This window comes from Moschus berezovskii, chromosome 19 (genome assembly GCF_049115385.1).
Source record: "Moschus berezovskii isolate FMDL1 chromosome 19, NW_MosBer_1.0, whole genome shotgun sequence".
Taxonomy (NCBI): Eukaryota; Metazoa; Chordata; class Mammalia; order Artiodactyla; family Moschidae; genus Moschus; species Moschus berezovskii.
In genome coordinates, this window is record NC_142478.1 from 69,244,892 (window position 1) to 69,387,463 (window position 142,572).

Consider the following 142,572-nt stretch of genomic DNA (forward strand, 5'->3'; position numbering starts at 1 on the left):
CCCCTTTATGGGTATTTTTTCCCCTTACAAGCTATTAAGATAATTCAGTGCCTGGCACATTAACAAGTACTTAATAAACGGCAGATGCCCTTGTTATAACTTTGAAAGGGAAAGTGCAGTACCCTGAGAGAGGCCCAGGGGTCCAGCGCCCCTGCACCCTCTCTGTGTGGCCCAGCTAAGCTCTTTCCCCTCTCTGAGCCTCAGTTTCCCCGTGTGTGCAGTGAGGGGGTTGCACGACTGTGATATTTGAGAGCCCATTGTCATAGACAGAGTGTTAATATTCTCTAAAGGCTGGAAAGGGATATTGAGGGGGAAGTGCTGGGGATTGGGAGCTGGGACAGGGAGGGCTCCCTTCCAGGGATCAGAGTCCAGCCTTCCTTCTGAACTAAGAGCATCTTGAAGGTGGTTTTGGATCCTCTGAGGGCACTTGGGAGATGCTGGCATGGAGGGCCATGGATGGGCAACCTTTCACCCCTAAGTGCTTCCTGGAACTGCTGCGATACTGGGATTCTACAGACGAGAAAAGCAAGGTGCAGAGAGACACGGTGAAAACGTGGCAGGGCCAGAACGCAAACCCCAAAGCCCACGCTCCCTGACTCCATCCAGCCTGGACCCTGGAGGAGGGAAATGCCAGGGCAGGCAGACAGAGGGGAACTTCAGCCAAAGAAATGTTCCAGCTGAAAGTCACAGTGCATTCCCTCCCAAGCAGCTGCGAGTAAAAAATAGAGTGGGTCGGAATTAGCAGACCTTTTTTTTTTTCCTCCTTTTTAATTTATAGCTTGTTAGTTGACGGGCTCACTGGGAGGACGTCTTGTCTCTGGCTTGGCAGCCGAGTCAATGACAAAGCACTGACAGCCCAGAACAGGCCCTTACGCAGTCCTCCCCCGGTTCCAGAAGGTGCACAACCCTACCGGTGGCTTGATGGCTGCAATCGTCCTGTTTCTTATGTTCATGTCCTCTAACATTTAGTAAACTATTCACTCTTCTCCAGGAACCAGAGAAATAAAGATAATTAGGACATAGCCCCTGTCCTCAGGCTGGAGGGGTGATGATCACATATATGAATAACTATGGGATGGTGCAATGGAAACTGCAGCAGCAGAATAAAGGGGCATACTAAGCCTGGGTTGGGGCGTCAGGGAAGGCTGCCTAGAGGTGGTGATATTTCAGCTTTGAAGGATGAATAGAAGTTCAGCAGGATAGGTCTACCCACAGTGCCTGAGAGTAAGTTTCTGTCCTGTTCTCTTGTCTAGTGCTTTCTCAGATGTTTCTCTTATGTGCTTTGCCAGATTATAAACTCACTAGGGGCAGGGACTGTGCTTTCCCCCTTCCTTCAAATTTCCTCAGCAGTAGACACAGGACATAGTGGGCCTGACAGGTAGAGCGGAATTTCTCAACCTCAGAACTCTCAGCATTCGGGGCTGGGTAATTATCTGGGCCAAGAGTGGACTGAGGGCCTGTCCTGTGCTGTGCAATGTAAGATATTTAACAGCATCCCTGGCTCCCCCTCCCCCACAGTTGTGACAAACAGAAAATGTCTCCAGACATTGCCACGCATCCCCTGGAGGCAAAATCGCACTTGGGAACCACGGTCATGGAATCCCCATGTCGTCACTCATTCCTTTATTTTTTCATTCCTGCGTTCAACAAACATTTACTGAATACTTCACCCCGGTAGGCACTGGGAACACTAAGGTGTGTAAGACACAGCCACGGCCACATCCACTGTCCTCAGGGAGTCACCAGACCAGACAGGAAGAGAGACAAGCCAGTAATTATGATGGGGGAGCACAGAGGCTGTGGGAGTATGAGCGGGAGAATGTATTCCAGGAAGGCTCCCTGAAAGAGGCAACACCTATCCTGAATATTAAAAATAAACAGAAATTAGCCAAGTGAAAGGGAGAGAAGACAGTCTAAACCAAGGACCTGGGATAAGCGAAGCTCTCGAGGGTGGGCAGACCTGGCCCTTTTAGGAGAGTACGGCAGCTCTGCAACCCTGGGGCCTAGGCCTGCCCTGCCCTCCAGGCCCCCTGTGCAGAGGAGGCGCGTGGGTCTCCGTGCACCGCTTAGTGGCTCAGCCCATCTCCTCCCCGCCGCCCTCCTGTCCAGTGGTTTCTCAGTGATCACAGCCCCTCTAGGTTGATGTGAGGGGAAAGTTCTCAGCTGCTCTGCCTTCAGACCTGTCATCCAGTCCCTGATTATGCTTGGAGCTGGAAAACAGACTGGCTACACGGCTCATCCCTGCAGAGTCACAGCTGCCAGCCCGTTAGGTCTCCAGAGCTGAACAGAGAGTCTCGGCCCTCTAATTGCTTGAGAACTTTGGTGTGGAAGCTTCTTCATGTCTGAATGATGTATGGTCTTCCCAGTGTGGCCCCCACATTTCCAGCAGCTCTTTTAGACCATTCATTGATGTGTTTGGTCAATCTGTCCAGGAAGGGAAACTTTAAATAATAAGGAATGGGAATGGAATTGGGACGGGGAGGGAGGGGTCAAACGTTTTGAGCCTGTGGACTTCATTAATTCCAGTCATGACATTTATTTCAAAAAGGTAGTTAATCAACTAAGGTGCCAGTTCCCGGTCTGGGGTCCCCAGACCCTAATGGTCTCTGTAAAGGGTGATGGGGGAGGGTTTTGAGAACTAGGGTAAGGGTTCTGAAAATCCTGCTGGGGATTCTCTAACCAAGGCTGAATCTGCTAGCTCAGAGGTCAGGTTATTCGAGTTTAACATTCATGGATACTGTCTGCAGGATGACCCCCTAACTGTGACCTCTGAGGCTCAGCTTGGCATGGGCACTGCCAGCTGCTAGGACCTTGCTGTCACCACGTCCCTTCCTGCCTCCTTCTGCTCCCTTCTCATCCCTTCTCGGCCTTTCGGCTGAGATCAAGCGCTGTCTTCTCTGCCACCAGAAGCCCATAAATACCAGGCTCTCTCGCATCCAGACTCTGCCGGGGACCCCTCCCCGCTCCCCTTCACCCTCTGCCTCACCCAGTCCTTGCACCCTCCTGCCCCCCAGAAGCGTCTCCTGACCACTAGACCTGTGTTCCGGGGACCCTCTCTGGTGTGGAATCTCAAGTTACACAGACCTGGCTTCGCATGCCAGCTCAGCCACTTCCCAGAGGCACGAACGCACCTCTCTGGGCCTCTGTTTCCCCACGTGTCCAACACGGATACTGTACTTGCATTCCTGCCTCGTAGGGTTGTTACGGGGATTAAATGGAATTGCGAAGGCTCTCAGTGCTGCCTTGCCTCTGAGGTGGTCTTCTTCGAGTCAGCGGTGGCTTGCTGTCTTCATTTACAGGTCTGCTTTCCCCGCAGCATCTCTAAGGGCACAGGGACCAGTCCTGGATCCCTTATCCTCAGTTTCCGGTGCAACACCTCAGGAATAAGGGACTCCCAGTACACGTTTGCATGAAGAGGTCCCAAGAAGTCAGAGAGGGAACCGGAGCTGCTTACCAGCCAGGTGAGCCCGGGCAGGTTATTCCCCCACTCTGTGCCTCAGTTCCTCATCTGTAAAATGGGTATTATGATAGCACCTACCTTGGGGGGTTGCTGGGAGGATAAAATTAGTGAAGTGTCACTCATCATTTGATTGATAAAACCAGGGAACTGAATGACTTATTACTTCACCAAAGCACTGTGGAAGGCAAAACATATTTTATCGTATACAGTGGGGTAGAGGGCATTAATGATGAAATATTTGGGGCCACTGAGGTGTCCCCATCTCTCCCCCGACCCATCCCACCCACAGCCCGGCCTCCAAGCCAGCTACTGCAGGAAATAAGGATCTGGGTGATTTTTTTCTTTAATCAGCAGAGTGCGGGTGTGCTATCTCACACGCCAGCTGTTTAACTGTATACCTAGTTACAGCTGACTGCCCTGGATGATTGGTTGAGGGGGCCGAGTTCCCGTTTGTCCCCAATCAATCTGGAAACTGAAAAGCGGCCAGAATATTCATTTTCCACTTCAGGCCAGCAGCCTGGGATTGTTCTCGATGGAGGAGCACCCAGACGCAAGGGCCTGGGAGGAGGTCTTCCTGGGGGGTCTTCCCCAGGGGCTGGGGTCTTCCCAATGACCACGGATGGTAGGTTGATGGACAGAGGTGGGGTCTTGAGCAAACCATGTCCCTGTTATTAATTAAGGGGCAGGCACTGGTCAGAGGGTTAGGGGGACTAACTCAGGTGGCTTAGCTGTGGCCTGCAGCCCCATGCTGTCAGTGTCAAGGTTGTGTCCTTGGCACAGCGTAGCCCAAGGTAATGTCCAGGCACATGGGCTGGCATTTAATAAGCACCCTATCTGAGTTTCCACTGGGCAAAACACCCACGAGAGGAAACCCAGGTGTGAGCATAAGAGCTGAAAATACCAGCTCCATCTGAAAGAGTGGAGAAGTCAGGGAACTGTGTTGAAAACGGTAGGCCCTGTGACAAGATGGCTTTCATTCAATCGTCCCTTCATTGACTTAGAAACTTAGCACCTTATGATGAAGTGAGGATGGTTCTGATGATGCGTAGACTCCAGTGGGGAGCAAAACGCAGGCCCTGCTTTCCCGGGAGGCAGCCACGTAAGAGGCGAGATCGTGAAAGCGCACACACGACAACCATGATTAGTGCGGAAACAGTGGCTGTGGCCCGGGTGCTGACAGTAAGCCAGGCTCCGTGCACAGTACTTCATTTACTCTTACAATAGCTCTGTGAGAGAGGGCCTATTTTTACCCCGGGCATGCAGGTGGCGAGCCCGGAGCTCTGAGAAGCGTGAGTCTCTGGTGAAGGCCCAGGCAGGCAGGATGGAATCACTAGTGAGAACAGCCCCATCTGACCCCAAACCCTCCTGCCGTCAACCACTAGGCTAGCCTGCCTCTCAAAATAGCGAGAGCACATGGTGCTGTTTTTTTTCAGACCACCTTGTTTTCACTGCTGAGTAGCAACTGCAGAAAGTAGACTGAAGGGCAGGCTGGGGTGAGCCCGTGGCGGTGGGTTTCGCAACCCCCCCTCCCCAGCACGTGTCTTAGTGTCTTGCACATAGTAGGTGGTCAGCAGGAACTTGCTGACTCGAAGCCTTTCTGAGCACCATCAGGCAAGCCTCTGCCCCCTATTTCAGTCTTTTTTTAAAAAATGTTTATTTGGCTGCCTCGGGTCTTCATTATGGCATGTAAACTCTTAGTTGCAGCGTGTGGGCTCTGGTTCCCTGACCAGGTATCGAACTCAGGCCCTCTGCATCAGGACAGTGGCGTCTTAGCCACTGGACCACAGGGAAGGGAAGTCCCTGCCCAGTTTCTTCAGTGTTCACAAGGCATCGTTTCATCTATCCAGTCCATGAGGAGGGACTACACAAACCTTCACTTTGTAGCAGAGGAAACGGAGACGTGGGAAGTGGTGCGCAGACCGGAACCCAAGCCCCCAGGACTCCACGGCCCAGCTTCTCTGGCTTTGCATCCCCAGGGGGACGGACACAAGACGAGACCCCGGCCCCCAGATCCTTCCTGCCCCGCCTGCCGCCTCTTCCTCAGACCCAAGGGGCAACTGATCGCATTTGGTTACCTTCCCGAGGTGAAACGTTGTGCTGTCTGCCGCCCTGAGCCGCCAGGGTCCATACACGCTCTCTCATGTCACTTTCCACTTTGGAGAAGCGCCTCTGAAACCTGCTGGCACGAGCTTGGGCGGCTGCACACAGACCAGGCAGGAAGCCATCCATTTCAGTGTCCTCCTCGTCCCTCTCCAACCTCCACCATCACCTCCTCGGGCTGCCCGCCCCCGACACACACACACACACACACACACACACACACACACACACAGCTCAGCCTCGGCACACACACACAAACACACACACACATACACACACACACACACACACACACACAGAGCTCAGCCTCGGTTTAACCTGGGAAGAGCAGGTTCCCTCCACCAGCCTGGAGCTGGGGTTCTGGAGCTGCAAACACTGAATCATGGGATTGTTCTCTTCTTATCATCCACTGGCATCTCCCAGTGTTGTTTCTCTCCCAGGGGGGTGTGTCTCCACGGGTACCCATCACTGCCTCTTCCCCAGGGGTGGGACCCAGAGTGGAAGCATGAGAATACCTCCGGCTCACGCTGTTCCCTCTGTTCACGCTGTTCCCTGTGTCTCGTGCGGCCTCTCCACTCACTCACATTTGGCTCCCTGTTGAAAGGCTTCAACAGACAAGCCCTCCTCCTTGGTGGAAGGGAGGAGGCATTCATCAGGCACTTCCGTGACCATCTGTTCCATGGACGGGGCTGGCCCTGAAAAGGGGACCTGGAACTCAGGATAGAGCGATGTGCAATCAGCCCCTGCCTCTTGATAACTGTGTGAGTGCGGGCGCCTTGCCTCCCCTCCCTGAGCTCCGTCAAATGGGATGATAACAGTACCTGCCTTACTTGGCTGTTGGGAGCACTGGGAAGATAATTCATGTAATAGCATCTGCTCCTGGGCCTGGCAGACGGCAGACACTTAATGCTATGTGAAAGCACTTTGCCCCAAGCAGTTCTTTTAAAAATATTATTTATTTATTTACTTGGCTGCGTCGTGTCTTCATTGCATCCTGCGGGATCTTTCTTTGAAGTTCATGGACTCAGTAGTTGCCGGATGGGCTTTGTTGCACTGTGGCATGTGAGATGAGATCTTAGTTTCGCAACTGGGGACCAAACCAGTGTCCCCTGCATTGCAAGACTGACTCTTATCACTGGACCACCAGGGAAGTCCAGAGCAATTTAAATAATAACTTATGTGCTGCCACTTACAGAGTTACTCCTGTGTCATGGGTGCTAGGGTAGATATTCCAAAGGCATCATTTAGTCAAGAGGAATTGGGCGCTTACTATGTGCCAGGCACCATTTCTTGTGCTTGGAATTCATCAGCAAAAGAAAAATACAGATGATAAATCTTCGCCCTCTTAGAGCCAGGAGGTGGTCAGGGAAGGCCTTGTGAAGATGTGATATTTGATGTCCAAGTCCACCAATTCCCCAGCACCAAGGACCTTGCCACATGCAGATGGAGGAGGGTGACTTCTGCAAGCATCCATGCACCCTGTGGGGAAGTGAGTCACGTGAACAGTTTATTTGCTTATTTTTGGCTGTGCTGGGTCTCCGTTGCTGCCCTGGCTTTCTCTTTTCGCGGCCAGTGGGCGGCTATTCTCTGGCTGCGGCGCGCAGGGCTCCTTGTTGCGGTGGCTTCTCCTGATGCAGAGCATAGGCTGTAGCTGCTTGGGCTTCAGCAGTTGCAGTGCGAGGGCTCAGTCTTCGCGGCTCCCCGGCTTCCGAGCACAGGCTCAGGAGTTGTGGTGCATGGGCTGAGTTGCTGCTCAGCAATTAAGTGGGATCTTCCTGGACCAGGGATAAAACCCGTGTCTCCTGCACTGGCAGGCTGATTCTTTAAACTGAGTCACCAGAGAGGTCCACGTGGGCACTTTAGAGACAGGCATCCCCACCTAGTCCTCCATTCATTTCCTCCCCGCCAGATGCACTAGGGTCTTACGATCCCATTTGCGAGTTGATGAGGCTGCTGCTCGGAGAGGCCGAAGATCACGGAGCTAGCAGGGGCCATCCCTGGCTTGTTGCAAGTCGAAATGCAAGACCTCGATATGATCCAGAGGTTGCAGGGCACTCTGGCTCTCCTCCCATACTGCCCCAACCTGTTTTCCAGCTCCATCCGCTCTGCCTCTGGGAATCTATCACGTTGTCTCACACACACATGGCTTTGTCTGACACCCTCCAAGGGGCCCACGCACCGGACCAAGCAGAAAGAGAAGCATCACCTTCTTGCTTGGGGCTTGCCTCCTCTGTCTTGGAGAGCGAGTCTCAGAACATCTGCTCTGCCAAGCCCCAGTGTATTAAACAGCCGCCGAGGATGTATTGTTGCCTCCTTCAATACGTAGCAATTACACAGCGTGTTTTGCTCATTAGCAAGAAATTGACACAGAGGCAATCCTGCTTTTTTAAATTACCACTAATCTTACTGCACCTGTTTGGGAAGAAGGCGGGAGGAGGGGAAAAAATGGTCGGTAATAACCATTTCATGATATTTTAAAAACAAACACTTCTAGACTCTGTTAAAAATAGCTTTTGGGGCTTTCAGGCTTCTGTCTTATTTTAAGTGGAGGTTCTTTGCCTCATGCCATGGGCTGGCATTCTCTCTGTCAACGTCATGGGCTTAGACACAAGGAACAAGGGAGCCCCAGGGTTTCAGCCTGGCTTCCTCGAGGTTGCGAGGTTGTTAAAAGTGAGATGCTGGGGCTTTCCTCGTGGGGCAGTGGTTACGACTTTGCCTTCCAATGTGGAGAGTGCAGGTTCAACCTGCAGGATGCTGGTCAGGGAGTTAAGATCCCACATGCCTTGCAGTCAAAAAAAAAAAAAAATCATAAAGCAGAAGCAATATTCTAACAAATTCAAGAAAGACTTTTTAAAAAGAATGAGATGCTATGATTAACTGGATGTTAAGGGATTGATACACATCAATGACAACCATCATACCCAAGAAGCTCAAGGAAAATTGCTTTGGTTGGGGGGGGGGCGATAATAGGGGGATTCAGATGCCTTCACTGGTGTCTCTGGGGCTCAGAGAGGAGTCGGTTGCCTGAATCACACAGCTATCCCTGAAGCTGGCATTCAGACTCGCTGCCCAGATGAGCTGCCAGGACCACCATGCCCCATTTCCCTCTTGTGTCTCAGCCCACAGCCTGTCATCCTAGAGACCAAGGGCTTTGGCTATTACTCAGAACAAGAGGGAAGCCACCGGAGGGCTTTGAGCCATGGAGTGACCTTGTTGAGGATGGTTTTATAAGCATCGCTAGCTGATACATGGAGAACAGATTGCAAAGAAGTCAAGGATGGTAACCCGGCAACTGAAAGAAGAGAGCACCGAGGGTCACCACAGGATGCGGTCTGGTGATTTTGTTTAACCCACTAAACCCCCCAGAGAAGAAAAAGCAGCAGAGTGGGCCCTCACCCAAGTGAAGTGCAGGTGAAGTTGAGAACCTTGCCCTTCCGTGAGCTAAGAAGCCCTGGCATAAGGGAAAGTCACAATGGCCTTTGATGCAAATAAATCCAAAATATATTTGCTTCTGAGACCTCATGATGTTCAGCTCTAGTCACTGGTTGGGGTGGGAGGGGGGCCGGGCGGGGCAGGCAGGGATGAAGAAACTCAAAGTAGTTACAGAGGAGAGGCAAAGGTGCTTTGCACACACAGAGTTCACCCCAGTGAGCTCTAGAATAGAGAGACATTGGTTCTAAAGGGAGCAACTGGGAGGTCTTCCTGGAGGAGGAGGTGGCTGAGCTGAGCTTTCTAAGGATCAGTGGGATTTTGGCAGAGAGCTGTGAAAGAGATCTGCCTGGTCTTGGAGGAAGAACTTTGAGGAAGCATGCTGGACTTGAATTTGTCTCATGGACAACTGAAGCAGAGGGCCTGCTAAGGGTAGAAGAAGTCCACATTTTTCACTTCCTTCCTTTTTCTCTCCTTCCTGAGTATCTGCCTGGAGCTAGACGCCAGGGAAGCAATAATAAGCAAAAGAGACCTAGTCCCTCTTGGAGCCCACACACTGGTGGGGTTTTAATGCTCCTGTGTATATCTCTATTGTGAAGGAGGGGCACATTTTAATATCAGAACAAAGAGTTTGTGCTTGCTCCTTCTGCCTGTGGGGCACCACGGCAGGTTTAAGCAGGGGGGGTGACATGACTTGAACTGGACGGGAGATAATCATTTGGGCAGCACGTAGAAGATGGATTGGAAGGAGGCCAGAGGTGGGGAGGGCAAATATGCATCAAAAGAAGACTCACAATTGTGCCTGGCTTTTATCTGGGCTTTCTGGTCAACCTAGCCCCTGTGTAGTGGGGAAGCGAGGGACAGAGCACTAGGGGAGGGAGAACAGGCTGCAGGTCTGCGAAGAGATGAAGGGTTTCCATGGCAACCTTTGCCTGCCCATAGTGAAGATAGCTCTGCAGTTCCCCAGGCATCATTCCTATGGACCTTGAAGCCAGCATCCCTGGCAGCCGAAAGCTTGACTTTAGAAAGACAGGGATGCGGTAGGATTGAAGGAGGAGAGGTAGGGAGAATCGAAGCAAAACTGTTCAGCTGGAATTGGGATACAGGCTCCCAGGCAGCCCTTGAGATGCCCCCGTACACCCTCCTCCTCCCTCTTCCAGGCAGGGATTCTCCCAAGACTGCCCTTGCCCCTTGGTTTGCATCCTATACCATGGGGGCTTAGGACAGTCTGGAAAATGGGCTGGCGGTGCCTCCTTTCAGGGTTCTTGTGATGACTTGTGATACTCTTTGCCAAGCTGCCTACCCAGTGCCTGGCCCAGGGGAAATGGCACCAAGTGCTGGTGGTTATAGCTTTCTTTGGCGTTGTCCGTAAAGAGTGCTGGCCTTGGCATCAGGACACCAGGTCTTCTGCTCAGGCCGCCACGGCCTGGAGTGTGACCTTGAGGGAGCTGCTTCCCTTCTTCTGGACCTCCGTGGCCTTATGCCATATGGAGATGGTACCTCTTCCCTGTACACCACAAGCTCTTAAACTTGATTATCATTGCTGTTGTTATTGTTACTATTTTTACTGTATTACTGCTAGTATCCATGCTTCTTATGATAACCCCTTACTGTTGGTCTCTGCTGCAGAGGGCAAAGATCAAATCCTGTAAACCGTCCACTCAGTGGAGAATGAGATCATAAGACTGAAGCAGACAACGCAGTACCCTTTCATCTTCTCTTTTTGAGACATAATTATAGGAAAGAGCTCAAGGAAATTAAATACCATATCATCGACACATCAAGACAGGATTGCTTGCGGGTATTGAGAGTAATTAGGCAGGTTAATCCTCAAGCGTTCACTTGTCTGAGTCTTAATAACTGACCCAACTCTCCCTGTCCCTGAGTTCCCAGGCCTGGGCTGGGTTGTACATCTAGTTCCAAACTAGGTGATGCTAAATTCTGCTGAGAATCCTGAGTTCAGACACTTATGAGACACACCCCTCCCCTCCCTCCAGCCTCCTGTAGAAGAAAAGCACGTTCATAGACCAGGTTTGGTTCACTGCTGTGTTTCTAACCCTCCCCCAGTGGCGCATAGGTGTTTGTTAGAAGACAGGAAGGGAGGGAAGGGGAAGTGAGGGGAGGAGGGGGCATGTTGCTTTCTGAGACAGTTAACCTGGAGAAGGAAATAGAAACAGGCCCTCTCATGTGTCTCTCAGTGGAGAAGTCCATTATTCCCCCCACCCCGACACAGTCTGTCTCTTCCCTTTTACTCACCAACGCCCAAAGGAAGAAAACAAAATATTTCCAGGATGCGAGAGCATCCTCCTTGCAGACCTGCTAGTACTCCTCCTCACAACAGAGTCAATTAACGTACCACATTTCTCCTGGGTTGACGTCGTTAATTGAATTAAATGAGATAATACTGGTTGAGTACTTAGCACCGCGCCTGGAAATGTTTATTGCACAGAATTGCGTTGGTTACGGGCAGCCACTACTAGCGTCATTGTTGCGGCTCTTAATTAGTTATTAATAAACCTCTTTGTTAGCACAGCACTTAGGGATGTTGAGCCCATTTTTTCCAATGCATTTCCTGAAGGCACCATCTGGGTCTCCATTTTCCAATCAGATGAATGGGGGTGATAAGCAGACCTCCTAAAGTTGTCAGAAGGCCAGTCACACAGGGCTACCACACACGTGAATGCCTTGTATAAACACTGGAGGGATTTACAGGCATCGAGACTGTTTTCTGTGTGGTCTGAGTGGAGAGGCAGAGAGAGCTGCCTCACAGCGGTGGAAGGGACGAGAGTTCATCCCATGATGTGAAATGACTCTCTGGCTTTCCTGGTTTTGCCCAGAGCTTTTTCTGTTTGGCTCAGGCGCACCCAACACCCAAGTAAACAAGGGCACGGGAAGGCAGAGAGGCCCGACTTGCGTCAATAGTTGGATAGCCAAAGGCGCAGACGTGCGCTTTACAGAATCTGGGTTTGAGCCTGAGCTCTGCTTCTTCCTCAGACCAGTCACCCTCTCTCCTGGGTTAATCACTCCCACTCCAAGTTCATGCCAACCTGGAATCTCAGAACGTTGACCTTTCCTGGATACCACTTCAAAGTTTGGGTCTTTGGAGATGTACTTGGTTGAGATGAGGTCACGTTGGATTTGGAGAAGGAAATGGCAACCCACTCCAGTATTCTTGCCTGGAGAATCCCATGGACAGAGGAACCTGGCCGGCTACAGTCCATGGGGTCGCAAGGGTCGGACACAACTGAGTGACTTTCACTTCACGCTGGATTAGGAAAACGTGAAAGTGTTACTCAGTCGTGTCTGTCTCTTTGCAACCCTATGGACTGTAGCCCGCCAGGCTCCTCTGTCCATGGGATTTCCCAGGCAAGAGTACTGGAGTGGGTCGCCATTTTCTTCTCTGGGGGATCTTCCCCACCCAGGGATCGAACCTGCCTCTCCTGCATTGATAGGTGGATCCTTCACCCTCAGTGCCACCCGGGAAGCCCACTTTATATACTCACAGTGCCACATCAGAAGGGCGCATAGAAAAACCCTAGAAAAACCTCACCCACAAGTGTCTGGCAGCCTCCAGGCAACATTCTTAAAATGAACCAGTGGTATTAACAGCAAGATGTCTTTGAGCCCTCACTCTGAGCCAGGCACTGTGCTAGGAGTTAAGGCGGCATTATCTTATTCAACCCTCAGACCTACCTGGTGGGGTGGGCCTTCTAAGTCTCCCTGGTTTTGCCGAGTTGGGATCCAAAGTGACGTGGCGGGTTCAGAGTCACACAGCGTGTCAGTTACAAGCTGGGCTTGGAACCAGGTCCTCCTGCTGCCAGGTCCCCCTTTGCCCACCAGGCTGCCCATCCTTATGCACCGGGAGGATGTCTCCTGTGTAATCTTCGATCCCACTTCTGCTCCTGCTTGAAATGCTTCTGCCCGCAAACCTCTCACCTGCTTTATTGTCATTGCTGCTTCTACTGTTGTTTGTTTGTTTTGTTTTGATTGTTCCCAGAACTTTCCTCAGGCTGTCCATTCTGCCTCCCCCTTGCAGTGCCCTTTCTCAACAGCCTCGTCCATCTGCATTAAAAACAACAGAAAAAAAGATATCAGAGCCCTTGCCGTCTTCATATTTGAATCCACAGTGACGAACTCATTGCTGGTACATATCAGCCTCCCAGGAAGTGTTTATTTTTTTAATTAATTCATTTATTTATTGGCCACGCATTGTGTGGAATCTAATTCCCCAACCAACGATTGAACCTGCACCTCCTGCCTTGGAAGCGCGGCATCTTAACCACTGAACCGCCAAGGAAGTCCTAGGAAGTGTTTGTGGAATTTATGTCTTTAGCTGAATTATTGTTTAGTTCGGGATCATTAGTTCATTATTATGCTTCACTGAATTATTTAGTTGAATTTAGTTTGTTGCATCCATTCTTAACGGCAATATTGCCCCCAGTGGGACAAAAATTAGTTCTTGAATTCCTGTGTATGTGTAAAGCACAGACCGACATACAGTCCATAAAGGGATACAGTCTAGCTGCCGGATTAAATTTTCATGGAAAAAAGCTATCTTAAAAGCCTGCTGGGATGGGTGATAATGAAAAAGAAAAGATTTGATAAACACAGGCTTATAGTATAATTTATTCACAGTTATCCTTTTGAAAATCTAGACCACAAAACACAAATAGAGTGCATAATTAAATAATTCACCACCATAGGCCACGAGTGGAAAGCTCATGGGAAAGGTTCATCCTTCACAGGGGTCAAGTAAATGCACCTGATGGTATCCTTGAGGGATCGCGGCACACTGACTAAATCAGCTTCAGATGTTTAAACCAATAAGGCCGGGTGCTGGCAAGGTCACTGGATCATTGGTAAGCGGGGATGTTTGTAATTTGAAAGACCCCTTAGGAAAGCAGTGTGGCAGTTCTGTTCAGCTACAGCTGTAAAAATCTGCATGCCCTTTGACCAAAGAATTTCATCCCGGGGAATTTGTGCTTAGAAGTGGATCCGATGGGAGCGGAAGTTGTACGCACGAAGATGCTCATTAGTCAAAGCCAGCACTGGAAATGGAAGAGGGAAGGAGGGAGACGTGTCCGCCCAGAACCAACACAGGTGAGGAAGCCCTCAGCTGAGCACCGAACATGACAGAAATACTCCCAAGGCAGTGGCTTCCCTGGACCGGCCCTCCCAACTGGGAAGAACTGAGGACCTGGCCCATGTGGAGTGGGGGACTTAGGGAAAGAGGGTCAGAGTCAGGGGTCATAGGGAGGAAGGTCTGGAATATTGATATAATCCCAGCAAAGCGAGGACCCTGGACAGCTGCCCGGGCAGGGGGACAACCTACACAGCTTTTTGTCAGTCAGGGGGTATCTTTAGGCATGAATATGAGGCTGTTTCCTGCCCTTGGAACTCTTTTTTCTTTCCTCAGTTGAAGTAGAATTGGTTTAAGATGTGTTAATTACTGCTGCACAGCAAATTGACTCAGTTATATATATATGTATATATACACACACATCTATGCTTTTAATATTCTTTTCCATTATGGTTTATCATTGGATATTGAATATTGTCTTCCATACTATACAGTAAGACCTTACTGTTTATCCATTCTATATAGAAAACATTCTCTCTGCTAACCCCAACCTCCCAGCCCTTCCTACGGAGGTTACGTAGGGCATGCATATACTTTTCATATGCTTTTCTGTTATGGTTTATCGCAGGATATCGAATATAGTTCCCTGTGCTCTACAGTGGGACCTTGTTGTTTATCCATCCTATATATAAGGTTTGCATCCGCTAATCCCAAGCTCCCAGCCCTTCCCTCCCCCAACTCCCTCTTCATTCGCAACCACCAGTCTTTCTCTATGTCCGTGATTCTGTTTCTGTTTCACAGGTTCATCTGTGGCATGTTTTAGGTTCCACACGTAAGTGATGGCATGTGGTATTTGGGTTTTTCTGATTACGTCCTTCACTTAGAGCGATAGTCTCTAGATCCATCCGCGTTGCTGCAAATGGCATTATTTCATTCTCTCTGTGGCTGAGTAGTATTCCATCATGTCCGTGTGCGCCTCATCTTCTTGACCCATTCACCCCTCATTTCCTGTCCTCAGACTTCTGTTACCCGGTCCCCCTAGCTCGTTGCCGGTGAGAAAGTCAGGAGCTTCCGGTTCCTACAGTTAACTTGCATTGGTTAACTAGGGTTAAGGAGCCAGCCTGGGGTGTGCTGTGCAGACCAGTTCCAGAGAACACTTTGGAATTCTCTCCCACAGCCCATTTCCCTTTGGCCTATGGATATGTAGGCTTCATAAGGCATTACCCATCTTAGACCCAGGCATCTGCATTTACAAACTTGCCCTGTGCTCCTCTGGAAGTGTGGTGAATACTTCAGGAAGTCTATGCTAGGCCCCTACAGCTTTCCCACCTAGAGAGGCCTGGAAAGCCTGTTCTTGTTAAACAGTCACTAAGTTGTATCCAACCTTTTCTTGACCCCATGAACTGTTGCCCGCCAAGCTCCTCTGTCCATGGTATTTTTCAGGCAAGGATACTTGAGTGGGTTGCCATTTCCTTCTCCCGGGGATCTTCCCAACCCAGAGATCAAACCCACATCTCCCGCATTGGTAGATGGGGCCTGGAAGCCACCAGGGAAGCCTGGAAGGCCTAGAGAAAACCTAAAATCAGTTACTCTGAAGGGTAAATGTCAGATAGCATGCCATTTCAACATCCTGGGTTGAAATGCAGCAGTTGAGACCAACATGAGAAATCGCTCTTGACCATCAAGGATAACTTTTGCCAAGACAGGGATTAGGTTTGCCTCTGTCTTTTCCAGGTGATTTCATAATCCACCTGGGCCCACAGTTGCTGGAGAAAGAGTCCTGGGGCTGTCACTTCTGTGTCCACTAATTGCCAGGACAAAGGACCTTGACAGAGGCAGACAGGGGAGGGTGCCCTGCGGCAGGTGTCTAAGCAGCCTTACTGTATTCATTCAGCACAAGAGCGGGCACTGGGCTAGACACTGCAGTCCAGTGAGAGCAAAAATAGACAGGTCCCCTGCCCTGATGAAGTCAGATGACAAACAGTGATCACATAATTTAAAAGTCATTGTAAAATGACATCTGTGCAAGCTGCAGGGGTGTAAGAGCACAGGAGAGGGATTTGAGCTTGTCTTGGAGATTAAGGAAGTGACGATGACTCTGAAACCTCAAGGAGGATCGGGAAAGGAGGTGGGGAAGTGGAGCAGGGGAGAGAGTTCCACGTGCAAAGGTCTGCCATCTTAGTCATCCAGCTCCTGCCTCCCTGCTCGCGAAGCAAGACAGGAAAATAAATGAGCGAGTTTTAAAAATGGGGGAGGAGAATGACCAATGGGTGGGGAGAAGGGCAATGAACAGAGGCTAGGTAAGGAGTGAGCAGTGAATTAGCAGCGGGGTGTTAAGGGATGAAAGGGGCGTGTGCAGAAAAGAACTCACAAAGACACAAGGGGACAGGGAGATTGAGCCAATAAGCGAATCAGTGAAGTGGCTAAGAGGCCGGCTGAGTGGGGAGGGGACTGACGCACAAATGGAAAGCAGGTTTCTTCCCTCGCAGTATTTCCCATGGCCAACATGGTCCAAGGGCTCCTTATGAATGAACAGCATGTAGAAAGCGTAGAGTTGCTCATGGCTCATGGCTCACTCTGGGCCATAAGGACAGAGATCTCAGGCTTGTCTGCGACACCGGGAGCTTTAAGAAGCACAGCTGCCTTGGTGCCACCCTAAAGATGCTGATGTAGTGGGCTGGGGTGTGACCTGGGCTGGTAGAATCTCTTCAGGTGGCTCTCGTGTCCTTCCAGGTTAGGGAACCACTGCCCTAGGGCACCAGTTCTCCAAGTCTGGTCCCTGGACCAGCAGCAGTAGCATCACCTGGGAGCTTATTAGAAACGCAGAATCTGCAACCCTTCCCTGACCTGCTGCCTCAGAAGCTCGACGGGGGTGGGGGGTGGGAACCGGCAGTCTGGCTCTTAACGGGTCCTGCCAGGGAATCCTGATACCCGCTCACGTCTGAGGGCCACTGCCAGGGAGGGAGCTTGGCACCTGCTGAGAGTCCTTCAAGGGGAGACATGCTCCTGGTGAAGGAAAGAGTCCGGACGCCTCAGCATGACCTCAGATCAGGGCAGGCCTCCGTGGTCCCCAGCAGGGGCTCTCGATGCAGGTGGGGAGCAACTCACCCTTAACAGACATATGGCCATGTATGGGGAGATCTGGGGTTCTTACAACTTGTTTGGGGGGCTACTGCCGGCATCTCGTGGGCTGAAGCCAGAGACCTTGCTCGGTACCTTTCAGTGCACTGGGCAGCGACCCCTGCCATCAGCACCACCACCACCACATGGAACTTTCCAGCCCAAACGTTGAATGCTGATGTTGAGAAATCCCAGTTTAGGTGAACGCTCCTAGCAAGGCTCTAGCTTTAAAAGAGAGATGTCCAATGTGAGACGCTTTTCTCTCTGATCTCATCCTTGGAAGCTCACAGACAGTGGACTCAGAAGGGACCCGACAAAATCCCATTCAACTCTCTCGCTTTACAGAGGAAAAAAGCCAGAGAACTGAAATGGTCCCCTAGGGTCTCCCAGCACTCCTAATTCCTACCCATTAATCTGTCCCCATAAATATTTACTGAGGATTTACTATGTGCTAAGTACTGTGTTGGCACAAAGGATATAATGGGAAACCAGACAGAAATGACTCCTGCCCTCATGGACTCATGGTAAATGGGGCATCGGTAAAATTATAAAGACTTCTAATTTAAGGTGGATGAAGAAGCCCCTTCTGAGAAGGTGTTCATGATGAGATTTGAAGGCTAAAGAGGGGCAGCCACGGGGAGAGGGAGCAGGGGGTGACAAGAACCCCCCCATTTCCGTGACCCCAGCCTGCAAGGAAAATTTGGTTTTGTCCCCGCAGTCGAGTGCATCCACAGCTCTCTGGTCTAGAGGGAGTTGCTGGAACTCAGAAGAGAACAGGCATTTAACTCCAGCCAGCATTCAGAGTCTTACAGAAACCCTGGTGAGCTTATCACATCTAAGACCCTGATAGCATCTGTATTAGAAACGAGGATCCGACCAGACTGCTTGTGAAAGATTAGCTTTCGTTCTTTCAGAATAAATGGCTTATACCAACTCTGGCCCGCTTTATCGGCATGCTCCTGCCAACCAGCCGCCCTCTCCCCGCATCAAGATGGCCACGCGAGGACTCCTGGAATGAGTCTGTCATTTCCAATTCAGTCGAGCTAAGAAGTCTTTTGTGAGCATCCACTCCGCCCAGGTCTGGGTGGAGAGCTGCCGGAGGGGGCGCAGGGAGAGAAGCAGCAGCCTCTACTCTTGAAGTACACATGCCCATAGGGAAGTAAGATTCTCACGTGATGCCCTTTCATTCGACAGATGCTCCCCAAGTGGAGGCCAGGCACTGAGGATGGAGAAAGAGAAGACGCGGCCCCTAACTCACGTGGCGTGTGCCAGATACATAAATCATCACAGGTCACTGTGAGACGTGAACAGGAATCAGGGAGTTGTTAACCCGGCCCAAGAATCCAAATGGGCTTCCTGGAGGAGGTGCTTCCTGAATTGAGAGTTTAAGAATAGTTATGGCTGATTCATGTTGAGGTTTGACAGAAAACAACAAAATTCTGTAAAGCAATAAAAATTTTTTTTTTTTTTTTAAAAAAAGAAGAGTTAGGGACTTCCCCTGGTGGCCCAGTGGCTAAGACTCCACACTCCTGGTGCAGGGGGCCTGGGTTTGATCCTGGGTCAAGGAACTAGATCCCAAATGCTGCAACTAAGACCCGGTACAACCAAAATAAATATTTTTTTAAAAAAAGAAGAAAAGAGTTAGCAATTAACCAGGCAAAGAGAGGGCAAAATCACCACCATGGACTAAGGCACAGGTAATACAGCTTGTGTAATAACATTCTTAAAAGGTGTGTACTGTGTTAAGACCTTTGTGTAAATTATCTCATTTACGCTGCAGCAGCCTTCTGAAGTAGGCGCTACTACATGTTTTTTTTTTCCCTTTTTCTATTTTTAAATGAGAAAATGAGTACAAGGACAAGACATACAGCTAGCAAACTACAGAACTGGATCCAAGCCCAGGCAGTCTGCCGGTTGGACCTGTATTCCTAACCACTATGCTTACACTGCACATATCTAGAAATGTGTGTTTAATTCTGTATCATTGGACAATGAATCATAAAGGACCTGGGGTAGGGACCCAAGGGGAGTTGAGGCTCTAAATGTAGGCTTGGATGGGAATTGAAAGTCCCCGCACACAGTGTTCAGAGGAGTCAAACCATAATTTGAGGGTAAAATCTGCAGGATTTTAACACACTGTTGACCTGGGGATTTTTGCAGAAACTAATGCCTGTGGCCAGCGATTTGCTATATAAGTGAATACTGAGACACTCTGGTCAATAACGTTCAGGTAACAGGAGATGTTTTAATATGTCTCTGGTCAATGAGTTTTTAGGCAGAGGAGTACTACGGTTGTATTTGAATTTTAAAAACATCATCGTGAAAGGAGGATCTTTTGGAGGGAGAGACTGCACTGAGGGTAACCAGTGAGAAGGATGTAATGATCGTCCAGGGATAAGATGATGGTAGCTTGGGCCAGTGGGCACGGCAGGGTGCGGGGGAGAGGACCTCGTGAAGTTGAAAGAATGAACAATTACAAGACTCTGTGGTCAAGTAGCTGTGGAGGGAGCAGAAATGGAAGACTTCTAGAATCACAGCTTCCATCAGACCCCCACAATCGCTGAAGTGAGGAGGGAATTACATTTTCACCCCCCATGAGAAAAATCAAAGAGCACTGGGTTAAGATTTGGGTTAGACTATGAAGGTGAAATTGGCTGTCACCAAGAGAGGCAGGATTAGTCCAGTTCAGTTCAGGCGCTCAGTCGTGTCTGACTCTTTGCGACCCCAGGGACTGCAGCACGCCAGGCCTCCCTGTCCATCACCAACTCCCGGAGTTCACTCAAACTCATGTCCATCAAGTCGGTGATGCCATCCAGCCATCTCATCCTCTGTTGTCCCCTTCTCCTCCTGCCCTCAATCTTTCCCAGCATCAGGGTCTTTTCAAATGAGTCAGCTCTTAGCATCAGATGGCCAAAGTATTGGAGTTTCAGCTTCAACATCAGTCCTTCCAATGAACACCCAGGACTGATTTCCTTTGGGATGGACTGATTGGATCTCCTTGCAGTCCAAGGGACTCTCAAGAGTCTTCTCCAACACCATAGTTCAAAAGCATCAATTCTTCGGTGCTCAGCTTTCCTTATAGTCTAACTCTCACATCCATACATGACCAATGGAAAAATCATAGCCTTGACTAGACAGACCTTTGTTGGCAAAGTAACGTCTCTGTTTTTTAATATGCAGTCTAATTTGGTCATAACTTTCCTTCCAAGGAGTAAGCATCTTTTAATTTCATGGCTGCAATCACCATCTGCAGTGATTTTGGAGCCCAGAACAATACAGTCAGCCACTGTTTCCACTGTTTCCCCATCTATTTGCCATGAAGTGATGGGACCAGATACCATGATCTTAGTTTTCTGAATTTTGAGCTTTAAGCCAACTTTTTCACTCTCCTCTTTCACTTTTATCAAGAGGCTGTTTAGTTCTTCTTCACTTTCTGCCACAAGAGTGGTACCATCTGCATATCTGAGGTTATTGCTTTTTCTCCCAGCAATCTTGATTCCAGCTTGTGCTTCCTCCAGCCCAGCGTTGCTCATGATATACTCTGCGTATAAGTTAAATAAGCAGGGTGACGATATACATAGCCTTGATATAAATGATTACTATTTCCCTCTGTCCTGGACAGACTTGGATAGTTGGGGATGGGGGAATCTGTGTGTACAGTAATGAGTTTCAAAATAGAGTTTAATCTTAAAAGGCAGCTGGGAGTGCAGATAAAGGTGAGGAACCCATGAGTTCACAGCTGCAAGACCCCTCTGCTCTCACTGGCTTTCCTTCTTAGCTCACCTGGCAGGGAAGTTAAGAGGAGACTGGACTTGGAGAGACACCCTGAAGTGTCTTAACACAGGGGTAGGAGCTCTTAAGGGCACAATCCTTCAAATCACTATCTTCTGTAGGAAAAGTGAAAGTGTTGGTCGTTCAGTCGTGTCTGACTCTTTGTGACCCCATGAACTGTAGCCTGGCAGGCTCCTCTGTCCATGGAATACTGGAATACTAGAGTGGGTTGCTATTCCTTTCTCCAGGGGATCTTAAGCATGCCTTATAATTCAAGAGTACAGATCATGTCTGTCATCCCTCTCCCAGAATTCAGTTTCTCTCAACTTCTTGAAAAATTTAAAAAAGAAAACCACACTTTGTGATCTCTGTCCATTTGAAGGAAAAAAAAAAAACAGAGCCGTGACTTACGTGTAGACATGCAGGTGTGTAATTTTATGAAGGCTTGATTATGCTTTGAATGATTGCAAAATGATTTCCTCCTGAGAACTTGGGGAGGGAAATTATCCCCCCCACCAAATGCTGATTTGTCATCATTAGGGATCAAATTAGGGGATGAAAGATACACAGTGCAGAGAGAAACTTCAGGGTGAGGCACGTATTTGGTGTATTCATTCAATAAACACTTGCTGAGCATTCACTCCACTGCAGTGGGTCAGGACGCAGGAGGTGTGAAGATGAACCGGCCCTCATAAAATGTCGGTCTAACAGGGAAGTCAGACGCTGGAAGGGTAGCGCCAGGTGGTACGGGTGTGTTCCAGAGAGGCGGCCTGTAAGTAGCGTGTACTCGCGCAGCATAGGCACTAGTTGCTCTAAGAAAATAGAGTTGGCCAAGACAAGGCCTCCTCTTCTCTCAGAGAATATAGTTGGGGTGTTGGAGTGGACACAGAAAAAATGACAAAAAGGAAGGGTTTTTTCAGAATGGATACAGGTATTTCAGAGCAGTCAGTTTGGACTGGGGTGATTGGGGATGGCTTTGAGGGGGAGATGGGTTGATCGGGGGAACAGCAAAGGGGACCACTGGGTTTCAATCATGTGAGGGTTCCGGGGGTACGGGCGAGAGCCTAAATGATCAGAGGTCAGAAGGAGGTAATATTGGGGAGGTTTCTCAGCTGGTAAAGAATCCACCGGCAGTGCAGGAGACCTAGGTTCGATCCCTGGCTTGGGAAGATCCTCTGGAGAAGGGAAAGGCTACCCACTCCAGGATTCTGGCCTGGAGAATTCCATGGATTGTACAGTCCGTGGGGTCACAAAGAGTCCAATGTGACTGAGCGACTTTCACTTTCACCTTCTTGTTTGGTCCAGCACTGGAGGGTCTGAAAAGCCTAGACTGAGTATTTGGATTCATCTCCAGGGAGGCGGGAGCTGAGTTATCCTAGGATGAAAGAGGAGTTCCAGAGTGACCAGGGCTAGGCTGGTGGGTATTTTTTTTTAAAGGAAGCTGTGACTCTTCTAAGTTGGAAGGTAAATATGAGCCTTCTGGATCACTGTGGTAGACATGAGACCCAGCCACATATCATCTCCTGGCAATCTACAGAAATCCCCGGAAGGAAGGAAGGGAGAGTCATTCATCCAGGTGTGGAAAAGAGCCAAGATGAGGTATACAGACTCACCCATCCATTCGTTTATTCAAGCATTTATTTAGCCTCCGTGTGCGCCGGACTCAGAGCTGCTGCGAGCGCTAGTTTTGTAAAAATAGATATTGTTTCCACTCTCGGGCTTCTTTCTGAGGGGAGAGACAAATGTTGAGCAAGTAATTAGAAGCACAGGAGCTCAGGGAGCAGGAAATGGGGACTGACCTAGTCTAAAAAGCTGCAGAGGTGATGTTTAAGCAAAGAGCTGAAATCTGAGCGGAAAAGGTCGCCAATGGAGACAGAGGGTGAGCGTGTGCAGAGTTTGATGGAGTGGGGTGGTGCCGGGAGCCCAAAGTGTGGAGCCTAACTGACTTACCGTGACAAAGCTCAGTCCCTAAAGAGACCAGCTTGAGGCTGCTAAATCAGAAGGAAGAGGGATGGTTTGAGCACAAAGCAAAGAACTTTGGTTCCTTTCGATCTACAGAATGACTGCTTCTGTATTTTAGAGCATCCATAAGCATCTTCTTCTCTTCCCATAGACTTGCCCTCCTAGAATTTTGTCTCAGATCTAATACTACCTCCTCCAGGAAGCCTCCCAGAGCACCTACCCTTTGTTCCCCTAAACTCTTATGGGAAGGACTTGAGACTGCTCAGCACTGCCTGCCGCCTGAGGTCCATACTAGGTGCCAGACACCATGTTAGCCCTTCCCTTGATCTCATTTTTACAAGCGCAAGAGGGAGTGGGGACATTATTACCTGGAAACTAGAATCACTGCAGAGCCCTCAGGCCTGGATGCCAAGTCCAGCTCTGCCGCTTGTGGTGTCACCTGGGGCAGGTGCCTTCTCCTTTCTGAGCTCCACTGTCTTCATCTCTAACACAAGGCTGGTAGGAGCAGCCTCTACCTATCAGGGCAGGTGTGAGGGTTAATGTGGACAGGTGTGTCAGTTACTTAACACGGTGTCTACCCATCCAAGTCTCCAGAAGAGGGACCAAGTCTCGGATGAATGAAATAGAGCATCCAGAGTCACACGAGAGAGAAAGCAGTATGTGAGAAAGCACAGACCAGGGATTCGAGCCCCAGCCTCTCTGTCTGCAGAAGCCACGTTCCCGTCACTCCGCCCCGTGCCTTCGTTGAAATCCTTTCACGTTCTCAAGCTTTGCATGTATAGAATACCAACTACATGCTCAGCTCTGCACAAACATTTTCTCAGTTATTCTTCCAACAACCAACTGAGATAATTTCCCCTTTCTTCAGTGACCTACATAACAAACCCAACCTTCCTCCCAACACTAGTCCTCACTCAGAATTTTCCTTCTTAGGGAAGTCCTCAGTCTCCACTTGATTGCTCAGGCACAAGCCTGGCACCATTATTGCCACCTTTCCCTCTTTCAATCCATGCGCCCCCCCCGACCCACCCCGCCAATCCCAAGACCTCTTGACTCTAAGCAGATCTGTCTTAGATTTAATTCACCTTTCTGGCTCCACTTCTACCCAAGTCTCACCATCTTTCACCTGGATGGGTCTCTTTGCTCTCACCCCTGCCCCCTCTCCAAGCTCCAGCCAGAAAGTAGAGTCATCTTCGCACAGCTAGTTGTGTCACCTCTACCCTCCCCTGGCCCCTCCCCGTGTTTAAAACCCTCATTGCTCTCGAGATAACTCTGAGACCTTCGACCTGGACAGATGAGATGACTTCTGGCCATCTCTCAGATCAAGGATTCCAATCACAAATTTTACTGCTAGTAACACAAGAATCAACTCAGGGTCATCTCATTTCTGGATTCTTGGCAGACGCTGAGGCTGCACTTGCTAGAACAAGCACTGCAGGGAAGGATGTTAATGTTTGCTGACTCCCAGGGCACAGAGGCTGACAGCAGAGCACAGACTTTGTCAGGGCTTCCTGGGAGGAGCCGCAGGGAGCAGGAAGGGCAGTTATCTTGGAGCTGGGCTCCTGACTTTGTGTCCTGATCTTGTCACTTTCCAGCTGTGTGACCTTGGGCAAGTCACTAAACCTCTCTGACCTTCAGTTCTGTTTACAATACAAAGACAAGTGAGGAGGATGAGTGAGACACGCTGTGCAACTGATGGGGTTTAACACCTTGCAGTTTAATGGGGTTTAGCACCGAAATGGGCATTAGATCGAACCACATGAAATTGCCACTGGTTTACCTTTTTCTTCTTTGCATGGCTAAAATGGTAGTTTCACGTATTCATACTTCAAACCAGAGGCTGGCAAACTTTTCCTTCAAAGAGCCAGATAGTAAATATTTTAGGCTTTGCTGGCCATTCAGTCTCTGAGACGGTTATTCAGCTCTGCCGTAGTGGCAGAAAAACAGCCATAGACTCTATGTAAGAGGGAAAACATGGCTTTGCTTCAATAAAATTATTTACCATAACAGATGGTGAGCCAGATTTGGTTCATGGGCTGTGGTTTGCCTACCTTTGCTTTCAACCCAGGAGTTTCCCTTTGCCGGTGACAATGTCTGATGTGGGATCTGCTCGGAGGAGCTGAGAGCCTAGCAAAGTGTCTTATTATTGTTGTCGTTTAGTTACTCAATCGTGTTCAACTCTTTGTAACCCCACGGACTGTAGCCCACCAGGCTCCTCTGTCCATGGGATTTCCCAGGCAAGAATACTGGAGTGGGTAGCTATTCCCTTCTCCAGGGGATCTTCCCCACCCAGGGATCGAACCCAGGTTTCCTGCATTAGCAGACAGATTCTTTACCCCTGAGCCACCAGGGAAGCCCAGCAGTGTCTGGTGAGCAGCAAATGCAGGTTCATTCCCTCCCACCCTCTTTCCAAGAAAGGCAATTTAGAGAGAACCGACGCGTGAATTTCATACAGGGTGTGGTGTGTTCATACTGCACTAGATGCTTTGTTAGGGATGGGAAATCACACAGGGCCATGCATCACCGGCCCCTCCTCCACTTAGCTCCCACTCTCAGCAACATCATAGACAGTGTGGCCGGACCATGAGACCCACCCTCCAGAAGATCCTTCCCGTGGAAAAGCACTCGGAGGAGCCAAGGATGGAGTGGTTGGGGCAAGTTTTCTGCTCTGATTGACCTTGGCTTGGGCTCCTCCATCATCTTGTCACCTGGAAAAGTCCTCCGAGCCAGACACAAATTCAGATCTGCGTTTGTGTGAACAGAACCTCACGTACTCGAGTTCTGAGCTGGGAAGGAAATGAACACTTCCACCAAATTAGGCCAAGTAATACCCATTTTCCCTAGGGGGAATTTATTTAAACCACATCAAAATCAATTTCCGTGCCATTAAATATTCTGGTCTGTATTTTAATTGAGACGATTACCTATTCCCTACCTCAGAAAGAGAAGAGCTATTTGAAGAATCCTGCCTTTCCTCTCTCCCTTTCCCTGGAACTAAAGATGGCACCTTGGAGGGCAGCTGACCGCCGGTTAGCCTGTTTCTCTTCCTATTCATCTTCTTTAGTGCTAACCTGGTTTATTATTTTTCTTTAAGAAATAAAAATGGAGCTCTGAGAGGTACCCAGGGCACTGGGAACTCTGAGTTCTTCAAACAGAATAAACCAGGTCATTCTCTCTTCTCCCCCTTCAGGGCTTGGGTTTATGATATAACCGGTGGTAAATGTCATAGTAGCTGGCAGGTTTGTTTGGTCAAAGGGGACAGAGGGATGAGGGCCATTCCCAGCTGCTCCTGTCCCAGCACCACCACCCCCATTCAGTAAACATTTCAGGCGCATCTTCTGTGTTCCAGGCATTCAGTCAGACTCCCTGAAGGGGCTCCCTGTCTGATGGGAGAGATGCTCCTGAAAACAGATCATTAAAATGCCGCATACTCAGAGCAAGAATAGAAAGCAGAGCCCTGGTAGGTGTTCCCGTAGCGCCCGTCCTGGTGGCCGTTCATCTGCTGTGCCCTTCTTTGTTTCACATCTGTCTTTCCTTCTAGACTTTCACGCCAGGAGGTCAGAGACCAGATCAGTGCTGCCTCCCCTGCGTCCCCAGTGCCGAGGGTGGCAGGCCCAGAGCAGGTGCTTGGTTAAACCAAACGAATAAAGGCAGGAAGGCAGGCAAGCAGGCCGGCAAGATCCTGCAGGAGAACAGGGCAGGGAACACCTGTCTCTTCCAAAGAGACGCGAATAAGCCCCTACAGAGAGATGATATCAGGGCTGGGATAGTGAAACTGAGAAGAGGTTTACCAGATGGCCAAGAGGTGGGATGCCATTTCCAATGGAGGGAATAATGTGTAAAAAGTCAGAGCAGTATACAAATCTTTCTTGACTTATGATGGGGTTATATCCCAGTATACCATCCTACGTTGAAAATGTCTTAAACTTAAATGCATTTATACCCCAACTGACTGAACATCATGGCTTGGCCTCCCTTGAGTGTGCTCAGAACACTTAACATTTGCCTCAAGTTGGGCAAAATCATGTAACACAAAACCTTTTTACAATTTTACAATTGTTGATTACGTTTATGGAATACTGTACTAAAAGTGGAAACCAGATGGTTGTATGGGTACCAAATGGTTTAAGTGTACTGGCTGTGACTGTGTGGCTGACTGGGAGCTGCAGCTTGCTGTCACTGCCCGACATCAAGAGAGGATTGGACCCCATTATCATTAACCTGGGGAAAGATCCACATTCAACCTTCTAAGTATGGTGTCCACTGAATATATATCACTCTTGCACTGTCATAAAGTAGAAAAACTGTAAGTCAAGCCATCATAAGCTGGGACCGTCCATAATGAAATCAAGAGCTAACAATTTATTGAGGGTCCACTATGTCCTGCTTGGAGGAGGGCAGGGCAACCCACTGTAGTATTCTTGCCTGAAAAATCCCATGGGCAAAGAAGCCTGGCGGGCTGCAGCTCATGATGCTGCAGAGTTGGACACGGCCGAAGCGACCGAGCACACTATGCCCTAAGCTCTTTCTATAATCTGCTCATTTAACTCTCACAACTACCTATGAGGTGGTGCTCTTATACCCATTTCACAGGCAGAGAGACTGAGGTCGTGGAGGCTAACGCTCTCAGCTCAGACTGCTGCTGCTGCTGCTGCTAAGTCACTTCAGTCGTGTCCGACTCTGTGTGACCTCATAGACTGCTAGGAAATGCCAAAATGTCAAAAACATGATTCAGTGACTCAGTGACTCCAGGCTTGGCTGTAACCACTGTGCTTTACTGCCTGCCCCTCCAAAACGTGGGTTTGGGGAAAATGTCAGGGATTTGAAAATGGCCGTAGGATGAGTGCAGGAAAGAAAGGATATGAGGCTGGCCAGGTAGCCAAGAACCCTTCCATGAAGAGCCTTTGGTGCTTCTCTACAGGTCAGTATTTCTCAGACTGGAGTTCTGTGGAAGCCTATTTTATAAGACATAAATAGTGAGATGTGAATAAAAAGGAGAGGGGGAGGGGGGTTCATATGCAAACGATTCGGAAAACGTGGTTCAAATCAAGCTGGACGCATTTTCTTGTTGCAGCAGGATTTGCCAGAGCGTTGTCAGATTGTCAGGATTTGCCAGAGTGGGCACTGTCCAGGAGGAGGAGAGTGTATCTCCAAACTTACTCCTGTGGCACACCTCTCATTAGCCCCCAGAACCTGGGGGTGGCTGGCAGAGGTGACAGAGATCTGTGGCGGGGAGCTTAAGGCAGGGGGTGGTGTGGTCAGATCAAAGATCACCTGGACTGTGGCGAAGGCGCCTGGAGAGAATACAGCACGGGCGTTAGATGTGGAGGCTCTGCTGAATTCAGGACCCCCCCAACAAGGATATGAGGGAAGGCCGTCGGGACCCTGGGCTGCATCTGGCCCACTGGTATCATCAGAGAGAGGCTTTAACTCACAGTGGGTCCAGCGGGAAAGAAGCTGAATTCAAACACACGGCATTATCCAAACAAAGCCGTGTGGCTTCTGTATAGAACAATGGGCTGGCTTTTCAGGGTAATTTAACGGCCGTGGCATACCGCCCGGGCCATCAATTAAATTCCAATCCCATTTCCTTCCAAAGCATTCGGTGCTTTGGGAGTTCCTTTCTGAACATGGAGCCAATCTGGCTGATGAGGTGGGAAGATGGATCGGCCAAAAGGCACTGTAACTTCGCCTTTCACAAACGCCAGCCTCTCAGCTCTTGTCTCGCCTTCCAGAAGAGGTTACGCAGCGTTAACGGAAGATTAGACATAATTAGATCACAGGACAGGCTGAAAGCGAGAGAGAAGTCTCGTTTAGACTCGACTCTTCACCCCCGTCCTACCTAAGTGGAAACTGAGGCTCGGTGGGGAGGGATGCCATGGTCAAGATCATGCAACAATTGAATCAGCTTCCTAACCTGGTCTCCCAGAATTTACCTTTGCTTCATTAAAGTCCCCCTCCCTTCAGCAGCTAGAGGGATCCAGAGCCTAAACTCACCAGAAGCATCTTAGTGAACTTACAGTAAAATGAGGGGGGAATGACATAGGGCTTGTAGGTCCTGATTCTCCAACTCAGCGCTACTGACATTTAGGCTAGATAGTTCTTGTAGAGGGAGCTGGCCTCTACCCACTAGACACCACCCCAATCATGGCAACCAAAAATGTCTCCAGACATTGCTAACTGTCCCCTTGCAGGGGGCGCATAATCACCTCCAGCCGAAGCCCCGAGAACCACCAGCCTTGGGCAAATGCCAGAGAGCAGGATGTGTTGGAAAGAAAGGAAGTGAATCAGTGCTGACTGCTTTGTGTAGTGGAAAGGAAGCCTTTGGCACAGCCCTTTGCATCTCCGAGCCTCAGTTTTCCCTTCTGTAAAATGGGAAGGATCATTGCTCTCCACAAGATCCTTCCAGAACCAAATTGGACAGCGAATGTGACTGTGCAGTGTACGTGGCAAAGTGCCACACAAGGATTACATGATTAACTGCAGTGCGGGTCAACTCAGCTTTACTGGTGTGATGGTACGGCTGTGGGGATGTTATGGGATGTAAGTTTCTCCACGCCCAGAATTCCTGAAAGCCATGATTCTTTTTAAAATATTTTCTTGATTTTGGGGTGCACTGCATCTTCGTTGCTGCATGCAGGCTTTCTCCGGTTGTGGCAGGTGGGGGCTACTCTCCAGCTGTGGCGTGCAGGCGTCTCATTGTGCTGGCTTCTCCTGTTGCACAGCACAGGCTCCAGGGCACTCAGGCTCTGAAGGTGTGGCACACGGGCTCTGTTGCTCCTCGGCATGTAGGATCTCCCAGGACAAGGGATCAAACCTGTGTCCCCTGCACTGGCAGGCAGATTCTTAGACACTGCACCACTAGGGAAGTCCAAGGCAATGATTCTGAAACATCATGCTTAAACAGCATATGGCTCATTCAGGGTACTTGGTAAAACTGCAGGCTCCTTTTGGCCCCACCCCTCCACCCAAATTCTAATTTACAGGGTCTGAGATGAACCTAGGAATCTGCATTAAAAAAAAAATCGACCCAGAAGATTCTGGTGCAGATGGTCTCTTGAGAAACACTGGTCTCAGAGAGAGCGATGCCCAAGGCTTTCTAGCAGAAGGTCAGGGACTTTAATGGAGGCATAAAAGTCCCAGAGTCAGTGCCCCAGAGTCAGCATTGGAAACCCAGACTCCTAGTTTGAGGATCTGAGCATTCACACTGCATTTTCTGTGTCGCTTTGGAAAACAGAGTTTAACCTCTACCCCCGGCCTGCCAGTCCCCACCTCCAACTTCATTTTTCATTTGCTACTTATCCAGCGTGACCACCTCCCAAACCCATTTTGATACTAACATCGCCCAGTCTCTGATCAAAAATTATGGTAAAACATTGTCTTGTCATGAGGCTAATAAAGCATGTTATCCTGCTTGTCACAGAAGCTGCCTTACAGATGCTGTTTGCTATTCGCTGGGGCCCTGCATTAATCTCCCTTCCACTCGGCTGCAAGGAACCAAGTCTACCATGGGAAGATCAATATTACATTATCTTGCCCACCAATGCTGTTCCCATGGTGGCCAGTGAGTTGTCATTCCTGTGTTACAAGCCCAGGGTACAAAGGGTAAGGACCGGGAAGAGATTGAGGAGACGGCATCCAAGTAGAAGGATGCTGTCAGAAAGGAGAGCCCTGAGAAAGTGTCAGAGAGCCAGGAAAGACAAGAAGTGCTTAAAAATACTGCCCAGGACTTCCCTGTGGCTAGAACTCCACGTTCCCAGTGCAGGGGGCCCAAGTTCGATCCCTGGTCAGGGAAATGGATCCCGCATGCTGCAATTAAAAGAATTCTCATGCTGCAACTAGATCCCTGCACAGACAATAAATTAAAAAAAAAAAAAAACTTGCTCCAGAGTTGGCAAACCTGGGGACAGTGCTGAGTTTGAGTTCAGAAGCTTCTGGATAGTAACTTCGTTTTTCTGAACTTCAGTTTCCTTATCTATCAGTTCAGGTCAGTCGCTCAGTCGTGTCCTACTCTTTGTGACCCCATGGACTGCAGCACGCCAGGCCTCCCTGTCCATCACCAACTCTTGGAGTTTACCCAAACTCATGTCCATAGAGTCAGTGATGCCATCCAGCCATCTTACTCTCTGTCATCCCCTTCTCCTCCTGCCTTCAATCTTTCCCAGCATCAGGGTCTTTCCCAGTGAGTCAGCTCTTCACATCAGGTGGCCAAAGTATTGGAGTTTCAGCTTTAACATCAGTCCTTCCAATGAACACCCAGGATTGATCTCCTTTAGGATGGACTGGTTGGATCTCCTTGCAGTCCAAGGGACTCTCAAGAGTCTTCTCCAGCACCACAGTTCAAAAGCATCAGTTCTTCGGCGCTCAGCTTTCTTTATAGTCCAACTCTCACATCCATACACAACCACTGGAAAAACCATAGCCTTGACTAGACAGACCTTTGTTGGCAAAGTAATGTCTCTGCTTTTTAATATGCTGTCTAGGTTGGTCGCAAAGAGTTGGACACTACTGAGCAACTGAACTCAACTGAACTAGGTTGGTCATAACTTTTCTTCCTTCTGTATAAAATGGAGCAGACACAGGGCCTGACACAGAAGGATTAAATCAGATGATGTGTGGCGGCATATTGAAGCCAGCTCTTGGCACATAGTAAGACTCAATTAGTATTATTGAGATATTACTGTTATGCTGTCCTCTTCATTACTTCCTGGACACGACTGAGCGACTGAACTGAACTGAACTGAACACTGGATAAGTCACTTTCCCTCCACGAGCTCAGTTTCTCCAACTAAAAAAATAAGGATTCCTTGGCTCCTCTAAGAAAACCCTGCAATAGCAGCAAAAGCAAGAGGCTTAAGTTATGATAGCATGTGCAGCAGAGATTTTGAAAACAGAGATGTTGGTGTAGATGGTTGTGATGTGTGTGTGAGCTTCTGTGTGTCAGGAAGTTAAGAATTCCATGTGGAAGTAACAACACCAGCAAAGACATCATGGCAGCAAAATAGTAAGAGGTAAGAATGTTGATTAGAGGGCTTCCCTGGTGGCTCAGCAGTAAAGATTCTGCCAGAAGTGCAGGAGACCTGGGTTCGCTCCCTGGGTTGGGAAGATCCCCTGGAGGAGGGCATGGCAGCACACTCCAATATTCTTGCCTGGAGAATCCCACGGACAGAGGAGCCTGGTGGGCTACAGTCCACAGGGTCAGACACGACTGAAGTAACTGAGCACGCATGCACGTTCTGAATGGAATAAATGTCTCCAGTGCCTTGAAGAGGGGAGACAAATTTTGGACCACTGCAGAATTGTCCGATTCCATCTCTATACACCCTGTGTCATCTCTTCATTCAAAAGGGGGTCAAGTTGGTACACAGCAGGGGTGCATTGCCTCCAGCTTAAAGCCTGCTTCCCTAAAGCTGGCTCTCATGGGGAAGCCCTCCTGGTGTCTCCTGGCTGCTTGTGGCTCCCCCCATGCCTGAACCCCCGGCCCCCCACTCCACCTTCCCGCCCCTCAACGTGCGCAGCCATCTTGAAGCCTCATTACAGGCAAGCCCAGCCTCCTCCCACTGGGCTTGGATTCATTTTACACTTAGTTAAGTAAGGGGCTGCAGGAAACAATTCCCATTCAAGGATGTAATGAGATGTCCACTAACGATCCAGACACCAAAATGAGGAGGGAGCGTGGCCAGCCGACCCTTGGAAACTGGAAATTGGTATTGGAATAATGTGCGATTAGCCTCTTTGAATGTGCGCTCGGGTAGGGTTTATATCCAAACCATTCATTTGGTGCTAAGCATGGGCTTTTGTTCCCAAGTCCTTGAAAGATAGGAACAACAGAACAGCAATAAAAATAGTCATTATTAGTATTTCTATAAACAACATTAGGTTTCTGTTGGTCTGCTAGTTTACTGCACCATAGGAAAGCAGCTGGATAATTTTTTCATCAAAGTTGGAAGATCTGGACTAAACCTTTGGCAGTGTCTACTAGAGATGAACATGCCGCTCTGTGCTACCAGCATTCCATTGGGAATATACCCGGCAGTAATGAACACACATGCACCAAAAACAAACACGTAATGCAATGTTCATGGTTGTACTACTCATAATAGCCAAATGCTGGAAGCAACTCAGATGTTCAGAATGGATAATATACGATATAGTCACAAATGGAATACTATGCAGCAATATAAAAGGAATGAACTACCTTTACATGCAATCACGTGCATAAATCTCACAAATGTAATAAGTGAAAGAAGTCAGATACAGAAAAGAACATGAGAGAAGTTTGATACAAAAGAGATCATGGTGCCTAGTTACCCAATGACTTGATAAATAGCCAAAATGAATCTTCCACAACAGAAGGCAAATTTGGAGTTCCCTTGGAGCGAGGTGTTACCAGCAGATCTGGTGTATGCTGGCAGCATTTGCTTCCTGATCTGTTTGCTAGCTGTGCAGGTGTGTCCAGCTTGGGAAAGACTTTTGAGTAGACTTTGGAGACTGTTGAGAAAGATTTGAATAGACTTTTCTCTGCATAGGTTACACTTCAAGTAAGGTTTATGAAAAGGATGAAAATGTATGTTTGGAACAAAGAGACTCTTAAGTACAGTCTGCATGACCATCCTCACTTTGGGTGTTGGACACAGGAGACTTGAGTTCTCACCCAATGCCCTCACTCCTTGGCAAGGCTCCGTCTGGTTATTTTATGACAAGTGGAAAACCGACACTGTCCAGGCAGAAGTGAGGATGTGGGTGACTTGGAGGAAAAGCAGGGACTCTGGAGTTAGGTTCCTTCCCTTTCATTTCCACCTGCTCTGAGAACAGAGACTTCTTTTGTCTCATGTTCCTCCTTACACATCTCTGAGCCAGCGCCTGGCACCCAGTGTGTTCTTGGTGAGTTTGTTGAAGGACTGGATGAGGGTATAGATGAAGGAACAAATTGCTACTATGAAAATTAAGTCAGATAATGGACCTAGCATGTTTTAAATAGGCCCTGAAATGGAAGAGAGCTAGAAGTTAAGGGGCATATAGGTCAAACACACCTGGTTTTGAGTTCCTGCTCTACCACCCTCTCCCAGTGTGTTCGTGGGTGAGTGAATTTCCCTCTCTGAGCCTCAGTTTTCCCATCAGCAAAATCGGGAGACTAACAGTGCCATTACTGCAAAGCAGTGGTGAGGATTAAATGGCAGTGCGTGTAAAATGTTGCACCTCATAAGGTTCCAAAAGTGGTGGCTGTTGTAAAAATGAATGAAGCTGTGGTTATTGTTCCTGAACAAGAGAGCCTAGCACCTTTCCTCCTTCAGCCCTCTCTCTTTCTCTGTGTCACAAATTCACACGTGCTGAGCCAACCTTGGCAGAGTCGGCTGCCAAGTGAATAGAAGCCATCCTTCCCCCCACCACCACCCCACCCCCAGCCCAGGGAGGTGGCCTGGTGCCAGTGTGGGCAGGCACAGTGCCCATGAAGGGGGCCAGGTGGGCGCTAGGGCACTGAGGCCCTCTCTGTAGTCCCTGCCAGCCTCAGGGGCTGACAACGGCCACTCTGAAGACCATCAAATCCGCTCCCCAACCCCAGCGCTTTCCTGGAGCCCCGTGCCCACCACCTTGCCCAGCGGGCAGGCCTGGGAGTGAAGGGCGACTCTGTGTGCTGCCTCAGCCCTGGGCCCCTGTACACCCGAGGCATTGTTCCTGTTGGCTGCAAGAGCTCATTAGGCTCTGGGCAGAGGCTGGCCAGACTCCAGGAGGCAGACATCAAGGCCCAGGGGTTAGAGAATGGAGGAGCCTGGGGCTTGGCATCAGATGGTGCCAACCCCTCTCCCCGGGATGAGCTGAGCTCAGCTGTGCCTGGTGAGAACCTTGGCCTGAGTGAGGCTGGGGGTAGAATGATGTGTCATGCGTTCCTGTGTTCCCCCAACCGACAGTGTGTGCTCAGTACATGGGACAGAATGGAACGGGATGGGAGGGCGCAGGGTGGGAGGGGATGGGTGAGCTGGAAGGGGGTGGAATGAGACAGGATGTATCGCACAGGGCCAGACAGAATGGAATGGAATTGTTGTTGTTCAATCGCTAAGTCGTGTCCAACTCTTGATGACCCCATGGACTACAGTGCACCAGGCTTCCCTGTCCTTCACTGTCTCCTGGAGTTTGCTCAAACTTAAGTCCATTGAGTCGGCGATGCCATCCAACCATCCCATCCTCTGTCACGCCCTTCTCCTCCTGCCCTCCATCTTTCCCAGCATCAGGGGTCTGCCCTTCACATCAGGTGGCCAAAGTATTGGAGCTTCAGCTTCAGCATCAGCCCTTCCAATGAATTCATTGGAAGTTCAAGGTTGATTTCCTGTAGGATGGACTGGTTGGATCTCCTTGAAGTCCAAGGGACTTGCAAGTCTTCTCCAGCACCACAGTTCAAAAGCATCAATTCTTCAGTGCTCAGCCTTCTTTATGGTCCAATTCTTATATCCATACATGACTACTAGAAAAACCATAAGCTATACAGACTTTTGTTGGCAAATGACATCTCTGCTTTTTAATTTCTGGCCTAAGTCCCTGTTGAAATTAACCTAGCAGTTAGCAGGTGTGGACCCGGCATGGACGAAGCCATATGAAAGAGAGCACGGGAGGAATGCAGGGCAAGCAGAAACTGTTTCTTCCTCCAGGCTTAAAGGCCACACCCCAGGAGCCAGGGGCAAGGGTTGTGCAGAGTATGGGTGACCCAGACTGGCTGAGTTAATTTCTTATTAACTGTATGACATCACACACTGTCATGCATCTTAAGGTTTTATTTGAAGAGATGATTCCATTAAACAGGATAAAATCGAGGCCCAGAGATGACAGTGGGCTTACCAAAGGCCGTAGGGTGAGTTAACAAGGCACCCTCACCTTCCTAATCTGCCTTTTCCTTTGTACCATAAGCCTCAGTTTCAGTTCAGTTCAGTTCAGTCCCTCAGTCATGTCTAACTCTGCAACCCCATGGACTGCAGCACGCCAGGCCTCCCTGTCCATCAGCAATTTCTGGAGTTCACTCAAACTCATGTCCATTGAGTCGGTGATGACATCCAACCATCTCATTCTCTGTCGTCCCCTTTTCCTCCCACCATCAATCTTTCCCAGCATCAGGGTCTTTTCAAATGAGTCAGTTCTTTGCATCAGGTGGCCAAAGGATTGGAGTTTCAGTTTCAGCATCAGTCCTTCCAATGAACACCCAGGATTGATCTCCTTTAGAATGGACTGGTTGGATCTCCTTGCAGTCCAAGGGACTCTCAAGAGTCTTCTCCAACAACACAGTTCAAAAGCATCAATTCTTTGGCGTTCAACTTTCTTTATAGTCCAACTCTCACATCCATACGTGACTACTGGGAAAACCATAGCTTTGACTAGATGGACCTTTGCTGGCAAAGTAATGTCTCTGCTTTTCAATATGGTAACTAGGTTGGTCATAACTTTCCTTCCAAGGAGCAAGCGTCTTTTAATTCCATGGCTGCAGTCACCATCCGCAGTGATTTTGGAGCCCAAAAAATAAAGTCTCTCACTGTTCCCATTGTTTCCCCATCTATCTGCCATGAAGTGATGGGACCAGATGCTATGAGCATCAGTTTACCTGCCTGTAAAATGGGGATTCGGGGCCACCTCCCCCACCTCTCCGGGTTTTACCTTTGTAGAAGCTATTCTTCCACTTTTCTCTGTAGTTTGGGCCTTTGGAGGAGCAATCAGTGTTCTGCTACCCATGGGGCACAGTCAGCTTCCTCCACCATCTCTAGGGACCTCTCAGCTGGAGCAGATCTTCCGAAATTTGTCAGCAGCGGGTAACACTTGATATTTGCTCTGGAAGCTGCCAGGCCAGGGTCAGGGATCAACTGGAGGAGGGACACAGAACAAATACAAGTTTGAGGGTCAGATGGCCCCAGTTCAGATCCTAGCTCTTTGCCAGTCACTTGTCTTTTCTCATCATTAAAATGAAGACAACAATAGCTACATTTCAGGAAATGGGTGGTGGGGCTGGGGATGGGGGTGGGGAGCATTTCAGTGTTGCAAGTAAAGCCAAGAAATGCTTTGTTTCTCCCCAGCCAGTAAAGTCACTGCTGTTCACATTCTGTCTGAAGAAAAGGCCTGCCTTCAGCTTTTTAATGAAACAAATGAAGCCTCATAGTTATAAAATCAATCTCACACATCACTCCCCACCCCTGCCGTCATCCCAATTTTGTTTCTTTGAGGTTGACCAGGGAAAGATGACTGTCTTGACTTTACAGAGCAAGAAGCTAGGTTTTGAGAGGTAGAATTTGCCTAAGGCAGACTGGAAACTGGTGGTAAAACTAGTGATCGAACCCAGGTCTCCCGAGTCCCTGGGTCTTCTCTTTTCTGAGCCTGTCATAGAAGCATCCCCGGATGGCAATCTGCTCTTTATTCTTGTCTGCGAACCTGAGCAAACAGGTGAAGGGAAACTGGAAGCTTCCTGATGATGTCTCTTGAACTCACTCAGGACCATCTAGGTCCATTCCCAAGTCTGATATCTGTCTATGCGACTATATAGGTAATTGAATCTAGACAGATGTCCCGCCGTGGGTTTCCTCTCAGAGCTGTCTTGCGTGTCTGTCTCCCAACCCGCTCTCAATGACTCACTGAGTTTCCTGTACACAAATAAATCACACTGAGTTCCTCTCCCCCTCACTACTGGCAAGAAATCAAAACGTCGCAGCCCCATGAGATGTGAATGGAGTCGGGGTTGGGGGCGGCGGGGTGGTGATGGAGGTGGGAAGGGAGAGGGGTGTTTAAATGCTAATCACTTGGCACTGATGTCAGCCACAGTTAATCAGATTGTTGAAGACACAAAGGCAGGCTCTCACCCCTGTGCCAACAGCTATCTGGGCTCATTCACGGGGAAGATGGATGCACCCCCGGCCTTGCTCTGATGAGACGTAAATGGACATAAAAGAACATCCAAGGCTTTCCGAACCCAACACGAATTACAAAGGAGGCCCATTCGTGGGGGGAGACGCCAGATCACAGAAGACAATTATCAGATAATTACTCTTGTAGTGGAAACACTGAGTCTTTTCTTGCCTGTACAAGCTTGTCCTTTTAACACCTGCTCCAAGTCCCCTGCAGCCCCCTGAATTTCTGCTGCAGCCTTGGCGGGGTGGGGGGACTGGGGGTGAGTCGGGGGTCTGCTCACAGGTGCAGCTGGTGCGCTCTTTGCGATATGTTTATTGTTCAGTCACTCAGTCATGTCCGACTCTTTGTCACCCCACGGACTGCAGCACGCCAGGCTTCCCTGTCTTTCACTGTCTCCCGGAGTTTGCACAAACTCATGTCCACTGAGTCAGTAATGCCATCCAACCGTCGCACCTTCTGCCATCCCCTTCTCCTGCCCTCAGTCTTTCCCAGAATCAGGGGCTTTTCCATGAGTTGGCTCTTCGGGTCAGGGGCCCAAAGGATTGGAGCTTCAGCTTCAGCATCAGTCCTGCCAGTGAATATTCAGGGTTGATTTTTTTTTCAGGTGATATATATACCACACCAAAATCTCCCCTCCAGCCATATGACTATGGCATATTGAGCAGTGCCAGGCAAGTGAAGAAACTGTCAAACAAATTCATGATTTGGGTTTCTATTTGCCCTCCCACTGCTAAATGGGAATGGGCTGCCTTCCTGCTCCCTGCTTGTACAGTCATGAAATTCTGCTTTGTAATCGGAACGAGTAGGTATGTACATTCACCGAGAACAGCTTCCCACCCTCAAAACCTTAAACCAAAACATCTTTGTCTACTAAGGACTTCCATTTGCATGTGTGCTCAGTCATGTCCAACTCTTTGCAACCCCATGGAGAGTAGCCTGCCAGGCTCCTCTGTCCAAGGGATTTTCCAGACAAGAATACTGGAGTGGGTTGCCATTTCTTCCTCCAGGGGATCTTCCCAACCCAAGGATCCGTGAACCCTGCACTGGCAGGCAGATTCTTTACCCCTGAGCCACCCGAGAAGCTTTCAGGATTTCCCTTCATGGGGGCCAGTAGTGTTAACAGTCTGCTGGTCTGAAACCCCTCACTTAAAGAGGTGGACTTGATCTAAGACCCCAGGTCGTATTCTCAACAGTCCTGCAGGCGTGACCATGATTCATTAACTAGCATTTGATGAGGGGCCGCCTGTGTGTCAGGCTCACAGTCATGGAAGAGGTTCCAGGGTGACTGATGAATGGAGCAGACCTGATTGCTGTCCTCGGGAAACTTGCTCCTAGTGAGGAAGAACGGGGAAGATGCCAGCCAAATAGGAGAGCCTGATTTATGTGGTGGCTTATCTTTTTGGAAGGAATCAAGATAAGGTGAGAAAATCGAAGAGTATCTCTTTGGTACTATTAGGAGACAAGGGAACGACAGAAAAATCCAGGAGAGACAACTGCCACTGCAAGGGGGTGGTTTGAAAAGATCTCCCTGACCTGCTGTGGGTGGAATGGGCTGGACTTACGAGGTCAAGTCCAGAAGAGAAGCGGGGTTTTCATAACCATGTTGTAGGAATAACAGGATAGCTAAAAATATCTCTGTAAGATACAACTTGCTTTCTCTTCTTCTGTCATGGTGGCACTCGGGTTCCTCGGTGCTTTGTAAAAATGAAAGGCTGAGTTTATCCAGCTCCCCCACTGGACTGTGCAGAAAGGAACCCTGGTGCCTTGACCGCCCACAGGGTCTGGCCTGCCCTGGATTTTTCCCATGCTCTGTCTGCGACGATGTGGAGATCTCAGAAATAATCTCCTTAGATGATTTTTTTTTCAGTGATGAACGTCTGAGCCCGGTGGAGAGGATGGCGAGATGATCTGGGTTATGCCAGCCAATCCCATGCTGAGGGGTTTTCCTGCCTCTCCTCTTCGGGGGGTCCTGGGCCTTTCCTGTGCCCCCACAATGGAAGTGTTGGATCACAAATGGTCAATCCACGATCCCAGCCTGCTGGCTTTTCCCTGGCATCCATTTCCCAGTAAGTTAGCTCATCAAAAGGTAGAAAGAGGATGTCCACTTCAGTTTTGAAGAGAAAATTGGTTGAAAGGGAAGGAAGTTACTAAAAATACCAATGGGTCAATGAGGAAATCGAAAAGGAAATTTAAAAATGCCTGAGACAAATGACATTGAAAATGCAACCACACAAAGTCTGCGGGATGCAGCAAAAGCAGTTCTTGGAGGGAAATTCATAGTGATACAGACCTTCCTCAAAAAAAAAAAAACAAGAAAAATCTTAAGTGAACAACCTAACCTGTCACCTAAACAAACTAGAAAAAGATGAATGAACAAAACCCGAACTCAACAGAAGGAAGGAAATAATAAAGATCAGAGAAGAAATAAACAGAGATTTTTAAAAAGGAAGTCAGAGCAATGGCTCTGTGAGAGCTGAGAACTAGACCAGAGTAGCTTGTACCATAATGAGACCTGGGCACTTGATCCTGTGTTAGTGATGTCCACACCCTGCTCCCCACCACCCAGGCATGACCGCATTCAGAATTCTAGAATTTCTGGATTGCAACGGGACTTCATTATGTCCTAAGCACCTGCTAAATGCCTCACAAAGCTCTATCTATATGAAGATTCCCATCTGTCCTGACAAAAGTATAAGCCCTCCACAGGCCATGTGATAAAACTGCAAATTCCATACTCCCTTGAAGAGTGTGAAGTGCCTAGGTGAAGATATAATAAGCAAGTCATGAGACTGGGCGGAGAAGGCAATGGCAAGCCACTCCAGTACTCTTGCCTGGAAAATCCCATGGATGGAGGAGCCTGGTAGGCTGCAGTCCGTGGGGTCGCTAAGGGTCGGACACGACTGAGCAACTACTTCACTTTCACTTTTCACTTTCACACATTGGAGAAGGAAATGGCAACCCACTCCAGTGTTCTTGCCTGGAGAATCCCAGGGACGGGGGAGCCTGGTGGGCTTCTGTCTATGGGGTCACGCAGAGTCGGACACGACTGAAGTGACTTAGCAGCGGCAGCAGCAGCAGCAGCATGAGACTGGGAGAAGTTTCTCCTGAGACTCTGGACTCTATGATTAGTCGGCGCAGAAGGTGGGGATGGTTGTCACTCTCTTCAGTGGTCCTCTCCTCTGGTTTAACCAGGTGGGGGAAAGCAGGCACCAGGAGCCAGATGGGACCAGTCTGATGAACAGTTAAGCTGGGCTGCAGGCCACAGGTTAGCGGCAACACCCTGTCCTTCTTGGGTGACTTTGATTCGGGTACCCAGGCCCAAGGAGAGAAGTCTGGAAAAAGAGAGGGAAAGAGGGGGAGCCACACTGCTGGCTTTTTGGTCCAGCGACATTGCCCTGGATACGGGATGCTGTGGATATCAGACATCCCGAGTACCTCCCTCCCTTACACCTCCAATCAGATGGTCCCTCCCCTCTGAGGAAGGGGGTTGCGGGTGGAGAAGTGGATCACTCCCTGCTGGAGTGATGCACATTTCCCCACCACCTGTGGAAAGGGGAGAACTGTCTGAAACCTGAAGAACGGCTGGGGTTTGTTCTCTGCTCTCCTCTGAAACTGGGCTGGCAAATCTCAGGGAGTTCACTACTATTACTAATTATTCAGTTCAGTTCAGTCACTCAGTTGTGTCCGACTCTTTGTGACCCCATGGACTACCGCACACCAGGCCTCCCTGTCCATCACCAACTCCTGGAGTCTACCCAAACCCATGTCCATCGAGTCGGTGATGCCATCCAACCATCTCACCCTCTGTCGGCCCCTTCTCCTCCCACTGTCAATCTTTCTCAGCATCAAGGTCTTTTTCAGTGAGTCAGTTCTTTGCATCAGGTGGTCAAAGTATTGGAGTTTCAGCTTCAACATCAATCCTTCCAATGAACACCCAGGACTGATCTCCTTTAGGATGGACTGGTTGGATCTCCTTGCAGTCCAAGGGACTCTCAAGAGTCTTCTCCAACACCACAGTTCAAAAGCATCAGTTCTTTGGTGCTCGGCTTTCTTCATACTCCAACTCTCATATCCATACATGACCACTGGAAAAACCATAGCTTTGACTAGAAGGACTTTTGTTGGCAAAGTAATGTCTCTGCTTTTAATATGCTGTCTAGGTTGGTCACAACTTTTCTTCCAAGGAGTAAGCATCGCTTAATTTCATGGCTGCAGTCACCATCTGCAGTGATTTTGGAGCCCAAAGAAATAAAGTCTGTCACTGTTTCCACTGTTTCTCCATCTATTTGCCATAAAGTGATGGGACGAGATGCCATGATCTTGGTTTTCTGGATGTTGAGTTGTAACCCAACTTTTTCACTTTCCTCTTTCACTTTCATCAAGAAGCTTTTTAATTCTTCTTCACTTTCTGCCATAAGGGTGGTGTCATCTGCATATCTGAGGTTATTGATACTTTTCCCGGCAATCTTGATTCCAGCTTGTGCTTCATCCAGCCCAGCGTTTCTCATGATGTACTCTCCATGTAAGTTAAATAAGCAGGGTGACAACATACAGCCTTGAAGGACTCCTTTCTCTATTTGGAACCAGTCTGTTGCTCCATGTCCAGTTCTGACTGTTGCTTCCTGACCTGCATACAGGTTTCTCAAGAGGCAGATGATCCAATGGATATTGGCAATTTGATCTCTGGTTATAGCATGCACATTACAAATTAATCAAACTTTAAAAGTTGCAGTAAAAAGTATTTCCCTCTTCCACTGCAAGACTTACTCCTGCTCTGCTAAGGCAGTTCCCATTACTTTGCTCAAATGTATTCCCTTTACTCCCATGAGAGCGCGTATACCCACTACTCTACCTTGATTTTTTTTCAGCTCATACTGAATTGCCTTGGCACATAGCTCTGCCATTCTTCATGCTATTTTTGAATGTTACACAGTTGTTGAGTAGGACATACAGCTATAAATGTATATATACATACGCATAGATACATATATATGCATCAATGTACAGGTATACAGTGAAAATTCTCCTTCCCACTCTTTCTGGTCATCCTCCCAATTTCCAATGCCCCACCTCCCCATGACCACTTTCAAAGTTTCTTTTTATTATTATTTCATTTTTTAAATTGGAGGATAATTGCTTTACAATGTTGTATTGGTTTCTGCTGTACAACGTGAATCAGCTATAAATACACATATATCTCCTCCTTCGTGAACTTCCCTCGCACCCCCTCAAAGCTTCTTTATGCACATATTAACCAATGCCAACATATCTAGCTTTATTTTCTCTCCCCACTTTTTTTTTTTTTTTTTTACACAAAAAGCAGCAGACTCTGCATACTGTTCCGCACTTTGCTTTTTGACCTGGCACACATTTTGCCTTCCCTCCTCTGTGGTCCACAGACAGGTTCACCAACCCTTTTCTTGCAGCTGTACGGCATTCTGTCTGGATGTTCTGTCATTGATTTAACCTTATGGATGGATACTTGGCTTGCCTCCAAGTCTTTTGCTACTACAGACAGCGCTGCATTGCTTAACCTCGTGTGTGCATCATTTTGCATGTGGGCAGACCTGTGTCTGCAGGATAAATTCCCAGAAGTGGGCTTGCTGAGTCAAAGGGGAGATGCAATTCTGAATGTTCTTGCCAAGTTACTCACCACGTAATTCACCAATGACGTCATCTCATCTCTGTGAACCTTGCCTGTATTCCACTGTGTGTTTCTATGATCATTTAACTCGCCCCCTAGAGACAGGCAGGTCAATTGTTTCCACATTTTTGCTAATAGAAATAATACTTTGTAATGTGAATACTTTGTACCATCCCAGTGGGTGTCATGACCATAACTGTCCTTCTATTTTGGGACCTGACTAAGCAGCTCATCTACCTGGAAATCTACTGCTGTTCAGATGGGACGTCTGTTGCTGTCATGCCCCAGCATCCACAGCATCCCTAGCCTTCCTGAGCCACCGATCCCCAGCCTGATCTGTGACATGAAGTCTGGCTGTGGTGGGGCGGGTTTCCTAAGCACCCTTGGAAGGTGGGCTTCCTGGATGCTCTGGAGTAAAAGTCTGATGATGCAGGCAGCAGGTCAGGACCAGCCCTGGACGCAGCTTCAGCACCAAGTAGAGACAGCGAGAGAGCACCTCGGAATCACCGTGGAAGGTGGCAGTCTAGAAACCCTCCGTGCCTGGATCTATCTGCCCCAGATTCCAGCTCAGATGGTTGAGTTAAAAGTCAACTGCAAGGACTTCCCTGGTGGTCCAGTGGTTAAGGATTCACCCGCCAATGCAGGTTTGATCTGCAGGTTTGATCAACACTGGTTTGATCTCTGGTCTGGGAAGATTCCACATGTCACAGGGCAACTAAGCCTGAGTACCACAATTCTGGACGCCCCCCTGCCACAGCTGCTGACACCCATGTGCCTAGAGCCTGTGCTGCACAAGAGAAGCCACCACAACCTGAAGCCCACACACCACAACTAGAGGGGAGCCCTTGTTCACTGCAACTAGATACAGTCTGTGCCCAGCAACGAAGACCCAGCACAGCCAGCAATAAATAAATAAATCAAATTTTACTAAAAGTCATTGGAAGTTACGCATAGACAGAGCATGGAGGGCAGGAGCAGTCCTGTGTAGAGTTGGCGGCAGGGTAAACAAACAGGTTCATGTTTCTTTTGGAAGCTGCCTTTTCAGTGTCAATCAACATCTTATACACGTAAACCTTTTGGCCGAGCAGTGCAACTTCAGGGACGCGCTCCTGAAGAATTACCTGGACGTGTTCACCAAAGAGACTTCTCTACTGCAGTGTTATTTGGGATGACAGAATAGAGAATGGCAACAACCTGAATGTTAACCAAGAGCCTGGTTCAACCATGTACGTGATGCCACCAGGCAAGCCCACATTTTAATGCAGCCATTAAAAAGGAAGTGGCTGCATAGGTGCTGGCAAAAATACAGCCATGATGGACTTTAACTGAAAAAAAACGGTGGAACACTAATATAACGGGGTAGTACGCAGCGGTGAAAATGAACCGGCCCAAACCACACCTATCAACGCAGATGAACCTCAAAGCGTCGAATAAGAGAAAGGGAAAGGGAAGAAAAGAGAAGAAAGGAGCAAGCTTCAAAGGGTTCATGCAGAAAGCTTGCACAGTGCCATATAGTGTTCAGAGGTACTGACGTGTATAATAAAGGCACACAATAACAACTAATATTAAATGGAGGTAATGCACAGAATCAATGAGAATGCTGAAGGCCAGATTCAGGACAGCAGTTCCCCCCAAGAGGGGGAGAAGACGGTCGGGAGGAGCAAACAGAGGCTTTGACTGTACTGGTGTGCATTCTGTTTCTTAAGCGAAAGGCATGCACACATGGAGATTTGCTGGCTGAGTCTTGAACTCTTTCTGAATGACTGAAATAATTCAAAATGCATTCTTAGTGACAGAGCAGTGTACACAGTGTCATAATCCTGTGAATATTCAGATCAATAGCAACAAAAGCTCTCATGAGAGTTGGCGGCTGCTGTGTGAGCTGTTCTGTGCACTCGTGGTTTCACAGTACTACCTCAGGACCCTAAGAGATAAGGCTGTGTGACCCCATCTTACAGATGGGAAAGGGGAGGCCCAGAGAAGGGCGGGGCTGTCCAGGGTCTCGTGGGCAGTTAGCCGCAGGCTAAGTCTGGAACCCCAGTGATTCTGACCCCAAGCCCACGCTCCCGAGTGCTGCCCCACATTTTAAGGTAACATACTTTATTATTTTTACATCAATACTTTTTATTTGGAGGTTAAACAAGATCCCATTAACAGGGGCTCCCTCTGGAAGGCAGGACTGGTGGACGAGTCAGGGTGGTACAAGGCTGACACTTCTGACTTCATATCTTTCAAGTATTCCTGCATTTTTCAAATAAACTATTTTATAGGGGGAAAAAATATTTTCAGGTGTGGGAAAGAGGAAAGGACACCGGAAACAAGGTCAGAACGTATCTAATCCTATCCTCAATTTGCTCTAATGGTCTTGGACAGGTCACTTCCTCTTTGTGAGCCTTGACTTTCTTTTTCATCTATAAAATGGAAAAAAAAAAAAAATCCACCAAACTCAGAGTTGTTTGGAGGCTGGAATGAGATCACAGCTGGAAAGGCACTTTGCAGGGTGTTAATCACCGTCTGAACATCAATATTGTTAGCCCAGGTGGAGGTAGAAGGCGGCCAGTCAAGCACTAGATGAAACCCCGAGCCCACCCCCTCTATCTCTGCCCCTGTGTCCCAGAAACTCCTCTCCAAGTCCAGGTGTGATCAGAACCATGAATCCACCCCAGGGGCCTCATTCCCGCAGGCCTGAGTGGGCTGGGTGAGCCGGGTCCTCTCTGGCTGAAAGGAAGGGGTTGTATCCATCAGCTCTGGTTCTTTGCCCTCTGGGGTGGACCTCTGCATGCCAGCCCCTTGTTGCCTGTGTCTGGACCACAGCAGGTGCTCGCTGAATGAATGATCAAACGTGAGTGAATGATCAAACACGAGCCCTCAAGCATGTCAGTGTCCTTATCTGTAAAGTAGGGATAAGCCTAAGACTTCCTCTGCCCTAAAAGTCAATGATGTGCGTGAAACAAAGGACATCAATTCCAGGAATGAAAAGGGAAGGTCTATTTACTTCTGGGGGCAATACCAGTGGTCACCAACTAGAGGGTCTTTGGCTACCCCCCCTCCCACCCACTCAAGGGACATTTGGCAATGTCTGGGGTCATTTTTGATTGTCCCAAGGGGGTGGGGAAAGGGTGCTACTGTCCTGTAGTGAGGGGAAGCCAGGGATAATGCTCAACATCCTACAATGCACGGGATGGCCCCTTGCGTGCAGGAAGCGTGGAATTAACCGACATTCTTCAGGGCAGTCAGATGTTCCTGGGCTTGTTTCTGGTTTTGCCTGATGTGCTGGGGTGTGGTTTTTTCCAAGTTTCAAATAGTCTTTCTTTTCGGCCGTGCTGGGTCTTCGTTGCCACGCCCGTGCTTTCTCTAGCTGTGGTGAGCAGGGGCTACTCTCTAGCTGCGGGGTATGGGCTCCTCATTGTTTTGTTATGGATACAAACAGGTTGTGCGACCCTGGGCAGTCCGTTTTCCCTCTCCAGACCTCCAGTCCTTCCTCTGGATACCTTGTGACCAGAAACTCTGGGAAATGTTCCGTCTGCAAGAGGTGACATTTAGTTTGGGGTTTTGTCCCTTGAAGAGGCCAGGCAAACCCACCAGCATGAGCTAAGCAAGTCCTCATTGCGGAGAGTGAAGGCACGAGAACGCCCCTCTAAATCAGACATGAGTAATATCGAAGAGACCAGTGACTAGCATTTTCGTACCACCGTGGAGCAAATAGTTATCCATCGATCCACCTGCCATCCCCCACTCCTAAAAGTACTCACCGTGAACAGTCCAATGACATCCCCACCAGGAGATCGCATCCCAAGCAAGGGGTTCAATGATTTACTGTACAAAGCACATCCCTCATTACAAATGTGTGTCTCATTTCCCTCCTCCTCCCCATCACAAGGCGCTAAAGTCAGCATTTAAACCCTGCTCTTTTCATATTTCTTTTTCTCTTAAGAAAGTTTTGAATACATACGCCCATTTTGGAAAATGCTCACAAGTAGAAGCAAGCAAACACGTCTCCGAAAGTCCCACCACCCCAAGGCAGCCAGGACCACACCGGGGGGCCATTCCTCCGAGTCAGAAAAAGACTCTCTGCAACACCATTTGCTTGAGTTGGCTGCGTCTAGTCGTTTGCATCCACACCGAGGAACTTTGCATCTTGCTGTTTTCACGGAACATTCTAGCAAAAGCATCATCCGGCTTCTGTCTGCTCCACTTCTTGGTCTGTCCTTTTGTGCCTGCATGATGATGCGCTGTTGCTCAGATTCCAGGCCGTTCTTGGCCATTCCACTGCTCCTGGGCATTTAAGATAAAAATCATCAGCTTCAGAGCTTCCAAACATGTGCTTTTTCGACTTTAATGGCACGCTTCCAAGTCTAATCTTCCATCTCCCCATCAAAGTTAGTAAAAGAGAGAGAGGTTGTTCCCCCAACTTGGAAGGCAGAACAAACGCTCTGTTGCCTTCGATGTTGCTCCACGCTGTCTCGAGAGAGGAAAGCAGCATAAGGGTGTAATTAAAACTCCGTCTCTTCTGTTTGGTACCCATGTCGAGTTTTCATTGTTTGTCTGCCTTCGCAACTTTTTTTTTTTCAAATCAAAGTAGAGTTGATTCACAATGTTGTACTAATTTCTGCTGTACAGCAGAGCAATTCACTTATCCGTATTCTTTCTCACATTCTTCTCCATTATGGTTTATCCCAGGTTATTGAGTATAGTTCCCTGTGCTATGCAGTAGGACCTGTTGCTACGCCTTCCTAAGTTCTTGAATACAGGGACCATGTCCTAGAGTGCTGACTCTCTCACGCTGAGGGTCAGCAAGCAGGGAGAGTCAGCACCCAGCACCTCACTCAACAGTTGATTGACAGCAGCCCCGGGGGGCACTGAATGCCCACATTAAAGGGAGAACCAGCCAAACGTGACTACAATGATTGAAAAAGTTAAATGCTTTGCAAAGAGGAGTTAATGTAACTTGGTGGTCACTGGAGCCCCGGGAAAAGCCAGCCTATTTGAGCAAGTGAAGTCTCTGGATCTCTGAGGCCGTGGAATCCAATTTGACTAATTCCCACCGGGACATGGTTTCACGTGGCACTCATTTGGCCAGTGTCCCGGTCGAGAACAAATGCTGCATCTCCAGGGCTGCATACAGTCAGATCTCAGGTACATACTCATCTCTCTTGAACATGGCCTTCAGTTTGGAGCCAGCTGGCCAGCCAGACCCCAGCGTGTGTGAGCTCGGAGGGGTAAGGGACACTGGAGGCAAGGAGGTGAATTTACACGGCAAATATACAACTCTTCCTGCGAGTCAGGTGTTCAGTGGGGAAAAGACTGACTCATTCCCATGGATTTGCTTCCTAAGATGCTTTATCGCTGCTGAGATTGGCACCAGTTTGTTCCTGGGGACCTCAGAGGTGGCAGTAATGATTGGGAGGCAGGAATTGATTATAGGATCATTTCTCTCCTGTTGCCTTCCACTTTTCCCGGCTGTGTTGGGTCTCACTGGGCTCAGAGAAGATCCAGATGTGATGGGTCTGGCAGGGGAGACCAGCAGTTTGTATTTTAACAAGGAATGCACTGAGGGATGGGGGCATCATCTATGCGGTGTTGGAACACGCTGTAGCCACTTAGCAGAAACACAACACGAGGGTTTAGAGAGAAGGGTGTTGCAGCAGAGAGAGACCAATTCAAGCAGACATGGACGGTGCAGGTGATAGTACTGCATTTTCTTTAAATATATATACCCCATACTTCTTAAAAGGCAGCAGCATGGTCTGTGCCATCAGCAAAACCAAGGCTTGAAACCCAGCTTTGTTCTATGATCTTGGAAAGTTATTTAACATCACAAACCTCCATCTGCCCATCCGTAAAATAGGAATAATGATTTCTAATTAATAAAGTTGAAAAGACTTAAATGAAGTAATGAATACAAAGCATTTAACAAATATTCAGCTAAATATTGGCACATATTCGGCACTCAATAAAGCAATCAGGAAGCAATGTTATAAATATCACTGTTATTATGGCCAAGGCACATCAACGTGCTTTGCTGCTGCTGCTAAGTCGCTTCAGTTGTGTCCGACTCTGCGACCCCATAGACGGCAGCCGACCAAGCTCCACCATCCCTGGGATTCTCCAGGCAAGAACACTGGAGTGGGTTGCCATTTCCTTCTCCAATGTGTGAAAGTGAAAAGTGAAAGTGAAGTCGCTCAGTCGTGTCCAACTAATAGCGACCCCATGGATTGCAGCCCACCAGGCTCCTCTGTCCATGCGATTTTCTAGGCATAAAGGAGGCTTAATGGACTTTCCCAGGTCCATGCAGCTAGCAACTGTCAAAGGCAGGATCTGAACGCAGGTGTAATCCCAAAGCCTCAACGAATCCCACCTTGGACCAAGACAACCTGCTTGGCATAAGCGACCTGGATCTGTGCTCAGGTCCGCCGCACACCCTCTCCTCCCCGATGTCTGCTTCCGCCCCAGTGTTCCCATCTGCCTGGAATGCACACTGGCTGGTAATCAGTGTTACACCACAGGAATATCTGTTGATGTCAATTGCACACTGTTGCAGTCTAGACAGATTGAGCCACTGCCACCGCTGACTCCATGAAAGCAAATGAACCTTTCTGAGGGAGATCAATTTGACCGACAGTGCTAAAGGGCCCAAGACTATGTGGCTGAGTGAGTGTCTTTCTGTGAGGAAAGTGAAAAGGACAGCGATCAGTCCTTTGTCTCCCGGGACGTAATTCCTCTCTATTTCGAGATCCTCATCTGGAATGTTCTGACTGCTCAGGTCCCCTGCTGAGGGGTGATTACAATGACAGCAGCCGACACCAGGCACTCACTGTGGGTGAGGGACCCACTTGTGCATATGTGTATGCTTGCTTTCCCTACATCACCCTCTTGAACGATGACCACCCTAGGAGACAGGGGACAACAGCCCCATTTTACAGCTCAGGAAACTGAGGCTCAGAGAGGTAAAGCCATCTGCCAGCTTCCATTTGGCAGAACTGAGTGTCAAAGAAGTAGATGATGAGCCTGCTTTCAGACATGATTCTGCCAAACAGTGGCCTGGGCCAGCCCTTATTTAAAATTATAAGCGATTTTACTTTCAAGACAGAAATAAATCTCAAGGAACCAGCAGGACATACAAGGTCCACCAGAGCCTGACCCTGACCCTGACCTCCTTGCTCCCCAGCCTTCTCTCCAATCACCGCCACCTCTGTCCCCTGTTTTCCTTCGTTCCTCCTTTCCACCCACCTCAGCCAGGCCTCCAGGGTCTTCCCACACCCCTCTGTTCTGCCTCATAACTCTGGATCCTCAAATCTTCCTGCGTCTCCTACAAGGTCACTTATACAGTATTTCGTTAAAAACAAGCAAAACACAAACAAAAAACATCCAAACTTCCCCAGTCCCAGAACAACACAGCCCTGAGTCATGGCACACAGCTTGAAGACGAGACTGTGGGTTGGTTACAGGCCCTTTCATCCTCCTACTGGGATGACCTTGTGCAGTGAGCAACCTGCCCAGCTGTACATGGTGGTCCTGCCTGGAGCGTGGGTTAGAGGCCTGTCCTCTCTGTCCTCTTGGCACACAGAGCTGCTCTCTTCCTAAGCATTTGTCACACTGAATATGATTGTTTCTGCTTTCTTATTAGGACCACGAGATTCTGTGCCCTCGATTTCTGTAGCTCTAGTGCTTAAGTGGGGCTGGCCCAGATCACTCCAAGTCTCCATAGTCAGCAAAAGGAAGGAAAGAAAGGTGGCAGCCCCACATCTACGGATCAAAATGTGCCAGCATCCTGGCAAGCCTTGGGTCCCACCTTAAAGGGGCCACCCTTAGCGTGGGCCAGGTAGGGGACTCAGAGTCCCCGGCCCCAAGCTAACTGGCCTCTGTTCTCTTTCTAAGATGAGCCCCCGGAGGGAGATGCCGGCCAATCAGATACTTACCTTCTGCCCTCAGAAATCCTGGGGAGCAGCAGTCTGAGCAAGGAGAACCCCGAAGACAGCGTGACCACGGCCCCTCTGAGTCCAGTGCAGTCTGGGGACGAGCTTCGCGAGCCGGAGTTGGAAGGGACCATCCCCTTCGCGCCTCAAGACCCGGCGGCCGCGTCTACGCTGCCTCCGCTTCCGGAGGAGCCGGGCACCAGGCACGCCTTCCCCGCCAGGAGGAAGCCGCCTTCGCTCAAGCAGGTGAACTCGGCCAGGAAGCAGCTGAGGCCGAAGGCCACCCCCGCAGCGGCCGCGCAGAGGACCTCGTCGCAGCCTGCATCCCCGGGCCCGGGTCTCCCGGCCTCCGCCCCGGGGAAGCCCCGTCCACCCGGTGACCAGGACCCCATGGCCTCCGCAGGGGAGAAGACCCGCCCGCTGTCTCTGCCCTCCGAGGAGCCCCTCTGGCTGGAGCGGAAGGAAGGCGCGGTCCCCACCACCCCCGCGCCCCTGCAGATCGCCCCCTTCACCTCGCAGCCGCTGGTGGCCCGCACGCTCCCCCAGAGCCCCGAGCCCGGGGCGCCCGCCGTGCCCGAGGAGGCCCCCGAGGCTCCCCCCGAGGAGGCAAGCCCCGTGACGCTGATGGACAAAGGGGAGGCCGAGCTGACCGGGTCGGCCTCAGAGGAGAGCCAGGAGACCACCACGTCCACCATCATCACCACCACGGTCATCACCACGGAGCAGGCCCCAGGTAGGCAGCCCCCAGTCGCTCCGGCCCTGCACTCACTGTGAGGCGGCCCCTTCTGTGATGGGGGAGGGGGACACCCCCCCCCAAGAAGGTTCATGCCCTGCCATTGGTTACCATCTACGCAGCCCTAGCTATAAATTTGACCCTGGGGTTCAAAACTAGCATCCTCATTTCAGAGCTGAGACCCCTAAGACCCTAAGACATCAGACAGCCTGCCCAAGGTCTCACAGCTGAAGAGCAGGATTCAAAGCCTCTCCTCCTGGGACAGAGTCCTTTCACCTGCCCAGAAGGCCCTAGCCTTCCAAGGTGCTTTTGCTTTCACCACTGTGAACTTGATAGGATGCACTTCTGTGCTCCAGTCTTTTCTCCCGTCTTTTATCCCATCGTCAGGCCCATCACAGGGGCATCGGCTGTCAATTGCACATCGATCTGGGACAGATGCAGTGTGGCTGCTCAGGGAAGACTGGGAGCTCTGGGTTTTGACCCCTGCTCATTGTGTGACCTTGGCCCAGATATGCTCCCTCTCTGAAGGGAGCTTTACTTGTCTCTAAGATAAGAGTGAAACATCAGTCCCATGTCAGCTCTTGCTATTTGATTATTATGTTGAGTGTGGAGCTGAAGGAGAAGGAACAGCAGGGGAAGGAGTGGGGATGGGAACACCAGTGTCCCCAGAGGCCCTGTTCCAGCCAACAGCCCACCTGAGAGATGACATCTCAGCTCTGCTCTGTCCTAATGACAGTGTCTTTCCTCCAGCTCTCTGCAGTGTGAGCTTCTCTGATCCTGAAGGGTACATCGACTCCAGTGATTACCCGCCGCTACCCCTCAACAGCTTCCTGGAGTGCACATACAATGTGACGGTCTACACTGGCTATGGGGTGGAGCTCCAGGTAACCCCACAAAGTTGCCTTGCCTTGGCTGCCTCTTCCAGCAGACAGTCTCCTCCGAAGGGCCATCTGAGTCAGGCTTATTTTCATCTTAACCAGTTTGATTCTCTCTTTGCCCTAACTGGGGCGAATTGAGCTGGGCTTTGGTGGTTGAATAGGAGTTCCCAACTCAGAAGAACTAGCTTGGCACACATGGAGGGGAGGGGATGTATTGATAAATTGTAAGCCGTGATCCCCAGAAGGAAAGTCCTGTGATATCCTGCTTGTTGAACACACACATACTCATGGAAGCCCCACATGGTTCATTTGATTCATGAACTTTTGGCTGCAAACTAAGAAGGGAAAAGCAGGGTAGCATCATCCTCAAACACCTGGGTTTTACGTCTCAACTCTACCAGTGAATGCTGCATGACTTTGGGCAAGGGACTCCACCTCTCTGAGTCTGTTTCCCCATCAGAGAAACAGAAATGAAAATGTTGCTCCTTTATGGGGTTTCAGGGAGGAATATATATGACAGTGCACAAACAGCATTCAGCCAGAGTCCAGGGGAGAGAGAGAGGGTGCTCAATGCCTGTTGCCCGCTATCCCCGCCCTAGTTCCAGGCCATTGCCAACCCTCCGCCCCATCTTTAGAAGTGCTTTTTTTATATGCACTGAGGCAACATGCCAGCAAGTGATGAACTGTCCGGTTCACCGTCCGAAAGAGGAAAGGCCAGCACTGAAGCCAGAAACGGAGGCCAGTACCACGTGGTGGCAGACCCTTCCGGGCCAAGGGTAGAAGGCTGGGCATGTGCTTTGTTCTCATGGGCAAGAAGGAGCCCCCAGAAGATTTTAAGCAGAGTCAGCTGCATGACCTAAGCAGAACTCTACTTAGGAAGGTTTTCTGATTTATAGAAAGAATAAAAGATAAGCCTCGCAGCAGAACATGTGCCCAGAGCTTGGCACAGCACGTGGCATGTGGTCGGTACTTTATAAATGTTCCCAGAATTAAACCGGAGAAAAGTTGCAGTTCATCTGATGCTGACACTTAATGAACACTTCCCTCCACTTGAATAGATCCACTCTGTCTAATACTGTGTGGCGCTTTTTGTCAGGGACAGCAGAATTCCTTCATTGAGCATCTATAATTTACCAGTCATAGCAATGGGGGACATGGTGGTGTGCAAAACTGGTGCAGGGGTTGCCCTAAGGGAGGTCACTATTTTATGGTTGAGATAGACGCACATGGAAGACATTGGGCTGCCATTTGAAATGACCTCTAACAGACATTCACAGTGGATGTAGAATCACAGTGGGGGGACAGGCAACCTCCCTGGCAGTCAGGGAAGGTGTCACAGAGAAGGGCCATTTTAGTGGGGCTTTGGCAGATGAGTAGGAGTTCATCAAAGAGAAAAAAGAGTAAGGTTTTTATATATATGGGCTGAACGGGAAGGGCTTGTGGATAATTCTTGCCTTGTTTACACAAGAGGCAGAGGATCTGGAGTCCCTGGCCCCACTACGGCAATTAGAAATATTCAAATTGGGCACTGGGGACTGACTAAAGTCCCCACCCCACCCCCTCCTCCATTTGTTCACCAAGTACAAAGTACTTGTAAGTAAAGTATCTCCCTTCTTCCTCTCCCAAGCCTGGAAAGTGGATTCAGCAAACCAAGTACACAGTCCTTTGAGGAGGTTCTGCCATTGAAGCCAGCGTTGGGGAGACTAAGCAAGTGGGCCTGAGAAAGCCCTAGAGATGACCGCCCCCTCCCCCGACCCCACACTCCCTCACCAGTTTGTGCAGAAGGGCAAGAATGCATTCAGTCAGTCTGCAAAGTCAAGCACATAGTCAAGCACCTACTATGTGCCAGGCACTATTTTAGGCCCTGGGGACCCTGAGCAGCACAAAAATTTTCCCTCCTCCCTGGAGCTGACCTTCAGGTGAAATGCCTTCTCCTGTCTCCCTGGAGACGGGACCTCAGGCCCAAGCTGATCAAAGCCCTACCCCCACCTGCCAGCTCCAGAAAAATCTACCTCAGCTGCCAGCCTCCAGAAAGCCTCTCCTGCGGGACCCAGCAAAGGGGGCTGAAGATCCTTGCAGTACCTCCCCCGCAGCTTCACTCTGTTCCCTTGGCCTTTGAGAGATGGCAGGGGTCCCAGAGGTTCCCAGGGCTCCGAGGGTTTCCAGGGCTGGGATGTGGCCCCCGTCCACCCCATGGACTAGGGGCTACCTGGGGAGCCTCAGAGCCTGGGAGGACCCGCTGTCTCAAACGACTCAGACCCTGTCTGCCCCTGCCCATCCCCAGGTGAAGAGCGTGAACCTGTCCGAGGGGGAGCTGCTGTCCATCCGAGGGGTGGATGGCCCCTCCCTGACCGTCCTGGCCAACCACACGCTCCTGGTCGAGGGCCAGGTGATCCGCAGCCCCACCAACACCATCTCCGTGTACTTTCGCACCTTCCAGGATGACGGCCTCGGGACCTTCCAGCTGCACTACCAGGGTAAGGCCGGGCCGGGGCAGTTGAGATGTACCTTTGGCCTCCGTTCCCCTCTAGCACCAAGGACTGCCACCCTCTTTGTGCAGGTTTGGTAACGCCGTGGACCCCTTCTTAGATTCACGATTCCTTTTATAATTAATTAATGTGGCTGCATCTCGTCTTAGCTGTAGCACATGGGATCTTCATTGTGACGTGCCGGCTCATTCATTGTGACACGTAGACTCTCTAGCTGCTGCATGCGGGTTTGGTTGTCCCGAGATATATGGGGTCTTGGTTCCCTGACCAGGGATCAGACCCAGCTCCCCTGCATTGCAGGGTGGATTCTTAACCACCGGACCACCAGGGAAGTCCCTTAGATTTGTGTTTTTAAGAGCATAAGGTAAAATATATACAGTTCAAAAGGAAGCCGTTCATATTGAATAGCAGTTGTCAAAACATTGTTCTGATCTATGATATCATAATCTATGTGCTTCTTTATTAACACATTAAATCATATTTCCCAGTGGCTCTGATAATTATTGTAATTTCAGAGGAGCATAAGAAATATGTCAAGATATTCATTTTGATGTGAACGTATCTGTGATTTCCTTTGGTGACAAAGCCACAGGTACTGTGACTGTGTAGCAGTTTGTCGTCTACCTCTGCAGTTAACCTTGAACCTGTTCAGTGAAGAATAAGCAAGCCCCCTTTTCCCATTCAAGTCCATGGCCCCTGAATCTGACACCAATCCCATGAAGGCCCATGGGCTCCTGGGAGGGAGACTTGGCCGCCACGGTCCCTTGCTTTTTTTTCCTTCTTCTCCACTTTCTTTTGCATTTGTCAGCTTCTGGTCTCCTTTTGTTTTCTATTTACCTTTTCCCTCTCTTCTCTTCCCTCTTTTCTTTCTTTTCATTTCTTTGGCTGCACCGCAAAGCATATGGGCTCTTAAATTCCCAACCAGGGCTTGACCCCACGGCCTCCCGCATTGGAAGTGTGGAGTCTTAACCACTGGACTACCCGGGAAGTCCCAGCTTCCTTCATTTCTTTCCTTGCTCCTCTCCCTTGCTTCATTCCCACCCGCCTCTTCTCTCTTCCTTCTCTCTCTCCTTCAGTGTCATCCCATTTTCCCCCACCTCCTGGGATGCTCCCTTCCTGGGAGCTTTCCGTGGATACTTGCCAGGTATCTGCCAGGGAGGGGGGCGCCCTTCGCCACACTTCGGGAAATCAACAGCCATCCACATTTATGTCACATTGACCAAATGTCTGGAAAAACACTTCATTTAAAAATTTCCCCTTGGATGTTTCTGAAACAGATGGATGACTGTATACAGGAGTATCCGTTCCCTTGCACCTTCTCAGTATGCACACGAGCGTCTGTTGTCTTTGTTAATTAAAAAATGGGGGAAAAAATAGCTCATTGAGCCATGAACTTGAATTCAGTCCTCCTCATGAGTACTGGGAATGCATAAATCTTCAACTGCACGAGAGATCAGACCACAGTCCAGGGATGGACTCCGCATTCTCTTATGAAAATAAAACTTGAGGAGCTCAATATGGCCATGCGCACCCTTCTGCCACTCCATCTCGCAAGCTCTGTCCACTGCACGTTGGCCTCAGGAGGCTCTCCTTTGGCATTTCCCATTTAATCCTTGTGATAGGGACAGTTCTAGAGGAGGAGAGTGAAGTTCAGGGCACTGTGTCACTTCCCCAAGGTCACCCGGTTTCTAAGTGATGGAGTAAGAGAACGTAAATTCACACCACTCTCTTCCACAGCCCAAGCCCTGACCTCCCAGGACTTAGTTCCAACTCTCACATCCTTGGCATTTCCTAAAGAACTGGTTCTCCTAACCCTGCTCCAAGAGCCTGCATTTTTAACAAACACCTGCGCTGCTCATGCGGGTGGGACTAACCTACCTGGGCGAACCCACCCCTCCTGTGTGCATGGAGAAGGTAGTTCTGTCTCCACATGGAGAGAGGCTCCAGGGAGGGGGGGCACACCCTCCTCCCCAAACCTGCTGTCTCCGGTTAGGCAGGGTGGGGGGCGGGGGTGAGCTCTGAACCTAGAGAAAAGTGCTCATCCGGCAGTCTCAGCGGCCCGTGGTCAACTCGAGTCACAAAAATACACTCCTTCAGCACTCCGGAGTCCCCGGGGCCTCATCTTTTCTCCTCGGCGCAAACCAGCTCCCAGGATGTGGGTCACGTCCTCCGTCTCCCGCTCTGAGAGATGACGGTCTGCCCCGGCGTCTCTCCCCAGCCTTCATGCTGAGCTGCAGCTTCCCCCGCCGGCCTGACTTCGGGGACGTCACGGTGATGGACCTGCACTCGGGCGGGGTGGCCCACTTCCACTGCCACCTGGGCTACGAGCTCCAGGGCGCCAAGACGCTGACGTGCATCAATGCCTCCAGGCCCCACTGGAGCAGCCGGGAGCCCATCTGCTCAGGTACATGCCAGCCTCAGCCGGACCCACCCTAGATGGTGTCCCAGGAGAGGAGAGACCAGCCCCCAGGGGGTTAAAGGGAAAGTGTTAGTCGCTCAGTCATGTCCGACTCCCTGCGACCCCACGGGCTGTAGTCTGCCAGGTTTTTCTGTCCTTGGAATTCTCCAGGAAAGCATACTGGAGTGGGTTGCCATTCATTCCTCCAGGGGGGTCTTCCCGACCTGGATATCATGCATTGCAGGCAGATGCTTTACTGTCTGAGCCACAAGGGAAGCCCACGGTGTTAAGATTGACCTTAGGAAAGAGACCGCTCCCAAAATGTGACAGCTGCAGTTTTGTTGCATGATAAAAATACACGTGACGTAAAAGTGACCGTTAGTGACATTTAGTACTTTCACAGTACTGTGCAGCCATCAGCACTTCTTTCATCACCCCCTGAAGGGCACTCCCCGCTTTCCCCTGTGCCCAGCCCCTGCTTTCTGTCGCTACAGATTCACCTGTTCTGGACACTTCATATGCCTGAGATCATACATTATGTGATATTTTGAATCCAGCTTCTTTCACTCAGCATGGTGTTCTCAAGGTTCATCCATATTGTAGCATGGATCAGAACTTCATTCCCTTTGATGGCTGAATAATACTCCATATGATATAGACCACATTTTATCTGTTCTCTTATTGGGGGACATTCAGATTGTTTTGGACTTCGGAGGTGTTGCAAACAGTGCTGCTATGAACATTTGTGTGAAGGTTTTGATGTGGACATACGTTGTCATTCCTCTTGGGTGTATCCCTGTAAGTGGAGTTGCTGAGTCACGTGGGAACTCCGTGTTTCAGTTTTGAAGGAACCGTCCAAGTACTTTCCACTGGCTGCACCACGTTCCCGTCCCTCCAGCCGTGAACGAAAGTACCAGCTTCTCCACACCCTCGCCAGCACTTATTTTCCATGTCTCCTTTTTATCATGAGAGCCGTTCTAGTGAGTGTGAAGGTGTCCGGGTGTGATTCTGATTTGCATCTTCCCAGTGGCTGACGACATTGATCATCTTTTCATATGCTCGTTGGCCATTTGTGTATCTTCTGGGAGAAAAGTCTGTTCAAGTCCTTTGCCCATTTTTAAAATGTAGTTGCCTTTTTCTTGAGTTGTGAGAATTCTTTCTGTATTCTGGTTACTAGACTCTTATTAGATATGATTTGCAAATATTGTCTCCCACTCTGTGGGTTGTCTTTTCACTCAATAGTGCGCTTTTTGTTGTTCAGTCACTAAGTCATGTTCGACTCTTTGTGACCCCACGGACTGCAGTACCCCAGACTTCCCTGTCCTTCACTATCTCCCAGAGTTTGCTCAAGCCTTTGTCCATTGAGTCGGTGATACCGTCCAACCATCTCATCCTCTGTCACCCCCTTAGTGTCCTTAATTTTCATAAAGTCTAATTTATAGTTGGTTTTTTTTTTTGGTTGTTGTTGCTTGAGCTTTTGATGTGACAGCTGCCATATTATGAGCCCAGTCCATATGCCAGGGCTGTGATAAATCCTCACAGCAATTCTATATGGTGTGAACCATTATCCCCATTTCACATATGAGGAAACTGAGGCTCGTGGAGGTGAAATTTCCTCCTCAAAGTCACCAGATAGAAATTGAACTGGATCTAGAGTCCTTCTCTCTTGAGCTGTTTCCCTTACACATTCACTATTTAAAGTGCAGACTGGTGAGATTAGTAGAAATTCATGATCCTGGGCCCCATACAAAACCAAGCGAGTCAAAAATCTACATTTAGCATGGTCTTTTTGTGGTTCATGTGCTGCACATGATAGGTTGAGAAGCACACTATTCCACACTCTCTGCACCAGTGGCCGCAACCTTGACCATCCTCAGTTATCGAGAGAGTAATACCCTATTAGATTCTCAAAAGTCCTGACCATGGCCGGGAGATATAGGCTGCTGACATTAACTGAGCACCTAGTATGAGCCAGGCCATGAGCCATGTACTAACAGAATACTGGGAATAAGAAAAACATTGTTGCTGCCCTCCAGGCATTTGTAGTCACTAGAATTCAAGATGCAAATGAGAGCTGATGATAAATTCTGAGATTTAATTATTGCAGTATTGTTCTCTCAAGGCTGTTTAGAATTGTGTGTGTGTGTGTGTGTGTGTGTGTGTGTGTGTTTTAACAAAGAAAAGAAAAATCCAAACCATAGGGCAGTTGGTCTCCATGCCTCCCTCGAGTTAATTTTTATCTATGTATGAAATCAGAGAGGAATTAAGCCTCAATTTGTGCTAAGAAAGATGGATGGGGAGCCACGGCTGGCAAATTGAAGCCAAACAGAGTCATCAGTCGGCTTAATAAGGCAAGGAAGGGGAGCAGAGAGGCAGTAAATGAGCAGCCGCTCAGAGAGGACAGATGGCTGGAGCCCCCCACCAGGGACAGCTCGTCCATCTCCTCGGCCCCTGAGCTGTAGGGCAATAAGGCTGGCTGCGTTCTGAGCACCTACTCTGTGCCAGGGATGGCGCCAAGCCCTCTCCACGCAGTGTTTCATTTCTCACCTCAGTCCATAAGGAGGGTGGAATTATTATTACCACTTCACTAGAGGTTCAGAGAGCTTCAGTGACTTGTCCTAGATCCACAGCGGGTAAGTGACACCGGGCAGATTTGAACCTCCACTTTGGGACAGGAGGCAGTGTGGAGAGATGGGTGACCTGGTCCTCTGACCGTGGTCCTGAAAAAAAGTGCACGTCTTCCTAGCAACATCTTTGCTGTAGGTCACAGCAGAGTCCAGAGCAGGCAAGGGAGCTATCAGCCTTTCTCATCTCTGCAGTTCTTTATTAGTCATGAAGTCATTCAATGAACATTTAATGAGAGCCAAATATCTTCTAAGAATAAATCTACCTCCCAACATTTGCAGAACTCTTCTCACTTCACAAATCATTTTTCCATGTATATTAGATTTTTATAATAAAAGTAATATATGACTCTGGTTAAAAAAAATTTTTTTCCAAGAAATACAAAAGTGCTGAAGAGTCTGACAAATAACTTTTATACTCCTGGTCTCAATTGAGACCATTATAGCTCATTGAAATAGGTATGGTGGACCATTTTCTAACTTTTTTCCCCCCACTTAAAATATAGTGAGTATTTTCCTATATTCTGAAGTACTCTTTGATAACAAGGGTTTTAAAAACTATGTGAATGGCAAGCCTTTCACCAAGCGTCTGTAAGTGGACATTTGTGTTGTTTCTCAGTGTTTTTCTCTTAGAAGCAATCAAACCGTGAACATCATCATTCATACACTTTTGTGAAACTCTCTAAATCTTTTTTTTTTTTGACATAAGTTCCCAGAACCTTAATTACCAGGTCAAAGTGTTTAAACACATTTTCCAGATTTTTCATCAGATTTCCCTCCTGAAAGGTCATAGCAATTTGAATTCTAACCAGACCTGAATGAGAGCAACCAATTTCTCATCACTGGAGATGGCGCTTCCCGTTTATTGCTGCTCTTTATCTGGACAAATTAGGTGGACGGAGATAGAATATAGTTTAGATTCGCATTTCTTTTATTGTTAGTGAGGCTGAATTTTTTGAGTGCTTAACTAAGTACTAAAAGCAGACTTCGTCTTTGGAGAACTGCCTATTTATGTGCTTCTTGATTACCATTTTGTAGTTAAGAACCAGGGCACAGCCAGTGCGTTAAATCACAGTCATTCATTCTCTACCGTGGAATGCACGTGGCAGTGGTTCCAGTCGTGGGACTGGATCTCCCGTCAAACAGGATGAACCTGTCTCAGGAGGAAGGGACTTTCCCACGGTTTTCCTCTTCCTAGCATATTTCCTCTCACTAAGGGGTTGGGGTCAGAGAAGGATAAAACACTCACATGTCCTCCCCTCCACCCATCTCTCTCCGCGATCCTCTCATTGCCCCCCCACCCCTACCGTCTGGCTCCAGCCCCTTGTGGAGGGGCTGTGCACAATGCCACCATCGGCCGTGTCCTGTCCCCAAGTCACCCTGCAAATGCCAATGGGAGCCAGTTCTGCGTGTGGACGATCGAAGCTCCAGAGGGCCAGAAGCTGCACCTGCACTTTGAGAGGCTGGCGCTGCACGAGAAGGACAGGTAAACCCCTGAGGGTCCCCAGCCGGCCTCATGGCTTCCCAGACTGTTAGGATATGGCTTGGGATTTGGAGTCTTGAAATGGCTAAATTGTTCGCTCATGGAGGTCAAGAAAGGAAGAGCTGGGGAGGGAGGCGAGGATATTAGAGACCATCAGTTTTGATCTCCTCCTTTTACGCATAAGGAAACCAGGGTATACAGAGGGGGAAGAGACTTGCCCCAGTCACACAGCAGGGTAGGGGGAGAGGCAGGAAGGGAGCCCCCCCTACCTTGCACTGCCTCGTCCCTTCTCCTCCACATCCCTTTTTGTAGTGGAGGGAGCGAGGAGAGTTTCCTGAGCACCTGCTCTGTGCCCAAATCATGTATTAGCCTCGATGGAGAATGGGAGAGAAGAACATTGGTTCCTGGTATGACAGGAAATTGAGATACAAAAACCAGATGTATGCACACAAAGGAACTTTCGATAGCAAGACAGCATTTAGCTAAGAGCACATCTGTTGATGCTAAGTAATAGGCACAGAAGCCAGAATCTGAAAACTTTGATCAGCTGAGACCTTATTCCAGAATATTCTGGAACATTCTAGAAAATTAGGATCTTGACTGCTTAGAATTGCTGTGCTGGAGCGGGTTCCCTTGGAAACAGACGGGATGACAATGGTGTGAGAGAAGGTGGTTTTATTTAGAAGCTGATCCTAGAAAGCACCAAGAAAATGAGCAGAGAAGGACAGTGGGTAGATACAGTGTGTGTTAATAGCCAGACCGCTTACCTGCAGGGGTCCCGCAGGGAGCTGTATCTAGCGTGACTCAGAGAGTTCCTGTCAGAGGGCCAGGGAGCAGGGGTGCTTCTCTACCCGCTCATCCACTGTGGAAGGAGGGGCGCTCCTGGACACACACTGACTCCCCAGCACTGCTCTCACCCCTTGAGCTGGCCGAACTGGCTGATTCTCAGAGACTCTGGAAACCAGCCAAAACGGGGTGAGCAGTAAGTGCTGAGGGGTACAGGTAGGGCACCAACAGAATGCCAGCACCTTCGAGTCCTGGAGTCCGTCCAACTTCCAACTTAGAATTACAGTGTCCTGGCTTCTTTGGAGCTTCAGACCTAAACCATTAACCTCTGGGAAAGGATTCTGAGAAAATACCAGACAACTGAATAATTTACCCAACTCTGGAGTCCACTTCCCTCCAAACCATCCAGCTTTATCCTGAACAATGCTGTATCAATAAATCACTGCCTTAAAGTACAAGGTGTCGAATAGAGGCTTCAGAGCGTGGGTTCTCTGCAGCATCAGAATGACCTCAGGAACTTTTAAGAAAAACAGATGCCCAGTCTTTTCCCCCTGGAGACTGATTGAGAAGCAAGACCTGGGAGCCCTCAGTGATGAATGCTTTTTAACGTTCAGACCTCTGGTTTGCCTCTTCTGAACGGTGCTGGGAATAAACCAAGTGTACGTTTAGACCAGACAGTGAGAAGCAGAGAGGAAGAAAAATTAACCAAAATGAGTATTTTCTGAAAGTTTATGGAATGCTGATAAATGAGCCGACAGACACACGGACACTGTAGTTTCACTAGGTGTTTCTGTGGAGCCCTGCAAAGGTTTATGAAAGGGAGGTGTTGACAACCACCAGGGAAAACCAGTGCTCAAGTGTCTCTAGGGAAAGAAGTTTGGAGTTGTTCATCAAGATCAAAGGTCAGGGTGCACGCGCGCGCACACACATACGCATGCACGCACGAGTGAAGATACTCGCTGTGCTAAGAAGAAAGGGGAGCTTTATCTGTCCATGGACTTTATTGAGGAAAAACAGCTTAAATACCACAGTTGCAAAAGCTTAGAGCTAGAGAAGGCTCCATGTAAGATATGGGACCTTGATCTAAACCTTAGAGATTCAGTCAGGGAACCCAAAATACGGTGAGTGGATGGAGCAGCTAGCCCAGGCAGGGAGAATAGGAGCGGAGATGGGCAAAGACGCAGAGGTAACTGTGGGCCGTCTTCTGAAGGGTTCTGGCTGCCGGATGCTCTATAAGCTGTGAAGAGCCATGGACGGGTTTTGAGCAGAGGAGTGCAATGAAATTTTAAAGATGATCTGCACCCCCCAGAATGAAGCGTTTCGAAACTCCAGTACCATGATATGCAGCACAGAAAGTGAGTTCTCAGGTCAGATATGTTTGGGAGACACTATACCCAGTCTCTATCTTGGTATCAAGGCACATTCACTGGCAAAGGCACTGACAAGTCCTGCAAGGGAAAAAAATGTTTAATTTTCATTTAAATTTTCCAAGCCCATTTGACTATAGAAAGTGAAAGAGGAGAGTGAAAAAGTTGGCTTAAAGTTCAACATTCAGAAAACTAAGATCATGGCATCTGGTCCCATCACTTCATGGGAAATAGATGGGGAAACAGTGGAAACAGTGTCAGACTTTATTTTGGGGGGCTCCAAAATCACTGCAGATGGTGATTGCAGCCATGAAATTAAAAGATGCTTAATCCTTGGAAAGAAAGTTATAACCAATCTAGATAGCACATTAAAAAGCAGAGACATTACTTTGCCGTCAAAGGTCTGTCTAGTCAAGGCTATGGTTTTTCCCGTGGTCATGTATGGATGTGAAAATTGGACTGTGAAGAAAGCTGAGCACTGAAGAAATGATGCTTTTGAACTATGGTGCTGAAGAAGACTCTTGAGAGTCCCTTGGACTGCAGGGAGATCCAACCAGTCCATTCTAAAGGAGATCAATCCTGGGTGTTCATTGGAAGGACTGATGCTAAAGCTGAAGCTCCAATACTTTGGCCACCTCATGTGATGAGCTGACTCACTGGAAAAGACCCTGATGCTGGGAGGGATTGGGGGTGGGAGGAGAAGGGAATGACAGAGGATGAGATGGCTGGATAGTATCACTGACTCAATGGACATGGGTTTGGTTGGACCCTGGGAGTTGGTAATGGACAGGGAGGCCTAGCGTGCTGAGATTCATGGGGTCACAAAGAGTCGGACACGACTGAGTGACTGAACTGAACTGAACTGATACATAGATTTAAGATAAAACTCTTTACTATTTCAGACATTCTAGAGAACATAGCTAGAAAACTGCTATCTTGGGAAGAGTCATGGTAGAGATTTTGAGATCCTGAGGGTTTCCCTAGAGCAACCCTTGTTGCCACAGGCTTCAATTCTAAAGAAGAGTCCTGGGCATGGCCCTGAAGACACAATAAAGTCAACAGGGATTAGAAGATTGTGAACAGGCCCTTGGCCTCTGCCCCAGCCCCCTCCTTATCTAAATCACAGTGGACACAAGGCAGAATAAACAGACTGAGGCTCCAACATTTCCGCATTTTGACATATGAGAAACCCTTTTCATGGGTCATGGTGAAAACAAACAAACTTGAAAAATTAAAAATGCCTGTTTATGATTCCATCCTTAAAAGTAAGTGATCCAGTTTGTGTACTGACTCCTTCCACGTCTTTGCATAGCTTCTTTAAAATCACCACGGCTAGCAAAGAGTCAAGTGCCAAAGGGTTTTAATAACACTAAGAATGAATACCAACATGTCTGATACCTTTCCGTTTTCAGGGTGCTTCATCTTTTCACAGCCCCCCTGTAAGATAGGAAAGACTTTGTGAGCCCTCCTTTCAGGATTGTGGAAAGTGAGGCCCGAGATGGGTTGACACTTGTGTAACTTCAGTGAATGGGGAATTGGGGACTAGAAATTGGGACTCCTCTAACTGCACACACAGTGTTCTCAGGAGGCAAGAGTGACTGACAGAGCCTGGTATTGGTCCAACACTTGGTCGTCTGACCTGCATACCTGCTCTGTCCTGTACATTATACCCTTGGCCTCTAATCCCCACACTCTTACACCCATTTTAGAGATGAAGAATCTGAGGCTCAGTGGGGTAAAATGTTTCTGTCCAAAGTCCCACAGCTCAGAATTTAAAGTTGGGACTGTGATTACATGTGTATTTATGTGTGTGTGTGTGTGTGTATCAGTGTTTCAAGAATGTTATTAGCCCAATCATCCCAACTTCTTAGTCAGTAATAAATACTGCTACTGCTAAGTCACTTGAGTCATGTCCAACTGTTTGCAACTCCATGGACTGTACCCTGCCAGGCTCCTCTGTCCATGGGATTCTCCAGGCAAGAATACTGGAATGGGTTGCCATTTCCTCCTCCAGGGGCTCTGTCCAACCCAGGGATTGAACCCACATCTCTCTTATCTCCTGCATTGCAGGCAGATTCTTTACTGCTAAGCCACCGGGGAAGCCCATATTAGTAATAAATAATTGGCATCTATTAATTCAGTTGGTCATTACATCACACACAGCACCTTGCTTACAAGCTTAGAATCCATCCATGAGTCTAGGATAAGCATTGTACAGAAAGGGAGACAAATTTGGTGAGATGATGCAGAGCATCCTGGTGAGTATGGGGTGAAGTCGGGGTGTGAGTCAGGGAGCGAGGTCCCAGAGAGGGTGCTCACAGCACACGCCTCCCGCTGCTGCATGTCAGTGGCCCCTGAAGACCTCTCATTGACCCCCATCTCCTTCCGCACTGCCAGGATGATGGTCTACAGTGGGTTGACCAACAAGTCCACTCTTCTCTACGATTCCTTCCAAACCGAGAATGTCCCCTTCGAGGGCCTGCTGAGCGATGGCCACACCATCTGCATCGAATTCACATCCAACCAGCCGCCGGTGGCCTCAGCCTTCAACATCCGGTTCGAGGGTGAGGGTCCTGGGGGGCCACCCCCTCTGCAGGGTTGTCACTGTGGGATTGAGGGAAGCATGGTAGGGCTGGGTCTTGGGAGTTAGAAATGTGACCTGCTAAGACTGGAGGAGAGGCCATGGATACTGACCCTTGGACTTCCAAAGGCTGCCTCTTTGGGGTTGGGGAGGCAACGGTCCTCGTTCCCATTTCAGATATGAAAATAAAGAGGTAGAGAGGCCAGGCGAATGGCCAAGGGCCCTCAGCGGGTCAGCAGGAACTGGAGTGGGGGGTTCTGGTACCCATTTTCCATGGGGCTTCCCTGAGCAGCAAGAGGGGTGCCTACTTTTGTGACACAGCCCTGTGAACCTCCCCTGACTCATGTGAGCAGCTGCCCTCTTTTGTATTCTGGCCCCAGCCTTTGAGAAAGGCCACTGCTATGAGCCCTACATTCAGAACGGGAACTTCACCACGTCCGACCCGACCTATAACATCGGGACCGTAGTGGAGTTTACCTGCGACCCCGGCCACTCTCTGGAGCAGGGCCCGGCCATCATTGAGTGCATCAACGTGCGAGACCCGTACTGGAATGACACGGAGCCCCTGTGCAGAGGTGAGTGGGTCACAACCCTCCCTCCAGGGTGTCCCAGGGCCCTCCACCCCTTCAGATGAAGTGATCCAGCTTGTGTACTGATTTTAGGATTAGAACCCTTTCCAGGGCTCTCTCTCCATTGGGTCAGGTTTGCTGCTGATCCTTGAGAAAATTACAAAATGGATAAAATTGAAAAGGGGCCCCTTCCTCCAAATACAAGGCCCCATCGTGCATAGCTTGGTGAGAAGATCTCTGCATGGATTTCAGTTCCTACATATGCTATGCAAACTTGTGCAGTGCACAACCCACCCAACAGCACATGGCAACCCTGAGTCTAATTAATGATAATGATGATAATAATAGTTGTTAAGAGGAGTGCAAAAAAAACTGTGTTGCTGGCACTCTGTGCATTATATGATTTAATCCTCACCACAATCCTGTCTTGTTCAGTTGCTAAGTCATGTCTGACTCTTTGCGGCTCCGTGGACTGTTTGTTACCCACTGGACTCCTCCATCCATGGGATATCTCAGGCAAGAATACTGGAGTGGGTTGCCCTTTCCTCTTCCAGAGGATCTTCCCAACCCAAGGATTGAACTCTCCTGCATTGGCAGGAGGATTCTTTACTGCTGAGCCACTAGAGAAGCCCACCACCTGAGGTGCATATTATTATTGATCACTTGTACAGACGAAGAAATAGCAGCTGTGATGTGACATGCCTCAGAACACACTGAGGGTAATTGCCAGAAGCAGGCATGGGACTCTGGTCTCTCTGTTTTCTGAAAACTGTGCTCTGTGCCCCTTTGGACAGTACTGGCTCTCTGTGGAACCCTTAGCTATGTGGATGCCCAGCACCCTGCCCTCCCCGCTTCTCCGTATTTAAGACACCGAGCCACTCCGAGCCTGAACTCACGTGGGAAGTGTGGAATAATGGACAGAGTCCTGGCTCCTGACAGCCGCCACCCAGATGGCGGTTGGCGTGAAGTCATAGCCTTGCCGTCGTGAGGGATTGATCCCTGTATTAAATGTGCTGGTTTAACAGAGCGGAATTTATTGGTGCTTTGGCCTCTGCCACATTGAGAACTTTCCAAAGCGGCAAACACAGAGTGAAATTTAAAGGGCCAGGTGCGGCCACACATCTCCACTTCCAGTTCAGAGCCAGGGCCCTCCACAGAAACATTAACTAAGAATTACTGAATGCTTAACTTGTGCCTGGCACTGTGCCATGTCTGACATCCATGAGCTCAGTTAAGCCTCAGAATTATCCAGTGAGGTCTGCACTGGTGTTTCTCCCTGCTGTCCAGAGGGAGACAGCTGAGGCTCCAAGAACTTACATGCCTTGTCAACAGATCATTTGGTGGCCAAGACAAGACTCGAACTCAGGTCCACCTGAGTCAAATGCACCATCTCTTGGTCACTACACCCCCTGCTCAAGGGGAAGGCTGTTGAAGAGTTCCTCCAAACCTTGGGCTCTGTCCTTGGTCCTGAAAGAGCAACCGCCATCCCTTAGTATCCGCAAGGGACTGTTTCCAGAACCATCGCTACCCCCCACCCCAATACAAAAATGTATGGATGCTCAAGTCCCGTATATAAAAAGGCACATCCTCTCATATACTTTAAATCATTTCTAGATTACTTATAATACAAAGTAAATACTATGTAAGCAATTGCAAACACAATGTAAATGATATAGGAATCTCCTAAATGCAATGTAAACGCTATGTGAACAGTTGCTGGTGAGTGGCAAATTCAAGGTTTGGTTTCTGAAACTTACTGGAATTTTTTCAAAGACTTTTGCTTCTCGGTTGAATCCCAGGGTTGCAGAACCCCAGACAATGTCCTTATACTGCCTTTGCCAGCCTTCAGCTGGAGGAGACAGGTGGCGGTCCGAATTTAATCCTTCCACACACGTATGAGCTGTCTGGTTTCATAGCCCACACTCCTAGCTGTTATGCCATAGCTGTTTCCTTATGCATCGTGTCTGTCTGTCTGTGTCTTTTGCAGCCATGTGTGGTGGGGAGCTCTCTGCTGTGGCCGGGGTGGTGCTGTCGCCAAACTGGCCGGAGCCCTACGTGGAAGGTGAAGACTGTGTCTGGAAGATCCACGTAGGCGAGGAGAAGCGGATCTTCTTAGACATCCAGTTGTGAGTGTTTCTGATGGGTGGACCCCCAGGTCTAACCAGTTGGGGAAGAAATTGCTCCTGCTTGATTGTTTCAACCACTCTTAATTAAGCACCTCCTGTGTGCCAGGGGCTGTACGAAGAACTGGGGTCCCTGTGGTGGGGAAACAACATCGTACACACCCAGAAAGAGCCCCTGTCCTCAGGAAATCCAGTATGCTCGGGAAGCATGCACTCAATGAGGAGATGCATCAGTGCAACTTTGTTAATGCACCTTTGTAAGGAAAGGTGCCTGATGCTATGCGATTCTATAATGGGAATCTGATGTCAAGAGGAAGGTCAGAGAAGCCTTTCCTGGAGGATCTGAGAAGGCTCAGAATGTAAAGATGAATTACAGTGAACATATTCAAAAGTAACAGAATCCCCTGAAGGCGCTGTGCCAAGAGCAAGGACAGCATTTTCAGAGGACCGAATGACCAGTATAGTATGGTCAAGGGGAGGAAGGAAGTCTAACTCACACAGTGGTTTGTTTTCCCATCTGTCTCACTCAACTAGACCAGAAGGTCCTTGCAGTCAGGACCTGGTCTGATTTACCTCTCTTCCAGTATCTTCCACGGAGCCTGACACAGCAGACGCTCAGACAGTGATTGCCAAATGAAAAAGCCATGTTATAATGAATGGACTTTCCCTGGCTGTATGTCTGTTTTCCAATACCCAGTGAGGGTACCTATTAGATGCTCCATCCAGAACTTTCCCTCTCTAAGTCCACAGGGATCAGGAGAAGGGTACAGAGACAGACAGTGATGTCTAGAAAAGCAGAAGAAAGGGCTTGCCAGCAGACTCAGACATGTGGTTGGGTGCCAAGCTTGGGAGAGCCTCTCTGGATGCAGACAGGACCTCTGGGGGTCAGCTCTCCCCACAAGCCTGAAGTAGAACCCACTTGACTGGGAAGCAGAACTCCAGGGCTGCCTGGCTTTGCAGGGGAGCCTGGCAAGAGGAAGATGATTTGTAAGACTATGAGTGACTGTCTTTGGAGCAGTCCCTTGGAGGCAGAGGGAGTGTCCTCAGAGGCTGCCCTGAGTCATAGATTTACTGTCAGTACACCATTGCCTCTTGTGGCCTTGGGGTCGGGCCAACCTGACTCAGAATTTCTCGTCTTCTCCACCTGCAGCTGTGTGACTTTGTACTTCTCTCTGGGCTTTGACTTTTCTCATCTATAGTGAGATTCCTGGAACATGGGTGTTTTGTGGCTACTGGAGGCAGGTGTTCAGCCTCCCTTGCCCACTGCCTCCCTCCCTCCTCAATGATAAGTTACCCCTTTTCTCCCATTCTTAGCTCTCTGACTTCTAGAGCCTGGAATAAACTGTTCATTCAAGACATGTTTTCTGAGTATCTGCTATGAGCCAAGCACTGAAAAGGCTCTGATAGTTGCCAACTCAACAGTAATGCTTATATTGGAAAAGAGTGGGTTGACTGGTCTCTATAAACTCTGAAAAACATAAATGTTGTGCACCTACTGTGTGGGAGCACTAGGCTAGGCACTGGAGATACAGCTGTGAGAAAGGTGGAACAGTCTCTGCCCTTATTGTCTAATGAAACTATGTGCAGTGTGATAAGAGCAGTGATGGGGAGAGCAGGCAGCTGAGGGAGTCTGTGTGAAATCATGGAGGGCTTCAAGGAGGTAGTGACTTCTGGGATGGGATGAAAGAGGGTACTCAAGTGATGAAGAGAAATGAAGAGGGCCCAGACAGTGAGTACAGCATGTGCAAAGTCTGGAATGAGAGAGAAAGTGGCCCACATAGTGACTAAATGGAGTTTAATGTGGCTGGAGTGTGGGGGTTGGGTAGGGGTTCCATGTATTTTTCATATGCTTTTCCATTATGGTTTATTGCAGGATATTGAATATAGCTCCCTGTGCTCTGCAATGAGACCTTGCTGTTTATCCATCCTGTGTATAACAGTTTGCGCCTGCTAATCCCAGACTCCCAGTCCTTTCTTCCCCACCCCATTCTCCCTCAGGAACCAGCGGTCTGCTCTCTGTGTGCCTGCCTTTGTTTCATTGATAAGCTCATTTGTGTCGTATTTTGGATCCCAAATCTAAGTGATATCGGGTGGTATTTGCCTTTGACTTCACTTAATGTGATCACCTCTAGGTCTTTGTGTGTCCCTGCGAGTGGCAGGACATCGTTCTTTTCAGGGCTGAGTAGTATTCCAGTATGTGTGTGCCACATCATGTTGACAGACATTTACATTGCTTCCATGTCTTGGCTACTGTGAATAGTGCTGCAATGAACATTGGGGTGCATTTGTCTTTTCAAATTATATGGATAGTTTTGTTAAGATACATGCCTAGGCATAAGATTGCTGGATCATATGGCAGCGGTATTTTTAGTTCTTTGAGAAACCTCCGTACTGTTCTCCGTAGGGGCTACACCAATTCACATTGCCACCAACAGTGTAGGAGCATTCCCTTTTCTCCACGCCCTCTCCAGCATTTGTTATCTGTAGACATTTTAACAAAGCCATTCTGACCAGTGTGAGGTAATACCTCATGGTAGTTTTGATTTGCATTTCTCTAATATAAATTAAATTTTTAGAAATAATGCCCCCTCTTTATAAGAAGCATCTCCTTACCAGATTCGAACTTGAAGAACTACAAGTCTAGACAGTGGTTAAGGTCGTTTCTCATGGAGGTGGTAAGGAAAGCCATTTTCATCATTGAGTACTTACTGCTTTGCAAGGTTCTTCCCAAGTGTTAATTAATGTGCTTCTCCAAGTAATCCTAGAAGGAATATACAGCTATTGTGCTCACCTTATTTCCACCTGCTTTCTCCCCTCTTCACTTCGATGTCTCAGAGTCATCTCCAATGAAGTCCCCAGACTTAAACCCCTCGATTTTCTTTCTCCAAACCTGTTTCAAGTCATCTTCCCATCTCAGAAAGGAGTCGTCCATCCTGCCAGCTGTTCAGATCCGAAAGACATGGGGTTATTCTAGAGCAGGAGGATGCTGGTCAAGGTTCCACAGTGGCTTTTCTTGGCTGGGGAGCAGCTCCCTGATTTGCAGCATTTGCCAATTTCCTCGGTGTAAATACTTACACTGTGAAACCAATTTCAAGCAATCAACACAACATCAACAGGCTCACCAAATGCCTGGACCCTTAACAATCAGCTCATATGACCCAGAAGGAGCCACTGATTCCATCACACTGCCTGTGAACTGGAACAGACAGAATATAGGCAAAGACGGAAGGAACAGTGTTCCAGCCAAAAGGAACAGCATGTGCTGAGGTCCAGAAGCAGGAAGAGTGACTCTCTTACTATTCATCCATAACATGGGATATATGCTGAGCATTTACTGCATCCCAGGCATTCACATCCCTTGTGAACAAACAGAGGCAGCGAGTCCGGTTGTTATCTCCACTTTACAGATGAATAAACTCATAGAAGTAGAGGGCTTCCCAGGTGGCTCAGTGGTAAAGAATCCTCCTGCTGATGCAGGAGATGCAGTCTTCCCTGGATTGGGAAGATCTCCTAGAGAAGGCAGTGGCAACCCACTCTAGTATTCTTGCCTGGCAAATCCCACTGACAGAGGAGCCTGGCAGGCTACAGTCCTTGGCGTTCACAAAGAGTCAGACACGGCTGAGCGACTGAGCACACACACGTGTATAGAGGTAGAACGGTGACTGTGATCACACGGCTGGGATTCAAACTCTGCTTGCCACGTCTCCAGGGTCTGGGGTCTTTGCCAGCCTGTGAAAGGAGCTAGCCTGTGTGTCTGGAGCTCAGAGATACAGGAGGCACGACACCAGTGAGGAAGCCATGGGATCAGGCAGGGCCTTGAAGGCCACATCAGGGAGTCTGGACATGCCCAAACCGGGCAGCAGGGGAAGGGGTTCAGGCAGCTAACAGGATTAAAGCATTGCAGGAGGGAGCTGAGCCCTCGGGGTCACCAGCCCGGGTCTCTCCATGGCAAACCCCAGCACACACTTGGCAGAGCAGTATCTGGGCCTGGCGCCCGCTTCCTCCCACAGAGGGAGAGAAAATAGCATCTCACTAGCAAGGAAGCCACGCAGCCCAGGAGCTGCTGGCTTTAATTCATCTTGCTTGGTTTCTGCTGACAGTTTTAGTAAACCAATTTGGCTTTGATAGTAAAAATAATTCCATCCTCGGGGCCCCTCACGTGGCCTAAGTGTTTGCAATTGTTATTTATCACGTCGGGGAAGGGGAAGGCGTTTGCGCTGCTGGACCGGCAGGGTAGGTGGCCTATAGTAGGTGCTGGAATGTTTGCTGAGCCTTGAGGACCTCAGCCACCTGTGGCCTGCGAGAGGGGACCCTTCTCCCCCTTGTCTTCTGGGCCCATCTCTTGATGCTGTGGGCATTAGGATAGCAGCTCTAATTAGTCGTCATTTATGAAAGACCTACTGCGTGCAGGCCCTGAGCTGCATCATTCATCCCCAAGAGCCATAATGAATGTGAACATTATTACGTGGCGATAATAATTACATAAATTAGCGCTAATGTGAGCAGAGATAATTGCAGAGGGGTAATTACCCAAATTTAGAGATGGCGTTCACAGAGTGCATCACGTGGGCCCAGCGTGTAGTTGGCGCTTCGGAAATGAGGACTACAGGTGCCAGGCATCCTCACGAGTCCGTCTTGATCCCCACCGCTTGGTGGGTTTGGAAATGATGCCGCGGAGAGGTGAAGCGGCTGCCTCAGGTCACACAGCTAGGGAAGGACAGAACCAGGGTGTGTGTGCACACTGTAGCCTCCACTGGCATTGACCTGAACAGCCTTTGGGAGCATCAGCTATATGTCTCAGCGATAAAGCGGAAGGCTCCCAGGCCTCCAGCAACTCACAGGTCAGGAAGGGAAGTAGGACCATAAACGGACAACCCCACAGAATACAGGCACAGTGCTGTGGCTGGAGGGGTTGGGTTGGGGCACTGGGGTTATGGAAATGTCACAGAGAGGGTGGCCTCCAAGCAGGATTCTAAGGAGTGTCCTTTGGTCAAACTATAATGGCAGAAGGGCATTGCGCGAGGGGCCCCTGTGAACAAAGGACTCAGGCAGTTACGGGCATCCGAGAGGATGCCCTGAACTGCAGCAGTCACCCTGTTCAGTTCAGTTCAGTTCAGTGGCTCAGCCCTGTCCAGCTCTGTGACCCCATGGACTGCAGCACACCAGGCTTCCCTGTCCATCACCAGCTCCCAGAGCTTGCTCAAACTCATGTCCATTGAGTCAGTGATACCACCCAAGCTTCTCATCTTCTGTCGTCCGCTTCTCCTACCTTCAATCTTCCCCAGCATCAGGGTCTTTTCCAATGAGTCAGCTCTTCGCATCAGGTGGTCAAAGTATTGGAGTTTCAGCTTCAACCACAGTCCTTCCAATGAATCTTCAGGACTGATTTCCTTTAGGATGGACTGGTTGGATCTCCTTGCAGTCCAAGGGACTCTCAAGAGTCTTCTCCAACATGACAGTTCAAAAGCACCAATTCTTCAATGCTCAGCCTCCTTTATGGTCTGACTCTCGTATCCATACACGACTATTGGAAAAACCATAGCTTTGACTATTTGGACCTTTGTTGCTAAAGTAATGTCTCTGCTTTTTATTATGCTATCTAGGTTGGTCAGAGTTTTTCTTCCAAGGAGCAGCAGTAATTAGAACCCTCTAATTGTGTTGTCAGTATCACAGGTGGGTAGGATCATCGGTGGGTAGGATGAGTCAGGAGCCCCCTGCTTCACACCCAAAATGCCTAGTCCTTGACCCACCTTGTACTTCCCAGTTCCGTCAGGAATCCACTGCTTACCCTAAAGTGCATCTGGATGTGAATCTTTTAAATCCTTCAGAATTTTTTTAATATATTTATTTATCTATTTGATTGTGCCCGGGTCTTAGTCGGAGAAGGCAACGGCAAACCACTCCAGTACTCTTGCCTAGAAAATCCCATGGACGGAGGAGCCTGGTAGGCTGCAGTCAATGGGGTCGCTACAAGTCAGACATGACTGAGCGACTTCACTTTCACTTTTCACTTTCATACATTGGAGAAGGAAATGGCAACCCACTCCAGTATTCTTGCCTGGAGAATCTCAGGGACAGGGGAGCCTGGTGGGCTGCCGTCTATGGGGTCGCACAGAGTCGGACACGACTGAAGCGACTCAGCAGCAGCAGCAGCAGTGTCTTAGTTGCAGTACACGGGATCTTTGATCGTCTTTGCAACACATAGGGTCTTACCATGGCTAAAAGACCTCGTTCCCTGAGCGGAGATTGGATCCAGGCCCCCTGCATTGGGAGCATACAGTCTCAGTGACTGGACCACCATGAAAGTCCCTGAATCCTTCAGAATTTCTTAAATCTCTCTTCTTTCTCATTCTTGCTCTCTCAAAATGTAGAGCATAAAAAGGGGAATAAAGAAGCTAAGGAATGGCTGGAGAAGAGACTCAAGAATGGAATACCTGGCAGGAGGCCCAGAGACGGAAGGTGACTTGCCCAGCTTTGCACAGCAAGTCAGAGTTAGGACCTGAAAGACAGCCTGAGTGTGGCTGCAAGAGCTGAGCCCTGGGGCCACAGCCTCAGAAATGCTGCATGCCAGACACGAAACTTCTAGAGTCGAAGAGTTGTTGTTCAGCAGCTAGTCATGTCTGACTCTTCGAGACCCCATGGACTGCAGCACAGCAGGCTTCCCTGTCCTTCATTATCTTCTGGAGTTTGCTCAAACTCATATCCATTGAGTCGCTGATGCCATCCAGCCATCTCATCCTCTCTCTTTCCCTTCTCCTCCTGCCTTCAGTCTTTCCCAGCATCAGAGTATTTTCCAATGAGTTGGCTCTTTGCATCAGGTGGCCAAAGTATTGGAGCTTCAGCATCAGTCCTTCCAGTGAATATTGAGGGTTGATTTCCTTTAGGATTAAGTGGTTTGATTGCCCTGCTGTGTCCAAGGGACTCTCAAGAGTCTTCTCCAGCACCACAATGTGAAAGCATCAATTCTTTGATGCTCAGCCTTCTTTATGGTCCAACTCTCACATCCATATATGACTATTGGAAAAACCATAGTTTATACTATATGGATCTTTGTTGGCAAAGTGATGTCTCTGCTTTTTAATACTCTGTCTAGGTTTGTCACAGCTTTTCTTCCAAGGAGCAAGTGTCTTTTCATTTTGTGGCTGCAGTCACCATCCGAAGTGATTTTGGAGCCCAAGAAATAAGATCTGTCACTGCTTCTGCTTTTCCCCATCTGTTTGCCATGAAGTGATGGGACCAGATACCATGATCTTCATTTTCCGAAGTTTGAGTGTGAAGCCAGCTTTTTCACGCTCCTCTTTCACCCTCATCAAGAGGTTCTTAGTTCCTCTTCGCTTTCTGCCATTAGAGTGGGTCTCACCTCTTTTAGGGTCAGAGAGAGTTCCTTTGAAGCCTGACTCTGCTGCTTACAGACTGCATTTTCAGGCAGGTGACAGAGGTGGCTGCCTCGCAATGGGATATTTTGTTTATATCCCCAGGACCTGGCACACAGTAAGTGCTCAATAAATATCTGTTGAATAAAAGAGAGAGATCTTGAGTGTGTATGTTTATTAAACAACATGTAAAGTTCTCAGTAAGGTTTCTGGCCTCAAATTGGCAAATAATCGTCCCTACTACTATATGCCAGACTTTGTGGCAACACTTGGCGGGAATTATTTCATGAATGATGATGGCAGTTATCATTGGCATCAAAATCAATATCTAAATTCATTGAGCACTTCCTGTTTGCCAGTCACTAAGTGCTTTTCAAGTCATTTAACTCTCACTTGAGAAACCTGTGTGATCACGTTATGATTGCCCCCATTTTACAGATGGGAAAACTCAAGAGGCTCAGAGAGGTGAAGTCACTTGCCCAAGGTCACACAGCTAGAAAGAAACCAAGTGGGATTTGAACCCAGGTCTCTGGGGCCAAAATCCAATATTATAACCGCACAATAAATGGTAATGAGGTGTTCAGCAAAGGAGAAATCCCTTGACCCATTTTACAGAAGGAAAAATTGAGGCTCGAAGAGATGCCCTCCTCCCTTTTCCTGGACACTTACTTCCTATATATATATTATATTTCTGGAAAAATGAAATTTCAGCCAAGCTCCAGTTTGCTTTTCTTGGGTTCACTGTGGAGCACAGTCCCAAATCTCTTCCTGTTTGTGGACCCCAGCACAATCCATCAGCCAGGAAATAAAAGAAGCTAATAACAAACCCCGGTAACCATATGATTGATAGCTGTGGAATATGTCTCTTCAGCTGCTGTCAACCCGTGCTGCACTAAGTTAATTCAAAGCCCTAAAAATTAAGTGCCTGTCCAGAGGTACTCCTGTCCATCAAACAGATATAGCTTCTTTGGGCGGGGAGAACTCAGCTCAAGAGCCAGGCAAGAGGGAGAGCCAAGAGTTGAGGGCATGCACTTTCCTGGTGGTCCAGTGGTTAAGAATCCACACTGCAATATAAGGGACAAGGGTTTGATCTCTGGTCGGGGAACTAAGATCCCATGTGCGCCACTGCTGAGCCCAAACATTCTGAGCCTGCACAGCACACCTAGAGTGCCCACAGTCACAACTACAGAGTCCAGAGCCACGACTAGAGAGACCATGCACCAAAACTAGAGAGCCCACAGCCAAACTAGAGAGCCCACAGCCAGGGCTAGAGAGAGACCACAGCCAAACTAGAGAGACCACGGTCACAATAGAGAGAGACCACGGTCACAGCTAGAGAGAGAGACCACGGTCACGACTAGAGAGACACCACAGCCACAGCCACAGAGTCCGTGTGCTGCAATGAAATATCCTGCATGATGAATCAAAGATCCTGCATGCCACAACTAAGACCTGTGCAGCCAAGTAAATATATATATATTTTTAGAGTTGAGAGCCACCCCGCAGAAGCGCAGACGCTCAATGTGTTAGTCAGTCATTTGTGTCCAACTCTGCAACCCCATGGTCTGTAGCCCACCAGGCTCCTCTGTCCATGGGATTCTCCAGGCAAGAATTCTGGAGTGGGTTGCCATTCCCTTCTCCAGGGGATCTTCCCAACCCAGAGATCGAACTCGGGTCTCCTGCATTGCAGGAAGATTCTTTATCATCTGAGCCACCGGGGAAATCATATCCAGAAAGCAGCATAAATCTTGAAGAGATATGGCCACCATAGAAATAAAGCCCTCCAGTCCATTAGTGGAGAGAGAAGGGATTTTTTTTTCCAGATCAAACACTCTAGGGAATCTGGAGCGACACAGTTCATAGAGCCCAAATTCCATCCTGTTTCACGTGAGGAAACTGTGGCCCAGAGATAGGGAAAGACTGTCCCAAGATTGCCCTCTTAGTCAGCTATCGCTGTATAACAAACCACCCCAAGTCAGTGATAGAAAACATCAAGTTTGTGTCATGTCTCTGAGTCTGCAGGTTAGCAAGGGGGGTTCTCCCGGTCTGAGCTGACTCCCTCCTGGGTCTGTGGGCAACTATGGGCTAGGTAGGTGGCCCCATGGGTCCACGGCTGGCCTTACGTATTGGGGGTGGGCTGGCTGGCTGTCTGGGCAGCCCTAGCCTGGGATGGCTCACCTCTACTCCATGAGTCTCTCATCATCCGAAAGCTGGCTTGGGCTCCTTCCTGTAGTGACTGGCCAGCATTCCACAGCCATGAGCAGAAGCATTCATGGCCTCTTGAGTGAGCTTAGGTCAGGAATTGGCGTGACATCATTGGTATCCTATGGCAAATCACAAAGCAAGGGCCAGACCAGATTCGAGGGATGGAGAAGTGGACTCCATGTCTTGGTGGCAGATGTTGGGAGCCTCCCTACAAAGGGTCTGGACACAGAGGGGGCCCCAGAGCTTTGAAATAATTTCTGCACTCAAGCTACCACGCCCAACAAAGAGTAGGGGTGAGAACTCAGGTCTCCTGGTCCCAGTCCGAAGCTCCAAATGATATCCCTGTGCACAACTGTCCCTAGGAGATGACTATCATTGTCCCCATTTTACAGATGAAGAAAATGAGGCCCAGAGAAGTGAAATAACTTGCCTATGATCCCACAGCTACGAATTCTACCCAGGGCTCAGTGCCTGGCATAAAGAATCAGAAAATGTTTCTTTCTCCACCTGATGCTTCTTAACATGTGGAAGGCACTCTCAGAAGATCCTGAGACTTTTTCAGGAAGAAAGGAAGGCTTTCTTTTTGTCTGTCATAGAGGATGGTGACTGCAGCCATGAAAATTTAAAACTACACTTGCTCCTTGGAAGAAAAGCTATGACAAACCTAGACAGCATATTAAAAAGCAGAGACATCAGTTTGCTGACAAAGATCCATATAGGCAAAGCTATGGTTTTTCCAATAGTCATGTACGGATGTGAGAGCTGGACCATAAAAAATGCTGAACACTGAAGAGTTGATGCTTTTGAACTATGGTGCTGGAGATGACTCTTGAGAGTTCCTTGAACTGCAAGGAGATCAAACCTGTCAATCCTAAGGGGAATCAGTCCTGAATATTCATTGGAAAGACTAATGCTGAAGCTGAAGCTCTAATACTTTGGCCACCTGATGCAAAGAGCCGACTCATTGGAAAAGATCCTGATGCTGGGAAAGATTGAAGAAGGCAGGAGAAGGGGACGACAGAGGATGAGTTGGTTGGATGGCATCACCAACTCAATGGACATGAGTTTGAGCAAACTCCGGGAGATAGTGAAGGACAGGGAAGCCTGTTGTGCGGCAGTCCGTGGCATCAAAAAGAGTGGGACACAACTTAGCAACTGAATGACAACAACAAAGGAAGTTTTGAGTTCAGCTCCTCACTCGGCACCTCGTTGGCTGTGTGACCTTGGATAAATCACTTTACTTCTGTGAGCTTCAGTTCCCTGTCTTTAAAAGGAGGATGATAATGATAGAGTCCCCACCTCTTAGAGTTCCTGGGAAGATGGAACTCTTGGCAAGGGCCTGACACCATGTGCACACTCAGCAGTTTACTTGGCAGCTGCAATGATGATGACGATTAACTCCTGTGTTGTGTGTACAAACTGAGCTCTATTATACAACTATACACACACACACACAAATGTTGCCTCCAACTTCGGGCACTGAGGGGTGAAGGAGCTTCATCCTAAGGCACTCCCCAGACGTCCTACCTGATTGATTACTCCCCTTCCCCTCGTTGTTGGTGTGAGTGGTAACTGGGAAACACAGTTCTAGGACAGGTCTTCCCCAGCACATGCCCTTTTCCAATCCTCGGCTGTGCCAGCTCTTCGCAGCCTTGGCATCTGCAGCCGTGGGAGGGGCCGCCCCCTCCATCCCCCATCTCAAGCCTGGCCCCTACCTTGCTGGTGCACACCCAGGAGCCCACGGCGCTCAGATGCAGTTAGCTCTGACATCCCGCGAGCCGCACTGCTTGTCTGATGTACAGTGACCCTGGCACTTACTCTACAGCCAGTGCTCGGTGAGGACCCACCACGTGCCTGGCATTGCGTTAGGTTATCAGAAGCTTGGAGGAAACACTACTTTACTGCACGCCAAACTCTTCAGAGTGCATCACCTCTGTCAACTTAGTTAATTCTCTAAACAGCCCGTGAGTTCACATGGTGGGGTCTGGCAGCCAGGCGGGGGCAGAGGCTCCAAGCACAGTCCTGTGAGGGCCGGGGAGACCCTGTGCAGCCACATCACACCTCCGGTGAGCCCAGGGGAGCCCTCGAGGTTCCCAACGGTTGGTTTTCTCCTGGAGGACCGTTCCTGCCCTCCTGGAACCTGCGCTGGGTCGCACGGGATGTGTTTTGGCAGCTGAGACGAGCCACACCAGGCTGTACGAGGGGATGTCTTCAAGAGGGTGCGTCATGATGGGGACGCAGAGTGACAGCAAGCACAGATCGGCAGCTGTCAGCTCCTGCTGTGACGGCCTGGAGCATCTTCCTCCAGCAGCGCGGGGCCAGGGCCACGTCCCTCTGCACGGGAGTGTGTGTGTGTGTGCACTCACATACCATACACGCACAACCACACATATACATGCCCACCCCACACACATCACACACACACACAACACAAACATCACACACCACACACAGATCACAACATGCGCGTACCACACATTCACACATACCCCACACACACTACACACAACACACACACACAACACACCACACAGTACACACACAACACACCATATACACTACACACACACCACACACAGATAACACACCACACACACTACACACACACCACACAACACACACTTCACATACACCACACACACTACACACACACCACACACAGACAACATACCACACACACTACATACACACAGTACACCATACACACTACACAGACAACACACACAGACAACACACCACACACACTACAGACACACAACACAAATATCACACACCACACACAGATCACAACATGCATACCACACATATCACACATACCCCCCACACACTACACACAACATACACACACAACACACCATACACACTACACACACAACACACCATATACACTACACACACAACACACACACAACACACACCACACACACACAACACAAAACACAACACAGACTTCACACATACCCCACACACACAACACACACACAACACACCATACACACTACACACACAACACACACACAACACACACTTCACACACACCACACACACTACACAGACACCACACACACACAACACAAAACACAACACACTTCACACATACCCCACACACACAACACACACACAACACACCATACACACTACACACACAACACACCATATACACTACACACACAACACACACACAACACACACTTCACACACACCACACACACTACACAGACACCACACACACACAACACAAAACACAACACACTTCACACATACCCCACACACACAACACACACACAACACACCATACACACTACACACATACCCCATACACACTACACACACAACACACAATACACACTACACACATACCCCACATACACAACACACCAAGTACACACTACACACATAACGCATCACACACACTACACACACACCCCACACACACTACACACACAACACACCATACACACTACAGACATAACATACCACACACACATCACACACATACACAACACAAACATCACACACCACATACAGAGCACAACATGCACACCACACCTATCACACATAACCCACACACACAACACACTACACACATAACACATCACACACACTACACAGACAACACACACACAACACACACACAATACACCATACACACTACAGACATAACACACCACACACACATCACACACATACACAACACAAACATCACACACCACATACAGAGCACAACGTGCGCACCACACATATCACACATACCCCCCACTACACACACAACACACACACACAACACACACACAACACACCACACAGTACACACACAACACACCATATACACTACACACACACCACACACAGATAACACACCACACACACTACACAGACACTACACACACACACCACACAACACACACTTCACATACACCACACACACTACACACACACCACACACAGACAACATACCACACACACTACATACACACAGTACACCATACACACTACACAGACAACACACACAGACAACACACCACACACACTACAGACACACAACACAAATATCACACACCACACACAGATCACAACATGCATACCACACATATCACACATACCCCCCACACACTACACACAACATACACACACAACACACCATACACACTACACACACAACACACCATATACACTACACACACAACACACACACAACACACACCACACACACACAACACAAAACACAACACAGACTTCACACATACCCCACACACACAACACACCATACACACTACACACATACCCCACATACACAACACACCAAGTACACACTACACACATAACACCCCACACACACTACACACACAACACACCATACACACTACAGACATAACACACCACACACACTACACACACAACACACCATACACACTACAGACATAACATACCACACACACATCACACACATACACAACACAAACATCACACACCACATACAGAGCACAACATGCACACCACACCTATCACACATAACCCACACACACAACACACTACACACACTACACACATAACACATCACACACAACACACACACAACACACCATACACACTACAGACATAACACACCACACACACATCACACACATACACAACACAAACATCACACACCACATACAGAGCACAACGTGCACACCACACATATCACACATACCCCCCCACTACACACACAACACACACACACAACACAACACACACTTCACACATACACCACACACACTACACACACAACACACCATACACACTACAGACATAACACACCACACACACTACACACATACCCCATACACACACACTACACACATAACACACCACACACACTACACACAGATAACACACCACACACACACAACACACCACACACACACTTCATACATACCCCACACACACTACACACACCACACACAGATAACACTCCATACACACTATACACACAACACACACACACAACACACCATATACACTACACACATAATACACCACACACACTACACACATACCACACACAGATAACACACCACACACACTACACAGAGACCACACACACACAGCACACACTTCACACATACCCCACATACACTACACACACAGCACACCATACACACTGCACACATAACATACCACACACACACCACACACACAACATACAAAACACACTACACACACACCACACACACTACTCACACACCACACACAGATAAAAACCACACACACTACACAGACACAATACACCACACACACACAACACACACACCACAAGTCCCAACCCACCCTTAATTAAACTCTAATTTATGCTTTAATTATACTCTCTCAAGTTCAGCTCTTTTACCCTGACTCAGAGGTCCGAAAATGAAGAAGGCCTCTGGTCCCACCCACTAACTGTATAAATTTGGAGAAACTCCTGTCCAGAAAGAGGGCGTGATGTGGGCATCTGCACACAGGAAAGTCCGGGACAGGCCACAAGGCCGCCTCCGGCCTCCCTTGGGTGTGGGAAACCCAAGCTTCACCAGCCTGAATCTGAATCCCTGAGTTCTCAACCGCATCCCTTACCTGCTGGTGATGGAGCGGGTAGGGAAGACGGGGGGCCCAACCTCCTGGGGAGAAGGAAAGCATGAAGCAGAAGGAAACTGTGGCTACTGCTTTCTTTTTTTTTTCTTTTCTTTTCTTTTTTTTTTTAGAATTGGTGCTTTCTGAGATTTTCATCTAGAGAAACTGAGGCCCAGGCTGGGCAAGTGACTTGTCCGTAGTCAGAGAGCAAAGAAGCAGCAGGGGGAGGGACTCTCAGTGATGTCTCCCGACACCACCACTCTCGCCCCTTAGCCAGCTGTGTAATCCATTACAAGTATATTTTTTTCACAGTGCTCTGTTAATTGAATTCCTGGCATTGACTATGATGTTTACAGCTTTCAACAATGTTCTCCCCATTTTACAGGTGAGGACACTGAGGATCAGTGAGGTTAAGTCACTTTCTCCAGGTCGCCTAGCTAGAAACCAGCACACTCAGGGTTTGAACCCAGAGCCCATTCTCTTCACACTGCCTCTCAAGATGCAGCAAAAAACACCAGGGTGGCTACAGACTGATTGCTTTCCGCTTTCCCAGCAAAGCAGCTGAGAAGTGCTGGGTTTGCCGCTGGTCCACAGCGCGGGCAGTGCTATGCCTTGTTGTTGATCTTGCCGAAGCTTTGCCCGCCATGTTATGAATCGGCTCAGCCCAGGGATGTGGCAGGTCAGCCCGTGGGGTGGTCCCAGAGGAAAGGCACATCCAGTGAGGCGGTGGGGCGGGGGGTATCTTTCTTCTCTTTCTCATTGGAGATCTGAGGGGGAATTTGTCGAGACAGGGAGGAAAGTGGAGGAAAAGGAGAAAAGAGAGGCAGAACAGAGGTGGGGTCTCACCCACATAGAAACCTCCAGGGCAGCAGCTTTCAGTGCCGGCTGCCGGCACAGCCTCCTGGGGAACTTCAGTGACACTGATGCCCGGGACCTGCGCCCCAAGATGCTGAGGGTCCCGTTGACCTGGGGTGCAGCCTGGACATCATCGGGAGTCTTTAAATCTCCCTAGAGATTCTCTTGTGTAGCCGAGACTGGGTGAAGGCTGGGTCTGAGCCCTACACAGACACATGCTTGGTGAGTTTCTGGAGGAGAAAGGAAGGAAAGAAAGCAGAGAAATAGGGAAGGACAGAGAAGGAAATGAGAAAACTGTTCATTTTTTATGCTTTAATGGGTCTTTTTAGGGAGCCAGAGAGATTGGTTTTCTCTGCCCTCCCCGGAGGTGACATGGTTTCTTGTCCCACCTGCTATTTTATCAAATTAAATTGAAACCAAATTAGCCCTGGGCCAAAGGGTCCCTCAGCAATTCCATGGTGCCAGGAAGCACCTGGCGCTGGCCGTGTGGCTTCATGAAGGAGCCGAGGCCTTGGGATCTGGGCCTTTGTGGGCTCAGTTTACTCCTCTGTGAAATGGGATTTCATTTTCTCGGGTCTCCTCACCATGTGGCTGAGGGGATATGAAGAGAGAATGGATACAAAAGAGTTGGAAACAAGTCTTTTCCTTAAGGCCTTCAGAGAAAATATGTAAGTGTTTTATAAAAGTTTTATTGCACTTACAACCGCATCTATGGGCTCTGCTTCTCTTCTCTCCCTTGTTTTAAAGTCAACGCTGTATCTAGTCACCCATCTCTGCGGTCTGGTGGAGGTCCTGCCTTGATTGCAAGATGGTGTTTTCTTGAGAAAGTCATTGAATCCCTCTGAGCCTCAGTTTGCTCACCTGGAAAAAGCAGAAATAAATTCACCATCAGTCATCTATGTACATGACATTTATTTCACTGTTGTGAAGCCCTGAGCTTGGGCATGTTCCTTCGGGGAGCTCGCAGCCTGGTATGAGAGCTGACGTAGGCAGGTAGAGTCCCACGGTTCAGCGCTAGAATCATGCCTTCTAACTACCTGGCTCTCTAGTATGACCAGCGGTATGAGCTTTAGTGTGTTTCTTCACCTCTGGGTGCCTCAGTTTGCTTACCTGTGAAATGGGTAAGAATGATGCTTCTTGGAGAGCTCATCTGAGGGAAAAACGAAAGGGTGCGTGTGAAGTGCTAAGAACAGCTCCTGGATCTGAGGAAGTCTTCTGAAAGCCTTGGCTAGCTATCATACGGCCATAGCTGCAGGAGGGTGTAGGAAGCGCAGAGGGACCTATAAAATGACGTCAAGCAGAGAGGAGAGGAGAGGCATTCCAGATTAGAGGACCAGCCTGGCTAAGGCAGGTCTCAAGGCTGCAAAGGATCTGGTATCCAAAGATGTTTGAGACAGCAGAGGTGGGCTGCCCACCCCTCCCCCGCCCCGTGGACCCCATGGAAGTCTTGGAAGGCTGAAAAACTGAATGGAATTCTGTGGGCTAATTTTTGCTATTTCCACAGTCCAATTCTATTACCAGCTGCTTTTTACTTTCCTTCTTAAATTGGCTTGCCTTTTTCACTTGGCTTCCTCTAAGCAAGATAATGTCCGTGAAATGAGAAGTTTGATGTGCAAACCATATATTTATATATTTTTCTAATTCACATTTAAATAAATACATAACCATTAGACATTTCCAAAGATGTTTGTCTACTGCAAATCGTCTTGTGAATACTACTCAGGAGAGGCTTTTAAAGGCGAGATTGCTAAGCAAAGGTCAGATGTTTGTTAGGAAAGGAATAAGAAAAGCAAGATGGCTTGCTCACCATTTCTTTCTGTGCCTTCTATGGAATATTAACTACAGCTCAGCAGTTATAAAACTCCCCTACCACCTTCTCCCCACTTGCAGGGTCCTGGTTTGTTGTAGTAAGGATGGGGAGAAGGGGTTACCCTGCAGGGGAAATAGATGCCTGTATCTTGCTTAAGTGCACACTGCCCTCTGCTGGTCAAGAGAAAGTACACTTGCTAATATATGTCAGATTCAAATTTACATCCTATCCTCCCCTCTCTGACTCTCTAGACCCTTGTGGAAGCTATGATGAGGGTCCCTCGGGCTGTTTTTATCCTTTGTGAAGAGGTGAAATACCCGCATGATTCAAAACCCAAAGGTACAGAAGGTTCTACTATGAAAGTCAAGTTTCCCACCCTTCCCCAGCAAACAGCCCCCTCCATCGAGGCAAACACTATATCTGTTTCTTAAGCATCTTTTCCAGACGCTTAAAATATTTGCAAAACTGTCCGACTCTTTGCGACCCCATGAATCACAGCACGCCAGGCCTCCCTGTCCATCACCAACTCCCGGAGTTCACTCAAACTCATGTCCACAGAGTCGGTGATGCCATCCAGCCATCTCATTCTCCGTCGTCCCCTTCTCCTCCCGCCCCCAACCCTTCCCAGCATCAGAGTTTTTTCCAGTGAGTCAACTCATCGCATGAGGTGGCCAAAGTATTGGAGCTTCAGCTTTAGCATCAGTCCTTCCAATGAACACCCAGGATTGATCTCCTTTAGAATGGACTGGCTGGATATCCTTGCAGTCCAAGGGACTCTCAAGAGTCTTCTCCAGCACCACAGTTCAAAAGCATCAATTCTTCGGTGCAGCTTTCTTCACAGTCCAACTCTCACATCCATACATGACCACTGGAAAAACCATAGCCTTGACTAGACGGACCTTGGTTGGCAAAGTAATGGAACTGAACAAATCTCATTCTACTAAAATAAAACCACCCAGACCAAGTTATCAGTTTAACACTGACTTTATCACATACCCTGTTATACGCAATCAGCAACAAGATGAAACAAATTTGTTACCAAGAAATGTAAAATGTTTAGGAGATACAATATTTTTTACATGGGGAGTCTGTAGAAAGAAGAAATATTCACATGAACTCTAGCGATGACATCATGTGAACCAAAGGCATATTGGGGTACAGGGGAACGGTGAAACAAGGCTTCCTCATTCTGCAGGTTTTATTTGTAATTTTTAATTTGCATTTTCTGAGATAAGACTGAACCTGAGCATACTTTTTCTTTCTTGTTTTTATTGAAGTCTCGTTGACTTACAGTGTTGTATTTGTTCCAGGCATACAGCAAATCGATTCAGTTACACGTATTTTTTCAGATTCTTTTCCCTTATAGATTATTTCAAAATATTGAATATAGTTCCCCATGCTATACAATAGGTCCTTGTCTGGGTATACTTTGAGGGCTCGTCTATGTGGGACTTTCATGGGATGTTGTATGAAACAGTGGTTCCTATGTTGGGCTTTCTCTCTGATAGACATAGGTTTGATCCAAGGTCTGATTCATATGTGACCTTGGGCAGATGGCTTCTCCTGGCTGACCTTCAGTTTCCTTCTCTGTGAGGAAACGGTAATGCGTCTTAGCTTGTGGAGTTGCTGTTTGAACGGGTAATACTGAGCCGGCAGCGTTACTTAAATGCTAAGTGAGGTCTTGTCTCCGGACACTTTTCATGGTTGAATAAGATTCCATTGGGTGAATAGACCTCGTTTGCTCCTCTATTGAACTATCGAGGGAAGGTGTCCAGGTTTGTGTTTGGGAAGGATTTACCTGACCGCTTCTGAGAGAGGGGAGAGAGCCAGGGAAGGACGGAGTCAGTAAGCCTTCAGATCGCCTCACAATCCAGCTGAAAGGTGGAGAAAAGCCAATGGCAGAGACCAAGGAGAAGGAGATGGCTTGTCATGTCGAAGGAGACACAGAGGCTGTGATCTTCCGGCAGGAGCTCAAGACCCCTGTGCCCAGGGAAAGCCTTTCCCTCTGACAGCAAGGGGGGCCGGCGCAGGCGGGGGCTGGCCATGGGGAGCTCTGTCTTCCCGTGGAATCCTCGCTGCGGGGGACGTGCTGCACCCAATTTCAGTCAGATCAAACCCACCTGCCTGCCAACACCTCTCCATTTCCCGTTAGCCCCAGAGTCAAACTGACATCCTGATTTCTCGGCGTCTCCTCAGATTGTATCTAGCTGACATCTCTCTTCTATCCCCTGCTGAAAGCCCTGCTCTGCCCTGTGGCCAATCTGCCCACTGTTAAGTCTCTGCGTTTTCCTCTCAATTGCTGGGGGATGGCCCAGCGGCAGGGACCCTGGATGAACTCAGTGTATCAAACAGAGTTGGACAGGCAAGCAAAAACACAGGCTCGTCCTTGGATCAGGAGGGAAAATCAATTACCAGCATTTGTGTATATCATTGGAATCAGCCTCTCAAAAAGCTGGATCCAGAAGGACAGGGAAGCCTGGCGTGCTGCAATCCACAGGGTCGCAAAGAGTCGGACACAACTGAGGGACTGAACAGCAACACGAAGGATCCAGGAGAGAGTGCCTTTGTTCTTTCTCCCACTGCCCTTCATGCACCTTCTCCGTTGCTTTGCTTCTCTGGGTGAAAGCTTTGTTTCCATGGGTCTTCTGGTCACAACAAGTGTAGTTGAGTCTAATAATCATATACCTCTAAACATTATTTGTTGTAAAAGCTCACCCCTCCCTCTGCAGGGCTTCTTGGGCTGGGAATTCTGCAATGAGGAAGGGGCTCTGGGCCGCTTCTTTCTCACAGGGCAGCCAAATGTCTCCACCCTATTATTTTATGGAAAGTATAGAGTGCTAATCATTTTTCCTTGCCCTTATGGGGTATACTTGATATTGGCAGAGCCCGGATGGTCTGGACCTTGCCCTCTGCTGGATTCTATTGCCCTTTCAGGGTGGGACCATTTTTAAGGAGATGCATAGGGGCTGCCTTCATCAGGGTTCACATCCAGACCTGGGGAACATCTCTGTTCTTGCCAGGGATGGGCAGCTCACTCCCAGCGCCTCCCCTTGCTTCCTTTGATCTGCCCCCAGGGAGGCAGCAGCTCCAGGCTGGTTTTTATCACTGCTGTTTGCTCGGTAAGCATCGAAGCGGGGACTGTGATGGTGGAGGTGTTGACGATGGTCATGATGATAGTGGGGATGGTAATGGTGGTGGTGGCGGTGTTGATGACCGGGATGGTGATGATGATGGTTGTGATGATAATGATGGTAATTTTTGTGGTGATGTTGATGGCGGTGATGATGGTGTTGATGTTGATGGTAATGATAATGGTTGATGATGGGACGGTGATGATGCCCATAATAACATTACAACATGACATTACATTCAAATGAACAGACTTTGCTCAGGTGCCACCAGTGAACCTAGAATCTGATCCCGTATCTCCTGCATCCCTTCCCTCACTCTGAAAGCCCGTGACACAGACTGGAGATAGTAAGCCCAGTTCACAGGCAAGGAACTTCAGAAAACCACACACCCTCCACCAAAGTGTCAAAACAGGAATCAAACCGACCTTTCTGATTCCCCAGGCTGTGTGCTCTTCTCAGAGCACTGCTCCTTCCTGTCTTAGAAAGAACAGACAGTTGCTCTTGGGTTTTCAAGTGAAAGGTGTTTGCACCCTTGAAGATGCCTCTGCTGCACTGAGGTCATTGAAATGAATGATAGAGTAAATGGAAGTCATGCACTGTCTGCAAACCGCTCTTACCAGTGAATTGGCTATGAAGTCGGCTTATAGAATAAACATCTCCACTCCGCTGTGTTTCCATACTGGCCTGATCCAGCGCTTTCATGAGCCATTGATGTTTTCATGGTACTTAGAGTTAAGAGGCTCTTCCATAGTTCAAAAACTGACATTAACCCTACTATTTCTGTTGCCAAATAGACTCTCTGGCATGCTCTTTCATAGCATAGCATCTACTGAGCACCTACTGTATGCAGAAGAAAGTAGTGACTCCAGAATGTCAATGTAATAGGGGTTTAGAGATTGTCATCTAGTTGGAAACTGGCAGGGGGTAGGCAGAGTCTGGGAGCTTAGTCTTAAAGTCCTGTGTGCAAAGCAAGCGCAGAACTTTTTTTCAGGAGAGGATATTCTGGGGAGTGGTGCAGGGGAAGCTGATGGACGGTGTGGGGGCAATTAGAATCTCCCTAAGCCACTCGTCGGAACAGCTGGCCGTGAGGAGCTGTGGGGGATGAAACACATCCCCCGCCTGCTGGAAGCAGACCCTCAGCAGCGTGCCTTGCGTGCTTTGTTCTCACTCCTGAAGCACCGACACGGGTAGTTTTCTTATCTCCTCCCCGCTCCCAGAGTGGCAGCAAACACTGCCCTTGGGCATTGGATGAAGCTTGGTTGGGGGACGGGGGAGGCCATCATCATTCCGCATCAGATCCCAGAACTTCACTGAAGGCCGTTTCCTGGAATGCCTCTCCTCTGGCAGTGAATTGGTCCGTCAGGATGCTCCTGTTTAATATCCTTTAATGTCTTCCATCCCCTGAAAGGTGACACCCAGGTGACCTAAACTTGGCTCTCTAAATCCTCATGGTCTAGTCTCCATTCCCACGTCTATTCCCAAAACTGGGCACAGGGACCACCAGGTGTGTTCCTTCAGGAGTCGTGACCCTTCTCCCTTCCTCCCTCTGCCTCAGGCACTGCCCTCTCTCCCTGTCCTGTATGCCTGCCTTGTGGTCCCCTTCTCTCTCTTGAGGGTCCTGAGCAAGTATCACCTCCTCCAGGGAGGCTTCCATGATGCCCCCGTCTGAGTTAGACTCCCTTCTCTGCACTTACGATTGTGACTCCTACCACAATCCCTGGCTTTCTAGTCTAAACAGACCACTGCCGTGTGACTCCGCATGTCATCTGAGCACAGCACAGTGCCTGGCACACACTGCATGCATGCCAAGCCGCTTCAGTCGTGTCTGACTCTGTGTGACCCCCATGGACTGTAGCCCACCAGGCTCCTCTGTCCATAGGCTTCTCCAGGCAAGAATACGAGAGTGGGTTGCCCTGCCCTCCTCCAGGGATCAAACCTGTGTCTCTTACATCTCCTGCATTGGCAGACAGGTTCTTTACCACTAGTGCCACCTGGGAAGCCCTAACACAAATGCTTGGAAATATTAGGGAGGGGCTACAAGGATAGGAGGGGACACAGTCAAGGCTGCTTTGATTGATGCAGCCAAAGCTGAATTATCTGGCATCCCTACAATCAAAGATCAGTTTTATCCAGCACACCTACCATGGCACTGTTTTCTGTGCCTTATTGAAGGGCTTCCTGGATTATTAACTCTCCATCATCAGGGTACTGTCTTGTGTTTGGGTCTTTAAAAGTGTGTCATCCCACGATGCTATGAATAGTGATGGTAGGTTGGAGCATCTTCCATGAGTCTGATCTTTCTCCACCCCATCCGCAGTCCCATCCTCTAAACATAATAGATAACCTGGCTGATTTTGAGGCATTTGCTACGTAATAAGTGGAAAGATTGGAGAAGGAAATGGCAACCCACTCCAGTGTTCTTGCCTGGAGAATCCCAGGGACAGGGGAGCCTGGTGGTCTTCCGTCTATGGGGTCACACAGAGTCGGACACGACTGAAGTGACTTAGCAGCAAGTGGAAAGATCATTTCACTTTATATGAGGATGCAAATTATAATTAGCAAGCAGTCAGCTTGTTCTGCATCAGAGAAAAGTGGAAGACCCGTGTCACACCCCCAGCAGGTGGCTCAGAGCCCAGCACTTGTTTCACCCAGGAAAGGGTTGTTAATGACGGGGGTGTTGAACGCAATCCTGCCGGCAGTGCAGCACTTGGCTCTGCAGTGACCTCTATGCAGGAATGGTCATTTCATGAATGAGTCTTCAAAAGCCCAATCCATCCACAGATCCATTCCTGCTTACAGGAAGGACCAGCACATGCCATTTACAGGTTCAGCCTGTGGCTCCCTCACCCCCCACTTAGCTTGGGTCCTGATCACATAGTATATGTCAAGAAAATGAGTGCTGCCTGAAAAAAAAATAATAGTCTTATTGAATGCCCATAACTTGGCTTCTCAAGACCCCTTCCTCCTCTCTCTGCCCCCCAAGCCTGAACCTCAGCAACAGTGACATCCTGACCATCTACGACGGTGATGAGGTCATGCCCCACATCTTGGGACAGTACCTGGGAAACAGCGGCCCCCAGAAGCTGTACTCGTCCACGCCGGACCTAACCATCCAATTCCACTCGGACCCCGCCGGCCTCATCTTTGGGAAGGGCCAGGGATTCATCATGAACTACATCGGTAAGTGTTCTAGCCAGTTACTATTTGTCGTTGTGTGTAGATGCAAGCCAAGACCATTCCCTCTAGGTGTGTCTTTTGGGGAGTGTTGTACTATGTGAGTTTTTTTAATATATTGGCACAGGAAATATACATTGTTTTTTAATTTTTTTAAGAGGTGGGCTCTCTAGTCGGAAGGACCAGGGTTCGAGTCCTAGCATTGTCATCAATGGCTTTGTGACCTTGGGCAAGTCACTTAAGCTCTCTGAGCCTCCGTTGTGTCGTCTGTAAAATGGAAATACTGATACCTCTCGCACGGGGTTGACACCAGGAATTAGTAGATCATGACTTTCACACATTATTGACCTGGAGATTTTCGCGGGAGCTTAACTCCTCCTGTGGCCGTAATACGTCTCCAGTCAGTAATCTTGCCTGAACGAGATTCCATGTCTTTGGTTCTTCCATTGGCTTGAAGATTTACCCATCTCCAGCCGATGCAATGCGTTCTCTTTGTACCTTCTCTGGCCTCCAGAATACAAGCTACTTCCCTGACCATTGGCTGTCTTAAGGAGCTTCACGCATCTGAAAATAAGTCCCTTGCATTTGTTTTGTTTTGTTGGCTTGTTGCTGTTGAGGCAGGGAATATGACTTTACTTGGGAAGCTGGCAGGAAGAGAAGATGGCAGAATAACGTCTCAAAGTAGCCCTCTTGGTCCCTGCTTTTTATTTCCAGCTGGTGGACACGCCCCATCCCTTCCCTGCTCCGCACGCGTCTCTCAGAAAAGCAATTGCAAGTGTCTGTCTTCTTTTTTATGTGTCTCAGGGGCCTTTTTACCCTTGATTGCAGTGCTGAGTATTTCAGAGTGTTACTGCTGCCACTTCCCATGCATTCTTTACCGGCCAGTGCCCTGGGCAGAGGCTTTCCAGGCCAGGTGCCCTCCGGAGTCGGCTGCCTTTGGAGGGAGAGTCTCTGGTGACTCAGCTTCACTCCATCTCCTTGGACCTCTCTTCCCCACCCACTCCCTCCTGGAAGATGACGTCATAGTTTTGCTCATTTGTCTCCTCTGGTACCCGAGTCAGTCTTCCAAAATTGCATTCAGCCTGATGACAGAAATCTGACTCTCTCCAAGGTTGCCCAAGGTTGACCAGAAAGCTTGGCCAGTGTTCCGTTTGGCAATATCTTAAAGAGGAGGTGTTCTTTTTAATTGATGCCAAAAACTCAGATTCATGTGACAATTTGAAATTGGCCAGCACTATTATGTGTATTATTTTATTTCATCTTCAAATACTTTGCCTCTGTTTCCAGAGAGTTTGGTTCACAAACTTTCATGCCAGGCCCTGTGCGAGGCATCAGGATACAGGAACAAATAGAATTCTCTCCCTGCCCTTGAGCCAGTTAGTAAAAATGGGAGAGAGTGTCCCATTAGCAGACAATAGCAGGACCACATCCTGATGAACATAGGATTCCAGCACGTGCTTCCCCGGGGTGCACAGCCTGGCTCATATAGGTAATACAAAAAGAGAGAACAGTTCCGTTTTTTCTTATTTCTGTTAAAAAATTACATAGCTAATTTCTGTATTTAATTTTTTTAAGTTATTTTTTTTGCCCGTGCTGTGTCTTCGTTGCTACATGTGGACTTTTCTCTGGGTGTGGCTACTGGAGAGGCTACTCTCCAATCGCAGTGTGCAGGCTTTTCGTTGGGGCCTCTTCTCTCTTTCAGTCAGAGCATGGGCTTTGACTGCACCACTTCAGGAGTTGTGGCCCCCAGGCTCAGTTGCTCCCTGACATGTGGGATCTTCCCAGACCAGGGACTGAACTGGGGTCCCCTGCATTACAAGGTGGATTCTCAACCACTGGACCACCGAGGAAGCCTTGTATTTAATTTTGATGTCAGTCAATTGCTCATCACTACCTGGCCTGAAGACCATGCTGATTTCAGAGGAAGCCAGGTCTGAAGTCAGTGGCAAAGGGTACCATGATTGACTAGTGATGTCTGTCACCAGCACGGGAGCCGTGTTTGCTACACTGGGTCTGGATTCAACCAGAGGTAAACGCAACTCCCATCCAGTAGAGGGGTCCAGCGGGAGGGTCGGGGGTTTCTCTTGCCATCTAGAGAATTCTGAAGCTCCTAGACTGATCTCAAGGCCTGACCCCAGCTCTGCAAGGTGGCCAAGGCTTATCTGCCCTGGATGCTGTCAGCACTGTCCATGGGAACCCTGAGCCTACATGGTTCTGACTTCCCATAATTCTTCTCTGCATGGACAGAAGCACAGACCCATTCTCTTCATAGCTTCTTATGTTTTGCTGTTGTCTGTGGCCAAGAGTATGGGAGGGAAGGGAATTAAAAAGCAGAGATGAGTAAGCAGTGTTTTGCAAAGAGATATTGGTCACTAGTGTGTTTATTCCTCTAATCCCAGGATAATAAATAAGCTCCATATTGTGGGTCAGCTCCAATCAAATGACAGTGGCTCCCTGGAGTGCTGTATGGAAAAGGATTGGGAGGTTTCAGCTTGACTCAAAGAAAGAAGTTGCTGGGATTGATTAGTGATGTCTGCTGTGAGCATAAGACTGGGAAGTGGTGGAATGTACTCAATACATATTTTGCCAAAAATTGGACCATCATGCTGATCTTGACCGTGAAAATGGACCCATCACTTCAGATTCCTAAATCCTGGGGCCTGCCACATGGTAGGCACTCATGTCTTAGTCAAAACAAATCATTGAATCCGTATGCCTCGTATTAGTGTTATTCTGGTATCCTGCACATTAATTAGTTTCCACCTTGCCTCTAGGGATAGTCAGGGTCATGATTCTTGTCTCCACTCTATGAGGACAGTGAGGCTCAGAGATATTTATTGACGTGACAGGCATCATGCAGGTTCTAAAAAACGAATAATTACAGCAAAGAATTAGAAGGGAAGTTATCTGACTCCTAGGCAACCTTAGCAAAGTTAACAAAGATTCATAGGAACAGATCATTGGTGAACATGTAGATTCCTGAATTAGGGTCTCCAGGGGGGGTCTCCTGAATCAGAAACTGAAGAACAGAAGGTTAAGTGACTGGGCCAGAGCCACCCAGTTAGTGGACCGTGCGGCCACACTCGAACCAAGGCTCTGCTGCATGGTGGCAGCGCTGAGTAACGACAAACGTGATGAATGCCACGGAGGAGACGGGAGGTCCTATGGAAATGTGTGGTCGTGTCGGCTCATTGAGAAGTCACACATATACATGGAATCTAGAAGAAGGGCACTGATGAAACTATTCACAAGGCAGGAATAGACATGCAGACACAGAGAGCAGACATGGACACCTTGGGGAAGGAGCAGGTGGGACGAACGGAGAGGATAGCGCTGACATATATGCACTATCACGAGTGAGATAGACAGCTAGTGGGAAGCTGCCATCTAGCACACGGAGCTCCACTCGGTGCTCAGTGACAGCCTAGAGGGGTGGGAGGGAGCCGGGAGGGAGCTCTCAAGGGAAGGGATATATGTGAACATATAGCTGATTCACACTGTGTACAGCAGAAACTAACATGACATTGTCAAGCAATTGTACTCTAATTAGAGTGTAAATATTTTTTAAAAAAGAAGATGCAAAAAATAAGTCAGGCAAGCAAATCGTTCTCAGTCTCAAAACTCTTGGCACAGGGCAGACCACAGATTCTGTATTTGCCCCCATTTCTCCTCTTTCATCCAGAGTCTGAGCTTCTGCAGCTGTGTCCCAAATCCAGGGCTTGGCTGATTTTTCAAAGGCCTAAAAATAGAGGCTTCTGCTCCCCACCAGGCAATTCGAGAAGCCGTTTCCCGCTCCCCTCCTTCTCGCAGACACCCAGGAGATCTCCTTCCCTCAAATAAAATCATGATGAAATCCCGGGGAAAAACCATTGCTTGTTTCTCAGAATGACTTTCCCGCAGACAGAGGAGGTGCTTTGCTTCCCCCAGGAGCACAGAAGAGCCGCAAATTAATTATACGGTGTAATTAGCTCTTGTCTCAAAATCTGTGCAGTGGGCACTCTGAGGCGAGAGTCGTAGTAGTGGGCTTCGGGTCGCTGCCGTAGTAACAAAGGTTGGCAGGAGGAAAAGAGAGTTACTCTGGAGGAAGACCATGATGATAAGCTGTGTGTAGCATTTTCTGGAGTGTGGTTAACGTTCACTGATGGCAGGCAATGGGATTCGAAGGATTCAACCAATAGTTATTTCTTTCTTAATAGTTATGTGTCTGTCTCAATCTGCAGTACAAAAAACGTATATGACTAATCCATCAAGCCCATAGATCTATGGACATTTCTTAGGACAAGGTTGAGGCTATGTGCACGTATGCACACTTAGTCATGTCCGACTGTTGTGATCCTGTGATCCTGTAGCCCACCAGGCTCCTCTGTCCGTGGGATTTCCCAGGCCAGAGTTTTGGAGTGGGTTGCCATTTCCTTCTCCAGGGCACCTTCCCAACCCAGGGATGGAACCTGTGTCTCCTGCATTGGCAGACGGATTCTTTACCCCCGAGCCACCTGGGAAGCCCCAAGGCTGAGGACAGGCGCCACCTTCTGCTCTGTAACAGCTGACTCCCCATGCCCAAATCAACAGTGAACGTTTACTGGCTCACAGCTTCTGTGAGCCAGCAGCTCAGGAGTTCACACTGAGTGGCCTCGAGTTGGGATCTCTCATGAGGTTGTGGTCAGGACGTCAGCTTGAGCTGCTGTCATCTGACGGCTTGACTGGGGCCAGAGGTCACACATCCACAGTGGGAAGAAATCATTGTAAAATCCCCCCTCGAGAAGAGTTGCTGCAGGTTAAGAGTTCCTGCTGCATTTCAGAAGTTGTGTTGCTTATTTCCAGAGGCTTCCTCATCTTCTATTTGCTCTTCCCTCTGACATTCATAAAACAAACCCAAAACAGAGAGACCACCTTCCCATCTAAGGATGACATTTTTGTTTTAAAGAGGTGTCAAGGAACGACTCCTGCTCTGATTTGCCTGAGATCCAGAATGGCTGGAAAACCACTTCTCATACGGAGCTTGTGAGGGGAGCCCGAATCACCTACCAGTGTGACCCCGGCTATGACATTGTGGGAAGTGACACCCTCACCTGCCAGTGGGACCTCAGCTGGAGCAGCGACCCCCCATTCTGCGAGAAAAGTAAGAGCCATCTTGTTTTTTTTTCCTTTAGGTCATCAGACCATAAATCCCTCCATTACAAATGCCATTAGGTGCAGTGTGCAACCTTGTATACAGGTCCTCGGACCCTGATGCGAGTATTTCTCGGGGCGCCAGTTCTTAAGAGCGGAATTAAAGTCAAATCTCCTTTGTCCTGGCCTCTTCTCCAGCCACATGCATTGTCTTTCAAGGGAGGCGTGTTCTAGATCGTTCTGTAGTTCTCAGCAAACCGATGGCCGTGCGGCCCTAACGCCCGCCTGGTCTGATCTGTCTTGCACAGTCATGTACTGCACCGACCCCGGGGAGGTGGACCACTCGACCCGCTTGATTTCTGACCCCGTGCTGCTGGTGGGTACCACCATCCAGTACACCTGCAACCCGGGCTTCGTGCTGGAAGGGAGCTCCCTCCTGACCTGCTACAGCCGCGAGACCGGCACCCCCATCTGGACCTCTCGCCTGCCCCACTGTGTTTGTGAGTCCTCTGTCCTGACTTGAGCCCCCCAGGGAATCCGCCGGGAGGGTTGGCTTCCTTTTCTTACTGGTGGAGGGCTGGGCTGTGAGGAGGCCGCACCCACTGTTGGGAGCGTTTATTATGAGTACCGTCCTATGACCACAGCTCTCAGGGATTGAGGGTGCTGCTACTCCCACATTTACGGTAAACATTATCAAATGGTTAAGATTTACAGTGAGTTTATCAGGCTCTGTGCTGAGGCTGCCTGCAATGCAGGAGACCCTGGTTCAATCCCTGGTTCTGGAGGATCCCCTGAGAAAGGAATGGCAACCCACTCCAGTATTCTTACCTGGAGAGTTCCACGGGCAGAGGAGCCTGGCGGGTTACAGTCCATGGAGTCCCAGAGTCTGACACGACTGAGCGACTAACACACACACACACACTCTACAGCCTGTGCAGTCCCAAAGAGGCTGACATGACTGAGTGGCTAACACACACACACACACACTGGTGGAGTCATTTCCCAGCACCCCTCTCCTCCTCCTCTAGTAGCTTTGTGAGCACGGCAGTACTCCTCCATCTTCTGAAGAGGATCCTGAGGTTCAGAGAGGTGAAAGCGCTGCCCCAGCTCACACAGCCTAGTTATGCAGGAGGCCAGAGGCAAACCCAGACCTGCTGGACCCTGCGTGCTTAAAATCAAGCAGTCCGCAGGGCAGTAAATAGAGTGGATTTAAGCTCTTTGGCCTCCTCTGTGGAGCCATCAGAACAAATGTTTGGCTTTTAAAAAAGAAGTCTTTGGGGGTTTCTCTACCATAAAAACTCCATAAAGGCTCCTAAGGTCACTCTGAGAATGGAAGAGTAACACCACATTCTCGCCAGGCAGAGGAGGTGGAGAGCAGGGGCATGGAAGTCTCAGCCTCAGGAGGGCGTGGGAATCGTCTAGAATGTCTGAAAACTCCCTGGAGATCTGAATGGCATAGGTCTGGGGTGTAGCCTGAGTTTCAGAAGCCCCCCAGGGATTCTGATGTGCTGAGAGAGATGGAACCCATTGCTTAAGGCAAGCGTGAGGCTCCGCAGAAGGCTCAGAGCCTCACACGGTGTCCGGCATTCAGGGGTGCTGGCGACACCGCTGTTTTGTGTGCTGTCTTGCATGAGTGTGTTTCAAGCAGATCCACAGCCAGCCCAGGCTCCCAGAGTCACACTGAGGTCTCCGATAGTATTGGAGAATCAAGAGTTAAAACAGCAAGAAGGTAAATATTGATTGTTTATGTTTATTGTAAACTCATCTACATCTGGGGACTTCCCTGGTGGCTCAGTTGGTAAAGAATCCGCCTGCAATGCGGGAAACCTGGGTTCAATCCCTGGGTTGGGAAGATCCCCTGGAGAAGGAAAAGGTTACCCACTCCAGTATTCTGGCCTGAATTCCATGACTGTATAGTCCATAGGATTGCAGAGTCAGACACGACTGAGCAACTTTCACTTCACTTCATCTACATCTGATGTAATGAGCTTAAGGATGTGGCTTTCTGCTCCAGCAGCTATGTTTTATCACTTCTCACGAGTCTTCCAAACAGGCTTCATGGACTTCTTTCATGGCCACACAAATAAGCAGTCCTGCCATTCAGATGGGTAAAAGCTGTCACTGTCGCAGGACAATTGGAAAGCCAGAAAATCCTTGTCCTTTTCCATTGGATAAACAGATACAGGCAGACCTTGGAGATTACTGTGGGTTCGGGTCCAGACAACCACGATAAAAGTAAATGTTGTAGTAAAGCAGAGATTTTGGTCTGAGATGGAGACAGAGACGCTGGGAGAGTGTCCCATGATGACAGAGCAGAGATGGGAGTTTCACATCTGCAAGTCAAGGGTGCCAGGAACGGCCAACAACCACCAGAAGCTGGGGAGAGGCAGGGAAGCACCCACCTTTGGAGGTTTTGGAGGGAGCAGGACCCTGCTGCCTTCTTGACTTCAGGCTTCTCGCCTCCAGGGAGTGACTTTTGTCCTAAGTCCCCTGGTTAGTGACCTTCATTACAGCCGCCCAGGAAGCAAATACAGATCTCAGGCTCCCCAGTGACTGTGAGTGAGTGAAAGATGCTCAGTCGTGTCTGACTCTTTGCGACCCCATGGACTGTAGCCCGCCAGGCACCTCTGTCCATAGGATTCTCTCCAGGTAAGAACACTGCAGTGGGTTGCCATTCTCTTCTCCAAGGGATCTTCCGGACCCAGGAACTGAACCCAGGTCTCTGGCATTAGCAGGCAGACTCTTTACTGCTGAGCCGCCAGGGAAGCCCCAAAGGTGAACTGCACCCAGTGTGGGAGGGGGGTGGTCAGAAGCATCTTGAGTCATGCAAGCTGCTGAGACCTAGAGATGAAAAGCTAAAAATAGGTGCTGATTCAAAAATACTGAAGGGTGGAGATATTTTTTAAAAAGAAAGGAAAGACCCCTCACTCGTCAGGCACCATCTTCAAAGACCCTCCGGGCTGCAGCAGCTGCTGGGCTTCCCAGAAAGCAGTCCCCTGCCTCGGGACCGCTGCCTTTCCTGGGTTCCGCAGCGCTCTGGTGAGAAGGCATCCCTGACACCCATGCTAATGAGTTCACAAGTCAAGCTCAGTGTCAGGAGACACGTCATCCTCCTCCTAGACACCGGGAGAACCTGGCGTGGGGTTCCAGTGTCGTTCCAGGCCTGGCGAGGCCGACGGGAGATGACACGCGATACGGGAGGACGGTCAGAGTCTAGTAGCGAGGTGCCCAGACTGAGGGGGAGGTTGCATCCGGATTCCGCGATGAGGATGAGGTTACTGAACCCAAAGCAGCTCTAAGATGTTTCCTCTGCTGAGCCAAGGAAACAGCCCCAGCTTGATGGGCACTGTGGCTGTGCCCAGCACTTCCCCAACAGTCACATGTTTAACCCTCACAAAACTGCATGAGCTGTGTGCGTGTGTCCACTTGAAAGCAGGCCGAGAAGGCCCAGAGAGGGTGAGCACCTTTCCTGAAGTCACACAGCAGGCAAGAGAAGCACTCAGGATTCCAGCTCAATCCTGATTAACCCCCCAAAGCATCATCTTCCCGCCTCACCTCTCTGCAACCATAGCTCCTGGGCAGAGGTCTGGGGCTCTGCTGTTGACCAAGATCTTCCATCAGGAGAATCAGGAAGCAGACGGCAAATTGTATAAGCTCAGGATGTCTGCAGCCTCCGTTCACAGTCACTTGCCAACACCATAATTTGGTCAGGCTGGTACTCAAAGCCATTTAAGCTCAGAATGTCTGCAGCCTCCGTTCACAGTCACTTGCCCACACCATAATTTGGTCAGGCTGGTACTCAAAGCCATTGTCTTCTCACTCTTGGTTCCTTTACCCCAGGCCACTTCAAGAACAGACAGATCAGGAGTAGGTAGAAGGAAGAGTCTGGGATTTGCCATCAGACCCACCCCCGGCTCTGCTGGGTGACCTTGGGCAAGTAGCTTGCCCTCTCTGGGCCTTGGCCCCTCATCTGTGAAAAGGGGATTACTACTTCCTGCCAGGCAGGGTTATTGGATGTAGCCCAGTCACTTAACGAGTCCTCTTATGTGCAAGCAAATGCTGACACAGAGGCCCCCAAACTTTCTCAACTCACAGAATCTCTAGAATGCCAGGATTGTTTCATAGATTTCCCAAGCTAGAATACTTAGCAGTTACACTTATTAACCAGTTAGGTCAAAACCACTTAATAAGTAGCTATATTCTGACAACTTAGTAGCTGCTTGAAAAAGTAATGCCCATGAATTCAGAGAAAGGATTGTATTTTTATTTCGTTCTTAAATAATACTTATCTATAATTAATAACACAGTTACTACTGTGAGGATGTGTGTGCCTTTTGGGTTCCCCCAAACTTCTCATCCTTTTAGCATCAGGCTGGGCTCTGCCACCTGCATCTACTGTTCCACCTTGATTTTGTTACAGTCCTTGCTTTTTAGCAGAGCAACCAGAGAAAACCTAGCATCATCGAAAAGAACATAGCTCAGTCTGATGTTAAAATTGTGAGCTTCCTCAAAGTAGGAGTTCACATGGGGCTGGAAGGTTTCACCGTGTCGCCTCAACATTTTTTAAAAACCTCACAGCACCCTCATGAGTTCATGGTGGCACCCTGGGGCACCACGGTACACAGTTTGGAAACAGTGGTGGTAGATCCTGAAAATACTGCAAAAACACAGCAATATATAAACAGACACAATCCACATAGTCAGGAAGCCTGGGATCTATTGAAGATGTGGGAGGAGAAACAAGTCGATAAAAGGAATAACAGTGAATCTTCAGCATCACCTCCTCCAGGAAGGCCTCCCTGCCTGCCTAGGCTAGGTCACGTTTCTCTCCTGTGTGCTCCCATGGCTCCTGTAGCTACACAGCACTTGCTGCAGCCTATTGAAATGATCTGTTTTTATGTTCAGAGAGTCACACTTACTAGGAATATATCCATTTGGTCTTGTATCCCTTGGTCCCAGCAGACTCAAAAAATGACAGTATTTGTTGCAGTTACTGTCTTTGTCATGGTTCGCAGTACTAATGTGGTCTCTATTGCACTTTGTGGCTTCGTTGCAACCTCCCTTCTTTGGAGGCAGCGTGGTAGATGGCTCCTGGGAATCCCATCCAGAAGACATAAACCACACCACGGAAAGTCATGAGGATCTGACACAGCCAGTGAGGGTTTTCTGGATGGAATCTCCAGGGAGGCTTGTAGGGATCCCCCAAGAGGCCCTGGTCCTTCATAGCCCAGAACCCACAAATACAAGACCTGGAGAGTTCCTGACCTGAACCAAACCCACATGACCAGACGGTGGCCATAGTAAAAGTTTCCACTGATGAATTGTCCCCAGCAGCCTCACCTCAGCCAGCATGCCAGGCTCGAGCAGGGTGCCTGTCTGCATTTAGAAATTCCTGTCTCTGAGAAAGCAATGTGTGCTGTGCTAAGTCACTGTAGACATGTCCACATCTTTGCGACCCAATGGACTGTAGTCCACCAGCCTCTGTCCGTGGGATTTTCCAGGCAAGAATACTGGGGCATATTGCCATTCCTTTCTACAGGGAATCTTCCCAACCCAGGGATCGCATCTGCATCTCTGACATCTCCTGCATGGGCAGGCAGGTTCTGTACCACTAGCTCCAACTGGAATAAGCCTTTATTATAGCAGAACTATTAAGTACACAGGACTTCAGATCCAGCAGGTCAAGTTTGCCCTGCCGCTCGTCAGCTGCGTGACTTTAAACAAGCCAAAGTAGGTGTCCTCATCATAAAAACTGACCGTGACAACCATAGATATAACCATGTGTCTAGCATATAATAGGTGTTCAGTTAACACCAGTTGCTAATTACCACTCAGTTTCAATGCTCCACTGCTGCACAGTATGTTATAAACCATTCATAGCAATAACCGAGCACCCTGGTTTTGAGCATTTCGCTCACATGTGCTCCATAAATGTACATTTTTTCCTGTACCGAAAGAGAGGCAGGAGTGGCTGGGAGGGAATGAGGGTAGGTTGGGGATTATGTCTATAAGCCATGAGTCCAGCTCACTTGAATCCCTGGGAGAGGTCAGGCTGACATCACACGGATTACCCTCAGAATTGTTTAGACCTTAGACGAGTGATTCTCAACCGGCTGACTTTGCTGGCCAGGGGACAGTTGTCAGTGACAATTTCTAGAGGCATCTTTGGTTGTCATTGGGAGAGGTTATGCTGGCATCTAGTGGGCAGAGGCCAGGGGTGCTGTCCAACATCCTGCAAGGCTCAGGACCACCCCCCTCCCACAAAGAATTACCCAGCCCAAAATGTCCGTAGCATCTATGTTGGAAAATACCTGCCTTAAACAATCTTATTTCGCAGTGTGAGGACGTCCTCAGAGTGGGAATGCCATAGTCCAGCCACATCTCAGCTTACGGATGAGGTCTTGGTCCAGTCTGTTTACTTAACAGGCAGGAAAAAAATGAAGTCCAGAGACGTGAAGCGAGCAGCAGAGCCTGGCCTCCAGTTTCAAATTCAAGTCACTTCCCGTGTCACATTCCTGCCATCTTCTGGGAACTGGAGATAAACACAGATGCCTTCAAAGGCAGTAGGTTTCTACCAGGGATGGAATTCCAAGCGGAATTCTTCTCACTGTTACTGATGATTGGGTCAAAATTGAATCAGACTGACTCTGGAGGCAGAGAATCAAACCACAACTCAGCCACTTCCTTCTTGTGTACCTTTCACAAGAGACCTTCGCCTGAGCCTCAAGTTCCTCATCTGTAAAATGGGCTTTCTGGTGCAGTGATTAAGAGAGGACTCGGACCACTTGGATTTGAATCCTCTCCACCACTAACTGGCTTGACAGGTTACCCAGTGGGGTACCCCAACAGTTCTTCATTTGCACGGATATTAAATGGGGACAGCCATAACAATGTGTCTTGGGGTTATAATAATTAAAAGAGGTGGTGCTAATGGTAAAGAATCTGCCTGCCAATGCAGGAGACATAAGAGACTCAGGTTCCATCCCTGAGTCGAGAAAATCCCTTGGAGGAGGAAGTGGCAACCCACTCCAGTATTCTTGCCTGGGAAATCCCATGGATAGAGGAGCTTGGCAGGCTACAGTCCATGGGGTCACAAAGAGCTGGACACAACTAAGCGTCTAAGCATGTAGATAGAAAAACTCCAAATAGTGCCCAGCTCATAGGATGCTCTCAGTGCATGTTGGCTATTCTGGTCAATACTGTTATCATCTTTAAGGATTTGGGGGGAAATTAGAAATAATATTTGCAAATCATCTGGTACAGAATGGGTGTTTGACTATTTTGGAAATTAATGGATTAAATGATTAATTTCTTAACCACTCCAAGAACACCAAACCAGCAGCTCTGAGTCCAAACCCTTCAACCCTGAAGCTCTGGCTGGATGTTAAGAGTCTATTTCTATTCTGTAAAAACATCTATTTGCCTAGTTTTTTAAAAACTTCCACATGTAAGTGATATTGTATGGTGCTCGTCTTTGATTGACTTCACTTTGTGTAATAATCTCTAGGTCCATCCATGTTGCTGCAAATGGCATTATTTCATTCTTTCTTATGGCTGAGTGATATTCCATGGTTGGAGGAGGAAACGGCAATCCACTTCAGCATTCTTGCCTGGAGAACCCATGGACAGAGGAGCCTGAAAGGCTACAGTCTACGGGGTCACGAAGAGCCGGACGCGCCTGAGTGAGTGAGCACACAATTCCACGGCACGAATGTATGCAAGCGTGCTCGTCACTCAGTGACTTCTGACTCTCTGCAGCCATGTGGACTGGAGCCCGCCAGGCTCCTCTGTCCATGGATTCTCCAGGCAAGAATACTGGAGTGGGTTGCCATTTCCTTCTCCAGGCGATCTTCCCAACCCAGGGATCGACCCTGTGTCTTCTATATTGGCAGGCAGATTCTTTACCACTGCACCACCTGGGAAGCCCTAAATATATCACATCTTTACCCATTCTTCTGCTGATGGACATTTAGATTGCTTCCATGTCTTAGCTGTTGTAAATAGTGCTGCGTGTATCTCTTTGAACTAGACTTTTCTCCAGACGTATGTTCAGGGAGTGGGATTGCTGGGTCCTATGGTAACTCCATGTTTAGTTTTTTTAAGGAACCTCCATACTGTTCTCTATAGTGGCTGCCCCAATTGACATTCCCACCAACAGGGTAGGAGGGCTTTCTTTTCTCCACCCCCCTTCCAGCATTTATTATTGGTAGTCTTTTTGATGACAGTCATTCTGACTGGTGTGAGGTGGTCCCTTATAGTTTTGATTTGCATTTCCCTAATAATTAGCAATGTGAAGCATCTTTTCATGTGCCTCTTGGCCGTCAGTATGTCTTCTCTGCTGGCTGGATTTTAGAATCGCCTGTGAAACTTTAAAAAGAATACTCTGGGGGACTGATTAAAATACCTTAGGGGGCAGAGCCAGCTCAGTGAATAACCCAGGGTGATTCTCGTATGAAGCCAGGCGACAACAGTTGGGCATAGCGCCCCCTCCTCTTGCTGCTGGCCGTATCGTACTTTGCTTCCAGGTCCTAGAATTTGTACTTTGTCACTTTCTATCTCCCCAGGGCCAGGAACAGTGACAGGCACATAGAAGGTGCTCAGTGAATTATTTTGTTATGTTCATTAATCCGTTCATTTATGAAAGAAAATTCCAGGGCAAGTTTGTGGGGGTGAGTCTACTGAGTTGCCACTGCCACCTGCTGGCCACTCTGCTGCACTACAGATAACACTCAGGAGTCAGGGGAACAGCTTCACCAGGATCTCGTCTCAGAAGAGAGACCATGGGGCTAGGGTCTCATCTGAAGGCTCAACACGGGAAGGAGCCACTTCCCAGTTTGCATGGTTGATGGAAGGACTCAGTTCCTTACCACCATCACCCTCAATGCCTTGCTACATGGCCAGTTATTGCTCCGAAGACAAGAGTCCTCTAGCAAGACAAAACTACAGTCTTCAGTAACAGCCTCACAGAAGTGACAGCGTTTCTTCTTGTGATTTTATTGGTTGGGAGTGAGTCACAGGTCCTGCTACAAAGAGCATTAATGTCGCAGGTGAAAATTGTTAGGGTCCGTCTTAGCCTTTCCACTGCACCCTCCTTTAGATAGAAAGGGGAAGGGCATTTCAGGCAGAGGGAACAGCATCAACAAAGCAGAAATGGGTGAAATAGTGTAACCCACCTGGCACAATATGACTAATTCGATGTAAAGCCAGGAACCAGCCAAGAGGAGGGCAAGAAGCAGACAAAACTATAACAGCCCAACAGGAGAACCTGCCTCTTCCCCCAGTGGAACAGAATCACCAGCTATGAAGTAATAAAAGACCCGCCTACTCCATGTTCTAAGCTGAGGACCTGAAGAGTCAGATTGATGACAAGCTGGAGAATAGTACCACTAAGCTGTAGAAATCACTCAGCTATTACAGGACTCCTTCAGGAAAAAGAGACAGCATGTCATCTCTTCCGAGAAGTTCCCCTATCAAGTGAGCACCAAAAGCTGTTGACAGAAGCTGGTTTCTCGGAAACACGGGTGGCAAGTACAGCTGTGATATGTAAAGACCTGGGTCTTTGTACAGCAAAGCAAGATCCAGAAGGAAAGAAACGTTTTTGGATTTGGCATGGAGAAAAGGAAACCTTTGTTCTCTGTGCGAATGCAAAGGGGTTCTGCTCCTGTCGAAAACGGGATGGAGGTTCCTCAAAAAGTTAAAGCTGGAATTACTATATGGTCTAGAAATCTCACTTCTGGGTATAGACCCACAGAATTGAAGGCAGTGTCTCAAAGAGGGTTTGCACACCCATGTTTGTATAACAGCATTATCTCACGGTAGCCAAAAGGGGAAGCCGTTCAAGTGTCCATTGATGGGTGAATGAATAAGCAAGATGTGGTCTCTCTGTACAATGGAATATTCAGTTCAGTTCAGTCATTCAGTTGTGTCCGACTCTATGACCCCATGGACTGCAGCACGCCAGGCCCCACAGTCCATCACCAACTCCCAGAGTTTACTCAAACTCATGTCCATTGAGTTGGTGATACCATCCAACCATCTCATCCTCTATCGTCCCCTTCTCCTCCTGCCCTCAATCTTTCCCAGCATCAGGGTCTTTTCCAGTGAGTCAGTTCTTCGCATCAGGTGGCCAAAGTATTGGAGTTTCAGCTTCAACATCAGTCCTTCCAATGAATACCCAGGACTGATCTCCTTTAGGATGGACTGGCTAGATCTCCTTGCAGTCCAAGGGACTCCTCAGAGTCTTCTCCAACACCACAGTTCAAAAGCATCAATTCTTCGGCGCTCAGCTTTCTTCACAGTCCAACTCTCACATCCATACATGACCACTGGAAAAGCCACAGTCTTGACTAGACAGACCTTTGTTGGCAAAGTAATGTCTCTGCTTTTCAATATGCTGTCTAGGTTGGTCATAACTTTCCTGCCAAGGAGTAAGTGTATTTTAAGCATTATAGTCCATGGAGTATGACTCAACCTTAAAAAGAAAGAAGATTCTGACACATGCTACAACATGGAAGACTCTTGAGGACATCATGCTAAGTGCAGTAAGCCAGTCACAGAAAGACAAACACTGTGTGACCCCAGTTACATAGTGTTCCTAGAACAGTCAAAGTCATGGAGAAAGAAAGTAGAATGGTGGTTGCCAAGGGCTGGTTGGGAATGGCGATGGGGCATCAGTGTTTGATGGGGATGGTTTCCGTTTGGGAAGGTGAAGAGTTCTGGACATTGCACAGCAGTAGGAACGTATTTGACATACTCAACTGTACACTTAAAATGGTTAACATGGTCCATTTTATATTATAGATTTTACCACAGTTTCAGTTCAGTTCAGTCGCTCAGTCGTGTCCGACTCTTTGCGACCCCATGAATCACAGCACGCCAGGCCTCCCTGTCCATCATAAACACATTTTAATGTTTCAGGATTTGTAGTCTTGTATGCAAAGCAATTTTCACTGGGTGTCCATTCCATCCAAGTGCTGAAAAGGAGCTATATCACACGCTGGCCCTGGAATGGGTTAAACCAGCAGTTCAACTCTGCAATAATTCTTAAGCTAGTAGGCATCATTTACGATGCTCCTACTGTATATCTTGAGGTCATTTATGCTGCTCCTACTGTACACCACGCCCTGAGCTTCAAGTATGCCTTAACAGAGTTAACGCATGCCTTCACAGGCTCATCTCAAGTGGGAGAGACTGTTATTAAATACCGTGCAGCGTGGGCAGTGTTGTGGTGGAGGAAGCACCAGACAGTGGCTCAGTTAGGGCTGGGGGCACCAGGGAAGCTTCCTAAAGAGGAGACTTGAGGATTGCATGTTGAAAGACAAGACTTGCCCAGACTGGTTGAGCAGCTGAGGTGCAAGTTGAGAAGCAGGAGGAATAGTTCATAATTTACTGAGTCCGTCATTTACTGAGTCCCTACATTTCAAGGGCATGCTAAGCAGCTGTACACATTATCTTACTGAATCTTCCAAATCCCTATGAGATAGGTACTGTTACTATTTTACCATTGAGAAAACTGAGGCTCAGAGAGGTTGTGGCCCTTGCTGGAGGTCACACAGCAAGCAAGTAGCAGAACCCAGATTTTTTACCCAGATTCCACAGCTTAGTACATTCTACTGTGCCCACATGTAACCCAGACCCAGAGGTGGGAGAGGGAAAGGTGAATTTGAGACAGTTGAGTGCGAGGCGGGGTTGCAAAGAAATGATGCTGCAGAGCCTGGCCTCAGATCACACATGCTCTGAATGGGAGGCCCCAAAGGTTTGCCTCATCTCATCAGAGATCCTTTTGGCTTGCACTTCAGCGGAGGAGTCCCTGGCCTGTGACAACCCAGGGTTACCGGAGAACGGGTACCAAATTCTCTACAAACGACTCTACCTGCCTGGAGAGTCCCTCACCTTCATGTGCTACGAGGGCTTCGAGCTGATGGGCGAAGTGACCATTCGCTGCATCCTGGGACAGCCATCCCACTGGAACGGGCCGCTGCCCGTCTGCAAAGGTAAAGAACCCCGCCCCCTCCCAGAGTCCTGGGGACCGAGGGATCCAGAGATGCCGGGACTGACTTGCAGTGACTCTAAATCTGCTTTTAAAAGCCGAGCTACCGTGTTTCGCTACATCTAAGACACCACCGTTATTTTCTGCACCGCTGAGAAAGGAAATGGCTACCAATTAAACTATACACCGTGCTTCTCCGTGCTTAGCACTTTTGTTTCTACTTCCTAAATGAGCTTCGATTTTTATCATAAAGGAGAGGCAGCGTGTTTTTGACTCCTACTTGGACAGCATGGCTTACCCATTTCCCGCCGCCTGCAGCCCCTTCCCACAACCACCTGTTTCCCGAGGGTGATGGGTGTTCCCCTGTCATCTCTGGGGTGTTGTCCCGAGATGCTCACCCCATCTCCGAAGGCTGCTGGTCCTGGACTGATGGCTGCGCAGGCACAGGCTCCGTGAGCGCCACCTGGTGGCACTGACTGTCACACCCCGTGATTGTGAAGTGAGGGCGCTCGGTCGCGTCCGACTCTGCGACCCCATGGGCTGTAGCCGATCAGGCGCCTCAGTGCATGGGATTTTCCAGACAAGAGTACTGGAGTGGGCTGCCATTGCCTTCTCCACGGGATCTTCCCGACCCAGGGATCGAACCCGGGTCTCCCGCATTGCGGGCAGACGCTTTACCGTCTGAGCCACCAGGGAAGCTCAAGAAATATTTCTTTGAGCCGCTTTTCTTTTGGGGGGAGGCAAGAATACTGGAGTGGGTTGCCAGTCCCTTAAGACACCCCCATCTCCGAAGTGGTTAAAAGAGGGGAAATGTATTTTAGAATCAGTGAACTCTTTCTAATCATTGAACTTAAGTTATGACGTACCTAGTGAGATTTGGGTCCACTTACAGTTATTCGCATGTTTCAGAGAAGGCAATGGCAAGCCACTCCAGTACTATTGCCTGGAAAATCCCATGGATGGAGGAGCCTGGTAGGCTGCAGTCCGTGGGGTCACAAAGAGTCGGACACGACTGAGTGACTTTCACTTCACTCTGGAGAAGGGAAGGGCTACCCACTCCAGTATCCTGGCCTGAAGAATTCCACGGACTATATAGTCCCTGGGGTCACAAAGAGTCGGACACGACTGAGTGACTTTCACTTCACTTTCACACTTATTCGCATCTTTCGGAGAAGGCAATGGCAAGCCACTCCAGTACTCTTGCATAGAAAATCCCATGGATGGAGGAGCCTGGTGGGCTGCAGTCCGTGGGGTCACTAAGGGTCGGACACGACTGAGCGACTTCACTTTCACTTTTCACTTTCACACATCGGAGAAGGAAATGGCACCCCACTCCAGTGTTCTTGCCTGGAGAATCCCAGGGACGGGGAAGCCTGGTGGGCTTCCGTCTATGGGGTCACACAGAGTCGGACACAACTGAAGTGACTTAGCAGCAGCAGCAGCATTCGCATCTTTGAGGTGTGACATTCTTAATCGTGTCCTAAATACATTCAGTGCTGTAGGCAAGTGGATTTAACCTTTTAATATATTAATACCGTTTTTGAGAATCAGGCAGAAATTCTCTCAATTCTCTCCCCAGGGGAAGAGAAACATACAGTTCTACATTTCTCCTTGGGAACCCATAACTTGAGTAAATCCCCAAATGCCTGTTCACGAAGTTCAGCATTAGGGCTTAAAAATACTTTCCTGGCCAGAATGTCCACTTCTTGGTATAGGCACAGAGTAAGTGAAAAAAGCTATTCAGACCAACACTGGTTGTTTGTACGAAAGCGTTATTCATGAAAGGCAAAAACACCCCGAGTGTCCATCTGCTGATGAACAGATAAGCAGAATGTGGCATATTCATATCGGAACACTGGTCAGTCATAGAAAGGAATGAAACACGAACCTGTGCCGCAGTGCGGATGAACCTTCAAGAGGTTATGCTCAGTGAGAGAAGCCAGACACAGAAGGTCACATATTGTATGATTCAATTCGAGGGAAATGCCCAGAATAAGTCAATCCACAGAGGTGGGACTTGTATTAGTACATCCCAGGGACTGCGGGAGGGAGAGGTAACTGCTTAATTGATACTGAGTTTCTGTTTGAGATGATGAAAAGGTTTTAGAACTAAATAGAGGTGATGGTTGTACAACACTGTGAATGTACTCAGTGCCCCTGAATTGGACACAGAATTCAACTGGTTAATTTTATGTTATGTGAATTTTACCCATATAAAAAAGATTTTCCCTGAATCACCTCACGGAGGCCTCATGACTCTACTCTGAGATAGGTGAGCCATTTCACAGATGGGGACAGGGAGGCTCAGAGAAGTTAAGTGACTTTCCCCAAACCACACGGCTGGTAACAAGATCAATCTAGGCTTTGCACCCACCTCTACTAACGGTGAATTCCTTGCTTTTGAAACCCCACCAGGTTTGAGTTGGTCCTGGCCCCTCGGGTAGGACAGACTGCCCACCAGGAAAGACACTGCCTTGGGAAATAATTGCCTTTGTCTCTCTGCTCCATTTCCACTCTTGAGACCTACCCCACCAACTCTGTAAGGAAATAAATCACTTCCTCTTCCCCAAATAAATGAGGTTCATTGCTTATGGTCTGGATTTGGAGAAATGACTGAGCACCAATATAAAGCCACTTCCTGGGACTCAGGGACCCCAGGCTCCAGCCTGGCTCTGCCCTGGACCACCTTTATGACCTTGGGTGAGCCCCGCTCACCCCCCACGCCCGACTTTGGTTTCCCTTTGTGTGAGATAACTGGATGATCCTAGGTCGGGGCTTCTAAGGGAGATCAGTCCTGAGTGTTCATTGGAAGGACTGATGCTGAAGCTGGAGCTCCAATACTTTGGCCACCTGATGCAAAGAGCTGACTCATCTGAAAAGACTCTGATGCTGGGCAAGACTGAAGGCAGGAGGAGAAGGGGATGACAGAGAATGAGATGGCTGGATGGCATCACCGACTCGATGGACATGAGTTTGAGTGAACTCCGGGAGTTGGTGATGGACAGGGAGGCCTGGCATGCTGCAGTCCATGGGGTCGTGAAGAGTCGGACACGACTGAGCGACTGAACTGAACTGAACTGGGCTTCTAAGGGAGAGTCGGTGACTGGGTCAGCAGCATCAGAACCCTGGGGGACTGGCGAGAGTTTTGGACAGGCACCCCAGAGACGCCACCCTGCAAGCCCAGAAAAGGGCCCAGGAAGCTGCGTTTCAGCACGTGCTCCGCCTCCCCCGCCTCCTCTCCTCCCCCTCCCCTCCCCCGCCATCAGGGCCACTGATCACACTCGGCTCCACATCTCCTTCCAGTTCTAAGGTTTTATGGAAGCTCATGCCCCTGCCAGACACGCAGTCAAGGCCCCATTCATGTCTTGGGTGGAAAACATCTGCCTTAATCTTTTCCATTTTCCTAAAGCCCTGGCTCCAGAGATGTCTGATACACTATTTTTTCAGCTGGTATTGTTATCATCACTTGGTAATGATGGAAGTCAGATTCACTTTGACCAAAGTTCTAATTAGGAAGCCTTGGTATTAGATAGGATGTGAGGATCGCTGGGCCTTTGGGGGGGTCACTGCTTCTCATTACCTTATCTTACAATCTTTTCATCAAAGCCCTTCATGTTGGGGATTTACATCCTTGAACCCCACCTGTGTGGGTATATTTTTTAAGAGTTTTTTGATGTGGACCATTTTTAAAGTCTTTATTGAATTTGTTACAATCTTGTTTCTGTTTTATATTTTTGCTTTTTCACCATGGGGCATGTGGGACCTTAGCCCCCCAGCCAGGGATCGAACCTGCACCCCCTCCATTGGAAGGTGGAGTTTTAACCACTGGACCACCAGGGAAGTCCCTGTGTGGGTATATTCTTGTGCTCCGTTATCATGATGACTTAGATGCCAAAGCGTGAAGATGCTAGCCTCCAGCATCCTCAACCTCCAGGGGAGTTGTACAGTGAATAAACAAAGTCCAGAGAGTTCCAGCCTAAGGCAAATAATGAATGAAAATATGGAATATAAATCCTATATTCCAAATCAATACGAAATAACAGTGAAATTAGAAAGGTTCACATAAATGCATATTTCCAAGCAGGAGAACAGTTTCTCCTCTAGCGGGGCTGAGGATTGCAGATGTTTGACTCACCGCTCACCATCCTCAGCCTTTGTCCAACACAAAACACTAAAGAGATCAGAACTATGTAGCTAAGGGCAGAGGCCCGAGGAAGCCGAGCAGGACCAAATCCTGCCTCCATCACTTAGAAGCTGCGTGGTGTCGGAGAAATCACTTCCCTTCTCTGAACCTCTGTTAAGTGGAGATGATAATAGTAAGCACCTAACGGGATTGTCGTGTTAAGCGCAAATATATATAAAGGCTTTTACGCCCAGTATCTGACACGTGGTGAGTATTCAGTGGTTTCTGCCCTGTTCCTTTCATATGTCTCATCTTCTCTAAGGAGCGTAGGGAGGGAATGAGGCCAGGCATTCCCTCTAATTCCAGTAGCCCAAGATTTCAAACAGAGACAAATACAGCACTAACTTCAGCAAAGCAGGGCATGGACTTATGCACTTAATCAGGGGGTGGGGGAGCGTGGGGCAGGGGGGCACCTTCATTTCATACAAACAGAGTGAATGCACTTGACACCAACCAGTGCTCCAATTTTCTCTTTCAGTTAATCAAGACAGCTTTGAACACGCCTTAGAAGGTGAGTCCCACGAAGAAAAACACCGCATTAACCAAGTTAATAGCAGAAAGCAAGGGAAAGCCCTTGGCGATCCTTATCCAGGTGCTTAAAAAAAAAATTAAGCAAAAGTTCTGCCTTCACATTGCTGAAGGTAATTTGAAAACAGATGATGTAAAGAAAAAAAAAAAAAAAACATTGTGTTTGCAATTTACAGTCCTAACTATGACCAGAAAGAGATTAGACGCCAGTTCTGTTCACGATGATGAGCAGAGAACATCAGGGGGTCCACATGCCTGAAAAAGACACGCTCCTCTTTCAAACTTTTCAACCATGTGGTGCTATTTGGAGAACTAAATCCAGGAACACCTCACCTTTCATGCTGAGCAGGCTCCTGGTTTCAGGAGGGAAACCTCTTCCTTGCGGGATGGTTTTCCCTCCATCTTTTTCTTCCCCCAGATATAGCTATCCCTGCCCCACCGCCGGCCCCTTGTTTTTGTGTGTGTGTGTTTCTGATTTTTGGCTGTGCTGAGTCTTTGTTGCTGCACGTGGGCTTTCTCTGGCTGCGGTGAGCGGAGGCTGCTCTCTGCTTGCGGGGCACAGGCTTCTCACCGCAGTAGCTTCCCTTGCTGCGGGGCACAGGCTCTAGGGCGTGCAGGCTCGGTTTTACAGTTGTGGCACATGGGCTTAGCTGCCCCGAGGCATGTGGGATCTTCCCAAACCCAAGATCGAACCCTGGCCCCTGCACTGGCAGGCAGATTCTTAATCAAGGGACTGCCGGGAAAGTCCCTGTTTTCTATTCTTTTGTTAGAAATTCCCAAGCGAGACTTACTAATGGGGAACAGATGTTAACAGTGATACAGGATTTTGTCTTCTTTTCCCTTTTCAACCCCTCTCATAGGTAAAGTGTTCTGTTCTGTGTAACCTTTATCTGGTTTGGTCCAAAACCACTCAAGTCAGAAAAAAAAGATGTTTTGTTAAAAAAAAAAAAAAATAAGAATAAGTTTCAGGGCTTCCCTGGTGGTTCCATGGTAAGGAATCCGCCTGCCCGTGCAGGAGACGCAGGTTCGATTCCTGATCCAGGAAGATCCCACGTGCTACGGCGCAACCAAGCCTGTGCATGAGGACTGCTGAAACCGTGCTCCCTAGAGCCCGTGCTCCCCAACAGGAGGAGCCACAGCAATGAGAAACCCACACACCACAACTAGAGAAAAGCCTGTGCAGCAACGAAGACCCCACACAGCCAAAACAAATTAACTATCTTTTTAAGTTAACCGACTGGATGATTTCTAAATTATTTTTGGAGCCGCTCATCTTTCTGACTATACGCAGTTCACTTAGAATCTGGGGCAGTGGGAATTACATGTCATGAGTTGCACTCTCTTGCAACAGATGACATTTTAATCCACGCAGATGGAACTGGGGCTCAAGTGTGTATAGGAACAGAGCCTGTATTAGCCAGTCCGCTGGAAAAAGAGGGCATTTATGCTGTTAGTCTCGACTCAGGCTCTTTCTTTGCTGTCTTCCACCAACCAGTGAACCGTGAGAACGTCTCAAATCCTGGGGGCATGATGTTCAGAGGGCATGATGCCATTGTGATGTTCTGTGCTCACGCATTTATCATAGGTATTAAAATTGATTTTTCAGGCCCAAACAGTGGCAGCTAATGGATTATAGATTGGCATGCAGCCGAGCTCTGTTAGACGTGGCCACAGAGAATGGCAGAGGAAAACGGACGTCAAGTGTCCCAAAGGGATGTGGGGCTTTGCTGGGAAAACACCCCCATCCCCCTTCACCTCCACGCTGAATTATCGTTTTCTCGTTGTTCAGTCGCTCAGTCATGCCCGACTCTTCGCGACCCCATGGGCTGCAGCGCACCAGGGTCCCCTTCCTTCACTGTCCCCCAGAGTCTGCTCAGACTCCCGTCCGTTGAGCCGACGGCGCCAGCCAGCCGTGTCACCCTCTTGTCAGTTGTCATAGCTCTTGTGATTTCTGCAGGCCACTGGGAGGTAGTGGGGGCTCCAGGTGAGGCCGGGAGGGTTACTGGGGTTGTGCAGCCATGGCCTCTGAGAAGCAAACCTGAGTCGTCACAGTTGGGGTGTCACGGGGTGTGTGGGTACCGAGCACTGACCTGGCTGCCCAGCGTCCTCTGCTGGTGAGTCTGATTAAGCGGGTCTGGGAGGGACCTGCCATTCTAGACACAGCCCTGTCTTCTCCATTGAAGTCGAGCAAATCTGCCTTTCCAGTTAGCACGTTGCGAGTTTTCTCCAAGTCTTCCCTTGTATTGGGTTTTAACCAGATTGTAACTTTTAATCACCTCGCCCCTTCCCGGAAGAAAATGAGTTGAAAGTGAAAGTCACTGAGTCATGTCTGACTCTTTGCAACCCCACGGACTGTACAGTTTATAGAATTCTCCAACCCAGAATACTAGAGTGGATGGCCTTTCCCTTCTCCAGGGGATCTTCCCAACCCAGGGATCGAACCCAGATCTTCCGCATTGCAGGCAGATTCTTTACCAGCTGAGCCACAAGGGAAGCCCAAGAACACTGGAGTGGGTAGCCTATCCCTTCTCCAGGGGATCTTCCCGACCCAGGAATTGAACAGGGATCTCCTGTATTCCAGGCGGATTCTTTACCAACTGAGCCGAGTTAAAAGCGTTTAATTCTCGGGATGTCTATGACCACCCCATCCAGGGTTGAGTCTGGGCTCTGTTGCAAAGGACCAGCCCCGTTTCCTCCAGTCTCTGCCTCTTCTCCCTTCTGGAGACAGCTCTCCAGGGAGGAAAGCTTTCACCCACTGCAGCATTGGCTCCTGGAGTGGGTGCAGGGCTGGGAGGGCGGGGGCCCTGTGCTGGGCGCCGGGTACCCTCACCAGCTGTGTGTTTAGTAGCAGAAGCGGCAGCAGAGACGTCTCTGGAAGGAGGGAGCGTGGCTCTGGCTATCTTCATCCCCGTCCTCATCATGTCCTTACTGCTGGGAGGAGCCTACATTTACATCACCAGGTACGGCGGGCTCCGGGTGGGGATGGGGGCTCTCAGCCCCTCAACGACCAGCAAGCTGAGGTCTCCTCGTCCAGCACAAGTCACTCTCTCCCCTTGACCGCCTCTCTCCAGATGCCGCTACTACTCCAACCTCCGCCTGCCTCTGATGTATTCCCACCCCTACAGCCAGATCACCGTGGAGACCGAGTTTGACAACCCCATCTACGAGACGGGGGTGAGTCAGCCTCCCTTCTCTCCCCGGGATCTCTCCCTCTTTGCTCTGAACTCATGGACATCAAAACAAGAAGTTTAATTTCCTTTTGCTCATGATGCCGCTGACAGAAAGGCGTGGCCAGTGGCTCATCCCCACCAAGACCCCTGTTGAGGTAACTGCTGCCCTTTTGGGGAGCTAATGACAAGCCTATGAGTCTGTTCGTTCTCAGCAGAAGGGTCACAGAAAGAAGGGGCTCTACCAGAGATCCATGGAGGGATAGCTGAGATGGGTCGGAGCCCAGCAGTGGCCTGGTGGCAGTGGGCAGCGTTCCCAAACATCTCATTAAATTCCATTCCTTATTGAGTGGCAGTGTGCACGTACCTACATATCTGAGCAGCAGGTCTTGTGTTGGTACTAAGAACACAGTTGAACCAAACAGACACAGTCCTTCCATTAATGAGTTTATAATCTCACAAAGGAGACAGACATCAAAATAATAACAGCCATAGGAGTGTTATTGGCCAGACACCTTAGATGCATAATCTCCGTGAATCCTTGTAACTCTTTGCGTTAGAGTCTTCTGTTATTCCCCACTGACTGGTGAGGACACTGTGGTTCAGGGAGAGGAAAAATAATTTGGTCAAGGTTGTCCACAGTCAGAACACAGAGCCTGCAGCCAGGATGCAAACTCTGTTCGATTCCATTCATCATTATGCTCCCCCCTCTCCCTTTGAACGTCAAATAGCGAAATATCCCAGTGAATATCTTAACTGCAACAAAGGATTCTTTTTAAGGGCTGTGAAAGAAACTGGATGGGGTGCTCTGAGTATATGATTGCGGGGTGGGGGGGCACCTGGAGGAGGTGGGAGAAGGCATCTCTGAGAAAGTGATCTACAGCTGAGACATGTACGGAGGCCAGGTCTTAGACGGTGGTTGGAGAAGACGCCGAGAAGCCAGGAGAGCGCATGCAAAGACCCAGAGGCCTGTATGAAGAGCCGATGACTACTCGTGATTCTGCAGCGTCCCAGCCCTTCAGTCCACTGTGTGATGCTGTACAGTCGTCTCCCAGTGTTTGGGGGGCATAAACTTGACTTGTTCCGTGTCCCTGCTAACCTTCTCGCACTCCCACTTACTCTGAGCTCCTGTGCTGGCTATTGATTTATGTGTGACAATATTATTGCAAATTTAGGAACCTGAAAAGGCACCCATTTATTGCTCCGTAGATTGTGTAGGTAAGTCCTCTCCTCCAGGACTCACAGGCTACAGTCAAGGTGTCAGTCAAGGCTACGTTCTCATCTGAGGCTTGACTATGGAAGGATCACATCCAAGCTCACATGGTTGCTGATGGCATCCAGTTCCTTGCGGGTTGTTGGACCGAGGGGCTAAGTTTCTTGTAGGCTGTCAACCTCAGTTCTTTTCCATGTGTCCCTCTCATAGAACGACTCACAACATAGCAGCTTGGTTTTTCAAAATCAGAGAGAGAGAGTCCCCTTGTAAGAGGAAGCCACAGCCCTATATAATATAAAGTACTGACATGACATCCTAACACCTTTTGTGTATTCTGTTGCTTAGAAGCAAATCATAGGTTCTGTCCACAGTTAAGGGGAAGGGATCATACAAGAATGTGAAAACCAGGAGGGTGGGGATCATGAGGCCCACCTTGGAGTCTTGCCACCACAGTCTCATCTACCGTGAAACCCAGACAGAATTGCTTATCTGTGTTGACCCAGTGGGAAATACAGACTTCCATTAAAGCATATGACAGCAACCCCTTCCAGGTCCAAGTCTCTGACTTCCCGTATCTCCCTTCTCTGCCCTGGGAGCCCGGAGTGTATTACACACACTCAATGAATACTGTAGAATTGGAACTAATTGCTGCCTAACATGTTGTGGTCATTTTAGATTTGCCACTGGTAAGACAAAGTCATATGTTATTTTACACATATGTAGCTTGTTTCTGAATCCTCAAAGAAGGTCAAGCTGATGAAAAATAGTACTTTAGAGAGTAGAGAGTAGACCTTATTAAGACATGTGTATCATTACGTGAGTAGACTTTTGTGTATCAGTCACCTAGAACTATGATAATGCTGAGTAACGAACAGCCCCTAAAGTCAGTTGCTCAAAGCAAAAAGCGTTAATTTGCTCATCAATCCATGGGACAATGTTTTTGGCTAGTTTCAGCTAGGCAGTAGTCCTGGTTCAGCAGCCGTCACGGACACATCTGGGACTGGCTTGTTAGCTGACGACCCAACTCTGCTGTCCAGAACTCTCATTCTATCATCAGCATCTTGATGGTGCTAGAGGCCATCAAGGCATGCTCCGCTTACGTTGATAGTAGAAGGGCAGACACAGGCAGAAACACACACGCACTCTTCAAGCCCCACTTTACCATAACCCACTGGCAAAAGCAGGTCAAGGTCAGAGTCAAGAGCACTGCAAAGTCCTCTGTCCAGTGTTGGATACAGAGAGGAGTGAAGATCCAGAACCATGCCATGAGTCACTCTGCCACACAAGGCGTCACCAGATCTGTGCTTCTCTCTCTCGCAGGAAACCAGAGAGTATGAAGTTTCCATCTAGAGAGAGCTCCACGTGAGACGGGGACTTACAAATACGAACTCAACTACAACCTCCTCGAGAGACTCATCCAGAGACCATGTGGCATTTGATGGAAACCCCGGAGTGTCGGCTGGCTTTTCTTTAGACTCTTTACTGGAGACTTACTGTTTTCTTCGCTGTATTTATTATATTTAAAATCGAGTTTAGGTGTGTGGTCAGATGTATTGCAGCTGCAGCCAAATTCGTGGCACGGCCTCAGTCGTGAAGACGGGTGGAGGACCTGTAAAATGGCAAACGCAGCAGCTGAGGGAAGAGGGAAAAAAAAAAAACAGAACACAACAGGCTGTCTCTCCCATAAGCAACTATGGCTGCATCAAATTGCATGCATCTTCAGGATCCATGCCCATGGTGTTTTCGTACAAATCTAAGTCCCAAGGTTAGGTTGGAAAGGGGTGTTTCTTCTTGGATTAACTGGGGTTGGAATTTGGCACGGAGACTTAAACAGCTCTGCTCCAAAATCAATCTGCATCCTTCCTTCCAACTTCCCAGGCTTCTCAAAGGACTCTCCCCAACCTCTTCCCCCCTGGCCCCTCTGAGGGCAGCAAAGTTGTTACATGAACATTCTTTTTCACCACCCCAGCCTCCCTGGCTGCTGGCAAACTAAGAAAATGTTTTCTTTCTATAAAGGTGACAGATGACAAAGGAAAGTTTTTCAGAGAAGATGAGCGATTTGAGTTCCAGTGAAGAACTGGATGAGGGGGATCGCTGGGTAGGGGAATGAAGTGGATAAAATGTTCTTTTCCATGACACTCTTGCAATGATGAAAGAGCAGGTAATTTATGCCCCCAGGGCCAGAATCAATCACCGTGTTCAGCAAGGCCACCCTCAGGCTGTGATGATTGATCCGTGTGCTTTGGAGGCATGAGGAATGTTGCCTGTATAGTTGAAAGGGTGTGGGGTTGCGCGGGAGGAATCCAGGAATGAGCTCTGATGCCCTCCCGGGATGCTGGAATGCCAGAGCCCTTAAAATAGTGGAGACTCAAGCAAGGTGGCACCTTCAGAAGACCCTTACAGTTAAGTATTCTAGAGGGAGGGTCCCATAGGAAGAAACTGCTCTTCTGTTTTCAGAAGCTCTGCCCAGATGTTGAATGGTGGTGTGAATGCTTGACTATGGAGGTGCTTAGGAACAGGAATGGGGATTTAAACCCCCCATGGCATTCCGTCATACGATTCGCACTCCAATGAGGAGAGAAGGAGAAGTTTCAGGCCAGAAAGGGATTCTCAGCAGCTCATTAATCCTGTGAGCATCCTGGTATTTTATCAGGGTCCTTCGCCCCACCACAGTAGGACTGGTGAGCGTGTGATTATCTGGAAGATTTTTTTTTCTAAATATAGGTGTAAAGAGAAGGCGAGGGGTAAGGATGCTTGGAAGTAATAGCCCACATGAGGCTGGTTCATCTCCAAGTGATGGCCAATGGCTCAGAGAGGTGCCCCGCCTGGCGGCTTTGGGTCCTCTTTGGCACCTTCTCATGCTCTCTAGAATTGTGTTAAATCAGCCAGTTTCCAAACATGAAAAGGCTTTTCAGGCAGCCCTGCCTTTGGGGCAGTGGCCTGGAGTCCATGTCTTGGACGCTTGCTTAGAAAGCCTCTGAAACAGAATAGAGCAGTTGGCTTTGCAGACACACAGACACATACACCCTCCTCCCAGCAGGACCATGGACCTCAGTCTCGGGGGGGGTCTGAGGCCCACTATATTTTCCTTCCGCCAGAAAAGGATCCTGCAAACTTGCTCCTTCCAGCATGCACTCGTGATGCACAGCAAGAGGTCATAAAACGCTGCCTTCCAGGCACCCAGAGTCCACCTCATTCTATGAAAGAAACAGAGGAGAAATGTTCCAGACCATTAGTGAGCAACGTCATGTCTGGAGAAACAGCAGCAATGCAAATAATGCAAACCCTTTTAAAAAAAAGGCAGAATCCAATCGTTGCTTTGATATCTATTTGTGGCTGATTTAGCCCTAACCCTGGGTCATCCAGAATGAAGAAGTCTATTAATGACATTTAATATTAGAACAGACTATGGTTATGTGAACACTAAACGTTTGCCTTTCATACAGACTGACAAAAAATAAAATCTTTATTCTAACCCCATTCCCTAAAACTGGCCAAGCCATGGCCTAGGTGTTCTTATTGGCTGTTGGAAGGAGTAGAGAGGTGGAGTTCTGTTTTCTTTTGTTTTTTGGTTTTTTTCAGGATTCCAGTGTATCAGTTCTGTCTTAGTAGTACAGCTTCTGTAACCATGTTTTAAAAGTTTGTTTAAGCCGAAAGTTGGATCGTGCAAGCTTGACAAGGTATAGTGTGATTGAAGGACAGGTTGGTGTCTATTTTTCTTTTTCAAATATCTGAATGTGTCTTTGTAAAATGTAAAGGTGAAACAAATCATGATAATCGTGCCAAAAATTTACCAGGCATCTCACTTCAGCTCCTGTCATGTCTGTTTTTCTAAGATCAATGTTAAAATCTGCTGGGATTAAATATTTTTGAATAGGCTACAATCCTGAGAAACTCGAGAACGGACTGAACCTTCCTACAAGCTACCCTTTGTAAAACATCGGGGAAATACGTTTACAGAGATTTGAGCTTCAAAGAATGCATGTGATGGTGTGTATTACATGCTAATTCGTATAAGCTGTATCTGCCAGCTACCACCTTGTGCTTTAAAAGGCACACACTCAATCCTCTTCAGCTTGGAACTCATCTTTCTGCTTTTTTCAAGGGTAGAGGGTAGAATTATTTAGCCAACATAAGTATTCCGGTTGCTATTTGATGGCCATCCTTACTTAGTTCCACAGACATGCTTTAAAAAATGATCTTTTGAAGCCAGCTCCTTGGAGAGCCTGCAGAACCTCAGGCTCATAGCTTTGGAAACTGCCAAACAGTCCAGCAGGAACCACAGTGGCTGCGTGACCCAAATGGTTGTATAAGCGGGCGGGACTTGGCAAACCCATGGGTAGATTGAGGCTGAGAATGAGCCCTGGGTAAAAATGACCTTTTCTTTGGGGTCGACCCAAAGGGTCTGACTTTCCTATGCTTTTTGACGTCACTGGGTGATTTGAGGTCAGGTTTTATTGAGTTGTTTAGAGCCCCCAAAGGTAGGTAGGTTTTCTCCTGAGGAGTTTTCATTTCCATTTTTTTTTGCCCAAATGAAACGCAAAACAAACTTTCTAAGCTAAAATAATGAAGTCATTTTCCACTTTGTATATATTGATGCTAATAAAACAAATGAAAAATAGTCAAAGCTATGGGGGTTTTGTTATAAACACTCCAGGATGGCACCGAGGGAACTGTTTCCTGCTTCTGGGGATTTGATTGGGGTGACACATACTGACACTTTGATGCCAAGGCAGGACTGCCAACTCAGGAACGGTTCTGGGAAGGTGCAGAACAGTGTGTCCACTGCCATCATCAGACACACCACCATCCAGGACACACCAATAGCATCCATAAAAGAGCAGGAGAACAGAGATGTTTCACTTCAAGCCCAGCAAATTCTCCATCCTCTACCTTTTGTTCTCTGTGGATTGGAAGATGCCCACCTGTCTGTTGGAGAAGACTCTTGACAGTCCCTTGGACTGCAAGGAGATCCAACCAGTCCATTCTAAAGGAGATCAGTCCTGGGTGTTCATTGGAAGGACTGATACTAAAGCTGAAACTCCAATACTTTGGCCATCTCATGCGACAAGCTGACTCACTGGAAAAGAGTCTGATACTAGGAAGGATTGGGGGCGGGAGGAGAAGGGGACGACAGAGAATGAGATGGCTGGATGGCATCACCAACTCGATGGACATGAGTTTGAGTCAACTCCGGGATTTGGTGATGGACAGGGAGGCCTGGCGTGCTGTGATTCATGGGGTCGCAAAGAGTCGGTCACGACTGAGCAACTGAACTGAACTGAACTGAACTGAGCCTGTCTCCATTTGACAAAGCGATGCTCCAGGTGGTACTGGGAAGAAAGTAGAGAAATCCTGATAGATGACCGCAAGCCAAGATTCATGCCAAGAAATGACAAGTGCCAGGAGGAGCCAGGGGATTGGGGGTGAGCGATCAAGGAGGTGATTTTAGAGGAATAGAGCCATACCGGGCTGTTGGGGAATCCTCGGGGCAGAGGGAGGCCGATGGTAGTTTGTCCTCTTTGAAGGACAAAGCCAGTGTGGCTGGAAGGTGGCGCGAGGGGGTTGCTTGGCGGGAGAGGGGCGGAGAGGGTGGGAGGGGACAGACCCCAAGCAGGGAGACAGGACTGGACCCTACGTTTAATGTTCTCTGGCGGCCACTTGGGGAATCGAATCCAAAGCTTAAGTAATTCTCAAGGATTAGGGGAACAGGGTCTCTACGGTCGCTCTAGATCTCAGGGACAACTCACAACAAATGGAGAAAGGGCTGGGGAGGCACGTGCGGCAGCATCCCTGTGGGGAGGGCGTGCCCCTTCCTCGCAGCTGTCCAATCATCTTCCGCGATGAAATGAAGGGGCGGGGCTTCTGATAGGTCCTCTGGGGAGAAGCTCCCTAGGGGGCGGGGCCGCCGGTGGGGCCAGGGTGGGGCTGACTCCCCCATGGGCCTGTCACTCAATCACTCCTGGAACAGAGACACGGAGGAAGGACAGACAAGATAAAGGAGAGGGGAAGGTAGTGTGCCTCGGATACTTTCGGAAACCGAGAGTCTGTTTCCCAGGCCCCACTGCCTGCAGGTTTAGAACAACAGTGGAGAGACAAGAACTCTCCCTGAGACTGGAACCCACCCGCACCAGTAAGTGCGCTTCAGACAACTGAGCAGGATGGGCTGCCTTGGGCCAGGAGCAAGACAACCCCAAGGCAGTGACCAATGAGAGCGCTCCCAGGATAGTATAGTAACAATAACCATTCTAGTAATAGCCACTAGCTTTCGTTCACTGCGTGACATTTCCTTTTTTTCTACACTTTAAATTTGTTGTTGTTTAGTCGCTCAGTCCTGTCCAACTCTTTTTTGATCTCATGGGCCGTAGCCGGACAGACTCCTCTGTCCATGGGACTTCCCAGGCAAGAATACTGGAGTGGGTTGCCATTTCCTCCTCCAAGGGATCTTCCCCACCCAGGAATCAAACCCTCATCTCCTGCATTGACAGGCAGATTCTTTACCACTGAACCACCGGGGAAACCTTCTCTCTTTTGGGTTTCCTAGTTATTTGATGCCCTTTAATCTCCGACTGGATGGACATGAGTTTGAGTGAACTCTGTGAGTTGGTGATGGACAGGGGGGCCTGGAGTGCTGTGATTCATGGGGTCGCAAAGAGTCGGACACGACTGAGCGACTGAACTGAACTTAGTAAAATTATTGTCATTCTCTTCTTACAGATGTGGTGTCTGAGGCTCAGAGAGGCCAAGTCACTCGCCCAAGTCCACACAGCTCATCCATGAGGGAAGGGACGCAGGAGGTCCGGCTCCTGGTCCATGTCCAGGGTAGGAATGTCGGCAGGCCAGCCTGAGCAGTGCTGCTCCCTCCTGGAGCACCCAGAACTCAAGCAGGCTTTTATCCCGTGGACGCCCTGAACGCAGTGCCAGCCTCACTTGGCTTTGTCCCAGGAGGTGTTTGGCTGGACTCAGCAGTGGTGAGGAGCTAGAGCTCTGAGTCTGAATCTTGACTCAATCAATGATAAACAGCGTATTGGGGTGAGGGACCCCAATAGGGAGGAGATGTCTTTCTACATCACTGTGAAGCTCCCTGGTATGGGGCTTCTGCATCCCTGTGTGTGGGAGGAAACGTTACTGTCTTAAAAGTGATAGGATGTTGGGGCAGACACTGAAAGTTACCCTATCCAATGTCTGTTTCTCTGCTCTCTGCTAATAGAACTTCAGTTTTGCTCAGCAACAACAGCAGCCATGAGGCCATCTTCCAACAACAGGTCACGGTTGGTTTCAATCATGACAATCCTGTTACCCATTTCCCCAGCCTCCTTTGGTGTCAGGCTTGATCCTCTAACCCCTTCTGGTCAATGAGCATTAGCTGAAGTTGGCTGTGTGTGTGTGTGTGTGAGTTGCTGGGGAGGGAGGGTTGTCTAAGAAAGTCTTTGCCTTCCTGGGAAGAGGGACAGACTCAGCTAATACAGCAGCAACACCCCCACTCCCTGTTTCCTCCTCTCTGAACCCAGGCATGATGCTTCAGGCCGTGAGTGCCCATCTTGCAGTGAGAGACTCCAGCATGAAGACCAAGGCCAGACGCTAAGAATGGACAGGCACTAAGTGGATCGAAAACTCTGGGCCTCTGGCGGCGCCAACGTCCACCTACCGGTCCCAAGAATAAGAATGCATGAAACCAGCTCCATGAACACAGGTGGTGGTTCTGTATGTTCAGAAACTGCATAGACAGAGAAAATATTTCACCCAAGCAGAACCTAAAAGCAAAGATAAGGTATGAATGCCACTTTCTGGAAAGTTCTATCACTGTGTCAGCTCCTGTGCCCCCACCAACCTCCCATTCCATCTCTCACCTCCCTCGTCTTCCCTCTTCTCCCCATCTTTCTCTCTCCTTGTTATGAGCCTGTCCAAGATTCACTAACCTTCTGACCTGAAAGATGGCACAGGACAAAAACAGTATTTTTAATATGAATTTCATGGCTTATAAGTTTTAAAGACCTATTTTTTATTTCCTCACATTTCTAAGTTTTTATTTACATTCAACTAAGAAATACCCATTTTATTTATTTTTTAACACAACTTAAAAAAAAACAATAAAAGTCCTTTATCTATTTTTATTTTTTTTTTTTGGCCACACCCTATGGCAGGCAGGGTCTTAGTTCCCCAATCAGGGATCAAACCCATGGCCCCCTGCACTGGGAGTGCAGAGTCTTAACCACTGGACCACCAGAAAGTCCCAGAAATTCCCATTTTAAGACAATGCTATTAATACTACTGTTGGCAACATTGTTGCCTGACACATATTCAGTTCAGTTCAGTTCAGTCGCTCAGTCGTGTCCGACTCTCCGCGACCCCATGAATCACAGCACGCCAGGCCTCCCTGTCTATCACCAACTCCCGGAGTACACTCAAACTTATGTCCACAGAGTCAGTGATGCCATCCAGCCATCTCATTCTCCATCGTCCCCTTCTCCTCCCGCCCCCAACCTTTCCCAGCATCAGAGTCTTTTCCAGTGAGTCAACTCGTCGCATGAGGTGGCCAAAGTATTGCAGTTTCAGCTTTAGCATCAGTCCCTCCAATGAACATCCAGGATTGATCTCCTTTAGAATGGACTGGTTGGATCTCCTTGCAGTATAAGGGACTCTCAAAGAGTCTTCTCCAACACCACAGTTCAAAAGCATCGATTCTTCGGCGATCAGCTTTCTTCACAGTCCAACTCTCACATCCATACATGACCACGGGAAAAACCATTGCCTTGACTAGACACATATAGGCATTCTTAAATATTTGTAAAGAAAGAATATCAACCAAAGTATGACTGGTTGCAAGGGTCTGGGTAGCTTTCAACCACCAGGTGGCAACCTCTGCCTGGTTTTAGTTGAAGATCTGCTGCTGCTGCTAAGTCACTTCAGTCGTGACCAACTCTGTGTGACCCCATAGACGGCAGCCCACCAGGCTCCCCCGTCCCTGGGATTCTCCAGGCAAGAACACTGGAGTGGGTTGCCATTTCCTTCTCCAATGCATGAAAGTGAAAAGGGAAAGTGAAGTCGCCCAGTCGTGTCTGACCCTTAGCAACCCCATAGACTGCAGCCTACCACGCTCCTCCGTCCATGGGATTTTCCAGGCAAGAGTACTGGAGTGGGGTGCCATCGCCTTCTCTGAGTTGAAGGTCTACCTAATCCTAAAGAAACACAGGCACGCTTCGCTGCCTGTAGGTCATTCCCTTTGGACAAAGTCATCTGATGAGATGTATTGTTTCTGATACAATGGTTTTCGATTTGAAGGATGAGCGCACTGCCCTTGATTCTTGACAGAGACAGAGAAACAAATATCACTGGTTCTTCCTCCTCGCCCCGGAAACAGACCCCGGCCGGAGGTGTCATGGTTAAAAAATGGGCTCACCTTGGACCCAGGGCTCATATAGTTTCACCCTCAACCACTCTAAGTTCACAAAGTGTTAGTCACTCAGTCATGTCTGACTCTTTGTGACCCCAGGGACTAGCCTGCCAGGCTCTTCTGCCCATGGGATTCTCTAGGCAAGAATACTGGAGTGGGTAGTCATTCCCTTCTCCAGGGGATCTTCCCCACCCAGGGATTGAACCCAGGTCTCCTGCATTGCAGGCAGATTCTTTGCCATCTGAGCCACCAGAGAAGCCTGGTGAGAATTAAATTCTATTGACAGTCCCTCAAGGGAACTGAGGGGGAGGCATATCTTCCAAGGAAACTGATTTAAAATCTTCTGTCTCCAGTTCTGTCCCCAAGAGTTCCTGGGCACCTGTCCTCATTTCTCTCCCTCCCCAAATTTCAGCGCACTCTCCCACTCATAGAACTGGGGCCCGCTGCTCACCACCCCCACCCGCTACCGGACATCTTACTTCCTTCCACATAGGGTCGCCAAATTTAGAAAATAAAACTCTAGGACACCAGTTAAATTTGAAAATCAGATATTTAAATATATGTAACTCAGTAGTGTAAGTAAGTTCTGGGTCTGTGAGCACCTGAGTACCCTCTGAACAATCAGAGTTTCCTTGATTAGTTCCAAGATGGTCATATGACCCAAGCTGAGCCAGTGGGAAAGTGCAGTTAGGGATATACTTATACTAAAATGTATTCATCCTTTATGTGAAATTCACATTTAACTGGATATTTTATCTACCAACCCTACCACCCTCTTCTGCAAAAGCAAGATATGCCTTTTTATTTCCCCAACCCCAAACCAGGACCTGTTTCCTCAACTGTTTCAGGAATGGGGGTTAGCAGAAAGGGTAGAGTTTGTTACTTTGAGGTCATTCATAAATGCCACATATTTATTTCTGTCTTTACATTTTTGCTTGCATGTGAAATATATACATGTATAAAAATAGCCCAGGCAGATTAAAACAATTCACACAACCCACCAGACTAGCAAGTGAGCTAATAACCTTCTCAAGTCTAGTCCCACATCCTTAAAACAGTAATATTCACTGTGCGATGGGTATCCTTCCACACCATTCCCTTTGCTCCTAAAAACACAAAGGAGAACTTTCATCAAAAAAGAGAAAAAATTCTGCACCTTGCTTTTTAACAATCCCCCTTGATAGCGAGAGGACATGTCTATCCTGAGCACCTCACCAGGTCATTACACAAAGCTCCAGCTCATTCTTTCTAAAGCTGAGTTATAGCCCGTGGTGTGCGACATCATAATTTATTCTACTTATCCCACAGAAATACAAGGCCCAGGGGTGGAGGATTTTTGTACAAGGTTGCTTCTTGCAGCAGAATGTCGTGTCACAAGCTAAGGAGAATGTGAAGGACAGTCAGTAGGGAGCTGCTGCTTTATTTATCTGAAAGACTGCCAGCAGTTCCAGGGTCTTTTTTTCTTATCAGTCGGACTCTAACCCGGGGTACTGCGGGATCCCTCCTGGAAAGAGACTCTTCCATCTGAACCTCTTCTCTACAATGAAGATGTACTCAATCTGCCTCAGTTTCCCTCCCCCAGAGTCCCTCCTTCCTGACTTTCAACTATTTTCTACTGGAGGGTCCTCTGGGAGGTTTATATAATCAAAATGATTTCATCAGATTATGAGGCAAGAAACACAATTTTATCCCCAAATCACGGGTAACCAACTGTCTATCTCTTAAGAAATTGCTGGTACATTTTGGTCTATATCCCAACATTTTCCAAAAGGAAAGTTCCTTTTACGCAGAAAGCACTCCACATGCTGGTTGTAATGGAAACCAAGGCTCCCTTCTCTTCCTAAGAGCTCCACCATTTTACTTTGGGGAGCCACTGGGAGAGAGAGGATCTCAGTCCACGTGCTTGGGTGGAGCCACCCTACAGCCTGACTCTCGGAGCAGACCGCAGCCTGGCCAATCAGAGACTCCAGGATTAGCTCAGAGATGACCACATGACCCAAAGTGGCCCAATGGGAAACAGGCTCAATCTCCAAGGGGAGTTGCCAGGCTCCAAGAGGGATGCCCACACTTGCTGGCGGCCATCTTGCTTCCACGGAGGACAAGCTTGACTGTCAATGAGAAGAAGACCAAGAAAAACAAGGCCCAGAAGGTGGAAAAAAGACACGATTCCTGGTGAGGTGGTTAAGTCTCTGGGATCCGATTGGACTGAAAGTCAGACCCACTTCCTGTGGCCTTTGGAATCATCTGAACCAAACCTTCTCTTTGGGATGAAGCCAACTTGAGTTGGTTTCTGTCCATTGAAACTAAAAGATATAGTACTAAATGGAACACTATTTTTATGTCAAGTAGTTGAGAAAATATACATTGTGTTCGTGCCTCTCCCCCCAAACACACTTAGGCAGTCATATTCACAAAGCATCTATCTATCTATCTACCTATCTATATATCTGAAAATGTCAAGACCCACAGGTAAGACTCACATGCTCTGTGTGGCTTATGGGGCATCTGGATGCGCTAGAGAGATACACCTGGGAGCAGCTCTCAGCCAATGAGGGATGGAGTTGAGGGATTAATATCACAGTTCTCACTTCCCTTGGGAGGAATGTATGTTCTATGCTGTCCCCAGAGTTCCCAGTGCTCAGTTGTTGTTCAATGGCTAAGTTGCGTCCGACTCATTGTGATCCCGTGGACTGCAGCACGCCAGGCTTCCCTGTCCTTCACTATCTCCTGGAGTTTGCTCAAACTCATGTCCATTGGGTCAGTGATGTTCTCTGACCATCTCATCCTCTGCTGCCTTTTTCTCCTCTTGCCCTCACGCTTTCTCAGCACCAGGGTTTCTTACAATGAGTTGGCTCTTTGCATCAGGTGGCCCAGTGCTCAGAACACACTCTTTATGGTCTTCCTTCCCTCTGAGGGTTACTTGCCTATTGTCCTTCAGATGCTTCCTGGAATCACCTCCCAAACAATCCCTTTCAGTGTCATTTTTGGTAACTGAAAGTCAGGGTCCGGCTGCTCACAGCTCAAAAGCCACTGAAGGGACCAGGTTGGTGGAAAGGAAAGTTTACTTTATTTTGCATACCGGCATCCAGAAGAGGGTGGATGCCTGTCCAAAGGCAGACTGCCCTCCACTGACAGTCAGTGGGCATGGATTTTTATAGGCTGGGGGAGGGGGTTACATGCAGAAAAAGCACTGTCAGCTCTGACAGCCTTCTTGAAATTGGTCACATGGTGGTCTGACCTGCATCATCTTGACTGTTTTAAGTACAGTTAATCTTCCCTTCTAGGATTGGTTGGTTTCTTCCTATTTCCTTGAGGCCAAGTCTTGGAATTGTGGCAGCTTTCAAGCAGGTTTTAGAAAAGGCAGAGGCATCTATTTCTGCTTCATTGACTATGCCAAAGCCTTTGACTGTGTGGATCACAATAAACTGTGGAAAATTCTGAAAGAGATGGGAATCCCAGACCACCTGACCTGCCTCTTGAGAAACCTGTATGCAGGTCAGGAAGCAACAGTCAGAACTGTACATGGAACAACAGACTGGTTCCAAATAGGAAAAGGAGTACGTCAAGGCTGTATATTGTCACCTTGCTTATTTAACCTATATGCAGAGTACATCATGAGGAATGCTGGGCTGGAAGAAGCACAAGCTGGACTCAAGATTGCCGGGAGAAATATCAACAATCTCAGATATGCAGATGACACCACCCTTATGGCAGAAAGTGAAGAGGAACTCAAAAGCCTCTTGATGAAAGTGAAAGAGGAAAGTGAAAAGGTTGGCTTGAAGCTCAACATTCAGAAAACAAAGATCATGGCATCTGGTCCCATCACTTCATGGGAAATAGATGGAAAAACAGTGGAAACAGTGTCAGACTTTATTTTGGGGGGCTCCAAAATATCTGCGGATGCTGATTGCAGCCATGAAATTAAAAGACGCTTACTCCTTGGAAGGAAAGTTATGAACAACCTTGATAGTATATTAAAAAGCAGAGACATTACTTTGCCAACAAAGGTCCGTCTAGTCAAGGCTATGGTTTTTCCCGTGGTCATGTATGGATGTGAGAGTTGGACTGTGAAGAAAGCTGATGGCCGAAGAATTGATGCTTTTGAACTGTGGTGCTGGAGAAGACTCTTGAGAGTCCCTTGGACTGCAAGGAGATCCAACCAGTCCATTCTAAAGGGAGATCAATCCTGGGTGTTCATTGGAAGGACTGATGCTAAAGCTGAAACTCCAATACTTTGGCCACCTCATGCGACGAGTTGACTCACTGGAAAAGACTGATGCTGGGAAAGGTTGGGGGTGGGAGAAGGGGACGACAGAGAATGAGATGGCTGGATGGCATCACCGACTCTGTGGACATGAGTTTCAGTGAACTCTGGGAGTTGGTGATAGACAGGGAGGCTTGGCGTGCTGTGATTAATGGGGTCGCAGAGAGTCGGACACGACTGAGTGACTGAACTGAACTGATGTCCTGGCTACAGTCCGGTCATCATGTGGTTAACTTCTTCCACCAGGTGTGGGTTTCAGTATCAAGTACAGCTCACAGGATATGGCTCGGAATATTATCTATAGCCCTTGAGGAGGAACTGAGGGTCCTTGACTGTGCTTAATGACTAAACAATTACTGTTTTGTCCTGTCTGACTGCTTTTAATTTGCTCTTGCATTTTCTCATTCCTCTGATTAAACAGTCTTTAGCTAAAGTTTTTCCCAAAGACAAAAGACAGACTGAGGACTTGGCTGGGGGCTGGGGTGGGGAGGAGGAGAGAAGGACCAAAATGTCTTGACTCCGGATCTGCTTGGGGAGAGTACCTACCAGGAAAGCTACATCCCAACACAGGAGAACCGGAGCCCACTCCCACCCCTAGGCTTAGAACCCCGTTCTGGAGGAAATCCATCACGTGGTGCCCACAGCAGGGCAACCTGGTATGGTGTGTTAGCAACTTCAGAAAACAAACCAGGCTTACGAAACTGCAACGCCTCGCACCTGATGGTTTCACTGTGCATCAAAAGCTGAATTTATGAACTCGCTCATTCCTGTGCTCCTGGGGCTGTGCTTCGGGGGCATGATTTGTTGCTTCCTGTCAATCCTGCCCACGCCACAGGGTGTGAAAACGCCTATCTTTATGTGAAACCGCCTACCCCTGTTCAAAGTCTACTCCACTTTTCGTCGGTCTAGTCTCCCTGTCCACCAGAAATCCTGAAGCTGACGCTGCGTTTTCCTGAGCCTCACTTTCTGCCTCCTGTCCTGTTTGGAAGAGGAGTAGAGACAGACTGGCCTTGACGGTAAAGAGTGTGGCTTTCCCACTTAACAGCCCTGGGACTTCAACCAGTGGCCTCAGTTTCCTCATTCATAAAATGGGGCTGGAAGTAATAACAGCCATCTTGGCTTTTTATGAACGAGAATGAAGTGAAATAATGCAAGTGAAGTACTTAGCACGTGAAAAGAGTTGAGAAATGAAGATGATTATTGCCATAGTTAAGACTGTAGCCGCAGGCTGGCAGTCTTAAATATCTGTTTCCTGAATGAATGAGATCAACAGGGAAGCCCACAGGGGACTCAGGGCCTCTTCTGTTCGCTGAGGCCCTGGGCTCCTTCCTCCCCTACTCACTTGCAGTACCTAAATGGGGGTGGCAGGTATCCTGCACTTGGAAGAACCCCGTCCTTGGTTTACTGCTCTGCTGCCAATGTCTTGAAAGTCTTAATTTTAGAACACGGGGTCTGTGTTTTCATTTTGCAAATCATACGCCCGGTTCCAGCTATCGATGTCTCACGGGGTCCTCCCAAAATCATGCCCTGTGATAGAGCTCCGAGTGCCTGGGAGGGGCGTCTACCTCGGGGCAGAAAACGCTGGGCCAAAGAGAGGGTCCCTAGACCGCTGACACAGCCTGGATGCCAGACTGGAGTGCGGAGCTTCCGCCAGCCTGAGGCTATTGCTAACGTAGCCCTCCTCCTGGAGGGGAACCCAGGAGACGGATGTGGGAAACGGCCCCTCTGGCCAATCAGATCCTCCGGCCTCCTTTCTCGTCTCTGCTCAGCTTTTCTCTCCTCTGCGTCCCTTTTCTCCCTAATCTCTGTCTCTTTCTCGCCTCAAGGTCCCCCCTTCCCTTTGTTTCCTGCTCTTCGTTCTTGGCTCTCTCTTTTCTCTCTCTTGAAGTGAAGGAACGTCCTCTCCTTTCTGCCCTGACTCTCTGTCTCTCCACCGCTGCTTCTCTCTCTGCGCTTCTCTGGGTGTTTCTCTTTTCTGTGGCGTCCCTGTGTCTCCGTTTCCCTCCTCTGTTTCTCCCTGGCCCCGTTTCTCTCGATGCCTGCCTGTCTCCCGCCCTCGCCCCCATCCGCCACGTCGCCCCCGCACCAGCTCCCTCTCCCACGGGCCGATTGTCAGGCCCTGCACATTTCTCCGGCTGCCTGGAAACCTGCCTCGCACATCCTTCGCTGGATTTCTCCTGTGTCCACCTCCGTCCAAATATCTTTTGACCTTTGAGATTCCAACAGAAAGAGCATGGACAAAAACCTCAATCCTAAGTTTTGTGATTTTGAAAGACACGCAACTGGAGGGTCTGGGAGGGCCCTGGAGGGCCCGGTGGGTGGGTGTTACCCCACACCCAGGGCCCCCCGCCCCTCCCCCTCCCACCCCCACTGTAAATCTCGGCGGTGAGCTGAGTTGATCCCAAGTTTGTCCTCTGGAGTCTGTCAACGTGTGCTGCAGATGTTCCCAGAAGTTGCTTCTAAATCTTGCTGAGCCATTTGCCACAAAACCTCCTTTTGTCACAATTTAGCTGTGAGTTTAAGGTAGTGACAAGAGTCGGGGAGAAGGGGAAGGAAAACTAGACCCCGAAAGGATCCTGGGGAGGTGTTAAGAACACAGCAGGAGAGCCAGACCTCCCTGGGTTCAAGGCTGGCCGAGCCCTAAGGTCTGGATGACCTTGGGCAGAGTGACAGCTAACAAGTGGTAAGCACTCACAGTCTGCCTGGATTTGTGATCAAGCCTCTCAGCAACCCTGTAAGTGGCAAACCAGTATAGGTAAGGAAGCTGAGGCTCAGAGAAGCTGGGTAACTTGCCCAGTATCACACAGCTGAGTGATCACCCTTCAAACATTCTGATTTCTGACTTCTCTAGTGCCTGGAGATCTCTGTGGGTATGTGGCCCCTGGGACCTCCCTCCCAGTGCCTTGAATCACCACCCGTAGTCCCAATGGGAATGTCTTGTCCATCACAGACCGCCTTTGGGAACTGAGAAGCTGCTTCTAATGCTTTCTCCCCCCCAGCCCCAACCTTGCCACCATCAAAATGAAGTCCGGGAAGTCTCTGAAATTTTGGGGCCCCAAGAGACCCTGGTCATTAGGGAAGATGGGTAAGTGAGTACAGGGCATTTTCTGCACGTGACGGGGGAGACCGGATGGGTTCTCTGAGCATCCAGCACTGTGGCCAGCATCCTCCCAGTTCATGTCTCCTAGTCACTAGAGACGAGGAAAGGGGACGTGGCGTATTAAACAATTCTCCCCATAAAACACCGCCCTACTCTTCAGACAGCTCTTCTCTAGGGAGGCTGAGATGGCCAGCAGTCTGAGACATTTTAACTTTCCACAGTTAAATTTTTTTTGTGTGTGTGGCTGTGCTGGGTCTTCGTTCCTTTTGCGCAGGCTTTTCTCCATTTGGGGCTAATGGGGTCTACTCTGTGTTTCGATGCACCGGCTTCTCATTGCGGTGGCTTCTCTTACTGCTGAGCACAGGCTCTAGGCACGCAGGCTTCAGTAGTTGCAGCTCGCAGGCTCAGTAGTTGGGGCCCAAGGGTTTAGTTGCCCCTCTGCACGCTGAATCTTCCCAGACCGGGGATTGAACCCCTGTCCCTTGCATTGGCAGGTGGCTTCTTACCCAATCAGCCACAAGGGAAGTCCTTGTTTTCACGTGTGCACATTTCTGAACTCAGGGTATATCTGACAAATGATGTCCTTTCGTAACTACTTGGCAGTACTTTCTTTACATAAAAGTAAACTACTACAGTTAAAAGCCTTCTACTCTATTAACTGGAGTAGCTCAAAGGCTGGCTCTCATTGGCTCAAGCAGATCACGTTCCTCTAGCTGGCCAATCACTGAGACTTTTGTTACGCCTTAGTCAAGTGTGTCTCATTGGTCCCAGAAGATCACATGCCTCTGGCTGGCCAATCACTGTGGCTCTTAATCAGGTGCTGCTTTGGTGTTAAGGGTTGGGGTCTGCATCGCTTAAGCAGGAGGACCAGCAAAGGAATGGTGGTTTCTGAGAAGACAGTCAAAGTGGTGTGGTCAGAAGAGAGGACGGTGGACTCCAGGCAGAAAGAGACAACTGCTGTTTCATTCTGAGGTTCCGTAAGAATATGTCTGTGGAACAATGGAAGACTAGTAAGTACTCAGTACTCTCATCTGCTGTTATTATTGAAAATTTTGAGACGTTTCACCTGAACCTATTCAGGCTTTTAGACAAAATTCCTAGTTTACAGAAAATTCCCAGGGTGGATGAACGCGTTGAGAGACACCACCAGGAACTACTCGGGCAAATCCAAATTGTTGAAGCTAAGCAGGGGGGACATAGGTATTCTCTGTTGTCTTTTTTTTTTTTTTTTTAACTTTTCCATGTGTTTGGGAAAGAGCACATGGAAAACTTATTAAGTTACTTCACAACCTCTAGGATAGACATAATTTTAAACAGAAAATAGTAAGTGTTGGCGAGATTGTGGAGAAGTTGGAACTAGGGTATAACCGTGTGGAAATAGTTGGGCAGGTCTTCCAGAAGGTAAACACTGAATTATCAGAAGACAAGGCAATTGCGGTTCTAGGTGATAAAGACCCAAATGAATTGAAACCAGGAACTCAAACCAGTACTTGTATGTGGATGTTCATAGCAGCACTATTTATAATAGCTTAAAAAGTGGAATGTCTGTTAGTAGAAAGATATCTATTAGTAGACAAATGGGTAAACAAAATTGGGTGCGTCTATACAATAGAATACTGTTAACCTTAAAAAGGAGGTAACTACCTACACAAATACAAATTTCTGTATTTGTAGCTACCTACTGGAGAAGAATCTTGAGAGGCCCTAGGACTGCAAGGAGATCCAACCAGTCCATTCTAGAGGAGATCAATCCTGGGTGTTCATTGGAAGGACTAATGCTAAAACTGAAACTCCAATACTTTGGCCACCTAATGCGACGAGTTGACTCACTGGAAAAGACTCTGATGCTGGGAGGGATTGGGGGTGGGAGAAGACGGGGACGACAGAGAATGAGATGGCTGGATGGCATCACCAGCTCGATGGACATGAGTCTGAGTGAACTCCGGAAGTTGGTGATGGACAGGGAGGCCTGCCTGTGATTCATGGGGTAGCAAAGAGTCGGACATGACTGAGCAACTGAACTGAACTGAACAAATAGCTGTGAATGGAAGAGAAGCGAAAGGCAAAGGAGAAAAGGAAAGATACACTCATTTGAATGCAGAGTTCCAAAGAAAGCAAGGAGAGATAAGAAAGTCTTCCTCAGTAATCAATGAAAAGAAATAGAGGAAAACAATAGAATGGGAAAGACTAGAAATCTCTTCAAGAAAGTTAGAGATACCAAGGGAAAATTTCATGCAAAGATGGGCTCAATAAAGGACAGAAATGGTATGGACCTAACAGAAGCAGAAGGTATTAGAAGAGGTGGCAAGAATACACAGAAGAACTACACAAAAAAGATGTTCACGACCCAGATAATTACAATGGTGTGATCACTCACCTAGAGCCAGACATCCTGGAATGTGAAGTCAAGTGGGCCTTAGGAAGCATCACTATGAACAGAGTTAGTGGAAGTGATGGAATTCCAGTTGAGCTATTTCAAATCCTGAAAGATGATGCTGTGAAAGTGCTGTGCTCAATATGCCAGCAAATTTGGAAAACTCAGCAGTGGCCACAGGATGAGAAAATGTTGGTTTTCATTCTAATCCCAAAGAAAGGCAGTGCCAAAGAGTGCTCAAACTCCTGCACAATTGCACTCATCTCACGCGCTAGTAAAGTCATGCTCAAAATTCTCCAAGCCAGTCTCCAACAGTATGTGAACTGTGAACTTCCAGATGTTCAAGCTGGATTTAGAAAAGGCAGAGGAACCAGAGATCAAACTGCCAACATCTGCTGGATCATCAAAAAAGCGAGAGAGTTCCAGAAAAACATCTACTTTTGCTTTATTGACTATGCCAACCTTTGACTGTATGGATCATAATAAACTGTGGAAAATTCTGAAAGAGATAGGAATACCAGACCACCTGACCTGCCTCTTGAGAAATTTGTATGCAGGTCAGGAAGCAACAGTTAGAACTGGACATGGAACAATAGACTTGTTCCAAATAGGGAAAGGAGTATGTCAAGGCTGTATATTGTCACCCTGCTTATTTAACTTATATGCAGAGTACATCATGAGAAATGCTGGGCTGGATGAAGTGCAAGCTGGAATCAAGATTGCTGGGAGAAATATCAATAACCTCAGATAAGCAGATGACACCACCCTTATGGCAGAAAGCAAAGAACTAAAGAGCCTCCTGATGAAAGTGAAAGAGGAGAGTGAAAAAGTTGGCTTAAAACTCAACATTCAGGAAACTAAGATCATGGCATCTGGTCATGTGACAAACTTTATTTTGGGGGCTCCAAAATCACTATAGATGGTGACTGTAGCCATGAAATTAAAAGATGCTTGCTCCTTGGAAGAAAAGTTATGACCAACCTAGACAGCATATTAAAAAGCAGAGACACTACTTTGACAACCAAGGTCCATCTAGTCAAAGCTATGGTTTTTCCAGTAGTCATGTATGGATGTGAGAGTTGGACTATAAAGAAAGCTGAGCGCCAAAGAATTAACGCTTTTGAACTGTGGTGCTGGAGAAGACTCTTGAGAGTCCCTTGGACTGCAAGGAGATCCAACCAGTCCATTCTTAAGGAAATCAGTCCTGAATATTCATTGAAAGGACTGATGCTGAAGCTGAAACTCCAGTACTTTGGCCACCAGATGTGAAGAATTGACTCATTTGAAAAGACCCTGATGCTGAGAAAGATTGAAGGCAGGAGAAGAAGGGGATGACAGAGGATGAGATGGCTGGATGGCATCACCAACTCGATGGACATGAGTTTGAGTGAACTCCGGGAGTTGGTGATGGACAGGGAGGCCTGGCGTGCTGCAGTCCATGGGGTCGTGAAGAGTCGGACACGGCTGAGCAACTGAACTGATTCCTTTCCACTGATCCATATGTCTCTTTTTGTGCCAGTGCCACACTGTTTTGACTGTTATAGTTCTATGGTATTGTCTGAAGTCTGGGATGATTATACCTCCTGCTATTTTCTTTTTCCTCAGGATTGCTTTGGCAGTTCTGGGTGTTTTATTGTTCTATATGAATTTAGGATTATTTGTTCTAGTTTTATGAAAAACACCATGGGTATTTTGATCAGTATTGCGTTAAATCTGTAGATTGCTTTGGGCAGTATGGTGAGTTGAATAATATTCTTCCAAACCAAGAGTATGGGATATCTTTCCATTTCTTTGAATCATCTTTCATTTCCTTTATTGTAGCTCTCATTAAAGTCTTTCACTTCCTTGGTAAGGTTTTTTCCTAAGTATTTTATTTTTTGATGCAATAAAAACCATGAATACTTAAAACAACTAATCCAACTTGAAATTTCCTAGCAAGACAGGCTAGGCTTCCTGGGAATGGATTCCACAAGGAAGGAAATGCCAGCCAACGGGCAAGTCACGTCCCCTGCCAGAGCACGTCTCCTCTTGCTAGCACTGCGATCACACATGGTTCATAGTCCCCACATCTGCTCTGCTAGTGGTTTCAAAGTGGGAGTTCCAAAGACAGTCAGAACGACTTGCTGACGGAGAGAGAAACCGAATACAGACCTGGAATGCCAGGGAGTGGGGATGGGGAATGACTTTGTCATCATCATTCTGTTTCTCTTTCATTAGAAGGTCAGGTTGACTGTGTCAAGGAAAGCCCTGGAAGGCGGTAATCTGCTTTTGACTTCAGCGGGTAGACTTGACACGCACTCCCCATGGTAGCTGGTTTGTGCTGGACCTGTCACCGCCTCTTCAAAACATTGCTGGTTGCCATGGGAACAGAACAGCACTTATTGAAAGAGCTGCTGGAAATTTCAAGATGTCCAAAGCTATCCCTGTAATGTGTTTTTCTAAGACCTGATTTGAAAAAGAAACAATAGCACAACTTGGCAAAGAAGACAATGGAAGATGAATGATAATAAGAATGGCTTGACACCGTTTGTGGATCCCAGCATGCTGTCTTGATTCTGCCCTTATCCCGGGGAGATACTGGCTGAAGCAGATTCCTGATCCACGGGCTCCTGACTTCAGATGTGGCTTTGTTATGGACAGCAAGCCTATTTGCTGTTCTCAGAGTTTAAATCTCCACAGGACAATGCAGCAGCATAACTGGGAATACACTTGCTGAATGAACCTCTTGCATGCCTGTCTACCTCCTACTCTCTGAGCTAAAAAAGAGCTCAGCAACTGGGATGATTATATATCTATTTTTTAAATCCACTCTGTAAGGCAGTAACGTGAAATGAAAGATAATGCTTTTCTTTAACCGTTGTCAGGTTGGCATTGCAGAAGATGAGATTTTTCTTTTCATCTCCTTTAATTAGTTTTTCAAAAATAGATTCAAAAAAGAATTAGACAAATGAGAATTTTTGAAATTTCTCTTACGATATAAAAACATGTCAATTGCATCTTCCTAATCTGGCCTTTGGGATCTGTTTGGGTCGTTCAAAACCAGTGGCCTTGTTCCCTTGGTTTTCCCCATGACTCAAATCATGGAAAAACCTCTGCCTTCTCCATTTCACACATTGAAATTGCCACCTTTCCTTCCAGTTACCCGAGATAGAAACCTTGGAATCAACTTTAATTCCTTCTTCTCCGTTAGCCTCCATATATTAGTCAGCTGAGGCTTTCATAACAAAGTACCGTAGACTGGGTGATTTAAACAACAGAAAATTATTTTCCCATTGGTTCTGGAGTCTGGAAGTCCTAGATCAGAGTGCCAGCATGGTTGCATTCTAGTGAGAGTTCTCTTTCGGATTTATGGATAGGCACCTTCTTGCTCTGTTCTCCCAAGGCAGAGAGAGGAGAAGGGCTGGCTCTCTAGTGTCACTTCTTATAACAGCACTAATCCCATCATGAGGGGCCTGCCCTCGTGACTTCATCTAAATCTAATAGCTTACCCAAGACCCCCATCTCCAAATACATTCATGTTGGGGGTTAATTCTTCAACATATGAATTGAGGGGGCACGATGCAGTCCATAAGATCCCCATTTCCATCAGTCATCAAATCTTGTTCATTTTGCCTCCCAAATATCTACCAGGTTCTTTTTCTCCTCTCCATCACCACGGCTACCATCCTAGTTGAGATGCTTATCATCCCTTACTAAGATAATCACAGTCACCTCCTAGTTAATCTCT

General features: G+C 48.5%; 1 protein-coding gene across 1 annotated transcript; it reads left to right on the top strand.

The window, feature by feature from the left end:
* The first annotated feature begins 34,371 nt into the window (after positions 1-34,371).
* SEZ6L (seizure related 6 homolog like) lies at positions 34,372-121,063 on the top strand. The gene is made up of 18 exons (XM_088827861.1): positions 34,372-34,385; positions 34,486-34,757; positions 51,322-52,092; positions 52,843-52,976; positions 55,255-55,447; positions 57,678-57,863; positions 61,802-61,967; positions 66,515-66,681; positions 67,079-67,273; positions 69,255-69,393; positions 93,334-93,530; positions 98,449-98,643; positions 98,942-99,133; positions 110,432-110,626; positions 115,284-115,316; positions 118,179-118,293; positions 118,405-118,507; positions 121,034-121,063. Exons 1-18 carry the CDS (start codon positions 34,372-34,374, stop codon positions 121,061-121,063), a joined length of 3,297 nt encoding a protein of 1,098 aa, XP_088683987.1.
* The last annotated feature ends 21,509 nt before the right edge of the window (positions 121,064-142,572 follow it).

Excerpts from the sequence above, each read along its gene's own strand:
- SEZ6L (XM_088827861.1), top strand. Across the intron at positions 67,274-69,254 it reads CACGGAGCCCCTGTGCAGAG|CCATGTGTGGTGGGGAGCTC; the intron begins GTGAGTGGGTCA and ends TGTCTTTTGCAG. Across the intron at positions 115,317-118,178 it reads CTTTGAACACGCCTTAGAAG|TAGCAGAAGCGGCAGCAGAG; the intron begins GTGAGTCCCACG and ends CTGTGTGTTTAG.